Source organism: Hippopotamus amphibius, chromosome 2 (genome assembly GCF_030028045.1).
Source record: "Hippopotamus amphibius kiboko isolate mHipAmp2 chromosome 2, mHipAmp2.hap2, whole genome shotgun sequence".
NCBI classification, from domain to species: domain Eukaryota; kingdom Metazoa; phylum Chordata; class Mammalia; order Artiodactyla; family Hippopotamidae; genus Hippopotamus; species Hippopotamus amphibius.
Genome location: NC_080187.1, coordinates 114,069,366 through 114,213,544, shown reverse-complemented (window position 1 = coordinate 114,213,544; position 144,179 = coordinate 114,069,366). Strand labels below are relative to the sequence as shown.

The following is a 144,179-nucleotide window of genomic DNA, read 5'->3' as shown; positions in this document are numbered from 1 at the left end:
GCCATTCTCTATCTTTTGATTGGAGAATTTAATCCATTTACCTTTAATTACTGATAAGGAGGGACTTACTTCTGTAATTGTACTGTTTTCTATATGTGCTACAGCTTTGTATTCCTCATTTACTGCATTCCTGACTTCTTTTGTCTTTAGTTGATTTTTTTTGTAGTGAAATGTTTAAATTCCTTATCAATTTCCTTTTGTTTATAATCTAGGTATTTTCTTTGTGTTTGCCATGGGGATTACATTTAACATCATAAAGTTACAACATTTGAGGACTTCCTAGGTGGCACAGTGGTAAAGAATCCACCTGCCAATGCAGGGGACATGGGTTCGAGCCCTGCCCTGGGAAGATTCCACATGCCACGGAGCAACTAAGCTCGTGTGCCGCAGCTATTGAGCCTGTGCTCTAGAGCCCGTGAGCCACAACTACTGAGCCCATGTGCTGCAACTATTGAAGCCCACATGCCTGGGGCCCGTGCTCCACAACAAGAGAGGTCACTACAATGTGGAGCCTGTGCACCACAATGAAGAGTAGCCCCAGCTCGCAGCAACTAGAGAAAGCCTGTGTGCAGCAACAAAGACCCAACACAGCCAATAAATAAATAAAATAAATAAATTTATTAAAAAAAAGTTACAACATTTGAATTTGTAGCATCTCAACTTCAATAATGTACAAAAACTCTGCTCCTTTATAGCTCCAACCCCATCCCTTTTGGTTGTCGATATCACAGAATTACATCTTCATATATTGTGTACTCCCAAACAAATGATTCAGATGCATTAGTCTCCTGAATTATATAGAAAACAAGATACAGTAATAATAGCTATTATTAATAATTTTTTTCTTTAAATGTATTAATTTTTTTATTTTTTTTTACTGATGCAAAATATTTATTCCAAGTTAGTTATTTTATGCAGTAGTTTTCCCCCTCAACAGACTTGTGATAACATCTTTTAAATCTGTATGTATTAATTTTTTAATTTTTTTTTTAAGAAAACAGAAAACACAGTTATAAACCATTGTTAAAATACTGCCTTTTGGGACTTCCCTGGCAATCCAGTGGTTAAGACCCTGCGCTTCCACTGGGTTCAAACCCTGGTCAGAGAGCTAAGATCCTGCATGCTGTGTAGTGCAGCCAAGAAATTTTTTTAAAAAAAGAATGCTACTGGCTCTTACAATTGCCCATGTATTTACCTTTAAAGAGATCTCTATATGGCTTCCAATTATTGTCCAATGTCCTTATGTTTCACCTTACAGACTCCCTTGAGCATTTTTTTCAAGCAGGTCTAATGGTCACAGACTCACTCAGCTTTTGTTTATCTGGGAATATCTTGATTTATCCCTCACTTTTGAAAGACAGTTTTGCCTGAAATAGTATTCTGAATTGTCATTTTTTTTTTCTTTTAGCACTTTAAATACAGGCCCACTGTCTTCTGGACTCCAAAGTTTCTGATGAGAGACCTGCAGATAATCTTCTTGAGGGTCCCTAGTATTTGATGATTCACTTCTCTCTTGCTCCCCTCACGATTTGCTCTTTGTCTTTCAAATATTTGATTATAATGTGTCTCAATGTGGGTCTTTTTTATTTCATTGTGAGTCTCTTGGAGTTCATCGAACTTCTTGAATGCTTATATTCATGACTGTCATCAAATTTGGGAAGTTTTCAGCCATTATTTCTTCAAATATTCTCTCTGCCCCTTTTTCTCTCATCTTCTGGGACTCACATGATGCATATGTTGGTTTCTCACAGTTCTTTTAGGCTCTGTTTGCTTTTTAAAATATTTTTCCTTTTTGTTCCTCAGCCTCAATAATTACCATTGTCTTACATTCAAGTTCACTGATTCTGTCTACTGTTTACTCAAATCTGCCTTTGAGTCTGTCTTTCTAGTGAATTTTTCATCTCATTTATTTTACTTTTTAGTTCTAGATTTAGTTTTGGTCTCTTTTTAGGTTTCATTTCTCTGTATTTATGTTTCCATTTTGTTTACACATTATTTTCTTGACTTTCCCCATGTCTTTTAGTTTTTTGAACATCTTTAAGGCAGTTTTTAAAAAGTATTTCTCTAGTAAATCTGCTATCAGGTCATTTTCAGAGACAGCTTCTGTTATTGTATTTTTTCCTTCGAATGAGCCATACTTTCCTGTCTCTTTGAATGACTTTTGATTTTTTATTGAATACTGGATATTTGAATCTAATAAGGTGGTAACTCAGAATATCAGATTCTCTCCCTCTCCCATGGTTTGCTTTTTTATTATTGTTTATTTATTTATTTTATTGTTGTAGACTGTCTCTGTGGCAAGGATGAGCCTGAGGTGTAAACTTTAGTTCTTCTCAGGTCTTTTCCTTGCCTGCAACTTTTCCTGGGCATTGCCAGTTTTCCCCATATTTGAAGGTTTTTTTTTGAATGTCTTAATGTCTGACTCCTAAAAAGGGAAAAGTAGAAAAATGAAGAGGGGGAAAGAAAAGGTACTGGCTTTTTAAATCCCGTGGAAGTTACTTTACCTGGAGTGGGTGGGGTTTGCAACAGTGAGGGTAGGTACAACAAAAATGGCCACTGACTTCTTTGACTACACCTCTGTGATCAGAAGCAGCAATCAGAAATCAGAACACAGGTCTCTAATATTTGGAGCATAGTGTCCTTTTTTTCCCACCCTGGCTCCCATAAACTGTGTATAAGATGCTCCAGGAGATGTTCACAGTTGCCTGGCATGTGACAGTGGGGTGGGGGATGGGTAATTGCTACTATGCTAAGAGCTGAAATTGGCTAAAGTTAAGCACAATTTCCTATCCAAAACCTTCCCAGAATCCTTCATCAGCAGGACTTGATAAAATTTATTCCTGGGTCCACCTTCAGAATTCTCAGTTCGTACTTCTGAGGTGGGGCCTTACAATGTGCATTTCTTTTTAGCTTTTTGGTGATGCTTATGTTGCTGTGATTTGCCCAATCTTTGAGAATCACTGTTCCCTTTGGCAGTATCTGATCTGCAGTGAGACTCATTTAATGAGTTTGTAATTTGTTATATTTTTCAAGCCTGGAAATTCTACTTGATTCTTTGCCCTAGATTACAGTCTTACTTTTTTTTTTTTTTTTACTTTTTCATGTAAATTTAATTAATTTATTTAAAGTTTTTATTTTATATTGGAGTATAGCTGATTAAAATGTGATAGTTTCAGGTGCACAGCAAAGCGACTCAGCCATATATATACATGTATCCATTCTCCCCCAAACTCCCTTCCCATCCAGGCTGCCACATAACATTGAGCAGAGTTCCCTGTGTCATACAGTAGGTCCCTGTTGGTTATCCATTTTAAATATCACAGCGTATGCATGTCGATCCCAAATTCCCTAACTATCCCTTCCCCTCACCCCGGTAACCATAAATTTGTTTTCTAAGTCTATGAGTCTGTTTCTGTTTTATAAATAAGTTCATTTGTAGCATTTCTTTTTTAGAGTCTGCAAATAAGGGATATCATATGCTATATCTCTTTCTCTGTCTGACTTACTTTACTCAGTATGACAATCTCTGGGTGCATCCATGTTGCTGCAAATGGCATTATTTCATTCTTTTTAATGGCTGAGTAATATTCCATTGTGTATATATATATATATATATATATACACACACACACACACACAGAGAAAAACATGGTCCAAAAGGATACATGCACCCCAATGTTCACTGCAGCATTGTTTACAAGAGCCAAGACATGGAAGCAATCTAAACGTCCATAGACAGAGGAATGGATAAAGAAGATGTGGTACATATACATGATGGAATATTACAATCTTACATTTTAATTTTTGAGTAATATTAAGGATATTTACTTTGTATATATGTATAGTTATTTCATTATTTGTATCTCTGATTTTGTTTCAAAGGTCTTTTTCCTTGTTCGGGAGTTATTTGGATGTTGTCTTTTCATGTACCTGGCTATTTTTGTTTGAATACTGGAAATTGTTTTTGAAAAGTTGAGTAGGTAATTTGGATTTATAGTTGATTCTGGAAAGATAATTAGGCACTAGTAACCTCCAATCTCCTTAATCCATTAAGAGATTGAAATGATTAAAAGCTGGGTTTCAATCTGTATGTAAACCAGTTTGTTTTCCACTTACCCTAACCCACTGTGTGTAGCCATTCCATGGTTTACAGGGGCCTTCTCCTTTGTGAAGCTTTGAACATCAGTTTTTAAATCTTAGTTCCATTAATATATCAGTTCCTCAGCTTCTCTTCTCAGGTTTTCTGCTGCCATTTATAGAATTGGTAAGTTCTTTTGTTCTAGAGAAAAAAAAAACAGCAAATGTTAGGTCCTTGAATTATAGCTCTAAAACATTCTTCTGCTTTACAACAGATTTTAAAATATTGTGTATCGATTGTTTTTAGTCATTTTCAGTGTGTCTATTGTTTAAAATTACCTGCTCCTCCACCATTCTTGGAAGTTGAACTCATGGCTTCTGTGTTCACGTTTGAAAATGGTGCCTTTGGCTGAATAACTGCATTAAATTTTTCTTATAACCCAAGCCTTCAGTCTTTTCTTTATCTCATGGTCTGTGGTTTTGAATGGAGGCCTTGAAATTACTTTATAAACTCCCCCAGTTGAATTAAATGCATAGCAAGTGTTTAAAACCCCTAGCGTATCCCTTATTTTTTTCCTTAGAAAATTATAGTGCTTTATTAGAAAAAGTAATCTCCAGTTAAGGAGTACTACCAAAAATAAACAGATATAATTCAAATGATAAAAGGATCAATTCATTAGGAAGACATAATTCCAAATATAGCATATCCATTCTTTTGCCAAATTGTCTTCAGTGTCACCTTGGTCATATATTAAATTTCCATATGATTGTGATTATGTTCCTTGTCTTTTATTCTCTTATCTCACCCCATCTTTCTACATTATTGCCTACCGAAACTTATTAAAATTTAAATCATGCCCCTTCTACACTGAATTTTGCCTTGCTCTTCTTCAAAACTGTCTTGGCTATGTTTGGCTTCTTTATCTTTCATATGAAATTTAATATGTGCTTTGGAATTTCCATAAAATGTCATTATTTTTATTGAAATTGTATTGCATATATGGTTATATTTGGGAGTTGACATCTTTATGACATTTTCTTCCCATCCATTATCTAATTTTTATTCAGTACCTCTCACTAAAGTTTTATACATTTTTTCACAAGTTTTATTAAACTTATTCTGTCATGTATATAATTAATATATTGATAACGTGTTTGCCATTATAAATATTATCATTTAAAAAACCTATTTAGTTTAACTTTTTGCTGTATATAAGAATGCAATTAATTACTACTTGTATGCTTTCTTCGATTTTTAAAAAAATCTCCATGGTCTTTGGTGCTCTGAATCTTAATAAGATGTGTAACTTTTATCTCACATTTTTGATAATTTTTGTGCTCTTTCTCAAGGACTCGTGTATTTTCATATACTGTGAAAAATTCTCAGTCTTCACTTCTCACCTGGAGTTATGCTGCTTTTCCAGGCTCTTTACAGTTTTTCCCAGAGTCCTTCCTTTTCCATTGCCATCTATCCTTTATGCAGGGCCCAGAGTGAGGTTTTTAAAGTGCAATTCAAATCATTTCACACCCCTGCTTAAAAGCCCAGGAAGGATTTCCTTTGCATTTAAGATTCTTTAAAAATCCTAATAATGGCTGATAAGGCCCAGTCAATGTCTACAGCCTTATTCTTTGGCATCCTCCTTTGTTCTCTGTGCTTTAGTCACACTGACCTCCCTCCAGTTCCTTCAAGAACATGATGCTCCCATCAGGCCCTTCACATCTCTGGTCTCTGCTTGGACTACTGCTCCTGACCACTGTGCCGGTCTCACTTTTCCTTATTTTTTGTGCTGCAGCTTAGTTATGACTTTCTTAGAAGACTTTCTCCATGGCACCCACAGTTATAATTCACCCTGCTTGTTATAGTCTCACATGGCATGCTATGTTTTGCTTTTATAGAACCAATCATGTATTGTAATTATGTGTCTGTGATTATTTGTTTCTTTCTCCTTTACTACAAGCCTCATAAAGGCAAAACTAAGACTTTTGTGTGGAACTCCAGCACCTAGCTTAGTACCATACTAGGCATTCAAAAACTCTGCAAAAAATAAGGTATGCATTTAATATTTTAACTGAGCCTCAGATGGAAATAATTTGTCTGAAGTCACTCAGCAAGTGAGTGCTGGAGCCAGGGTTTATATTCTAGCTCTTACCACCACTTGCCAGTTGGCAGTCGGAAGGTTAGCATGGGGATAATGTGAACATATCTGTCACTTACCTTTAGGGCCAGTGTCTCATACTGGGAAGTGCTATGATCATACCTTGTGAATATTAAAGCACCACGGGGAAATGTTACAAAATAATACAACAGACCTAATGTTAGACCTGTATATCCATGAGACCCAAGAAAGGCATATTTGATCATCCTAACTTTATGTATAATTTGCAACTAACTGCAGTTCTTTAAATATCACTTAAAATTACACGACTGTGTATATTTGGCCTACATTTTTGTTTGGGTCCTAGATACCTGATAATGTACATTTTTAAGGGATTAAAAATAATTTTCTTGTGTTATACTCCATAGCATAGTTATAAATGTTCTTAGGAAAATATATAAATTTAAAACTTAAAAACAATCTTGGACAACAAAAATATTCGGTTTTAGTTGTTCCACTTATCAATTGAGTAGTTTTGGAAAATAGATAATTGTAACATTCTCTGAATAGCCTTGATGCAAACAGAAAGCCATTTTTGGTGAAAACCCTCTTTCATAATTGATGAACCAGAGAACCTTTCAAATTAGACAGAACTCAACACTTCTGGCAGAGTTATAACTTGGGTGCCTTTATTATCTCAGTCACTCCTGAGATGAAAAATATAGTGATACCCTCTCAGATAATTCATGTATTCAAATCTAAATCCAAGAATGACCCAATTAAGCATAGGCTTGTCAGGTTTTTCCAATATTAGATGTATCTCTGTCCAACCGTTGCTTTATATGTTGGTGATAGAGCCAGCTGCATTCCTATTTGCCCATTGGTGATGATGTCCCTTCTGTCTGCAGCTACATAGCCAAAGCCAGACATGATGATGTGAGCATAGAGTGTGCTATGTCAAGAAAAACTGGACACAGTTTTCTGGTGATGTACTCTTTGAAAATGTGTTATGGTAACAAATGAAGTAAACTTTGCCTCATCAGTCTAGGTATAGTAGATTTTGATTGGCAAGCCCACAAGAATTATGTTAACCTTGTTAGGAAAAGACTAAAAGTTTACTGCCTTCTGTGGATCAGAAAAAGACACTTCAGCTGGCATTGTGAGGTAAGAGTAATAAGAAACATTCAGTCTAATCCTGGGCAGAGTATTAATTAGATGGAGGTAAAGATATCAAGTAAATATATTGTCATAGAATTTCAATCTAAGCAATCTGAGAGTATATGGGGGGGTAGTAATATTGTGAATTCAGATTGGGGCTGGTTTGAGAGGAAAATCCTCTGAATCCTTCAGAGTACTGCAAATAGTCAAAATCACCTGTGATTATGATGCCATGAAAATAAGCAAAAACCAAAGAAAGCATTTTACTTTAGAACCCCACAGCTGAACTTTAAAAGGCTGCAGTACAAAAAGACACAGTACTAACACTGAGACCTGTGTGAAATTGGAGCCCAAGAGAGAGACATACATGGATTCACATTGCCTGGAAAGTTGTCATCCTTATAGGTGAATTAGAAAATATTCTCTCCTGAGAATTTCCAACCACTGGGACATGTCCCACCAAGGTCCTAGCAGGGTGAAGATGGGAAACTTCAGGTAACTTATGAGGATTTAATACAGAAACTTTTATAAGTGTGTTTTCTTATTTTTGGCTGCGTTGGGTCTTTTGCTTTTGTGCATGGGCTTCCTCTAGTTGCTGCCAGCAGGGGCTACTCTTGGTTGTGGTGCTCAGGCTTCTCATTGCAGTGGCTTCTCTTGTTGAGGGGCATGGGCTCTAGGCGCTCGGGCTTCAGTAGTTGCAGCACTCAGGCTCAGTAGTTGTGGCACATGGGCTTAGTTGCTCCTCGGCATGTGGGATCTTCCCGGATCAGGGATCAAACCCATGTCCTCTGCACTGACAGGCAGATTCTTAACCACTGTGCCACCAGGGAAGTCCCAATACAGGAACTTTTAAATGTGTGAGCAGGAGGTAGGGAAATCACAAACAAGAGGTAGTGATACACCCAAAACTCGTACCTGTGGAGCTATTGCTAACTCTGAGTCAAAAGTGAGGATGAGCACCGAGGGTTGCTGGAACATGGAAGGTGAAATTCATGTGCAGAAAGTTGCCTTGAGAGAAGCAGTGACGTCAGCTGAGAGACAGCACCACCAGTCAGCTAAACTCAAATGTAAATTACTAGGGCGTGTAAGTTGCTTGTTACTCTTGTTCACCAGGTCCAATCAAGATTTTGATATTATTGTGGACTGTTGTGATATTTCTGCAGAAAGTCAATGTCCCTGTGAACTATATGTGACAAAGAGCAGGAATGTTAACGTGGGCCCCCGGCAAGACAATGAATGTATACTTCTGTTTTCCCAAGAAAAAGCCAACTGCTCATGAGCCTTTTTGTTAATGAAAATGAAAAGGAATATGATCACCAGATCAATACCACATACTAAGTGTCAGAATTTGGTAGGTATCTTTTAGCAACGATTCAACACTCAGCATAGAAGTTATAAATTGAGGCTACCATACTTTGTTATAGCCGACTACTGTCATCCAATATGATGCTTCTGGTTTTGCAAGGGTCATAAATGGAAAAGGAATATGATGGAGACTACTACCACTGCATCTTTTATGACTCTTTTATGACTCTTATGTGTTAATCTCAATAAATCCTCCTGAAGTGCATTATTCTTTCTGAATTGTTATTTTGGCTAAAATGTCAGTTTCCAGGGTTTCTACTTGACTCTTTCTATTGAAATAACTCTTACTGAAGATCAGTGTGAGGATTTTGCAACATCTACTCCCACATCTATCCCAATTATAGACTGTGGAGTTGGGGCTCTACACAGATTGGGTTTATGGTGCTCTGAAGAGTCTCCATATTCCCCATCCCCACAGATACTCTGAATAATAGCTTCAACTACCTTTGGGAAATAGGAGAATACACACACACACACACACACACACACACACACACACACACGTGCTAGTATTACTGTGTTTTTCTTCAGATAGACTCAACAGTCCCTTCAATGATTGGTTTGTGTGTCTGTGAACTGACATGAATTCTATACACTAGAGGAGGAGCCAGTATTATGCAATTAAAGAAATGCTAGTGTTCTCTGCATTTACCTTGCCCCTCGGGACATCATGATAAAGTAGCCACTCTTATACAATGCAAAAATCAAGGTACTTGGTAACCACCCTTGCATTGCTGTGGATTATGTAATTATGTCCACCTTCCTGCTGATAATTAAGTACTGTCTCCCGTTCTCTGCCATTCTGGAATCTCTACATCCTCATTGGTATCGCCATGGTAGTATCTCCCACTGTCAGTTCTGGCCAGTAGCAAAGAGCCACCATCAAATTTCTTAAAATCTCCTTTACCAGGGTGTGCCTTAACTGCTTTAGGGGAAGGAGAGACATCTGTTTACTTAGGCTGACAGAATGCAGCAGAAGTGATGGTCAGTTCTGAATCCAGGTCTCAAGAAGCCCCATGTGATTCGTTCTAGCTCCTGGAACCTACCCAACTGCCAGGTGAACACTCAGGCTAGCCTCCTAGAGGATGAAAGACTAACTACCTGAAAGATGAGTGGATGAGTCATCACAGCTGAGACCATCCTAAACCAGCCAGCTTTTGGCCCACTGGATGGCGGATGCAGAAGCACCAGCAGCTTATCCAAAATTAGCTGGACCTGGCCTAGATCAACAGAGCCACACAGGAGCTAAATAAATGGTTGTTGCTTTGACCATCAAGTGTTTGTAGTACTTTATTACACAGCAGTAGGTAATTCATTTAAACAGTAGAAAGTCTTAGTAAATATATGCTACTGTGGGCCAGCAGCTATTGCCATTCTCCTTAACCTCAGTGAGTTCATGTTCCCATGGCAGGGATGGGTATTGCAGGGTTGTTCCTTCAAGAAACCCACCTCCTCATTGGATTAGGATTACATGGGCAAACTATCTTAGTCCAAGGAACATGTCAGTGATGTCCAAAACTTTACAAGCCTTGGTGCTTACAGAGTTTTAAGGGAAACCCTTTAAATAAAAGAACACAAAATAAGTACAAAATTACCTCTGCTTATGAATGTCTATAACAAGAAAATAAATCACAGTGAACTACATATGGAAGAAAGGTAAAAAAATACTACAGAAATATCACAAAGTACCTAAAATACCATGTTTATATTAATTGTCCAGTGTATTCTGTAATATATTTTTCTATACTTCAGTGGCCCCTTATTATTTGATTTGTTCTCATTTGAAAGTAAGTTTGCAGGGTTTTTTTCTCTAGAGAAAATAGGTTCTTTCTAATATCATGCTTGGCTGTCTTTATTATAGGTGGCATAGAAAATTTCATTGGCTTCACAAACCACTGGTGGTAAAGTTATGGAAAATTTTAGGATTGTTGTCAAATTTAAGAAAAGCCCTATCAAACTTTTTTCATTTATGAGCTACAGGATTTCAGCTAATTTCATATGTGGTCAATTTTCTGTTCTTTTATATGAAACCATTAGAATTCATTATGATAGCAAATATCAGATACCCTAAGATAGAGTCCATTATGTGGGGTTTATGAAATGTGTGACTTCATACACAGAGTCACTTTATCCTACAAACATAGGCATTCTGATTTTCAAAAAGTAAGTGTGTGTATGTGTGTGTGTGTGTTTATTGCATTAATAAGTACAGGCTTAAACTTCCAGTTTTGACTGGGGAGATATTCAAACCAAATATGCAGCTTACAGATTTACACATCTGATGACCCAATATTTGGGAGAATTTCCCACAGGTAAGCTTTTCACTCCTCAGATTTCAAACTCGTTTTCCTTCAGTACCAACATACTTTCTCAGTTCCTGGAACTATAAGGGCAGTCATGTCACAGTCTTATTGTAATACCAGGTGAGTCAGCAGGGTTCTTCAGCAGTGTTCAGAGAAAACGTTCCTACACAGGGACAACTGGCAATAACTTTTCTACTCACAAAGTGACTGGGAGGTACATAAATATACCCTACTAAAGCCAAACCAAAAGTATCTCCAATTTCACAGTCCCAGCCTATCTCCTGCCCTCTAGGCACAGACATAGTATACCCTGTTCCTCTCATACCCCAAATATTCCCACTTTCTGCTCATCCACACCCCCCTGCACTGCAGAGGGTTATAATTGGCTACCCCTACTCCCTCTGAGAACCTACATGCCTGGTCACTGCAGCTTGCTTGCTCCTGCCTGCACCCCCAGAGAGTTGCTTCCTGCTTGCTCAGAAACTGTGGTCAAGCTTAGTATAGGAAAATCAGCAAAAATGTCTGCTTTCCAATGGGCTGCAGCTACTTCTCCAATATGGTCTGAACCCCAACCTTGAGAACAGGTCCCTCTTCTAAATTTGCCCTTTCTTGAGCACTCTCTCTTAGCCCTGGTGTACTATATAAGCTTTATTACATCTTATCGTTATTCTTTTTTACTTTAAAGTTTGAATTTTAGAATAAATTTTGATTTACAGAAAAGTTGCAAGGATAGTACAGATAGTTCCTATATGCTCTACATCCAATTTCTGCAATTGTTTACATCTTACGTTACCAAGGTACACTTGTCATAATTAATGAACCAACAATGATATATTACTACTAATTAAACTCCATGCTTTATTAAAATTTCATTAGTTTTTCCCTACTGTTCATTTTCTGTTCCAGGATCTGATCCAGGATACCACATTAAATTTAGTCATATCTAAAATATGTCCATGTCTTAATTCCCAGAAACTGTCTATATGTTATGTTACATGGTAAAAAGAAGTTAAGGTTTCATATGGAATTGAGGTTGCTAATGAGCTGACTTTAAAACAAGGAGATTAGAGGAATGACATAAGCAAAGATTTACAGAAAAGAAGCTCCAGACCCTCATTCCCCCATGGCAACATTAAACAAATAACTAGAGACTAGCTAAAATAACTGGATAGGAGCTCTAGAAATCAGTCAGAGATGTACAGCAACCAAGTGAATGCCCAGTCAAGAAAGTCACATTCAAAACAGAGAAAATTTCATGGCGTGTTAACTCACCCTTGCCTCACCCTCCTCCTGGTGCTGTGCAGTATGGCTTGGGAGAAATGGCAGTCTCATCCCCAGTTCCCTTCCATGAACCAGAAAGAGCAGGGTGGACCAAATTTGCAACATTCTAACCTGTTCAGGGACTGCCTGATTGGTCTCCATTTCACCCAGGTTGGAGCTCCATGCCCAAATGTTGTACAACTCAGATCTCAGGCTAATAAAAGCTGTGGGAAGCAGCAGGCATGGTTCATTAAGTCTGCAGGAGGAGTGCAGATCTGCATATACCTGAGGCAAGAGATTACTGATTGAGAAATACAATAGAATATCTAAGGTCCTGAGAAGAAACAGGGGTGATACTCAGAGAAATTAAGTCTGTAAAAGCAGCTGTGTATATGGGGGACTTGGGGCAGGGGGGAAGTACACAGGCTCAGGAATGCTGCATGCCCAGAGGAATCCTGAAAAGATCTTAACTCTTCCCTGACTTTCCCTGAAGGTCTTTCCCTGTACAGTGACAACCTGTAAATACTGAGAGGTGGCTGTTTTTTCAAATGCCAGTTCTCACCAAAAGATAACAAGACATTCAAAGAAGCAGGAAAACATGGCTCATTCAAGAAAACAAAGTAAATATCCAGAAATTGCTCCTGAAAATCTTGAAAATAACTGTCTTAAATATTCTCAAAGAGCAAAATGGAGAACACGGATAAAGGACTAAAGGAAAGTGGGGGAACAGTATATTAACAAAATGAGAACATTGACAAAGAGATAGAAATTAGAAAGAAAATCAAATTCTGGTTCTAAAAATTCAATAGTTCAATTGAAAAACTCACTAAAGGAGTTCAAAAGCAGATGCCAACAGGCAGAAGAAAGAATCAGTGAACTGGAATACAGATCACTTGAAATTATTGAATCTGAGGAATAATAATAAAAAAAAAGAGGAACAGAGTGTAAGGTATGTATGGGATACTATCAAACAGACTAATATACACATTATGGGAATCTTAAAGGAGAAGGACAAGAAAACGGGTCAAAGAAATTATTTGAGAAAGCGCATGGATATAGAAATACAAGAGTCTCAACCAACTCCAAATAGGACAAAAAGAGACTCACAATGAGACACTTTATAATCAAACTGTCAAAAGACAAAGGCAACAAGAGAATCTTGAAAGCAGCAGGAGAAAAGTGACTCAGCACATACAAGGGATCTTCAGTAGAATATTAGCAGATTTCTTAGCAGAACTATTACACAGTCCATATAGTAGTGGGATTATATATTTAATAAAATGCTGAAAAATGCAGAAAGAAAAATTGTGAACCAAAAATTATATATCTGACAAAACTATCCTTCAGAAATGAGGGAGACATTAAGACATTCCAGATAAACAAAACCTGAGAGAATACATTACCACTAGACCTGCCCTATAAAAAATGCTAAAGTCATTCAAGATCAAATTAAAGGATCCTAGACAGTAACTGGAAGCCATATGAAAATATAAATTTCTCCCATAAAGGTAAATATATGGAAAATATAAAACTCATTATATTGTCATTTGAGCCTATTAACTCCACTTTTTATTCTACTGGATTTAAAGGAAAAAAGCATAAAATATGTTTATAAATACATGTTTAGTGGGTACATAATATATAAAGATACAACTTATAACATCAATAACATAAAGGGGGAGGGGCAGAGATGTAAAGGAGTAAAGTTTTTTTATGTGATCAAAATTGGGTTGGTATGAATTTTAAATAGATTGGTATAATTTTAGAATGTTAACCACAAGGATAATATCTATCAAATATACACAAAAGGGAATGAGAAGAGAATCAAAATGTGTTACTTGTAGTAATTTTTGTAAAATTAACTGAACACAAGGGAAGGCATTAGTGGAGGAAATGAGGGACAAAAAATCTATAAGACTTAAGGACAACAAATAAAACGGCAACAGTTAAGTCCTTTGCTAACACTAATTACTATAAATGTAAATGTATTAAACTCTCCAATCAAAAGACATAGATTGGCAGAGTGGATTTAAAAAAAACAAAACAGGATCTAACTGCATGCTTTCTGCAAGAGACTCACCTATCTAAAGACACAAATAGGTTAAAAAGATGGTCCATGCAAAAATCAAAAGAGAGCAGGCTCCAAACACACACAATGTGGTAGATTGTATCATTAAGAATATGTACTGTCCCTTTCTCTAGTGTTTCTGTCTAAGAGAGTATATAATACAACCCTGTTGAACTCAGATGTAGCCATATAACTTACTCTGGCCAATGAAATGTTAGTGAAAATGCCATGTATAACTTCTGAGAAGACACATTCCCCTCTGTTTCTGTCCCAGATGGGGTTGCTTCATCCATCTGGATCCAAGGTGAAGAGGGCAGGGAACCAATCTAAAACTAACCAATGGAGGATATGAAACATAAATGAGAAACAAACCTTTGTTGTTGGAAGTCACTGAATTATTTGTTACATCAGATAATCCAGCATATGCCACATACATAGAAAACACTACATTCCACACATGCACATGCTCACACACACACACACCTCCAAACCCCACCAATATAAACATACAATATTTTAATACTCAGGAAAAAATGTCTATCACACCCTGCTGGACTCAGAATATATACAACCACTCAGCCCCCAAAATATATGCACACACACAAAACTCGCAAAATATGCATCCTCAACTCCTTATAGTTACAAACACACACACCTAGAGCCTTCCATGACCCCAATACATGCAGACACACCAATCTCCATCCCAAATACATGTATATGACGTCCCAGCCTTCTCAAATACATGCATAAAACCTTCACAGGTTTTGAATTCACACATACCCTATCCCAGCAGAATTCAACATGTAGTTCACATAGCCTTACCCTCCTCAGATACACATGCACTCTCCCTACAGTCTAAACATTCACGTAAACCACCCAAATTCTAGCATGCAACATAACCCACGAGAACCTTCACATATATACACATACCCTCAACCCCACCACAAACACAGTAGATTTCAAGCTTCCTTAATGTATGCATAGCCCCTCACATCCCTTGATTTCACACATATCAACCTGAAGTGTGCACATAAACAGACACACTATCTTCGACACACAACTCCCACAACCTGAACATACACAACTTCCTCCCACCCTCAGGATGAAAATTAAAATGGATGGAACTGGAGGTTATCATACTAAGTAGAGTAAGTCAGACAGAGAAAGGCAAATATCATATAATATCACTTATATGTGGAATCTTTAAAAAACGATACAAATGCACTTCTTTACAAAACAGAAACACTCCCAGACTTAAAGAATACATTTATGGTTACCAGAGGGGAAGTGGTGGGGGGAGAGGGACAGATTGGGAGTTTGAGATTGACATGTATACACTGCTATATTTAAAATAAAATACCTGGACTTCCCTGGTGGTGCAGTGGTTAAGAATCTGCCTGCCAGTGCAGGGGACATGGGTTTGATCCCTGCTCTGGGAAGATCCCACATGCTGCAGAGCAATGAAGCCCATGTGCCACAACTACTGAGCCTGCACTCTAGAGCCCATGAACCACAACTATTGAGCCCATGTACCACAACTACTGAAGCCTGTGAGCCTAAAGCCCTTGTTCCTCAACAAGAGAAGCCACCAAAATGAGAAGCCTGCACATCACAACCAAGAGTATCCCCTGCTTGCTGCAAATAGAGAAAGCCTGTGCTCAGCAACAAAGACCCAATGCAGCCAATAAATAAATAAATTTATAAAAAAATAAAATAAAATACCTTTCCATGAATAAATAAATAATTCATAAGTATTTTTTTAAAAAAGGATTCAAACTGTATCGGTGCACTCTGGAATACTAGTGTCTGCAACCTAGATCCTGCCTTGACAAAGTACCTATCTTACCAGTTGCTGATGTGCTGTTGGAAGACAGCTTTGGCTGCTGGTCCCTTAGGATGTTGCTTTAGCTATACAGTGTCCTGCCAAATTCTCACCTCTCCCTGGATATGCTTCATATCCAGTGGCCAAAAGAAGCAGGGGACAGATCAGCCTGAAGACAGTTCTATCAAGAATTCTTTTTAGCCCCAGATCGGCCTTACAAGAAATGCTGAAAGGAATTCTTCAAAGTGAAATGAAAGGATGCTAGTGAGTCACATGAAAATATACAAAACACTGGTAAAGATAAATATATGATGAAATTCAGGCTATTCTAACACTATAATAAGGTAGTGTATTAATGACTTTTGTAAAAAGATTAGAGGACAAAGGAATTGAAAATATAACTACAATAATTTATTAGTGAACAAAAATATAAAAAGGTAAATTGTGACATTGAAAATATAAAAGAGGAAAGAGTAAAAGGGTAGAATTTTATATGTGATCAAACTTAAGCTTTTATCAGCTCAAAACAGACCATTTTTATCTATAAGATGTTTTATGAAAGCCTCATTGTAACCACAAAGCAAATACCTACAGTAGATACACAAAACACAAAGAGAATCACAGCATACACTATGGAAAATCATTTCACAAAGAAAGACAGCAAGAGAAGGAGAAAGGAACAAGGGAACTACAAAGCATCAAGAAAACATTAATAAGATGGGATAGCCATCAATAATTACTCTAAATTTAAATGGATTAAGTTATCCAATCAAAGACATAAGAATGGCTGAATAGATTAAAAAAAAAAAAGACCCAACTATATGCTGCTACAAGAATCACTTCAGCTTCAAGAATACATATAGAGATTGGTTCAAGACGGTGGAGTAGAAGGACATGCACTCACTCCCTCTTGCAAGAGCACCAGAATCACAACTAACTGCTGAACAATCATAGACAGGAAGACACTGGAACTCACCAAAAAAGATACCCCACATCCAAAGACAAGGAAAAGCTACAGTGAGACGGTAGGAAGAGTGCAACTGTGATACAATCAAATCCCATAACCATTGGGTGGGCAACTCACAAACTGGAGAACAATTATACCACAGAAGTCCACCCACTGGAGTGAGGGTTCTGAGCCCCACATCAGGCTTCTGAACCTGGGGGTCTGGCAATGGGAGGAAGAATCCCCAGAGAATCAGACTTTGAAGGCCAGTGGGATTTGATTGCAGGACTTCCACAGTAGTGGGGGAAACAGAGATTCCACTCTTGGAGGGCACACACAAAGTTGTATGCACACCAGGACCCAGAGGGAAGGAGCAGTGACCCCATAAGAGACTGAACCAGAATTACCTGCTAGCGTTGGAGGATCTCCTGCAGAGGCAGGGGGCAGATGTGGTTCATGGTGGGGACAAGGACACTGGCAGCAGAAGTTCTGGGGAGTACTCATTGGCATGAGCCCTCCCAGAGTCCACCATTAGCCCTGCCAAGGAGCCTGTAAGCTCCAGTGCTGGGCCACCTCAGGCCAAACAACCAACAGGGAGGGAACTCAGACCTACCCACAAGCAGAGAAGTGGATTAAAGTTTTACTGAGCTCTGCTCACCAGAGCAACACCCAGACTTACCCACCACCAGTCCCTCCCATGAGGAAGCATGCACAAGCCTCTTAGATAGCCTCATCCACCAGAGAGCAGACAGCAGAGTTTGAAGAACTCAGGATTATAGGAAGAAGAACTATAATCCTGCAGCCTGCAAAATGAAAACCACAGCCACAGAAAGATAGACAAAATGAAAAGGCAGAGGATTTTGTACCAGATGAAGGAACAAGATAAAACCCCAGAAAAACAACTAAATGAAGTGGAGATAGGCAACCTTCCAGAAAAATAATTCAGAATAATGATACTGAAGATGATCCAGGACCTTGGAAAAAGAATGGAGAAGATGTAAGAAATGGTTAACAAAGACCTAGAAAAATTAAGGAACAAACAAACGGAGATGAACAATACAATAACTGAAATAAAAAATATACTAGAAGGAATCAATAGCAGAATAACTGAGGCATAAGAATGGATAAGTATCCTGGAAGACAGAATGGTGGAATCACTGCTGTGGAACAGAATAAAGAAAAAAGAATGAAAAGACATGAAGACAGCCTAAGAGACCTCTGGGACAACATTAAATGCACCAACATTTGCATTATAGAGGTCCCAGAAGGAGAAGAGAGAGAAAGGACCCAAGAAAATATTTGAAGAGATTATAGTCAAAAACTTCCCTAACATGGGAAAGGAAATAGCCACCCAAGTCCAGGAAGTGCAGAGAGTCCCAGGCAGGACAAACCCAAGGATAAACACACCAAGACACATAGTAATCAAATTGACAAAAATTAAAGACAAAGAAAAATTATTAAAAGCAACAAGGGAAAAATGACAACATACAATGGAACTCCTGTAAGGATAGCAGCAGATTTCTCAACAGAAACTCTGCAAGCCAGAAGGGGGTGGCATGATATATTTAAAGAGATGAAAGGGAAGAACCTACAACCAAGAATACTCTATCCAGAAAGGAGCTCATTCAGATTTGACAGAAAAATCAAAAGCTTTACAAATGAGCAAAAGCTAAGAGAATTCAGCGCCACCAAACCAGCCCTACAACAGATGCTAAAGGAACTCCTCTAAATGGGAAACACAAGAGAAAAAAAGGACCTAAAATACCCAAAACAATTAAGAAAATGGTAATAGGAACAGACATATCAGTAATTACCTTGAATGTAAATGGGCTAAATGCTCTAACCAAAAGACACAGACTAGCTGAATGGATGCAAAAACAAGACCCATATATACGCTGTCTACAAGAGACCCACTTCAAACCTAGGGACACATACAGACTGAAAGTAAGGGAATGGAAAAAGACTCCATGCAAATGGAAATCAAAAGGAAGCTGGAGTAGCAATACTCATCTCAGATAAAATAGACTTTAAAATAAAGAATGTTGCAGGAGACAAGGAAGGACACTACATAATAATCAAGGGATCAATCCAAGAAAATATACCAATTATAAATATATATACATCCACTATAGGAGCACCTCAATACATAAGGCAAATGCTAACAACTATAAAAGAGGAAACTGACAGTAACACAACAATAGTGGGAGACTTTAATACCCCTCTTACACCAATGGAAAGATCATCCAGACAGAAAATTAATAAGGAAACACAAGCTTTTAATGACAGAATAGACCAGCTATTTTAATTGATATTTATAGGACATTCCATCCAAAAGCAGCAGATTACACTTTCTTCTCAAGTGCATATGGAACATTGTCCAGGATAGATCACATCTTGGGTCACAAATCAAGCCTCAGTAAATTTAAGAAAATTGAAATTGTATCAAGCATCATTTCTGACCACAATACTATGAGATTAGAAATAAATTACAGGAAAAAAAAACCCATAAAAAATGCAAACACATGGAGGCTAAACAATAAACTACTAAACACCCAAGAGATCACTGAAGAAATCAAAGAGGAAATAAAAAAATACCTAGAGACACACAACAAAAAAAAATATAATGATCCAAAACCTATGATATGCAGCAAAAGCATTTTTAGGAGGGAAGTTTATAGCAATAAAATCCTACCTCAAGGAACAAGAAAAATCACAAATAAACAATCTAACCTTACACCTAAAGAAACAAGAGAAATAAGAACAATCAAAACCCAAAGTTACTAGAAGCAAAGAAATGGTAAGGATCAGAGCAGAAATATATGAAATAGAAACAAAGAAAACAATAGCAAGGATCAATAAAACTAAAAGCTGGATCTTTAAGAAGATAAAGTTTATAAATCTTTAGCCAGACTTGTCAAGAAAAAGGAGAGGACTCAAATCAATAAAATTAGAAATGAATCAAGAGAAGTTATAATGGACACCACAGAAATAAAAAGCATCATAAGAGATTACTACCAGCAAATATATGCCAAAAAAATGAACAACCTGGAAGACATGGACAAATTCTTAGAAAAGTATAACCTTCTAAGACTAAATCAGGAAGAAATGGAAAATATGAACAGACCAATCACAAGTAATGAAATTGAAACTGTGATTAAAATTGTTCCAACAAAAGGTCCGGGACCAGATGGCTTCACAGGTGACTTCTATCAACATGTAGTGAAAAGCTAACACCTATCTTTCTCAAACTCTTCCAAAAAATTGCAGAAGAAGGAACACTCCCAAATTCATTCTATGAGGCCACCATCACCCTGATACCAAAACCAGACAAAGATATTACAAAAAAAGAAAATTACAGAGCAATATCACTGATGAATATACAAGCAAAAATCCTCAACAAAATACTAGCAAACAGAATCCAACAATACATTGAAAGGATCATACACTATGGTTAAGGGATTTATCACAGGGATGCAAGGATTTTTCATTATATGCAAATCAATCAATGTGATACAACATATTAACAAATTGAAGAATGAAAACCATATGATCATCTCAATAGATGCAGAAAAAGCTTTTGACAAAATTCAACACCCATTTATGATTAAAAACTCTCCAGAAAGTGAGCACAGAGGGAAACTACCTCAACATAATAAAGGCCATATATGAAACCTACAGAAAACATCATTTTCAATGGTGAAAAACAAAGCATTCCCTCTAAGATCAGAAACAAGACAAGGATGACCACTCTTGCCACTACTATTCAACTTAATTTTGGAAATCCTTGCTGCAGCAATCAGAGAAGAAAAAGAAATAAAAGGAATCCAAATTCGCAAAGAAGTAAAACTGTCACTGCTTGCAGATGACATGATACTATATATAGAAAATCCTAAAGATGTCACCAGAAAACTACTAGAGCTAATCAATGAATCTGGTAATGTTTCAGGATACAAAATTAACACAGAGGAATCTCTTGCATTCCCATACACTAACAATGAAAGATCAGAAAGCAAAAGTAAGGAAACAGTTCCATTCACCACTGCAACAAAAAGAATAAAATAACTGGGAATAAACCTACCTAAAGAAGTTTAAAATCTTTACTCAGAATACTATAAGACACTGATGAAAGAAATCAAAGATGACACAAACAGATGGATAGATGTACCATGTTCTTGGATTGGAAGAATAAATATTGCGAAAATGATGATAGTACCTGAAGCAATCTACAGATTCAGTGCAATCCCTATCAAATTACCAATGCAATTTTTCACAGAACTAGAACTAAAAATCCTAAAATTTTCATGGAGACACAAAAGACTCCAAATAGCCAAAGCAATCTTGAGGGAAAAAAAACAGCTGGAAGAATCAGACTCCCTGACTTCGGACTATACTACAAAGCTACAGTAATCAAGACAATATGGTACTGGTGCAAAAACAGAAATATAGATCAGTGGAAGAGGATAGAAAGCCCAGAGATAAACCCATGCACCTGTGGTCAACTAATCTATGACAAAGGAAGCAAGGATATACAACGGAGAGAAGACAGCCTCCTCAATAAATGGTGCTTGGAAAACTGGACAGCTACATGTAAAAGAATGAAATTAGAACACTCCCTAACACCATACATAAAAATAAACTCAAAATGGATTAAAGACCTAAATGTAAGGCCAGACAGTATAAGACTCTTAGAGGAAAACATAGGGAGAACACTCTTTGATAAAAATTACAGCAAGATCTTTTTTGACCCACCTCATAGAGTAATGGAAATAAAAACAAAAATAAACAAATGGGACCTAATGAAACTTAAAAGCTTTTGCACAGCAAAGGAAACTATAAGTAAGACGAAAAGACAACCCTCAGAATGGGAGAAAATATTTGCCAATGAATCAACACACAAAGGATTAATCTCCAAAAATATATAAACAGCGCATGCAGCTCAATATCAAAAAACAAACAACCCAATCCAAAAATGGGCAGAAGACCTAAATAGGCATTTCTCCAAAGAAGACACACAGATGGCCAAGAGGCACTTGAAAACTGCTCAACATCACCAATTATTAGAGAAATGCAAATCAAAACGATAGTGAGGTGTCACCTCACACCACTTAGAATGGGTATCATCATAAAATCTACACACAGTAAATGCTGGAGAGGGTGTGGAGAAAAGAGAACCCTCTTGCACTATTGGTGGGAACGTAAATTGACAGAGCTACTATGGAGAACAGTATGGAGGTTTCTTGAAAAACTAAAATTGGAATTACCAGCAATCCCACTACTGGGCATATACCCAGAGAAAACCATAATTCAAAAAGACACATGCACCCCAATGTTCATTGCAGCACTATTTACAATAGCCAGGTCCTGGAAACAACCTAAATGTCCATCAACAGACGAATGGATAAAGAAGATGTGTACATATATACAATGGAATATTACTCAGCCATAAAAAGGAAAGAAATTGTGTCATTCATAGACATGGATGGATCTAGAGTCTGTCATACAGAGTGAAGTAAGTCAGAAAGAGAAAACAAATATAGTATATTAACACATATATGTGGAATCTATAAAAATGGTACCGATCAACTGGTTTGCAAGGCAGAAATAGAAACACAGATGTAGAGAACAAACATATGGACACCAAGAGGGGAAAGTGGGGAGGTTGGGGTGGGGTGAATTGGGAGATTGGAACTGGTGTATATACATTAGTAATAAGAAAAATCAAATTGTACACTTTAAATATATGCAATTAAGTCAATTTTATCTCAATAAAATTATTAAAAAATAAAAAAATAAAAAATAAAACGCCCTTGTGATTGGTTAAAAAAAAAAGGGGGGGGATACATATATACTGAAATTGAAGTGATGGAAAAAGATACTCCCTGCAAATGGAAAGCAAAAGAAAGCAGGATAGCTATAATTGCATTAGACTAAATAGACTGTAACATGAAACAAAGTTTAAAAGCTATAACAAGAAACAACAAGGACTTACTATATAGCACAGGGAACTATATTCAATATCTCATAGTAATGTATAATGGAAAATAATTGAAAAAACTCATTATCTGAATTACTTTGCTGTACACCTGAAACACAATATTGTAAATCAACTATACTTCAATAAGAAAAAAAAAGCTGTAACAAGAGACAAAGAAGGTCATTGTATAAACATAGAGGCCAACTCATCAAGAGGGTATAACAATCACAAATATATATGCACCCAACATAAATATATACAGTAAATAATACAGATCAGAAGGGAGAAACAAACAATACAATAATAGTAGAGTATGTCAATACACCACTTTCAACAATGGATAGATCGTCCAGACAGAGTCAATAAAGAAATATTAGACTTGAACTATACTTTAGATGTGATAGACATATACAGAACATTCCATCCAACAGCGACAGAATATACTTGCTTCTCAAATAAAAATATCTCAACTTAACTTTACATCTCAAGGAATTACAAAAAGAACAAGCCAAGTCTAAAGTTAGCAAAAGGACGGAAATAACAAGGTTTAGAGCAGAAATAAATGACATATAGACCAGTAAAACAATAGGAAGCTCAATAAAACTAAGAAATGTTTTTTAAAAATAAAATTGACAAACCTTTAGCTAGACTAAGAAAAAAAAAGACACAAAGAGTTAGAAATGAAACAGGAGACATTATAACATATTATAATGCAGATAATAAAACAGAAAATCAGATAACACAGAAAATCAAAGGATCAAAAGAGATTACCATGGATAAATATATGCCAATGTTTTGTATATCCCAGAAGAAATAAATTCCTAGAAACATACAGCCAACTAAGATGAAGCCATTTTGAATGAATGATGAAGACATAGAAAATCTGAACAGACCAATAACAAGTAAGGAGACTAAATCAGTAATCCAAAACCTCCTCCAAAAGAAAAGCTCAGATTCCCCTGGTGAATTTTACCAATAATTTAAAGAATTAATGCCAGTACTTCTCAAACTCTTCCAAAAAATTTAAAGAGGAGGATACAACCCAAACTCATTTTACAAGCCCACCATTACCCTGATACCAAAACTAGTCATAGATACTACAAGAAAAGAAAATTACAGGCCAATTTCCCTGATGAATATAGATACAAAAATTCTCAAAATAAATTAGCAAATCAAATTCAGCAACACATTAAGAGGATCATACCATATGATCAAGTGTGATTTTTGCCTGGGATGCGAGGATGGTTCAACATATGCAAATCAGTTAATGTAATACGTCACCTTACTAGAATGAAAGATAAAGTCAGTGACTATATCAATAGATACAGACAAAACATTTGAGAAAATTTGACACCCTTTCATGATTAAAAAAATACTCTCTACAAATTGAGTATAGACATAATAAGGATCATATATGAAAAGCCCACATCATCCTCAGTGGTGAAAGTTTAAAATCTCTTCCTCTAATGGAAAGAAAGAAAATTGTTAAAATTTTTATACTACCCAAAGCCATTTATAGATTGTGTGTCAGCCCTCTCAAAATTCCAATGGTACTTTCCACATAATTAGAAAAAACAATTCTAAAATTTGTTTGGAACCACAAAAGGCCCTGAATAGCCAAAGCAACCCTGAGGAAGAAGAACAAAGTTGGAGGACTCACATGTTCCGATTTCAAACTTTATCACAAACCTATAGTAACCAAAACAGTATGATACTGGCATCAAAACAGATGCATATATCAATGGAACAAAATAGAACCCGGAAATAAACCCACCCTTATGTAGTCAATTAATTTATGACAAGGGATATAAGAACATACTATGTGGAAACAACAGTCTCTTCAATAAATGGTGTTGGATAGCACAAATAGCCTCATGCAAAAAAGTGAAACTGGACCTCTTTCTTACACCATAACATAAATTTAACTCAAAATGGATTAAAAACTTGAAGTAAGATCTGAAACCATAACAACTCCTAAGAAAAAAACATAGGTGGTAAGTAAGCTCCTTGACATTGGTCTTGGTGATGATTTTTTTGATTTGACACCAAAAGCAGAGGCAACAAAAACAAAAATAAATAAATGGGACTGCATCAAACTAAAAAGCTTCTGCACAGCCAAATAAACAATCAACAAAATGAAAGGGCAGCTTATACAATGGGAGAAAATATTTGCAAACCATCTTTCCAATAAGGAGTTAATATCCAAAATATATAAGGGACTCCTACAACTATGCATAGCAAAAAAGAAATAATCTGATTTAAAAATGTACAGAGACCCAAATAGACAGTTTTCCAAAGAAGACATATAAATGGCCAACAGATACATGAAAAGGTGCTCAACATCACTAATTAGTAGGGAAATACAAAAAAAAAAAAACCCACAAGATATCACCTCATATCTATTAGAATGGCTAATATGAAGTGTTGGCAAGAATGTGGAGAAAAAGGAACCTTCATGGGAATGTAAACTGGTAAAACAACTATGGAAAACAGTATGGAGTTTCCTCAAAAAATTTAAATACAGAACTATCATATGATCCAGCAATACCACTTCTGGGTATTTTTCTGAAGAAAACAAAAACATTAATTCAAAAAGACATATGCACCCTGTGTTCATTGCTGCATTATTTACAATAGCCAAGGTATGGAAACAACCAAAATGTCCATCAATGGATGAATAGATAAAGAAGATGTGGTATATATACACAGTGGAATATTCCTCAACCATAAAAAGAATGAAATCTTGTCATTTGTGACAACATAGATGGACCTAGAGGGTATTATGTTAAGTGAAATAAGTCAGACAGAGGAAGACATACTGTAATGATTACACTCATATGTGGAATCTATAAAATAAAACAAATGAACAAACATAAAACAGAAACAGAGTTATAGATACAGAGAACAAACAGGTGGTTTGTCCCCCAGAGGGGGACGTGGCAGGGGGTGGGGGATGAGTGAAATAGCTGAGGGAGATTAAGAGATTCAAACTTTCAGTTATGAAATAAATGTCATGATGATGAAATATACAGCATGGGGAATATAGTTAGTATGCTGTAATATCTTTGGTGACAGATGATAGCTAGATTTATTATGGTAATCATTCTGTAATATATAGAAATATTGACTCACTGTTTTGTGCACCTGGAACTAACATAGTGTTGTAAGTCAATTATACTTCAATTTAAATTTTTTAATTAAAAAATAAGAAGTAACAAGTGTTAGTGAGGATGTGGAGAAAAAGGAACCCTTGTGCACTGTTGGTGGGAATGTAAATTGGTATAACCACTATAGAAAACAATCTGGAGGTTCCTCAAAAAATTAAAACTAGAACTACCATATGATTCAACAATCCTACTTCAGGGTATTTATCTAAAGAAAATGAAATCACTATCTCAAAGAGATATCTGCACACCCATGTTCATTGCAGCATTATTCATAATTGCCAGGACATGGAAACAAGTGTCCATCAACGGATGGGTAAAGAAAATGTGGTATGTATATACAATGAAATATTATTCAGCCATAAAAAGAAGGAAATCCTGCCCTTTGAGACAACTGGATGGACCTTGAAGGCATTATGCTAAGTGAAATAAGCCAGGGAGAGAAAGACAAATACTATATAATGTTGCTTATATATGGGATCTAAAAACAAGACAAAACAACACAAAAAACAATAACAAAAAACTGAGCTCATAAATACAGAGAACAGGTTGGTGGTTGGCAAAGGCAGGGGGTTCGGGGGGGGTGAAATTGGTGAAGGGGGTCAGAAGGTACAAACTTCCAGTTATTAAATAAATAAATCATGGAGATGTAATGTACAGCATGGTGACATAGTTAATAATACTGTTTTGCATATTTGAAAGTTGATAAGAGAGTAGATCTTAAAAGTCCTCATCACAAGAAAAAAATATTGTAACTATGTATGGACATGGATATTAACCAGACTTGTGGTTATTTCACAATATATACAAATATAGAATCATTATGTTGTACATCTAAAACTAATATAATGTTATATGTCAATTATACCTCAATCTAAAAAAGAAAATTAGTAAAATTCTCCTATTAGGAAAAAAATGTGCTACTTAGGAACATTCCACATTGTTCAGGTTTTCTGCTCCTGACTAAAGAGGTCTGGAAGAATTATATATGTGTTTACTCATAATGAGGTTAAAAGGAATAAAATAATCAAGGCGTAGGTGAAAACCATAGGTAAAACTGAAAGAGGGGGACATTAAACCTATGATCTGCAAATTCCAGAATTTTGAGGCCAGGAATAAATGTGGCTCAAGTCATGTTGGGGAGAGTCACAAAGTCCCAAGTCTCTAAGACATGTTTGGAGACCAGAATTTCTAATGGGTCATTCTTCATAAGAGTTCATATTGATTCACAGAACCATGGATTCATCTGATTCATAGAACCATTAATCCACACTGATTGATAGAACCATAATTTATACTGTCATCTCTAACTGTAATCCAGCACCACAGAGTACATGAGGGCCTTCTTCCTTTATTTGTAGTTTCTTTCTCCAACAGAGAGAATGTGGGTCTCACTATCTATAATGTACTCACTCCTTACTCAACCCTAGAATACGCATAGAAAAGTGGGGGGTACCACCCCCAATCCTTTTTGATTTTAATTATTCTTGAACACATAAAAATTAACATATTTCTAAATGTAAGAACAATGAAATGTTATACTCAAAGAAGTATTCCTGTTCCTTTTCCTATTCCTGTTCCTCTGTTCTCATTTCCCCATTCTTTCTCCTTGCCCCTTCCTATCTCTGTCATCTCATTAGTTATTAGTTTATATTTTCTGTGGTTTTTTTTTTGGCACACATGTATATTTTCCTGTTTCCTGTCCTTTCTTTAATGAAAAGTAGATACTTCATGAGGAAGTTCTGATCTTTAAGTCTAACTTAACACCTAGACAAATGACAAAATCTCAGTTATTTAGCAACTTCAAGTGGATATATAAAGAAATGAAGAAAAGCTTCAAAAACTAAAGTGAACTATTGAATCTACTTTCTCTTTTTCTTTGTCCATAAACATTGTGGTCTTGATTATGAGCACCTAAAGCCACTTACCGTTCAACTGAAGTATAAACACAAAATGGCAGCAGTCAGTCATCCTGATGCCATTCTGGTCTATTGAAATATTCATTTCTATTTCTAAACTAAGAATATATGCAAGCTTAAAAACTTCTTCTGGTCAATAAATATAATGGTTTGAGCTAAAGTGGATCTCTGATGCCATTCAGCTCCAAGATTCTGTGAGTCTCTGTTCCTGTGGTGCCATGGTTCTAATATTCCAAACCACAGGCGAATCATTTTACTGAGCCATTTACAGGCAGTTCCACTCTCCTGTCCTGAACCTTCTCTGCCAGCGACTGAACATGGGAGGAATGAGCTACACAATGAAGAAGAGCACCATAAAAGCAGGAGATCCTGTATACCTGCGGAAGGCTCTTGTGTAAAACCTTGGAGAGGAGAAGAGGACCAGGCTCCACATTCAAAAACTCCAGAAGGGTTTAAACATCTGGTTCAGGGAGATTGATAAAGAGAAAGCAGCCTTGAGGAACTTTTTGGTAAAGCTTCAGAAGACAACTGGCTATTTTCCTCAAATGTCCTTCTGGTGACCAACACCATCGTAGGTGAGGAGTTCCTGGAAAAGTTTCAATACAAAACACATCTGTGTTTCCTTCTTTATCTCTATATGATCCAAGAAAGCATTATTACAAAAATCACTGGGACAAGTCAAAAAAGAAAAAATACTGTACAATTGAAGATAAAAATGAAATGTCGAGAAGATAATCAACAGATATCTCCTACAAAAGAGAGACTAAGGCGTAGTTTTTTCTGGATGATTCCATATCTTTACACCTTGAAATGGTAATATGCAGTGCATACATTATTTCCATTCGAATTTTCCTTGAGACCAGAATAAAGCTTACCCATTTGTAGAGATCTTTCTGATATCTGATATTGATGATGTGTATATATATATATATATATATATATATATATATATATATATATATATAAATCCTGTTTTTTTCTCATTGATGTCATTTTCAGTTAATTTTTCTATAGTTTTAATAACATGAATAAAAGTTGAGGCAAAAGTTAGTTTGAAAATAATGTTATAGTAGGAAAAACTTAGAATCTTGATTTTATAAGGGAACTTAATTCAGATCTAGGTTTTACCATGTATTACCTGTGTGATCCTGGATTTAGAAACTCTTTTCTCTGAATCAAGATAGAGATAAAAACACCTATATCAAAAGATTACTTTAAGGATCAAATAAAACAATATATGTACAGGGCATATTGCAGGCACCCCCAAATGGTAATAGCTAGTATTGTAATCAATTTTGTTTTAATTATTATTTTTATTACTATGTAATGGAGCTCAGATTCTGTTTCTAGCTCTTCTACTAATGTTCTAGGTCTCTAGGCAAGTCTGTTTCCATTCCTAGGCCTTGATTTTTGCAAGGCTATAATGTGAGAACTGGACTAGATCATCTCTAAGGCCCCTTACAGCTTTAAATTCTTTGAAACTAAAACTCCATAATTCTACTTTGAAATGTGCTTGCAAGGACAGAGAAAGGATCCCGGAATCAGAATACATATCAAGGTGACTTTATGGGTTGGCTATATATTCCTATGTGGCCATGACTAACCTACAAATCTCATGTTTAAAGACACATGCTATTTTAAATATGATATATTCTTAGCAGCCTCTCATGATATATTTGCTGGGTGACTGCAGAGCAAATGCAACTCACTGTTTTTTTGTTTTGTTTTGTTTTGTTTTGTTTTGTTTTACAACTCACTTCTTGAAAGCCCTTGGGATTAAGTTGTGTGTCTTTATTACTTGTTTAGGCTCTACAGTCAAACAGACATGGATTCTGCCAGATATTTCTGTTTAATACTAGGCAAGGTAGCTAACATTTGTATACCTTCATGTATATGTTAAGTTGCTCAGATTTTTAAATTATACAATGGAAATAATAGTACTTAACTCAGAAGACTGTTGTGATGTCTTCCAGTGATATCACATGTAAATCTGTTAGCACAATATCTAATACACTGTAGGCATTCATTACATGCAATTGCTGTGGTTACTATTACTGGGAATAGGCAACAGGTGGAGCTTCTGGGCTAAGAAATGACTGTTTGGAGTATCTCAACACTCGTAGGATGAGTCATTACTCTTGGTTCCCAGGTGTGATGATCTGCTTAGCTAGATTTCAACCACCTGCAGTAGAAATGTATATTTGTGTATTCAAGAAAGCTGATAGAGAGATAGAGACAGGTAGAGATAGAGGTCAACTCAGAGATTTAGAGGATGATGAAAGACATGACCACAGGATAGCAGTAGCACACAATGAGCTTTATTTGGGCAGTGCTTGATGGGTTGCATGAGAAGGGAAAGTTCCTCACAGCAGGAGGCCTGCTGGAGGCAGTGGCATGGGACCACCACCCAGGAGAGAAACAGGGCCAATGAACTCCTGGGGGAGAGGGGAATTGGAGAGGGGCTTATGTGTCTAGGTGATGTTGCTCAGCAGCAAGATGAGGAGTGTATTGGTTTGCTTGGGCTACCGTGACAACATTCCACAGGCTGGGTGGCTAAACAACAGACATTCATTCTCTCAGTTTTGGAGGCTTGAAGTGTGAGATCCAGGTGTGTCAGCAGGCTGGTTTCTCCTCAGGCCTCTCTGGCTTGCAGGTGGACATCTCTGTGTGTCTTCACATGGGCTTCCCTCTGTGCATGTCTGTGTCCTTATTTCCTCTTCTTGTAAAGACAACAGTCAGATTGGATTAGGACCCACACATATGGACCTCCTTTTAACTTAATCGCCTCTTAAAAGGCCCTATCTCCAAACACAGTCACATTCTGAGATGCTGAGGGTTAGGACTTCAACACAGAAATCTGAGGGGTCAGGACTCAGCTCATAACAGGGAGTTTCTGGATCAGAGAGCTCTGAAGAGCAGCAGCAGCTTGGCGTCTTTTACAGTCCCAAGACTTATCTTATCTATGGCTAGCACATGTTGGGTGTATTTTCACGGGTTTTATGAAGAAGGCAGACTGTAAGTAGCTAAGAATGGGCTTATTTGGACTATATTTAAAGCCATTGGGGGAATTCCCTTGCGGTCCAGTGGTTAGGACTTGGCGCTTTCACTGCTGAGGGCCTGGGTTAGATCCCTGGTTAGTAAACTAGCATCCTGCAAGACATGCGGCGTGGCCAAAAACAAAAAGAAAAAACAAAAACAAAAAACAAATTAAGCAATTCAATTTGTAAAACTTTGAGTTTGATACCATCACTCTTTGAGCTAGAGGTCTCAGCCTGCTGTTAAGAAGTAAACAGCATAGGGATCAATATACAGGGACATCTTTGGCTCACTTATACAATATCCCCTGGCTTCACGCTGTTTTATAATCTAAATTGTATGTTCCTCTGTAATGCCTGAGTTTGGAGATAGTGATAAATCATTCTAAATGCCCCAAATCCTACAAAGGTATAAAGCCCATTTCAAAGCCCATTTGCTGCCACTTGGCCTACTTAGTGGGGGGGCAATCAGGAGAATAGATCAGAAAAGAAGATTTTGACTTGTTCAGTCAATTTAGTTAATAGAGTGCCATGATTCCTTTGATACATGTCCCTGGCTACCTTTATTTTATTTTTTCTTAATGTTTTATTTCCCAATTGCTCTTTTTTTATGTGAGTTTATCTTTTTTATTTTTAAATTTTTATTTATTTACTTTTGGCTGTGTTGGATCTTCATTGCTGTGCACGTGCTTTCTCTAGTTGTAGTGAGCGGGGGATACTCTTCATTGTGGTGCATGGGCTTCTCAGTGTGGTGGCTTCTCTTGTTGCTGAGCATGGGCTTTAGGCACACAAGCTTTAATAGCTGTGGCGTGTGGGCTCAGTAGTTGTGGCTCACAGGCTCTAGAGCACAGGCTCAGTAGTTGTGGTGCACCAGCTTAGTTGCTCCATGGCATGTGGGGTCTTCCCGGACCAGGTATCTAACCCATGTTCCCTGCACTGGCCAGCGGATTCTTTACCACTGCACCACCAGGGAAGTCCCCCTGACTATCTTTAAAACTTGGTGAGTGTTATTGACTCACATGCAGCAAGATATGTGAACAAGTGCACCCCTCCCCCCCCACTTTAACAGCTAATAAGTAACCTAGGCAGTTAATCTAACACCATGGTCCCTAAAGTACTGAGATTCAGCCAAGAGTTCTAGTCCCCAAGGCTGTTTGTTTCATTTCTGTGGATAATTCCTTGGGCATGGCTATCTGTGTTTCTTTGTGAAGCGTCCCACATATATGCTGTTCTATTTCCAAGAGTTAGTGACCCTCGAGTGATTAGTGCCAGGGGGACTATTAGGAGAGCTCATTTGTGTCATTGGAGAGCTGTGGCTAGTGTGGTTTGTGAAAACAAGGACTTGGGTTGTCCTGCTGCTGAGTAAAAATCTATTGGAATTTTGAGCCAAATCCAAGTGCAGGGAAAACTGCATTGTTGGGTTGGAGGATGCTTGTGATAGGGGAGGCCATTTGATGCTCTTTGAGGTCCTCCAGTCTCCCTCTGCTGCCTATATGCTCTGTGTTTGTAGGAAAGGTACATTTGTGTGGCGTAGTGAAATTCCAAGTGGTGTAAATAGGAGCACATAATGTTATAGTCAACAGGCTTGGATGGTCTCCACCTTGCATTCAGCACCTGGGTCAACTAATGAATTATATGCTCAGCCCACCATTGTCCACACATTTGTATGGCAAGCCTCATGTAAATATGTTGGATGTTGATGCTGTTGTTGGGTGTCAATGGTGGAGGGAAGAGACTCATCTTGATGAGTGAGGTTTATAGGAGAGTTTGGCCATTAAGCTGTGTACTAAAATCAAGTTGTAGGAATCTAGCCCAGCATGCAGTTACATCTGCATAGATATGTATTGCTGTGGCTAAGGCTATATGCAGGTTTGGTTTAGTGGGCAATTGTATATTTCTTCTCATTCAGATTGGTAAGCATTAGTGACTGAGTTTCCTGCTGACTGTCAATAGTATCAGTGTGCGCCCATGGATGTGGGATGGGTTTCACAGATACTCTCAGCAGTTTGATAAAAAGTTAACTTAGACATGCACCAAATTAGTTCCTGAACCATGGGGCACTCCCAGGTGGGATCCTCCCAGGTGGGCCAAATTATTTCTAAAACAGACATCAATTGTATTATACATTTGTCCCGTTTCTATCCCTATTTACTACAAGGTTGCTGTGTTTCACTGTGGGATCCTCTGCTCCATGATATGCAAACTTTTCTAGGGCATTAAACCAGCTTTCAAAGCCTTAGGGGTGGCCCCTTGGCAGGTGGTGTTGTGACTACAGCAATAAATTTCCTCCCAGGTTAGTTTTGCTACTTGTCTTTTCATTATTGTTTCTATATTCTGTAAGGTGGGATTTGTAGTTTTTTTTTTTTTAAATTTACATATAATTGACAATAATATTGTATTCATTTCTGATGTACAACATAATGATTTGATATATGTATATATTACAAAATGATAGTCACAATAAATTTACTTAACATCAAACAACAGTTTTTTGTTCCTTGTGATAAGAAATTTTAAGATTTACTGTCTTTGCAACTTTCAAATATACAAGAGACTATTGTAATCTAACTCATCATGCTGTAAATTACATTCCAAGGACTTTATTTATAACTTTCCAGTTTGTACTTTTCGACCACATTCACCCAGGTTCCCTACTCCCACCCCCACGCCCCACCTCAGGCAACCGCCAATCTGTTTTCTGTTATCTATGAGTTCTGGGGGGTTTTTGGTTTTTGTTTTTGTTTTAGATTCCACATGTAATTGAGATTATATAGTATTTATCTTTCTCTGACTTATTTCACTTAGCATAATGCTCTCGAGGTCCAATCACATTGTTGCAAATAGCAGAATTTCCTTCCTTTTTTATGACTGAATAATATTCCATTATAGATATATATACATATATATTTATATTACATTTCATATATATGTGTGTGTATATATATATATCACATTTTATGATATATATATTATATATATATATATCACATTTTCTTTATCCAGTCATCCTTGAATAGACACTAAGGTTGTTTCCACATCCTGGCTATTGTGAATAATGCTGCAGTGAACATGGGGGTGGAGCTATCTCGTTTGAGATAGTGATTTCATTAGTGATTTCATTTCCTTCAGATAAATACCCTGAAGTGTGTGATTGCTGGATCATATGGCAGTTCTATTTTTAACTTTTTGAGGAACCTCCATACTTTTTTCCCACAGTGGCTGTACCAATTTACATTCCCATTAACAGTGCACAAGTTTTCCTTTTCCTCCACATCCTCACCAACATTTGTTATTTCTTGTCTTTTTGATAATAGACATGCTAACAGGTGTGATGTGCTATCTCTTTGTGTTTTTTTTTTCTCAAAACTTTATTGGAGTATAATTGCTTTACAATGTTGTGCAGTTTCTGCTGTACAACAAAAGTGAATCAGCTGTATTTATTCATATATCCCCATATCCTCTCCCTCTTGAGCCTCCCTCCCCTCTCTATCCCACCCCTCTAGGTCATCACAAGGGTCGAGTTGATCTCCCTATGTTATGCAGCAACTTCCCACTATCTATCTGTTTTACATTTGGTAGTGTATATATGTCAATGCTACTCTCTCACTTCATGCCAGCTTCCTCCCTGTATCCTCAAGACCATTCTCTATGTCTGTGTCTTTATTTCTGTCCTGCCACTAGTTTCGTCAGTACTGTTTTTTGTTTTTGTTTTTTGGTGTTTTTTAGATTCCATATGTATGCACGAGCATACAGTATTTGCTTTTCTCTTTCTGGCTTACTTCACTCTGTATGACAGACTCTTGGTCCGTCCACCTTACTACAAACAACTCAATTTCATTCCCTTTTATGGCTGAGTAATATTCCACCGTATATATGTTATCTGTTTTATGCTATCTATTTTATTTATGCTATCTATTTTACATTTGGTAGTGTATATATGTCAAAGCTATTCTCTCACCTCATCCCAGCTTCCCCTCCCCCACCTCCATGTCCTCAAGTCCATTCTCTACATCTGCATCATCTTTATTCTTGCCCTGCCATTGGGTTCATCAATACCATTTTCTTAGATTCCATATATATGTGTTAGCATACAGTATTTGTTTTTCTCTTTCTGGCTTACTTCATTCTGTATGACAGACTCCAGGTCCATCTACCTCACTACAAATAACTCAATTTCATTCCTTTTTATGGCTGAGTAATATTCCATTTATATATGTGCCCCGTCTTCTTTATCCTTTCATCTGTGATGAACATTTAGGTTGCTTCCATGTCCTGGCTATTGCAAATAGAGCTACAATGAACATTGTAGTACATGTATCTTTTTGAATTATGGTTTCTCAGGGTATATGCCCAGTAGTGGGATTGCTAGCTCATATGGTAGTTCTATTTTTAGTTTTTTAAGGAACCTACAAACTGTTCTCCATAGTGGCTGTATCAATTTACATTCCCACCAACAGTGCAAGAGGATTCCCTTTTCTCCACATGCACTCCAGCATTTATTGTTTCTAGGTTTTTTGATGATGGCTGTTCTGACTGGTATCAGGTGATACCTCATTGTGGCTTTGATTTGCATTTCTCTAATGATTAGTTATGTTGAGCATCTTTTCATGTGTTTGTTAGGTATTGGTATGTCTTCTTTGGAGAAATGTATTTTTAGGTCTTCCGCCCATTTTTGGATTGGGTTATTTGCTCCTTTGATATTGAGCTGCATGAGGTGCTTATATATTTTGGAGATTAATCCTTTGTCAGTTGCTTCGCTGGCAAATATTTTCTCCCATTCTGAGGGTTGTTTTTGTCTTGTTTGTGGTTTCTTTTGCTGTGCAAAAGCTTTTAAGGTTCATTAGGTCCCATTTGTTTATTTTTGTTTTTATTTCCATGATTCTAGGAGGTGGGACAAAAGGATCTTGCTTTGATTTATGTCATAGAGTGTTCTGCCTATGTTTTCCTCTAAGAGTTTTATATTGTCTGGCCTTACATTTAGATCTTTAATCCATTTGGAGTTTATTTTTGTGTATGGTGTTAGGAAGTGTTCTAATTTCATTCTCTTACATGTAGCTGCCCAATTTTCCCAGCACCATTTAATGAAGAGCCTGTCTTTTCTCCATTGTATATTCTTGCCTCATTTGTCAAAGATAAGGTGACCATATGTGTGTTGGTTTATCTCTAGGCTCTCTATCCTGCTCCATTGATCTACATTTCTGTTTTTGTGCCAGTATAACATACTGTCTTGATCACTGTAGACTTGTAGTATAGTCTGAAGTTAGGGAGCCTGATTCCTCCAGCTCCATTTTTCCTTCTCAAGATTGCTTTGCCTATTTGGGGTCTGTTGTGTTTCCATACAAATCATAAAATTTCTTGTTCTGGTTCTGTGAAAAATGCCATTAGTAATTCGATAGGGATTGCATTGAATCTGTAGATTGCTTTGGGTAGTATAGTCATTTTCACAATGTTGATTCTTCCAGTCCAAGAACATGGTATATCTCTCCATCTGTTTGTATCGTCTTTGATTTCTTTCATCAATGTTTTACGGTTTTCTGCAAACAGGTCTTTTGCCTCCTTTGGTAGGTTTATTCCTAGCTATTTTATTCTTTTTGTTACAATGGTAAATGGGAGTGTTCCTTAATTTCTCTTTCTGATTTTTCTTTGTTAGTGTATAGGAATGCAAGAGATTTCTGTGCATTAACTTGGTATCCTGGTACTAAATTCATTGATTAGCTCTAGTTTTCTGGTGGCATCTTTAAATTTTACTTCTTCTTTTCCAGTTTGGATTCCTTTTATTTCTTTTTCTTCTCTGATTGCTGTGGCTAAAACTTCCAAAACTATGTTGAATAACGGTGGTAAGAGCGGGCAGCCTTGTCTCGTTCCTGTTCTTAGAGGGAATGCTTTCAGTTTTTCACCATCGAGAATGATGTTGGCTGTTGGTTTGTCATATATGGCTTTTATTATGATGAGGTAGTTTCCTTCTATATCCACTTTCTGGAGAGTTTTTATCATAAATGGGTGTTGAATTTTGTCAAAAGCTTTTTCTGCATCTATTGAGATGATCATATGGTTTTTATCCTTCAATTTGTTAATATGTTGTATCACATTGGTTGAGTTGCATATATTGAAGAATCCTTGCATTCCTGGATAAATCCCACTTGATTATGGTGTATAATCTTTTTTGTTGTTGCTGTTCATTTCACTGTGGCTGCCTTTTTAAAAAAATTTTTTAAAGAACTTTTATTGAGATATAATTGACATGCAATAAACTGCACATATTTAAAGTGTACAATTTGATATTTTTTCTTATTAGTAATGTATATATGGCAATCCCAATCTCCCAATTCATCCCACCCAAACCCCCACCCTTAATTTCCCCCCTTAGTGTCCGTATGTTTGTTCTCTATATCTGTGTCTCTATTTCTGCCTTGCAAACCGGTTGATCTGTACTACCACCTCCACAAGAGGCCTTCTTCTGCCTCTGGGTTGTACTCTGGACTTGCTGTGGGCCCTGTGGCATCCACTTAGGTTCTGATCTGGCCTAATTCCTGTGTGTGCTTGACCCCAAAGTCCACAGCTGCCAGAGCTAGACATTTCCATTTCTGGGAACACTCATCATCTACTGAGAGATTCCACAGACACAGGGTCTACCTTGCTGATCACAGGGATTTAATCTGCAGCTTGTACAGCTGATGGAAAGATTTTTGATCCTCTTCCTTAGTCTCTCTGTCCATGGCATTTAGCTTTGGTTTTATCACCCCCTCTGCGTGTGGTCCACCCACAGGAGTCTGGTTCTGAGGCTGCCTTGGAGCTCTTGGGTCTGCCTCAGTGAGGACAGGGTGCATAGGTAGTATGACTGCTTGGATCGTGGGAACCCTGGCAGCACCAAATGCACAGGGAAGCCGGTGGCCATGGGAATAAGAACTATGGCCCTAGTGAGGGCCTTTTCTGGTGCCTGGCTTAAGGCGCATGAGGGCCAGCCCTCAGGGGGCTTTTTGTAGTACTCTGTGACTGGCGCACGACAGCCAGCCCTGGAGATGGCTTCCTTTATTGTTGGTCTGCAGGTGCTGGCATGTGGGGAGAGAGAGGGTACAATAGTGACTCCTCCCCCTGCATGTGAATCAGCAGTAGGACCCTGCTTGGATTGCAGGAGCACAGGCAGCAGCACCAAATGCACAGGGAAGCCAGCAGCCATGGGTGTAAGAGATATGGTCCTAGTGATGCCCAGCCCTGGCCAGTCTTCTTTTGGCACTCGGCAGCAGGCATGATAGGGCCAGTCCTTGAGGCTTTTTCTATTAGTTGTCAACCAGTGCATGACAGCCAGCCCTAGGGAGGTCTTCCTTTATCGTTTGTCACAGGTGCCAAGAGAGAGGCTACAGTAGTGTCTCCTCCCCCTGCATGTGACTCAGCAGTATTGCCCTGCTTCCATGGCAGCCCAGTCTTTCCTGGTAAACATTCCCTGCTGAGGATTTCTTCCCTCCTGGCCCCTTAGTCCGTCTCCCTGCAGCCAACAGCAGTTCTCATCCTTGGCCTGTTCTTCAGTCCCCATGCTCCAGCTCCCAGCCCACTTGTACATCTGTGAACACCTGTCTCAATGTGGGGCATGCAGGGCCACTGTATGGACCTTCTGCATATTTCTCACTCCGTCCTGTCTGCTACAGATTGGCCACTTTGCCCTCTTCTGACAGCCCCAAATGCCTCCCTTCTGTTCCAATTGAATTCCCCATCAGAGAGAGGATTTTCCCATCAGATTGGGGTTTCCATGAATTCAGGTATCTCTCTTTTGCTTCAGCTCCCCCATCCCGGGGTGCAGGTCCCATTCCTTTTCCTCTCCTCCTCTTTCTCCCTTCTTTTTTTTTTGTGCTACCCAGTTACACATGGATCTTTATAGTCCTTTCCAGTGTCCAAGGTCACCTGTTAGTGTTCAGCCAGTTTTCTGTGAGAATCGTGCATCTATAGATGTATTTCTGATGCATCCATGGAGAGAGATGAAATCCACATCCTTCTTCTCCACCACCATCTTAACTCTTCTCTTTGTGGTTTTTATTTGCATTTTCCTGATGATTAATGATGTTGGGCACTTTTTCATGTATCTGTTGGCCAGTTGTATGTGTTCTTTGGAAAACTGTCTATTCAGGTCCTCTGCCCATTTTTTTAAATTGGATTTTTTTGTTTTGTTCTTGTTTCATATTATTTCATAGTGTTATATGAGTTCTTTATATATTTTGAATATTAATCCCTTTGTAGATATGATTTGCAAATATTTTCTTCCATTCTTTAGGTTGCCTTTTCATTTTGTTGTTGGTTTCCTTTGCTGTGCAGAAGGGTCTTAGTTTGATGTAGTCCCATTTGTTTATTTTTATTTTTAGTTCCATTCAGATCCACAAAAAATGCTGACCTATATGAAGGAAGTTACCTCCCACCTATGCTTTTTTCTAGGATTTTTATGGTTTCAGGTCTGATATTCAAGTCTTTAATTCATTTTGAGTTATTTTTTGTGTCTGGCATAAGATAGTGTGGTCCAGTTTCATCCTTTTGCCTGTGGTTGTCCAGTTTTCCCAACACCATTTACTGCAGAGACTATACTTTCCCCACTGTATATTCTTGGCTCATCTCTCATAAGTTAACTGATCATATACATGTGGGTTTATTTCTAGGCTCTCTATTCTGTTCTATTGGTGCATGCATCTATCTTTTTTTTTTTTTTTTTTGCAAATATCACACTGTCTTGATTACCATAGCTTTGTAATTTAGTTTGAAATCAGAAAGTGTGATGTCTCTACCTCTGTTATTTCTTCTCAGGATTGCTTTGGATAGTCAGTCTTTTTGATTTCATACAAATTTTAGCATTGTTAGTTCTATTTCTGTGAAAAAAAGACCATTGGATTTTGATTGGGTTGCATTGAGTCTATAGATTTCTTTGGGTAGTATGGACATTTTAACAATATTAATTCTTACAATCCATGAGTATATATGCTCCCATTTATTTGTGTCTTCTTCAGTTTCTTTCATCAGTTTCTTATAGTTTTCCATGTACAGATCTCTTATCTCCTTGAATATATTTATTCCTAAGTATTTTATTCTTTTTGATGAAATTATAAATGGGATTGTTTTCTTAATTTCTCTTTCTGATAGCTAATTATTAGTGTATGGAAATGCAACTGATTTTTGTATGTTGATTTTGTATCCTGCAACTTTATTGAATTTGTTCATTCTAACAGTGTTTTGGTGGGGTCTTTAGGTTTTCTAAACATAATGTCATGTCATCTGCAAATAGAAACAGTTTTACTTCTTGTCTGACTGGAAGCCTTTATGTAGGTTTTTTAAATAAGCTCCCAGAACAATAACATTGGGTGGCAATCACCCTCAAATGTTTCCCAAGTCCTTATTAATGATGGTTTTGATCAGTCTAGAAAATTTTGTAATAGCTGTAAGCAGGTAGTTGGATAGAAATATGTTGGGTGGAGAAACTCCCGTGCAGAGAGCAGTTAGATTTCTCCATCAATATGATCAAATAGTTTTCCATAAGAATTTTCTGCTATAATGCCCAAGAGTTATGATTATTCACTGTGGTAAGCCAGTGTTGCAATTATTGTAGAGCCCATCCCTACTGAGTGTTATATAAAATTTGCAGTTGGTATGTGAGGAGGTTACGTTAGGGAGAATCCTCAAGCCAGCTCCTAATCGCTTAGGCATGCCTTAGCTCAGGTAACATTATGTTGTACACATTGCCTTCCTTGAATATAGTGATTAGTATCCAGGCAAGAGGTCTGTGGTAATGTGCCCATGGTCACTTGGTTAGTGCAATTTCTTTCCAGCTCAACAAGTGAGGCTCACACTGGGAAGGAAGAGAGAGCATTGTAAAGAATAGGAAGAGAGGCCAGCAATTGTTCGGGTGTACATTGTTGGCAGGGTTTATATTTATCATCATCATCTCAGGGATTAGCAGGAGGTACACTTTTATCTCCACAATCCCATAAGGTTTGTTAGTATAGTCTCTGAATTACAGAGCTTTTCATTTGATTGTACCAGTCATGAGCATCCTTGTTTGTAATTTGAGTGCGTGCTATATCTTGTCATTCCTTAGATGAGACTTGATAGGTAATGGCCATTGCTCTATTTTTCAATGGCGCTAGTTAATAATAATGGGTTTCAGACTCCCTCTTGCAAGAGCACCGGAATTACAGCTAAATGCTGAACAATCATTGACAGAAAGACACTGGAACTCACCAAAAAAGACACCCCACATCCAGAGACAAAGGAGAAGCCACAATGAGATGGTAGGAGGGGTGCAATCATGTTAAAATCAAATCCCATAAATGCTGGGTGGGTGACTCACAAGCTGGAGAACAGTTATACTGCAGAAGTCCACCCACTAAAGTGAGGGTTCTGAACCTCACGTCGTGCTTCCCAACCTGGGAGTCCAGCACCAGGAGGAGGAATCCCCAGAGAATCAGACTTTGAAAGCCAGCAGGATTTGACTGTAGGACCCCCACAGGACTGGGGGAAACAGAGACTCCACTCTTGGAAGGCACACAAAAAAGTGTACTCACCAGGACCCAGGGGGAAGGAGCAGTGACCCCACAGGAGACTGAACCAGACCTAGGTGCTGGTGTTGGAGGGTGGCCTGCAGAGGTGGGGGGTAGCTGTGGCTCACCGAGGAGACAGGGGCACTGGCAGCAAGGGTTCTGGGAAGTGTTCATTGGTGTGAACCCTCCCAGAGTCCACCATTAGCCGCACCGAAGGGCCTGTAAGCTCCAGTGCTAAGTAGCCTCAGGCCAAACAACCAACAAGGTGTGAACACAGCCCCACCCATAAGCAGACAAGCAGATTCAAGTTTTACTGAGCTCTGCCCACCAAATCAGATTAAAGTCTTACTGAGCTCTGCCCACCGAGCCCTACCCACCATCAGTCCCTCTCATCAGGAAGCATGCATGAGCCTCCTAGATAGCTTCCTCCACAAGAGGGCAGACAGCAATATCAAGCAGTATCAGCAGTATTTCGTCTTGTGGAACTGAAAACCACAGCCACAGAAGAAAGAGAAAATGAAAAAGCAGAGGACTTTGTACCAGATGAAGGGACAGGATAAAACCCCAGAAAAACAACTAAATGAAGAGGAGATAGGCACCCTTCCAGAATAAGAATTCAGAATAATGATGGTGAAGGTGATCCAGGACTTTGAAAAAAGACTGGATGCAAAGATCGAAAAGTTTACCAAAGACCTAGAAGAATTCAAGAGCAAACAAACAGAGATATGTAACATAAGAACGGAAATGAAAAATACACTAGAAGGAACCAATAGCAATGCTGAAAATCACTGATGTGAAAAAGAATAAGGAAAAAAGAATGAAAAGAACTGAAGACAGCCTAAGATACCTCTGGGACAATGTTAAATGCACCAACATTCGCATTATAGGGGTCCCCAAAGGAGAAGAGAGAGAGAAAGGACCTGAGGAAATACTGGAAGAGATTATAGTTGAAAACTTCCCTACCATGGGAAAGGAAATAGCCACCCAAGTCCAGGAAGTGCAGAGAGTCCCAGGCAGCCTAAACCCAAGAAGAAACACTCCAAGACATATAGTAGTCAAACTGACAAAAATTAAAGACAGAGAAAAGTTATTAAAAGCAACAAGGGAAAAACAACAAATAACATACAAGGGAACTCCCATAAGGGTAACAGCTGATTTCTCAGCAGAAACTCTGCAAGCCAGAAGGGAGTGGCACGATATATTTAAAGTGATGATAGGGAAGAACCTATAACCAAGAATACTCTACCCAGCAAGGATCTCATTCAGATTCAGTGGAGAAATCAAAAGCTTTACAGACAAGCAACAGCTAAGAGAATTCAGCACCACCAAACCAGCCCTACAACAAATGCTAAAGGAACTTCTCTAAGCGGGAAACATAAGACAAGAGAAGGACCTACAAAAACAACAACAAAACAATTAAGAAAATGGTAATAGGAAAATACATATCAATAACTACCTTGAATGTAAATGGACTAAATGCGCCAACCAAAAGACACAGACTGGCTGAATGGATACAAAAACAAGACCCATATATATGCTGTCTCCAAGAGACCCACTTCAGACCTAGGGACACATACAGACTGAAAGTGAGGGGATGGAAAAAGATATTCCATGCAAATGGAAACAAAAGAAAGCTGGAGTAGCAATAGTCATATCAGATAAAATAGACTTTAAAATAAAAAATGTTACAAGAGGCAAGAAAGGACATTACATAAAGATCAAGGGATCCATCCAAGAAGAGGAGATAACAATTTAAATATATATGCACCCAATATAGGAGCACCTCCATACATAAGGCAAATGCTAACAACTATGAAAGAGGAAATGCAAGGCAGAAACAGAGACACAGATGTAGAGAACAAACACATGGACACCAAGTGGGGAAAGAGGGGAGGGTTGGGGGGGGGAATGAATTGGGAGATTGGGATACCAAATTGTACACTCTAAATATATGCTGTTTACTGTCTGTTAACTGTATCTCAATAAAAGTTCTTAAAAATTAATAATGGGTTTCATCTGATTTGAAGTTAAAGTTGGCCTATAGGGCTTAGTGGCACCTATAATTCACAAGTGGTATCACACAGAGTCTAGCTTACCTAGAGAAGTATTGCCAGCAGTAGTAGAGACAGGAGGAGGAGTGCCAGCCTCAGTGCTGACTGACCAACCCAAAGAGCCAATGGCATAGTTCCCCTAGTCTAGCCCATGTTGTGTGTCTTTCTGTAATGTGCATGCCAAGGACATGGAGTGGGTTTGGGCAGGAACTTCTCAGGTAAGGAAGGGACACAGCACTAGAGTAGGGATTAAAGTCAGAGGTCGTCTGCAGCCAGCTAGCTATAGGATAGTGACGGTCCCCTGAGTATTGCCCAAATGCTAGTATCCAGTCTGAGGATGATGAGTTCCATCTCCTGGGTGTCAGGATCAGGTCCATGTTGGTTCCACAAAGTATGTAGGCAGCCTATCCAAGTGGTGTGGGTGGTTTGCTTGGCTTTCACTGATGATAAGCAAATGCAGGCTGAGGATGGCCCCAGAGCCAGTGGTCCACCTCAGTCCCTTATCAAGATCAAGGGGGTAGTGGTCAGGCGCTGTATTTTCTATGAGGGAGAAGGAAACAGTAAAGGTACTGAGTGGGATGTTTCTTTGCAGTGGGCAGAAATGTTAGAGCTACCATATCCATGAAAAATGGTCATTGTGTTGTGTCTGGTATGGATGTATATACACCAGCAGAGGTTGCAGTGTGTCTGTTGGTGGCTCCCTCAGTTGTTGTGAATTTAAATATGGTATAGTTATGTCATAGCTTCCATGAATTTAATGTAATCAGAGAGTGTGGATTTAATGTAATGTAATGAGGACGATGGGTAGCTTTTTTGACCACCTGGGGGACAACTGTTCTCTCAATAGCCCTTGTTTTAAAAGCCCATTATGTATGTATGTGATACCTACCACTGTTATTTTGTAATGTCATTTCATAATGCTCATTATTGCATTTGCTTTGTGGTGAAGTGGGAGCCTTGATCTGACTTTTTAGCTTGTGGCACTCCTGAAGGTTGTAAAAGCTGCTTTGTTCACACCTCCATGACATTAACAGAGGTTGATGCCTTGCATGGGTAAGGCAACAGAAGGCCTGTGTAGGTAACTACCATTGTTAAGGCAAATTAAATGGCCCCTGATGCTGCTGAGAGAGGCACAATGAAATTGATTTGCAGGTTCTGGTGTGGCCCTTCTCTGCAAACTTTTCCTCTGACGTGATAGGCCCAGGATTTAGATTACTGGAATATGGTACAACATCCAATTTTTTTTTTTATAAATGCCTCTCTTTTGAGTCAGCTTTTCTGTTAATAATCCATTTTTCTCACTCCATGATGCCCAAATGCCCTGATCTCTCATGTCCCCACTGGTAGAAGGGACAACATTCCGGAACTCTCCCTTCTGTTTTGGTGAATTGGTTAGTTTGTGAGGTTTGCTGTTGTATTGTGCCTCTTTCATGTCTTGTTTGGTATGAGCCAAGGTACGGGGCACCCAGCTGGGTAGAATGGGAACCAGTGCAGCTATTTCCCCCTCATATCTCTTTACCCCAAATGTCTTGGCCTTGTATTTTCCAGCCCTGATTTTTCCAAAGTCCCAATCAAGTACTTAGCCCATTAGCCACCAACCAGAAATATATCTGTGAAAATACAAACCTTAGGAAAATGTTTGTCAAGGGAATACTCCATTGCTAGGAGTATTGCATATATGGAAATTGGAGTATTTGAATAGGGGAAATAGGCTGGAGCTGTCCATTGTCTGGCTCCCTTAAATCCCCTGTTCACTCCACTGGTAAAGAAAGACCATTGGTTTTCTTGTTTTGAGAGTGCTGACCATCTTCCCTCTAGCTCTCCTTGGGTAGAGTGGAGGCATTTCTGCAATTTTGGCAAGTTAAACTGAGTGGCAGAATATATGGCTGTTTCCTCGTGGATTATGACACTACAGTAGGTCTGAGTTTAGCCAAATACCCTAGATACCATTTCCATTTTAACAAGGAGGCTTCTGATAAAGATCCACTTCTACAGGGAGCTTTTTCCACTACACAGGTCATAACAGAAGTCTTGGTTCATAGGGCAATTTGCTTTGCCCCAGTAAGCACTTCAGCTTTGATCATTGAAAAGTGAAAAACTTACAGTCAGGGGACAGTAAATACTGGAGGAAATAATGCATTGGTGCCAGAATGAACATTCCTATCAAATGTTGGTTGGATCCCTTTACCAGTGTGAGAAATTAAAGTGCTAGGAGCTTATTTCTTACTGGATTGGGGATAGTTTATTCTTCTGAATTGTAACCAAATATTTTAACAGACTGGGAGTGGCCTTGTACCTTAGGGGGATAATGGTCCATCCCCTCTCAGTGAGTTGTTCAGTCATGGCTGTACTGGCCTATGAGACATAGCCTTGGTCAGGTCCAGTGAGGAGGATGCCATCCATAAACTGCCAAAGCTGAGTTTCTGTTGGAAGTATGGGGCAGGCATCCAAGCCCTGGCTGCAAACCCCTTGTATAATTACAGGGCTACTTAAGAACTTGACCGGTAATCAGGTAAAGGTATATTCTTGACCCTCAAAGGTGAAGGTGAATTGTGGTTGACTCTCCTGCAAAATTTTTACTGATAGACTGTTCCCCAAGTCTATAACTCCAAACAATTTACCCATATTGTTATGAATGTCATCAAGGCCAGGATGGTAGAGGTAGTCTAATAAAGAGAATAGCCTTGTTTAACTTTCTATAACCTATACTTCACCTCCAGTCATCAGTACTGGCTTTAAGCACAGGCCATACAAGCCGTAATTGAAAAATGAGATGGTAAGAATCAATATCCCTTCGTACCTAGGTCAGCTCTGATAGGCCCTAGTCCTTCAGTTCCTTACCTTAGCTAGCTAGTACTGTGGCATATTTACCACCTATACTGGTAGGGAAGATTAATTTTTCCCACTGAATGATACCAACCAATAGCATAAAAGCCTTAGGCTTGTTTCCTGAGGTTACCTGCTGCTGAGGAGGTGTATGCTAATAATGGGAAAATGGAGAGTCTCAGAGGAAACAACAAGAACAGAAATATCTTTTTAGCAAAACTGAGCCAATTTTAATAAAGTTGGTAATTAACCATTATCATTCCCCCTCCCAAGGCTGTCACCTCCTCAAGGTGTCCCTTTAGGCAAGAGTGCCTCCTGGGATTAGGGAGATTTGGACATCTCTGTCCAACAGAGCCATAAGCATTGTTCATTTTTGAGCCCAAACCATGGTTAATGTAAAAAGGTGTTTGTTTGGCAGAGGGGCCTGCTTCCATGATGGTGGGATCCCTATGTGGGGTAGGTCCCTGCCATTGGTAGAGATTAGGGACAGGCACAGAAGGTTGGAATGACCCCAAAGGTGATGCCTGTCATGGACTGTAACCTAAACTTAGTATTGTACCTGCTTACTGATTTTCTAGAGATCATCTGAACTGACAACCCTGTCCCTTAAGTTCCAACACAACATTTCTTGTCATCTTGTGGTTCACATTTAGGTATGGTTGTAGGTGGCTTGTTTGGCCTGGAAGCAGGGCAGCTTCACGGTTCGTGCAATTTTGATTTAGGCCAGGCAGGATATTGTAGAATTAACAGGCACTTGACTCTGAGTTTGCCTTTCAAAAGTTTCTATTAAGTCCAGGACTGGTATGGCCTCTTGAATTGTTTCAGCATTTACTGCCATGTCAGCAAAGAGTATAAAGAGGACTTTTATTTGTGAGGGGGCCACTTAAGAAACAACTGGATGGACTCAGGACTCAATTCAGCCTCTTTGACTTGCCAAATCAACATGATACACCATCATCTGTTGCCTGACAGACCCACTCCAATGTCTCCAACTGGCAGAGAAGATCTTTGACCTCAGCTAACATCTTCCACTGATGATCTGCCAGGCTGTTTTGAGCCCTAATGTAGGGCCTGGTATATCTCTCCATCTGTTGGTGGCATCATTGATTTCTTTCATCAGTGTCTTATAGTTTTCTGAGTACAGGTCCTTTATCTCCTTAGGTAGGTTTATTCCAAGGTATTTTACTCTCTTTGTTGCAATGGTGAATGGAATTGTTTCCTTAATTTCTCTTTCTGATCTTTCATTGTTAGTGTATAGAAATGCAAGAGATTTCTGTGTGTAAATTTTGTATCCTGCAACATTACCAAATTCATTGATTAGCTCAATTAGTTTTCTGGTGGCATCTCTAGGATTTTCTATGTATAGTATCATGTCATCTGCAAACAGTGAGTTTTGCTTTATCTTTTCCAATTTGGATTCCTTTTCTTTCTTTTTCTTCTCTGATTGCTGTGGCTAGGACTTCCAAAACTATGTTGAATAATAGTGGTGAAAGTGGACATCCTTGTCTTGTCCCTGATCTTAGAGGAAATGCTATCAGTTTTTCACCATTGAGAATGATGTTTGCTGTGGGTTTGTCGTACATGGCCTTTATTGTGTTCAGGTAAGTTCTCTCTATTCCCACTTTCTGGAGAGTATTTTTTTTATTGTAAATCAGTGTTGAATTTTATCAAAAGCTTCTTCTGGACCTATTGAGATGATCCTATGGTTTTTATTCTTCAATTTGTTAATATGGTGTACCACATTGATCGATTTGCATATATTGAAGAATCCTTGCATCCCTGGGATAAATCCTACCTGATCATGGTGTTTGATCCTTTTAATGTGTTGTTGGATTCTGTTTGCTAGTATTTTATTGAGAATTTTTGCATCTATATTCATCAGTGATATTGATCTATAATTTTCTTTTTTTGTAATGTCTTTGTCTGGTTTTGGTATAGTTTGGGAGTGTTCTTTCCTCTGCAAATTTTTGGAAGAGTTTGAGAATGATGGGTGTTAGCTCTTCTCTGAAAGTGTGATAGAATGCACCTGTGAATCCATCTGGTCCTGGACTTTTTTTGTTGGAAGATTTTTAATCATGGTTTCAATTTCATTACATGTGATTGGTCTGTTTATATTTTCTATTTCTTCCTGCTTCAGTCTTGGAAGGTTATGCCTTTCTAAGAATGTGTGAATTTCTTCCAGGTTGTCCATTTTATTGGCATATAGTTGCTTGTCGTAGTCTCTTACGATGCTTTTTATTTCTGTGGTGTTCATTGTTACTTCTTCTGTTTCATTTCTGATTTTATTGATTTGAGTCCTCTCCCTCTTTTTCTTCATAAGTCTGGCTAAAGGTTTATCAATTTTATCTTCTCAAAGAACCAGCTTTTAGTTTTATTGATCTTTGCTTTTGTTTTCTTTGTTTCTATTTCATTTCTTTCTGCTCTGATTTTTATTATTTCTTTCCTTCTATTAACTTTGGTTTTTTTGTTGTTGTTCTTTTCTCTAGTTCCTTTAGCTGTAAGGTTAGGTTGTTTATTTGGGATTTTTCTTGTTTCTTGAGGTAGGATTGTATTGCTATACACTTCCCTCTTAGAACTGCTTTTGCTGCATCCCATAGGTTTTGGGTCATTGTGTTTTCATTGTTATTTGCCTGTAGGTATTTTTTGATGGCCTTTTTGATTTCTTCAGTGATCTCTTAATTATTTAGTATTATATTGTTTAGCCTCTGTGTGTTTGTGTTTTTTCACAGTTTTTTTTTTTCTGTAATTGGTTTCTAATCTCATAGTGTTGTGGTTGGAAAAGATGTTTGATACAATTTAAATTTTCTTAAATTTACTGAGGCTTGATTTGTGACCCAAGATGTGATCTATCCTGGAGAATGTTCCATGTGCACTTGAGAAGAAAATGTAATCTGCTGTTTTGGGGTAGAATGTCCTATAAATATCAATTAAATCTATTTGATTTATTGTGCCATTTAAAGCTCATTTTTCCATATTAACTTTCTGTCTGGATGATCAGTCCATTGGTGTGAGTGAGGTGTTAAAATCCCCCACGATTATTGTGTTGCTATTGATTTCCCATTTTATAGCAGTTAGCATTTGTTTTATGTATTCAGGTGCTCCTATGTTGAGTGCATATATATTTATAATTGTTATATCTTCTTCTTGGATTGAGCCCTTGATCATTATGTAGTGTCCTTCCTCGCCTCTTGTAACATTCTTTATTTTAAAGTCTATTTGATCTGATATGAATATTGCTACTCCAGCTTTGTTTTGATTTCCATTTGCATGGAATATCTTTTTCCACCTCCTCACTTTCAGTCTGTATGTGTCCTTAGGTCTGAAGTTGGTCTCTAGTAGACAGCATATATATGGGTCATTTTAAATCCATTTAGCCAGTCTGTGTCTTTTGGTTGGATCATTTAATCCATTCACATTTAAGGTAATTATTGATATGTATATTCCTATTACCATTTTCTTAATTGTTTGGGGTTTGTTCTAGTAGGTACTTTTCTTTTCTTGTGTTTTCTGCTTAGAGAATTTCCTTTAGCATTTGTTGTAGAGCTGGTTTGGTGGTGCTGAATTCTCTTAGCTTTTGCTTCTCTGTAAAGCTTTTGATTTCTCCATCGAATCTGAATGAGATCCTTGCTTGGTGGAGTATTCTTGGTTGTAGGTTTTTCTCTTTCATCACTTTAAATATATCCTGCCACTCCTTTCTGGCCTGCAGAGTTGCTGCTGAAAAATCAGCTGATAAGCTTATGAGGATTCCCTTATATGTTATTTGTTGCTTTTCCCTTGCTGCTTTTAATATTTTTTCTTTGTGTTTAATTTTTGTTAGTTTGATTAATATGTGTCTCAGTGTGTTTCTCCTTGGGTTTATCCTGTATGGGACTCTCTGAACATCCTGGACTTGAATGACTATTTCTTTTCCCATGTTAGGGAAGTTTCTGACTATCACCTCTTCAAATACTTTCTCAGACTCTTTCTCTTTCTCTTCTTCTTCTGGGTACCCTATAATTTGAATGTTCATGTGTTTAATATTATCCCAGAGGTCTCTTAGACTGTCCTCAATTCTTTTCATTTTTTTCTCTTTACTCTGCTCTGCAGCAGTTATTTCCACCATTGTGTCTTCCAGCTCACTTATCTATTCTTCTGCCTCAGTTATTCTACTATTGATTCCCTCTAGAGTACTTTTAATTTCAGTTATTGTATTGTTCATCACTGTTTGTTCTTTGGTTCTTCTAGGTCCTTGTTAAACATTTCTTGTATTTTCTCCATTCTATTTCTGAGGTTTTGGATCATTTTTACTATTATCACTCTGAGTTCTTTTTCAGGTACACTGCTATTTCCTCTTCATTTTTTTGGTCTTGTGGGTTTTTACCTTGCTCTTTCACCTGCTGTATATCTCTCGGTCTTCTCATTTTGTTTAACTTCCTGTGGGAGCTCCGTGCCACAGGCTGTAGTGTCATAGTCCCTGTTACTTCTGGTGTCTGCCTCCAGTGGGTGGGATTGGTCCAATGGTGTTTGTAGACTTCCTGGTGGGGGGACTGGTGCTTGTGTTCTGGTGGGTGGAGCTGGATCTTATTCCACTAATGGGCAGGGCCACGTCTGGTGGTATGCTTTGGGGTGTCTGTGAATTTAGTATGACTTTAAGCAGCTTATCTGCTAATGGGTGGGATTGTGTTTCTGTCTTGCTAGTTCTTTGGCATGAGGCATCCAGCACTGGAGCTTGCTGGCTTTTGGGTAGAGGCCAGGTCTTAGTGTTGAGATGGAGACCTCTGGGAGATCGCTTGCTGATCAATATTCCATGGGGTCAGGAGTTATCTGGTGGTCCAACATCCTGGACTTGTCTCTCCCATCTTGTAGGCTCAGGCCTGACCCCTGGCCAGAGCACCAAGATCCCACAAGCCACAGGGAATAGACGAAAAGGAGGGGAAAAAAAGAAGGAAAACAAACAAAAGCCCAAGACAAATTGGTAAAAACAAAACAAAACAGATAAAAACACACAAAGAAGCTCACACACACAATCACAAAAAGAAAAGAGAAAAAAGATAGAAAAAAAAGAGAGCAACCAAACCAATAAACAAACCCCAAAATGAAAACAAATACTACCAACTAATCTAACAAAAACAAAAAACTAAAAACAAATTAAATGCAGAAAGCAAACGAAAAAAAGGCAGAGAAAGCATGAAACAAACAAAAAAAAATGATAAAAAATGTAAAAACAAAGAAGAAAAAAGGAAAAACTACAAAACAACAAAGAAGTAAAGTTAAAATAGAAAAATATTAAATACAGCTAAAAATAAAAACAAAGCAAAGAAGCAAAAAAGCAAAAACAAGGAAAAAACACAATATAATGGAAACGTACATTAAAGGGTCTTCCCTGCGTGGTGCAGTGGTTAAGTATCCACCTGCCAATGCAGGGGACACAGGTTCGATCCCTGGGCTGGGAAGATCCCACATGCCAGGGAGCAACTAAGCTCGTGCACCACAACTACTGAGCCTGTGCTGTAGAGCCCGTGAGCCACAACTACTGAGCCCATGTGCCACAACTACTGAAGCCCATGAACCTAGAGCCTGTGCTCCGCAGCAAGAGAAGCCGTCGCAATGAGAAGCCCATGCACCACAATGAAGAGTAGCCCTTGCTCATCACAACTAGAGAAAGCCCGTGCACAGCAACGAACTCAACACAGCCAATAAATAAATAAATAAATGAACAAATAAATAAATTTATTAAAAAATGCAGTATAAACAGGAAAAATTTTAAATATTTAAAAAATGAAAGCATAGAAGAGAAAAAGTAAATAAAAAATAAAAATTCCAAGAATAATAAAAAAATAGAACAAAACAGAATATATATATATATATATATTAGTAATAATTCTTTCCTGTGGCCTCAGCTGTCAGTGTCCTTGCCCCCACAGTGAGTCACAGCCAGTCCCTGCCTACCAAGAAAGTCCTCCAATACTTCTAGGTCAGTCTCTGGACCTGCTGTGGGCACTGTGGGGCCAGCTCAGACTCTGATCTGACCTTACTACTACAAGTACTTTCCTCCAAAGTCCACAGTTGCCTGCAAAGTCCACAGCCTCGATTGTGAGAATGCTCACCGTGTATTCAGGTATTTGACAGATGCAGTGTTTACCAAGCCAATTGCAGGGATTTCATCCACTGCTCCTGCAGCTGCGCAGAGATTTCTCTTTCTCTTCTTTGTTCACACTGCCCCCTGGAGCTCAGCTTTCGTTTTGGCCCTGTCTCTGTGTGTAGGCCACCCTCTGCGTCTGCTCCCCACCCAGACAAGAGGGGGTGAAAGCAGCGGCTGATTAGTGCTCACTTGCTTGCTCGGGCCGGGAAGACGGAGGGATATGGCAGTCACAACTGGGATGAGCTGGGAGTGCCTACAGAGGCAGACGATGGCATGAAGATGCAACAGCCTGAGGCATGCCATGCATTCTCCCAGGGAAGTTAGTCTGAAGTCAGGCAGCCTGATTCCTCCAGCTCTGTTTTTCTTTCTCAAGATTGCTTTGGCTATTCAGGGTCTGTTGCATTTCCATACAAATCGTAGGATTTCTTGTTCTGGTTCTGCAAAAAATGGCATTGGTAATTGGATAGGGATTGCATTGAATCTGTAAATTTTCACAATGTTTATTTTGCCAGTCCAAGAACATGGTATGTCCCTCCATCTGTTTGTATCGTCTTTGATTTCTTTCATCAGTGTCATAGTTTTCTGCATATAGCTCTTTTGCCTCCTTAGGCAGGTTTATTCCTAGGTATTTTATTCTTTTTGTTGCAGTGGTGAATGGGAGTGTTTCCTTAATTTCTCTTTCTGATTTTTCTTTGTTAGTGTATAGGAATGCAAGAGATTTCTGTGTATTAATTTTGTATCCTGCTACTTTACTAAATTCATGGATTAGTGCTAGCAGTTTTCTGGTAGAGTCTTTCGGGTTTTCTATGTATAATATCATGTCATCTGCAAAGAGTGACAATTTTACTTCTTCTTTTCCCATTTAGATTCCTTTCATTGCTTTTTCTTCTCTGGTTGCTGTGGCTAAAACTTCCAAAAATTATGTTGAATAATAGTGGTAAGAGTGGGCACCCTTGTCTTGTTTCTGTTCTTAGGGGGAATGCTTTCAGTTTTTCACCATTTAGAATGATATTGGCTGTTGATTTGTCATATATGACCTTTATTATGTTGAGGTAATTTCCTTCTATGTCCACTTTCTGGAGAGTTTTTATGATAAATGGATGTTGAAATTTGTCAAAAGTTTTTTCTGCATGTATTCAGATATCATATGGTTTTATCCTTCAGTTTTTTAATATGATGTATCACATTGATTAACTTGCATATATTGTAGAATCCTTGCATTACAGGGGTAAACCCCACTTGATCATGGTGTATGGTCTTTTTAATCTGCTGTTGGATTTTGTTAGCTAGTATTTTATTGAGGATTTTTGCATCTATATTCATCAGTGATATTGGCCTGTAATTTTATTTTTTTGTGACATCTTTGTTTGGTTTTGGTATCACGGTGATGGTGGCCTCGTAGAATGAATTTGGGTGTGTTCCTCCTTCTGCAATATTTTGGAAGAGTTTGAGAAGTGTGGGTATTATTCTTTTTTTTCCCCTTTTGCCCTACCCATCCGTGTTGCTGGAAATGGCATTATTTCATTCTTTTTCTATGGCTGAGTGATATTCCATTGTATATGTACATACCACATCTTTATCCATTCACCCATCAATGGGCCTTTAGGTTGCTCCCATGTTGCAGCTATTGTAAATAGCACTGCTGTGAATGTTGAGGTGCGTGCTTTTTAAAAATTTTTAATTTTTTACTTTTTTTAAGCTCTTTATTGGAATATAATTGCTTTACACTATTGTGCCAGTTTTTGCTGTACACCAAAGTGAATCAGCTGTATTTATACATATATCCCCATATCCCATCCCTCCCTTGACTCCATCCCACCCTCCCTATACCAGCCCTCTAAGTCATCACCCATCATCGAGTTGATCTCCCTGTGTTACATGCATCTTTTTAAATTAGAGTTTTCTCTGGATATTTGCCCAAGAATGGGATTGCCAGATCATATGGTAATTCTATTTTTACTATTTTAGGGAACCTCCATACTGTTTTACAGTGGCTGCACCAATTTACATTCCCACCAACAGTATAGGAGGATTCCCTTTTCTCCACAACCTTTCCAGCATTTATTATTTGTAGAGTTTTTTTGTTTGTTTGTTTTGTTTTTTATAAATTTATTTTATTTATTGGCTGCATTGTGTCTTCATTGCTGCACATGGGCTTTCTCTAGTTGCTGAGAGCGGGGGCTACTCTTCATTGTGGTGCGCGGGCTTCTCATTGCGGTGGCCTCTTGTTGCAGAGCACAGGCTCTAGGTGCGTGGGCTTCAGTAGTTGCGGCACATGGGCTCAATAGTTGTGGTTCATGGGCTCTAGAGCGCAGGCTCAATAGTTGCGGCGCGTGGGCTTAGTTGCTCTGCGGCATGTGGTATCTTCCTGGGGCAGGGATGGAACCCATGTCCCCTGCATTGGCAGGAGGAGTCTTACCCACTGCGCCACCGAGGAAGTCCCGATTTGTAGAGGTTTTAATGATGGCCATTATGACTGGTGTGAGGTGATTCCTCATTGTAGTTTTGATTTGCATTTCTCTAATAATAAATAATGTTGAGGATCTTTTCTTGTGCCGACTGGCCATCTGTATGTCTTCACTGGAGAAATGTCTATTTAGATCTTCTGTCCAGTTTTTAATTGGGTTGTTTGTTTTTTTTGTTAATGAGTAGTATGAGCTGTTTGTGTATTTTGGAAATTAAGCCCTTGTCAGTCTCATCATTTGCAAATATTTTCTCCTAGTCCATAGGTTGTCTTTCTGTTTTGTTTATGGTTTCCTTTGCTATGCAAAAACTTTTTTTTAATTTATTATTTATTTGGGGGTACACCAAGTTCAATCATCTGTTTTTATACACATATCCCCGTATTCCCTCCCTTCCTTGACTCCCCCCCCTCGAGTCCCCACCACCCTCCCTGCCCCAGTCCTCTAAGGCATATTCCATCCTCGAGTTGGACTCCCTTTGTTATACAACAACTTCCCACTGACTATTTTACAGTTGGTAGTATATATATGTCTGTGCTACTCTCTCGCTTCGTCTCAGCTTCCCCTTCACCCCCCCGCCCCCCCCATACCTCGAGTTCTCCAGTCCATTCTCTGTATCTGCATACTTATTCTTGTCACTGAGTTCATCAGTACCATTTTTAGATTCCGTATACGTGAGTTAGCATACAATATTTGTCTTTCTCTTTCTGACTTACTTCACTATGTATGACAGATTGTAGTTCTATCCACCTCATTACATATAGCTCCATCTCATCCCTTTTTATAGCTGAGTAATATTCCATTGTATATATATGCTACATCTTCTGTATCCATTCATTTGTTGATGGGCATTTAGGTTGCTTCCATGTCCTGGCTATTGTAAATAGTGCTGCAATAAACATTATGGTACATGTTTCTTTTGGGATTATGGTTTTCTTTGGATATATGCCCAGGAGTGGGATTTCTGGATCATATGGTAGTTCTAGTTGTAGTTTTTTAAGGAACCTCCAAATTGTTTTCCATAGTGGCTGTACCAACTTACATTCCCACCAACAGTGCAGGAGACTTCCCTTTTCTCCACACCCTCTCCAACATTTGTGGTTTCCAGACTTTGTGATGATGGCCATTCTGATTGGTGTGAGGTGATACCTCATTGTGGCTTTCACTTGCATTTCTCTGATGATGAGTGATGTTGAGCATCTTTTCATGTGTTTGTTGGCCATATGTATGTCTTCTTTGGAGAAATGTCTATTTAGGTCTTCTGCCCATTTGTGGATTGGGTTATTTGCTTTTTTGGTATTAAGCTGCATGAGCTGCTTGTATATTTTGGAGGTTAATCCTTTGTCCGTTGTTTCATAGGCAATTATTTTTTTCCCATTCTGAGGGTTGCCTTTTAGTCTTGTTTATGGTTTCTTTTGCTGTGCAAAAGCTTTTAAGTTTCATGAGGTCCCATTTGTTTATTCTTGATTTGATTTCCATGATTCTAGGAGGTGGGTCAAAAAGGATCTTGCTTTGATGGATGTCATAGAGTGTTCTGCCTATGTTTTCCTCTAGGAGTTTGATAGTGTCTGGCCTTCCATGTAGGTCTTTAATCCATTTGGAGTTTATTTTTGTGTATGGTGTTAGGAAGTGTTCTAATTTCATTCTTTTACATATTGCTGTCCAATTTTCCCAGCACCACTTATTGAAGAGGCTGTCTTTTTTCCATTGTATATTCATGCCTCCTTTGTCAAAGATAAGGTGCCCACATGTGTTTGGGCTCACTTCTGAGTACTCTATTCTATTCCATTGATCTTCTTTTCTATTTTTATGCCAGTACCATACTCTTACTATTGTTTTAATTTGCAATTTCCTAATGACATATAATGATGAGCATTTTTTAAGCTATTTTTTGGAGCATAATTGCTTTGCACTGTTGTGCCAGTTTCTGCTGTACAACAAAATGAATCAGCTGTATTTACACATATATCCCCATATCCCCTCCCTCCGTCAACTCCTTCGCACCTTCCCTATCCCACCCCTCTAAGTCATTATCAATCATCGAGTTGATCTCCCTGTGTTATGCAGCAGCTTCCCACTTCACGTCCCACCCCATGTCTTCAAGTCCATTCTCTACGTCTGCATCTTTATTCTTGCCCTGTCACTGGGTTCATCAGTACCATTTTTTTAGATTCCATATATATAAGTTAGCATATGGTATTTGTTTTTCTCTTTCTCGCTTACTTCACTCTGTATGACAGACTCTAGGTCCATCCACCTCACTGCAAATAACTCAGTTTCATTCCTTTTTATGGCTAAGTAATATTCCATTGTATATATGTGCCACATCTTCTTTATCCATTCCTCTGCTGATGGGCATTTAGGTTGCTTCCACATCCTGGCTATTGTAAATAGTGCTGCAGTGAACATTGTGGTACATGTATCTTTTTGAATTATGGTTTTCTCAGGGTATATGCCCAGTAGTGGGATTGTTGGGTCATACGGTAGTTCTATTTTTCGTTTTTTAAGGAACCTCCAAACTGTTTTCCACAGTGGCTGTACCAACTTACATTCCCACCAACAGTGCAGGAGACTTCCCTTTTCTCCACACCCTCTCCAACATTTGTTGTTTCTAGATTTTTTGATGATGGCCATTCTGACCGGTGTGAGGTGATACCTCATTGTGGCTTTGATTTGCATTTCTCTAATGATTAGTGATGTTGAGCATCTTTTCATGTGTTTGTTGGCCATCTGTATGTCTTCTTTGGAGAAATGTCTATTTAGGTAGTCTGCCCATTTGTGGATTGGGTAATTTGCTTTTTTGGTATTAAGCTGTGAGCTGTGTGTATATTTTAGAGATTAATCCTTTGTCTGTTGCTTCGTTGGCAAGTATTTTCTCCCATTCTGAGGGTTGCCTTTTAGTCTTGTTTATGGTTTCTTTCACTGTGCAAAAGCTTTTAATGGGCACCTTATCTTTGACAAAGGAGGCAAGAATATACAATGGAAAAAAGATAGCCTCTTCAATAAGTGCTGCTGGGAAAGTTGGACAGCAACATGTAAAACAATGAAATTAGAACACTTCTTAACACCATACACAAAAATAAACTCAAAATGGATTATAGACCTAAATGTAAGGCCAGACACTATAAAACTCCTAGAGGAAAACATAGGCAGAACACTCTATGACATACATCAAAGCAAGATCCTTTTCACCCACCTCCTAGAATTATGGAAATCAAATCAAGAATAAACAAATGGGACCTAATGAACCTTAAAAGCTTTTGCACAATGAAAGAAACCAGATATACTTTAGAATCTCTCAGTTGACATCCACAAAATAACATGCTGGCATTTTAATAGGGATTGCATTGAAACTATAGATCAAGTTACGAAGAACCAACATCTTGACAAAATTGAGTTTTTCCCATCAATGAACATGAAATATCTCTACACTTTAGTTCTTTTTTATTTGTTTCATCAGAGTTTTGTAGTTTTCCTCATATAGATCTTGTATGTATTTTGTTAGATTTACACCTAAGGATTTAAATTTTTTGAGTGTTAGTGTAAATGGTAATATCTTTTTAATTTAAAATTCTACTTGTTTATTGCTGGGATAAGGAAAGTGTTAACCCTTTGTACATTAACCTCATATCTTGCAAACTTGCTGTAATACCTTAGTTCCAGAAATTTTTTTGTTAATTCTTTTGAATTTTCTATATAGACAATCATGTCATCTATGAACAAAGATGGTTTTATTTCTTCTTTTCCATTCTGTATAACTTTTACTTCCCTTTTTTGGTGTTATTGAATTATCTAGATCTTCTGGTATGATGTTGAAAAGGAGCGGTGAGAGAGGCCATCTGCCCTGTTGCTGCTTTTAGTGGAAAAGCTTAGTTTCTCATCCTTAAGTATAAGGTTTAGCTGTCGATGTTGTGTAGATGTTCTTTATCAAGTTGAGAGTGTTCCCCTCTATTCCTAGTTTGCCAGAAGTTTTGATCAGAATGAGTATTGGATTTTGTCAAATACTTTTTCTGTATCTATTGATTACGATTATGTGATTTTTCTACTTTAGCCTGTTGATGTGATAGATTACATTAATGGATTTCCAAATGGTAAACCAACTTTGCATACCTGGGATAAAGTTCACATGGTCATGGTGTATAATTATTTTTACACACTTTTGGTTTTGATTTGCTAATATTTTGTTGAGGATTTTTGCGTTTGTGCTCATGAGAGATATTAGTCTGTAGTTTTCTTTTAAAGACCATCTGGTTTTGGTTTTAGGGTAGTACTGGCCTCATATAATGAGTTAGGAGGTTTCCCCTCTGCACGTATCTTCTGGAAGAGATTGTATAGAATTGGCATAATTTCTTCCTTAAATGTTTGAATTCACCAGTGATACTATCTGGACGTGCTGCTTTCTGTTTTGAAATGTTATTAATTATTGATTCAATTTCTTTAATAGATACAGGCCTATTCAGAGTCTTTTTCTGTTTGTGTGAGTTTTGGCAGATGTGTCTTTCAAGGAATTACTCCATTTAATCTAGGTTATCAAATTTGTGGACATAGGGTTGTTCATAGTATTCCTTGACTCTACTTCTAATATCCATGGGATCTGTAGTAATGTCCCTCTTTTATTTTGGGTCTTACTAATTTGTGTTTTCTATCTTTTGTTCTTAGTTAGACTGGCTAGAGGCTTATCAACTCCATTGATCTTTTCAAAGAACTAGTTTTTTTTTTTTTTAATTGAAGCATAATTGACCTACAACACTATATTAGTTCCAGGTGCACAACATAGTGATTTGATATCTTTGTACATTAGAAAATGTTTACTATGATATGTCTAGTTATGATATATCACCATACAAAGATATTACAATATTACTGGTTATATTCCTCATGCTGTACATTTCATCCTCATGACTCATTTATATTGTAACTGGAAGTTTATACCTCTTGATCTCCTTTACCTATTTCACTCAAACTACCACTCCCTACCTTATTTCTTCTCACTATTTCTTCTTTGTATCTGAGTCTGTTTCTATTTTGTCCATTTTTTCATTTGCTTTGCTTTTTAGATTCTACATATAAGTTAAAATCTTACATCATTTTTCTTTCTCTGCCTGACTTATTTCATTTAGCATAATAACCTCTAGGTCAATCCATGTTGTCACATCAAAATCTCAAAAGATTTCATTCTTTTTTATGGCTAAGTAATATTCCACTGTGTATACTATACCACATCTTTATCCATTTATCTATCAGCAGACACTTAGGTTGTTTCCATATCTTACCTCTTGTAAGTAATGCTGCAGTAAACACAAGGATGCATATATCTTTTCTAATTAGTGTTTTTGTTTTTAGAAAAATACCCAAAGTGGAATTGCTGGATCATATGGTAGTTCTATTTTTAATTTTTTGAGGAAACTCCGCATTGTTTTCCAGTTTGTACCATCAAACAGTGCACAAGGGTTCCCTTTTCTCCACATCCTTACCAACATTTGTTATTTCTTGTCTTTTTGTAATAGCCATTCTGACAGGTGTGAGGTGATATCTCATTGTGGTTTTGATTTACATTTCCCTGATATTTAGTCTTTTCATGTATCTATTGGCTGTGTGTATGTCTTTGGGAAAATGTCCATTCAGATCCTCTGCCAATTTTTCAATTGGATTGTTAGTTTTTTTTGGTGTTGGGTTATATGAGTTCTTTGTATATACTAGATATTAACCCCTTATTGGATATTATTTGCAAATACCTTCTCCTATTCAGCATGCTGTTTTTTCATTTTGTTAAAAGTTTCCTTTGCTATACAAAAGCTTTTTGGTTTGATGTAGTCCTGTGTGTTTATTTTTACCTTTGTTTTCCTTGCCTGAAGACACACATCCAAAAAAATATTGCTAAGACCAAAGAGTGTACTGACTACGTTTTTCTAGAAGTTTTATGTTTTCAGATCTTACATTTAATCCATTTTGAGTTTTTTTTATGGTGTGAGAAAGTAGTCCAGTTTGATTCTTTTGCATGGAACTCTCTAGTTTATCCAACACAAATTATTGGAAACACTATCTTTTCCCCACTGTATGTTCTTGCCTACTTTGTCATAGAGTAACTGCTCATAAAAGTGTGCATTTAGTTCTGGGATCTCTATTCTGTTCTAATGATTTATGTGTCTGTTTTGTGCCAGTACCATACTGTTTCGATGACTGTAGCTTTGTAATAGTATAGTTTGAGATCAGGGAGCATGATACCTCCAGCTGTTTGTTCTTCTTTATCAAGATTGTTTTGACTATTCTGTGTCTTCTGTGTTTTTTATTTTAGAACTATCTATTGCAGTTCTGTGAAAAATGTCTTTGGTATTTTGAAAGAGATTGCACTGAATCTGCAGATTGCCTTGGGTAGTATGGTCATTTTTAACAACATTAATTCTTCCAGTTCATGAACACAGTGTATCTTTCCACACAAAAGAGCTGAATAGCCAAAACAATCCTGATAAAGAAGAGCAAAGTTGGAGGTATCATGGTCCCTGATTTCAAACTATACTAAAAAGCTACCATCATCAAAACAGTATAGTAAAGGATGATCTTTTCAATAAATTGTTCCAGGTCAATTGAATATCCATATGAAAAAATAATGTGACTTGACACTTACCTCATACCATACATAAAAATTAATTCCATATGAATTGCATACCTAAATGTGAAGAAAAAACAATTAGCCTTCTAGAAGAAACATGAGAACCATTTCATGACCCATGCAAAAAAAGATGGAAAAAGCATGTGTTGGCATGAATGTGGAGCAACAGCAAATCTCATACATTCTTGATGTTAGCATAAACTGGTCCAACCACTTTGTTTCGAATACTGTTTGGCAGAGTCTACTAAAGCCAAACACATGCATATCCTATGACCCAGCAATTCTACTCCTACATATATATCTGTCAGAAATGTGTAGATATACTCACCAAAAAACACATGCTAGAATATTCATAGTGCTAATCATAATAGTCCCAAGCTGGAAACTAAATACCTGTTAAAAGTGGTGTGGTGGAGCATGGAGGACTGGAGAGAAAAGATGGCGGTGAAGTAGAGAGACGTGGAGTGCATCCCTCTCCACAGATGCATTGGGAATGCACAGAAGGACGCAGTAATAACCACAGAGAACCAGCTGAACACCAGCAGACGGCCTCAGACACCAGAAAGGACTGAGGGGAGCCCGACACAGCCGGTAGGGAGGCATCTACGAAGGCTCAAAGAGGGTGAAGCGGCAGAGCTGTGGCAGATGGGAGGGAGTGAGAAACATACGGAGGGTCCGCAGCGCAGCTCAGCGTTCCCGGACCGAGACATCGATCCGCGGCTGAACGGAGGGTCCAGGAGCGGGAGTGTGGGAACCAGAGAGCTGGTTCAGGGTGAGAAACATTGTTGCCGGTAGGGTGACGGACCGAGAGGACAGGAGGGAGGAGGTCCGCGGAGAGGAGTGCCCGTCCCAGAGAGCTGCCCGGCCATGATGGCGGCTGGAGGCTGCAGGCTCACAGGCGGGGGGGAGGAGCCGCACGCATAGCCTCTCTCTCTCTTTCAGTGCCTCTGCAACAGGCAGTGGAGAGACGCTCTGTGGGCCAACTAAGGCGCTCAGGGATAACAAGCACCCTTAGGCACTCGGGTGGGGCTAGATTAAAACCCCTTGCAACGCCAGCAGCAGGGAGGCTGCCGAGAGAAAAAAACAACAACAACAACAACAGCAACAACAACAAAAAACCCCGAGAGAGGCCCAACTCTAAGACTTTCTGTTTATGCCTGAGCCACTAGTGTCCCTCTGCAACAGGCACCTCCAAGCCTGACTGAAACAACAGTGCGCCACTGCTCACTCACTCCCAGGAGAAGGAGCCACTATTGTACCCTCTCCCTCCCCACACACTGACGCTTACAGACAAACAATAAAGGAACCTCTGCTGGTCACAGAATAATGCAAAAAAGTGGTGTGGCTAAATAAGATGAGACACAATAAAATACTGTGCAACAATGAGAATCAATTACCTATAACTATATGTAGTATGGATGAATCTGCCAAATACAATATAAAGGAAAATAAAACTATAGTTGACCCATGAACAACATGGGGGTTAACCCATGTATAACTTATAGGTGACCCTCTATATCCATGGTTCCTCTGCATCTGCAGATTCAACCAACCATGGACTGTGTAGTACTATACTATTTACTATTGGAAAATATCTGCATATAAGTTAACCCATAGTTCAAATCAGTGTTGTTCAAGGGTCAACTGTATAATACACCATATAACATACTATATGATTTCATGCATGCAAAGTACAAAAAAAAAAAAAAAAAAGCAACACTAATCTATGTTCTCAGATGTCAGGATAGTGATTACCCTGAAAGGTTCAAGACTATAATGAAGCTGAGAGGGCTTTGGGGGTCCCGGCATTGTTCTCTTTCTTGATTGGAATCCTGATTTCATGAGTATGACCAGATCTTGGTATTTCTTTAGGTTTTATGCATGCAATATTGCACTTTTCTGTATGTACACTAGTTGTCAATAGAAAGTTAAAAAAAATGTTTTCACAGCATGGATGTGTCATAATTTATTCAAACATTTGTGTATTTATTGGTCATTCAATTTGTTTCAGCTTTTTTCATCTATAAATAATGTTAAATAAACATCTCCATATGTTTTATACATGTTGGTCTCCTTTTAAAAAATAAATCCTTCATATATTCAGTGGTTGAAGTCTCCACATTAATATATATTGTGATATTTCTTTCAAAAAAAGCTGTAAAAACTCAGATTTTCATTTTCACTAGCAATGTTTATATTTTTCCTCTTATATTCTTATTAGAATTTTTTTGTGTCTTTTTTTCAGTTTGTATATTGAGTTCTTATCTTCACTTACAATTGATTGTCATTTTGCTTTCCTATATGTTGCAAATACTTTTCCTAATATAGCTACTCTACATTGAATTTGTTTATAGTTAGACTTCTGATAAAATTTATGGTGATTTAAAATATGTCCACAAATACTCCAATACCATTCCCTTGAAGAGATGGAGTTTAATTCCTCTATCCTTCAGCATGGACTGGACTTTAATGACTTCCTTTTAATGAATAGAATGTGGCAAAGTGACAGTGTATGACTTCTGATACTAGGTTATGAAAGGCATTGCACCCTTCTCTTCCTCTCTTTAATCCTTCACACTGGAGGAAGTCAGCTATCATGTGGTAAGGAAACTCAAGCAGCCCTGTGAAGAGGTCCATGTGGTAAGGAGCTGAGGCCCCCAGCCAACAAGCTTGTGTGTCAACTTTCATGGAAGTGGATTTTCTGACCCCAGTCAAGCCATGTGACTATAGTCCCGGCCAATGGCTTGACCTCAAGGCCACCCAGCTAAGACACTCCCAAAACCTGGCCTTCAGAAGATATGTGAGATAAATACTTGCCTACTTAAACTTTTGAATGTTGTGGTAAATATTTTTATAACAGGTAAGTAATACACATTTTAAAAATTTTCATTGTTAAACACAATATGTGCAAAGAGGTAAACAAAACATAGATGTACAACTTAACAAATTATTATAAAGCAAGCATTGATGTAATTACTACCCAGTTTAAGAAATAAAAAGTTACAGATCCCCGAAAAGCACATGAATGTTCTTTCATGATTAAAACCCTCTTGTTCCAGTTTATGTGCAATCACAATCTTGATCTTCATGATGATCATCTCTCTGCTTAGCTTTATGATTTTGTCTGCTATGTTTACATCTCTAAACAATACATTTTAGTTTTGCTTATTTCTGAGCTGCATATAAATGGAATCTATGCCCTAACACCATACACAAAAATAAACTCAAAATGGATTAAAGACCTAAATGTAAGACCTAAATGTAAGAGTTTATAAAAACTCTTAGAGGAAAACATAGGAAGAACACTCAGCAAGATCTTTCCACCTCCTAGAGTAATGGAAATAAAAATAAAAATAAACAAGTGGGACCTAATGAAACTTAAAAGCTTTTACACAGCAAAGGAAACTACAAACAAGATGAAAAGACAATCCTCAGAATGGGAGAAAATATTTGCAAACAAATCAACAGGCAAAGGATTAATCTCCAAAATACATAAACAGTTCATTCAGCTCAATATCAAACAAACAAACAACCCAACCAAAAGATGGGCTAAAGACCTAAATAGGCATTTCTCCAAAGAAGACATACAGGTAGCCAAGAGGCACATGAAAAGCAGCTCAACATCACTAATTATTAGAGAAATGCAAATCAAACTACAGTGAGGTATCACCTGACACCAGTTAGAATGGGCATCATCAGAAAATCTACAAACCATAAATGCTGGAGAGCATGTGGAGAAAAGGGAACCCTCTTGCACTGTTGGTGGAAATGTAAATTGATACAGCCACTATGGAGAACAGTATGGAGGTTCCTTAAAAAACTAAAAATGGAATTACCATATGACCCAACAATCCCATTACTGGCATTAAATCCCAGAGAAAACCATAATTCAAAAAGATACATGCACTAAATGTTCATTGCAGCACTATTTACAATAGCCAGGTCATGGAAGCAACCTAAATGTCCATCAACAGATGAATGGATAAAGAAAATGTGGTACATATATATAATGGAATATTACTCAGCCATAAAAATGAATGAAATTGGGACATTTGTAGCGACATGGATGGACATAGAGACTGTCATACAGACTGAAGTAAGTCAGAAAGAGAAAAACAAATATATATTAACGCATATATGCAGAATCTAGAAAAATGGTACAGATCAACTGGTTTGCAAGGCAGAAATAGAGACACAGATGTAGAGAGCCAACATATGGACAGCAAGGGGGGAAAGCAGGGGGGTGGGTTGGGGCAGGATGAATTGGGGGATTGGGATTGCCATATATACATTACTAATAAGAAAAAAATATCAAATTGTACACTTTAAATATATGCAGCTTATTGTATGTCAACTATATCTCAATAAATACAATTTTATAAATAAATACTCTATGTCAACTATATCTCAGAAAATGGAATCTCTGGAATCATAGATTTACTTTTTTATGTCTTGCTTCTTCTATTCAACCTTTTGTAACATTCATCAGTGTTGTTACACGTAACTGTAGTTTATTTGCATTGCTGTAGAACATTTCTGCTGTATGACTCTACTGCAGTATATTTATCCATTCTACTACTATGAATACTTGGGGTATTTTCTAATTTGGGACTACTCTGCTTTCTTTCATGACCAATCTTGTTCATATTGTCATGGTTCTCACGTGCAAGAGCTTCTCAAAGTTATATATTCCTGGGAGTAATGATATGGATATCACCACTTTACCATTTAATAACAACTTGTTTTCCAAAGGGATGGATTAATATGCACTGCCTCCAATGCTGAATGAGTTCTTGTTGTGACATATCCTCAACAACACTCATAACTCTAAAGGTTTTGAATGTTTGCCACTCTGAGGGGATAGAGTGGTATCTCCCCATGGTTTAATATGGACTTCCTTGAATAATAATGATTTTAAGTAAATTTTCATATCATTTTGGCTATTTTTATTTCTTCTATTATGAAGTACCACCTATTTTCTATTCGTTGCCTGCCTTCTTATTGAATCAGAGATTTAAAATTGTATGTTTAAATTTAGAATATATATATGTATATACATTTTAATCTTTTGTTGTTTATATCCTTAGAAAATATTTTCTGACACTCCTTACTTTATCTTTTCAATTTTTAAAGTGTTTTAATGTACAGAACTTTTATATTTTAATGTAGTTAAATTATAAATCTGTTCTTTATGGGTAGTTATTTTATTACTGATTTAAGCAATCATACCACAAAGTGAAAAAAATAAAATAAAATTATATTACTCTATATGTTCCCTCTTCTAAATGTTTTATAGTTTACTTCACACATGTCATGGAATTAATTCTTGCCTATGGTTTGAGGAAGGAATACAGTTTTTCTTCTATAAGGATACCTGATTATCCTTGCACTATTTATTTAAAAAGTTGTCCTTTCCTTGAAATTTTTTAATCTAGTTAAAGGTTTGTAAATTTTCTCTTTAAAAATCACCTCTTAGTTTTATTAATTTTTTGTATTATTTTCTTGCTCTCTATTTCATTTATCTTTGCTCCAACCTCTGTTATTTCCTTCCTTCTGCTAACTTTGGGCTGGTTTGTTCTTTTTCCAGGTCCTTGAGGTGTAAAGTTGGGTTGTTTGAGCTATTTCTTTTTTCTTAATGTAAGTGTAAACCATAACCTCATAAATCTCACTCTTAGAACTACTTGTGCTGTATCCCACAAGTTTTGGTATGCTGTTTCCATTCTCATTTGTTTCAAGATATATTTTCATGCTCCTTTTGACTTTGTCTTTGATCCACTGGTTGTTCATTATTATGTTTTTTCATTTCCACATATTTGTGATTTTCTAGTTTTCCTTCTGTTATTGATTTCTAGTTTCATACCACTGTGGCTAGAAAAGATAATTGGTTTGATTTCAGTCTTCTTGAATTTGCCAAGATTTGATTTGTGACTTAACATATGATATATCCTGGAGAATATTCCATGGGCATTTGGGAGAAAGCATATCCTGCTGCTATTGGATGGAATGCTCTGTATATGTCTGTTCCTTCCACTTAGTCTAAAGTATAGGTCAAGTCCAATCTTTCTTTATTGATTCTCTGCCTGGATCATGAATTCTTCGTAGAAAGTAGGGTACTGAATTCCCCTAATATTATTATATTATTGTCTATTTCTCACTTCACATCTGTTAGGATTTACTTAATTCATTTGGGTGCTCCAGTACTGGGTGCATACATTTACAATTGTTATATTTTCTTGATGAACTGATGCCTTCATTATTATATAATGTCCTTCTTTGTCTCTTGTTACAGCTTTTGAGTGAAAGAGTATTTTGTCTGACATAAGTATAGCTACTGTTGCTTTTTTTTAATTTCTATTGACCTGAAATACTTTTTTCCTTTCCTCACTTGAAATCTATATATCCTTAAAGCTGAAGTGAGTCTCTGGCAGTAGCATAGAGTTGGGTCTTCTTTTTACATCCACTTGGACACTCTATGCCTTTGATTGGATAATTTAATCCATTTACATTTAGAGTAATTGTTGGTAGCTAAGGACTTACTAATGCCATGTTATTAACTTTCTCTGGCTGATTTGTAGTTCCCTTGTTCTTTTCTTCTTCTCTTGCTGTCTTCTTTTGTGAACTGATGATTTTCCATAGCATATGATTTTTGTTCCAAATTTATTTATTTACTTACTTATTTATTTATTTATTTATATATATATTATTTTTGGCTGCACTGGGTCTTAGTTGCAGCATGCAGGATCTTTGTTGTGGTGTGCAGGATCTTCTGTTGCAGTGTGTGGGCTCTTGGCTGTGGTGCATGGGCTTCTCTCTAGTTGTGGCATGCAGGTTTTCTCTCTTGTTGAGGAGCATGGGCTCAGTAGTTGTGGTGCACAGGCTTAGTTGTCCCATGGCATGTGGGATCTTAGTTCCCTGACCAGGGATGGAACCCGCGTCCCCTGCATTGGAAGGCAGATTCTTAACCCCTGGACAACCAGGGAAGTCCTGCATAAGCTTTGATTTTCTTCTCTTTAGCTTATGTATATCTCTGCAGGTATTTGCTTTGTGGTTATCATGAAGGCCTACATAAAACATCTTATAGATGTAACAATATACTTTCAGCTGGTAACAACTTAAGTTCAAGCACATAGAAAAACTCTACCTTTTATTTCCCCTCTTTTGTTTTTGATGTCACAATTTACCCATTTTTATATTGTGTATTCATTAACAAATTGTTGTAGTTATAGTTATTTTTATTTATTTAAAAAAAATATTTATTTATTTGGCTGCACCAGGTCTCAGTTGCATCATGTGGGATCTTTTTTTTAGTTGCAATATGCGGGATATTTGTTGCAATGTGCAGGATCTTTAGTTACGGCATGTGAACTCTTAGTTGCGGCATGCATGCAGCATCTAGTTCCCCGACCAGGGATCGCACCCGGGCCCTCTGCACTGGGAGCATGGAGTCTTACCCACTGCACCACCAGGGAAGTCCCTCTAGTTACTTTTAATATTCTTATCCTTTAACCATTATACTAGATTTAAGTGGTTGTTAACACATTACCATAATACAGTATTAGAGTATTCTGTATTTGACTATACTCTTATTTTTACCAGCGTGTTCATATATTCATATGTTTTCTTATTATTCACTAACATCCTTTCATTTCAGCTTGAAGAACTCCTTTCAGTATTTCTTGTAAGGCAGGTCTAGTGGTGATGAACTCACTTAGCTCTTGTTTGGGAACATCTTTATCCTTCATATCTGAAGGATAATTTTGCTGTATAAAGTAGTGTTGATTGGTAGGTTTTTTTCTTTCAATGCTTTGAATATACTGTCCTACTCTTTACTGGCCTGTAGGTTTCTGAAAAATCTGCTAGTAGCTTTATAGGAGTTCCTTTGTAGGTGATACACTTCTTTTCTCTTTCTTCTGTTAAAATTCTCTTTGTCTTTGATTTTTGACAGTTTTATTATAATGTGTTTGGAGACCTTTTTGAGTTGAATTTGTTTGGGGACCTATGATATTCATGGACTTGAATGGCCAAATCTCTTCCCAAGATTTGGGAAGTTCTCAGCCATTATATTTTTAAATAAGCATTCTGACCCTTTCTCCTTCTCTTCTCCTTCTGGGATTCCAGTAATGCTCAGATGCTTCTCCTGATGGTATCCTATAATTCATGTGTGCTTTCTTCACTCTTTTTTATCTTTTACTTTTACTTGTTCTCCTCTGATTGAATAATTTCAAAGATCCTGTCTTCTCCTTCACAAATCAGATTCTTTCTTCTGCTTGATCTATTTTGTTGTCAGTGTTCTCAATTTCATGTTTCATTTCATTTATTGTATTCTTTAGCCCCAGAATTTTAAAAAAAATTGATTTCTAGCTCCTTGTTAAACTTCTCGTTTTGTTCATGTTGTTTTCTTGATTTCACTGAATTGTCTTTCTGTGTTTTCTTGTAGCTCATAGAGCTTCCTGAAAACAGCTATTTAAAATTATTTATAAGGTAAGTTACAGATCTCCACATTTTTAGAGTCAGTCACTGGAAGATTATTTTGATCCTTTGTTGATATCATGTTTCTTTGATTTTTCATGTTCCTTGAAGTCTTGTATTACTGTCTTCACATTTAAAGTAGCAGCCATGCCTCCAGTCTTTATTGTTTGACTTTGGAAGATAAATAACTTCCATCAGCCCTGCTAGTGTACTGAGGTTTTCTCAGACCTTCTAGGATATAGCTGCTCTGCACTTCTTGCTCCCTCATTGTGGCAGAATTCTCAACTTGGGTGACTTCCTTTGATCCTGCAACACACCAGGCTGGGTGTTGATGGCTTCTCTTTTGTTTCCCAAAAGCAGTGCTAAAGCTCTAATTTGTGATCTCTCCCTTGCCCACAGATTTGGGCTGGCTTTCTGCACATGCTTACCAGCTGCCTGTCAAAGTTTGCTTGTTGCCATTGGAAGCTCACACAGGGAGCAAGCCACAGGGTATGGGTGAGATGCATGGTGTGCTGGGGATACTTGTGGGCCAGTCTGGGGGATCCATGGGCAAGGCATTCTCAGTGGCTCAGGGCAGGTTTCTTGCTGGAGTTCACAATGCAGTTAATAGGATCTACATCCCTTTAATGCCCACTGAAAGTCCAGTTTTCCTCTACTAGCCCCCAAGTTATGTAGCTCACTATTCAGTACCCTGAATGGGGCCAGAGAGAAATGGACCTCTTTAGCAGCATCCTGCATAGCTGGAGAAGCCAGGTGCTCACTCATATGCTCCCACTTTCCCCACAGAAGAAATCATGGGCTGAGAAAATCTGTCTTGAAACTGAGCTGTGCTGTCTTGGGAGAAGGTTTATGTGAGTAAAATCAATTGGTTCCTCTTACTCTCTCCGATGCACCCAGTCTCAGATTTCTCTTGCTCCAATGGTGTGCTACAACTTCTCCATTGGACTCCTGGACCTCTGTAAGGTCATTAGGGTTCTCCAAGGCCTTCTGTATTATGGCCAAGATGGAGCTGGAGCCAGTTTATGGGCCACTGCAAGATCCATAGGTGGTTCTGAGTTCTGTACTCCTGTTACCTGAGACCACAGTGAGCAAGACTCCTCTCAGGTCCTTTGCATATGGTGCTGGATCCCACAGCAACAACAAGGGTACTTTTGTCCATGAATGGATGTCAAGTTTTTGTTGTGGGAGGGGGTATGTGTAAGAGATATCTTATTCAGCCATTGTGCTGACATCACTCCGGTCTTAGCTCTTTGTATTGGCATATAAATTTTAGAATCAGATTGTCAAGTTCCAGAGAAAAAGTATGTTGAGATTTTGTTGGGATTACATTAAATATAGTTATTTATCTTCACCATTGAGCCTTTCGATCAAAAACAAAACAAATTCTGTATTTACTTAGGTCTTCTTTAATAGATCTAAGTAAAGATTTATAATTTTACCTGAAAAGATTGTACACACTTTGGTACACTTATTTCCAGGTACTTTTAACTTTGTTATTCCATTATAATTAATATCTATTTTATTTTATAAATTGCTGGTATGTAGAAACACAGACTTTATCTTTTCATTTTTTTATCCAGCAAAGTTGCTAAAATATCTTATCAATGTTAGTAGTTTATTGTAAGCTCATTTTGAATTTAGTACATACATTGTCATCTTATTTCCAAAAAGGATATACTGTTCTCTCATTTGTCCAATCACTATGCATTTAGTTTTATTTACCTTATTGCTCAGGCTCAGTTTTCCAATAAAAATGTTAAACAACAGAAGTAATAGTGGATTGTTTTGTTCCTGGTTGCAAAGGGGAAGATTTCAATGTTGCATCAGTAAGGATGCTTTGTGGTAGCTTTTTTTATAGGAACATTTATAAAATTAACAGTTACCTTTTATTTCTTGTTTGCTAAGACTTTCTATCAACATAAATGGATATGAATTCTAGTAAGTCATTTTTCTGGATCTTTTGAGGTCATATGATTTTTATCCTTTTATCCATTAAAGTGGTGACTTACATTGATAGATTTTCTAATCTTATACCAACCTTATATTCTTAGGATAAATTTGTCTTGACTATGATATATTGTCTATTTTTAAACTATATTATTGGACTTTCACAATAATTTTGCACCGGTGTCATGAAAACCACTGATAAACCTAAACTAAAATGGGAACGAGAAAGACATACCAACATCATCATCACTGGGCACATAGATTTGGGCAAGTCTACTGCTACTGGCCATCTGATCTACAAATGTGGGATTGACAAAAGAACTATCAGAAAATTTGAGAAGGAGGCTGCTGAGATAGAGAAGTGCTCCTTCACGTATTCCTGGGACTTGGATAAACTGAAAGCTGAATGTGAGCATGGTGTTACTATTGATATTTCCCTGTGGAAATTTGAGACCAGCAAGTGTTATGTGACCACCACTGACGTCCCAGGACACAGAGACTTTATGAAAAGCATGATTACAGGCACATCTCAGGCTGAGTGTGCTGTCCTGATAGTTGCTGCTGGTGATGGTGAAGTTGAAGCAAGTATCTCCAAGAATGGGCAGACCCATGAGCATGCACTTCTGGCTTCCACACTGAGTGAGAAACAATTAATTGCTGGTGTTAACAAAATGGGCTTCCACTGAGCCACCCTACAACCAGAAGAGATATGAGGAAATCATTAAAGATGTCAGCACCTACATAAAGAAAACTGGCTACAATCCTGATACAGCAGCATTTGTCCTAATTTCTGGTTGGAATGGTGACAGGATGCTGGAGACAAATGCTAACATGCCTTAGTTCAAAGGATAGACACTCACATGTAAAGATGGCAATACCAGTGGAACCACACTGCTTAAAGCTCTGGATTGCACTGTCACCAACTCGTCCAACAGACAAGCCCTTGCTTCTGCCCCTCCAGGATGTCTACAAAATTGGTGGTATTGATACCGTTCCTGCAGGCTGAGTGGAGACTGGTGTTCTCAAATCTGGCAACGGTGGTCACCTTTGCTCCAATCAAAATAACAACTAAAGTCAAGTCTGTTGAAATGCACCATGAAGATTTGAGTGAAGCTCTTCCCGGGGACAGTGTGGATTTCAATGCCAAGGAGATGTCTGTTAAAGATGTTCATCATGGTGGTGCGGCTGATGACACCAAAAATGACCCGCCAATGAAGGCAGCTCAGGTGATTATCCTAAACCATCCAGGTCAAATCAGTGCTGGATATGCATCTGTGCTGGCTTGCCACGCAGCTCACGTTGCTTGCAGGTTTGCCAAGCTGAAGGAGAAGATAGATCATTGATCTGGAGAAAAGCTGGAAGATAGCCCCAAATTCTTGAAATGTGGTGACGCTGTCATTGTTGATATGGTTCCTGGCAAGCCCATGTGTGTTGAGAGCTTCTCTGACTATTCCCCGCCCCAGGCTGTTTTGTTGTTTGTAACATGAGACAGACGATTGCTGTGTGTGTCATCAAAGAAGCGGACAAGAAGGCAGCTGGAGCTGGCAAGGTCACCAGTTGTGCCCAGAAAGGTCAGAAGGCTAAATGAATATTACCCTCAATACTGCTACTTCAGTCTTAATCAGAGGTGAAAGAATGGTCCCAGAACTGTTTGTCTCAATTGGCCATTTAAGTTTAATAGTAAAAGACTGGTTAATGATAACAATGCATTGTAAAGCCTTCAGAAGGAAAACAGAATGTTTTGTGGACCATTTGTTTTCAACCCATAAGGTTCCCTCATGCCACCATGTATTTGATCCCCTCTCCTTGCCCTCAGACTCAAGAAACCACTGATTTCGTTTCTGTTCCTATAGTTTTGTGTTTTCAATAATGTCCTATACGTGGGATCATAGATATGTAGCCTTTGTGACTGGCTTCTTTCACTTAGCATAATACTTTTAAGATTCATTCATGCTTGCGTGTATCAGAATTTTGTTCCTTTTTATTGTTCAGTAGTAGTCCACTGTGTAGATGAACCACAATTTGTTTATCCACTCCCCAGTTGATACACATTTGGGTTGTTCCTAGTCTCTATTATCAGTAAAGTTTCTATAAACATCCTTGCTCAAGCCTTTGGGTGGATATGGTGGTCACCCTGCAAAGGTATATTTGCCAAGTTTGCTTTGGATGTTGAGACTGATAATGCCACCCATACACCAAGGAAAGACTGAGTACATTATGAGGTTTCCTGGGGAGAGCAGGATAGCTACGAAGCCATTCTAAAAATGGCTTGAAAGACGAAGGAAAGGAGCCAAGCTTGGAGTTTTTATGGTGGTTGTTGGGTGGGGCAAGGGTGAGAGTTCCAAGCATGGGCAGGGGCTTTTGTGGTTTAAGCCTCCCATAATCAAGGGAGGGAGCACCTGAGCTGAGGTCTTGTCTTCTTGCTCAGATGTGGACAGAGGGGAGGAAAGAGGTGTTAGGCTTAAAAGCTATCAAACATCAGAAGAACAACAACAAAAAGTTAGACTCCGACAGTGCATGTATAACTTCATAAGAAACTAGCAAACTCTTTTCCAAAGTGGATGTACCATTTTGCATCCACACCAGCAGTGTATGAGAGTTCCTGTTGTTCTACGTCCTTGTCAACGTTTGTCATTTTGGGGATTTTTTTTTCCTTTAAAATTTTTACCTATATTAGTAGTTGTGGTTTTAATTTTCATTTGCCCAGTGACTAGTGATCCTGAGCATTTTTCATGTGCTTATTTGCCATCTATATATCTTCTCTGCTAATTTTTGTGGAAACTCTCAACTCTGTTCAATTCTGTTTTTAATGAATATAGGACTATTCAAGTTCCCTGTTCCTTTTGGTGGGTAATCCTTTCCTAAGAATTTATCCATGTCATCCAAACTAAAAATTTACTAGCATATAATTATTCATATTTTCTGTTTTTCCTATTATTATAGTATCTTTAATGATGTCCCTTACTTTCCGAAAATTGGCTTTTTGTGATTTTTTAAAAAATGTTCATTAATCTTGCTAGGGAGTTGTCAATTTGTTAGTCTTGTCAAAGAACAAAATTTTAACCTTTGTTGTTCATTTTATTATGTACTTTTTCTATTTTATGAACTTATTGTTTTTATGATTTCATTTCCTGTTCTTTTATTATTTATTTTCCTTTTCTTTCTTTTTAACAGTTTTAGATGGATGGAAGCTCATTAATTTTCAGCCTTTTTTTCCCTAAGAATATAGACACATAAGACTATAAAATTTACATAATACTAGTTTAGCTGCATTCTGCAGATTTTGATAATACTTTTTCATCATTTAGTTCAAAAATTATCAAATTTCTCTTTCAGTGTATTCTTAGACATGGTTATTTTGTTGTATGCTTCTTAATTTCAAAACATATGGGAACTTCTGATTATATTTTTGTCATTTACTTCTAAAATAATTTTATTATGGCCAGAGAACATAATTCATGTAATATTAGTTCCTTGACATTTATTGAGAGTTTATTTCCAAGTATATATTTTCTTTTTCTTTCTTTTCTTTTTTCCTTTCTTTCTTTTTTTCCTGTGTACTTGCAAAGAAAATATATTCTGTAGCTGTAGAAGTGATGTCCATGTTGGGATGGAAACTCTGTGTACCTTCTTAGATTCTCTATAACTCCTGCTTCTTTCTCTCTTGGTCAACGACGTACCTGAGATTAATTTCCCCTCTAGTACTTGGATGAAATACAATATCTTGTCATTTTACAAAAAGTAGATGACAGCCACCTTTCAACTTAAGCTATTCTCTGAAAACCAGAGAACCTTATCTTCTGCAGCCACAGGGCAGGTTGCTGAAAATCGGGCTCAGGATCTGATTATAAAAGTGGCAGAGCTGCAAAAGAGACTAAATGTACAGTCTCAGCAGGTCTCATATAAAAATTAGGCCCAGACATGGAAAGAATAAGACTCAAAGATTTGGAGTTGGGATATTTGAGTGAACAATCTGAGAATCTTGAACCCACCCCCAAATTTCCCTGAACTCTTCCTGATGGCAGAAACAGCCCCTTCCACATTATCAGGGATGATCAGCCTTACCTGAGGTGGATGCCTTGCAAGATGATGTTGGTTCTTCTCAGGGCCTACTCCTCATTACTTCTAGGGTTATATCAAGAGCCAGGTACCAGCAAAGCCCAGACTGAGAAATACAAACCCTGCCTCAGAAAAAAAAAAATGCCTTCATAGCAAAATAATTATAGGACCTGCCTAATAATAGGACCTGGGAGCATGCGTAAAAGTAGATCTTGGTGTAGGACAACAGAAGGCAGAATTTAAGACTGGAGACGACACTGACATAGGGCACTCATCTTTGAGGATTCTTACTGGGGTAAAAACACCTGAAGCCATCCTGGCAAGCTAAGGACCAGCAGGCTTGGAGTGGCAATTAAGGTGGTTTGACCTGCAGGATCTGAAGTGGTGGTTGATACATCACAATTCCCTAAATGGAGAGCCAACTAGGGCGCTAGTATACTTACATAAACAGAGAAAAGTGAGAATGTGTGAACTGTCTTCCACCTCAATGGAAAATTAAGGCCCCACACCCAGTTTCCAGACCTAAATGTACAGATCCAGAGCACCTGATTGAAGAGGTCAGTTCCACTTGAGTAAAGTGCCTGTAACTCCGTCACAAATATATGCAGTGAATATCCCCACAATCCTTTCTCACAGGAACAACCTGTGACCATATGCCAGAGTAACCATGCCCCAAGCAAGGTCTAGGGCATGTCAGGATGTTTCCCCTCAGGTGAAGGACACGCTCCTGCACCTCAAATATCTGAACAGTAAAACAAAAACAACAGAAGGCACCTGGTAGGCCTCTTGGGCATTTGAATTTGGAGGAAACAAGTACCAAATTTTGAAATACTTCTCTGATTCAGTTATTGAATAACCCCAAAGGCTGCCAAATTTTTAGGGGCCTAAAGCAAGAGATGGCTGTACAATCAGATCCACAACCAGATCCTCGTTGTGGCACAAGTTTCCCTCTTTCTTGGTCATATAACCCAGCAGGTCAGATGATGCTAGAGATATCTAATGGGAAGGAATCTAGAAAGTTCCAATAGGGGAAAGTTTCAGTAGGGAGCCACAAAAAAGACCATTATAATTTGGGAGTAAATCTACACCCTCCACAGAAGAAAACCAGTCTTCATTTACAGAACATCTCTTGTGCCCTGGTAGCAACAAACCACCCCGTCACATGACACAAAGTGACAGTTGATACGAGTTATACCTCATGAGCTGGATGTGATCTATTCCAATGAATCATAAGATTTGGTGTGCACCGCAGTGATCTATTGTGCAAAAGTAGTGGCCCATTTGGAGCTGAGCTTGGACAGGACCACACGGCCCAAGTAAATTACCCAGACTCCCACATCACCTGCCTCTGCTGCACTGCTGCCTCTCCCTCGACCAGCACCAGGCCTCATGGCCCTACAACTAGCCAGCACATGAGGAAAGGACTCAGGTGCAGATCCTAACTAGGTCGCCTCATTATGTGGGCTTTTGCTGAAAATGGTTGCCCGCTGCACTGCTGCCTCATCTCAGCACCACTTGGGGATATCCCTGAAAGACATATAAAAGGAGGTCCTTCACATGGGCCAAAATCAGAGTGGCTCAGTCATTCATTCATATGGAAAGAAAAGTGGTTGGAGGTACAGATATATGCTTTTGGCAGTGGCTAATGGCTTCGGCTTCTCAAGGGCTTGGAAGGATCAAAACTGAAGGTCTGAGGAAGAGGTATGTAAGTGGGTGAACAGCACGCAGATCTATTTTACCTAAAAGATCAACAGAGACCATTGCATTTCAGAGAAAGCTCTCAGTAGTCAGGAGGATGGGATGGTGGTCCTCTGGCTGCTAGGCAGACTCTTCTTACCAACCCAGTCCTTGAGCAAAGGGACCATGGACAGTGTAAAGGGTCACAGCTCAGCATGGACCCAACAACGTCTTCCTCTGTCAACACTGACATAGTTGCTGACTGATGCTGAGCTCTTGACTTGGCACCATTAATCACAGGGCAGTGTTTTGGCCTCATGAACCCTGCCCATACTTCTGCCAGCATCACCCCCCAAACCTGCAGAATGCCTTATCCAGGTATCTTGCACAGTACTGCCTCAGAACAAAAGGACCCATTTTACATCAGAGGTGTGACAATGAGCCCATGACTATGGAATGCATTGACTTTGTCACTTGTCCATCATCAAGTAACTGGCCTGATACAATGGTGGGATGGCCTTACTGAAGGCTCAGCTAAGGTGCTGGCTGGGGGAGACAGCACTTAGTGATGTCTGGACACAATCTTCCAATGCAGGATGTGGTATGTACTCTGAACCAATGACCAATGATCGACAGTGTGACTATAGCTAGAATACACGAGTCTGAGAACCAACAGGTATAGCGGTGGGCCCTTTTATTATTACACCCAGCAGCCCACTTGTTTATTTTTTGTTTCCCATTCATGCCACCTTAGGCTCTCAGTGTTGTAGGCCCTAGTTCCTCTGGAGGTAGGAGTGGAGACAGTTCTTTCAGGAGTCACTGAAATTGTTCCTCTTCAGTGGAAGTTGTGATTACCACCTGAGTACTTTCTGTTCTTTTTCCATGGCCCAACAGGCAAAGAAAGGAATGACTATCATGATTAGGGTTATAACTGACAAACATCAGGGACTAGATTGCTGGTGTGTAATGTGAGTAGGGTGGCGTGTGTCTGGAACTGAGGTAAGTAGCTGGGCTATCTTTCTTATACCCAGAAATGACTTTCAATGAGCACGGGAAACAACCACAACCAACACCTTGGGGATGAAGGGCTGGGGCACCACACCAAGCAAACAACCCAGACTGTCCAAAGCACTCATTTGGGTGGAGGAAATCCAGCAGAGGGGACTCTACCTTGTTTCACTAACACTCTTGTCATAGGCTTCCGGATCAGAAATGGTCACCAGCTTGGGGTCTCTAATCCGACTTGTAGCGTAAGGATGTCTCCATTCTCAATAGAGGGGGCCTGGGGGACAGCAGGCCTCATTACAGTAGGAGGGTTGTATATAATAGGAGGACGTGAGTGGTACAAAGCGTGGACTGAGTTGGGACACAAACTTGTACACTTTCTCAAATTCCCTCAGCCATTCTCCTCTCTCCCTTGGTTGGCACCTCACCTGCACCAGGCTACTCCCACTTCTGGAGTTGGTTGAGGCACACTGCAGGGCAGATACGGTCTTCCCTCAGCCATCGAAGTGTTGGATGCTGCAAACTGGAAGTGCACAGGAGTCAGTCCCACAATGAGCTAGGACCTCAAAGAAGGACCCTCTCAGAATAAAGGCGTTTAGTATCTAAACCTACCCCTACTCCGGCCAATTGCAGGGAGTAACAGATAGGCAACCTTGGTGTTGACCAGAGCAGGAAACTGGGTGGGGGCAGAGTGGGGAGCTGAAAAACTGTGACCATGAACATGCACTGGATGGATGTGCACTACTGGAATGGCCAAAGACCTTCAGACTGTGAACAGGGTTGACACAGCCTCCGTCATTAGGGTCCTGTATCCCCATATGCCTGCAAACACTTGGCATCATGCATCTTCCTCTCCCCCGCCCCCATCCCCTGCCGCCAACCTTTTCTAACCAGCCTAATAAAGTGATGGGTCATTATTGTTTTATTTGCTTGTGATTATTAATGATTTTGAACATTTTATCTCATACTTCAGGATCTGGTTTGGTTTGTTCTGTAAATCACATTTCTTGGCAGTTGCTGTCAACATGGATGTATCTCTTTATTCTTTAGAAAAGCTTTGTTTTTTCTCCATAAAGTTTGTTAAAAATTACTCTGGGATATTATAGTTTCTGCTGTTATTGTGAATGGAATACTGTTCCTATCATATTTTCTAATTGTTAGTACACTGATTTTAAGAGGTAGATAACCTCTTCACCAGTCATGCAGAACTGTGCTTACTAATTCTACTGATTTTCTTAGTTTTCTAAAGGAGGTTGTACTGTTTAGAAATTATGGTAGATAAACCTCTTATCCTTTTAGAACTCAGTTTTGTTTTCTAAAAGTATTATATTCATTAGCACTTTCAGGGCGATACTTAATTATGCTGGTGATATCACCCTTACCGTGCTCCTAACACCAGCGAAAGTGTTCCCCATGATCATTATGCATGTTTGCTGTAATTTTTTTAGATTCCTTTATTGAGTTCAGAAAACTATCTTCTATCTCTATTTTATTGAGATTTTTATAATTTCTACTTAATTCGTCAATTATTTTAAATCGTGTGTGTGCACACACGTGTGTGTGTGTGTGTGTGTGTATTCAAAGGGACTCGATTAAAAAGGAATTATTGAATTATGGTTAGCAATTAGTATTTTGCAAATTGTTAAGACTTGACTTGTGGCCAAATACTAGGGAACTTTTTTTCCAATTAATACAGACTATCTTGGGCTACACCAGGAGTGCATGGAAGATCTCACAGAGATGTGCCTGCTTCTGAAGGACTCAAGGAGGACCACTTAGGTCCTCACGCTCCTCCAGTGGCACAGTGCCCCCTGCATGCTGGAGAACAAGCCTTCAGGGCTTGGATCTAGAGGCTTGAAAGCATGGCGTACTTTCTAAGGGCCTCTTCCTGCAGCCATGGCACCACACCTCAGCAGGTCATGTTTTCCTAATGACAGCCCATCTGCCAGACTCAGGACTCACCCTCAGCAAGATTCACAAAATCCCCCAGAGCTTCCTGTGTTCCCATAAAGACTCCCTTACCAAGACTCTCCACACACCCAAAACAAGGATCCCTAGAGTTGCACATGTTCTCGGGTAGGGCTGCCATCCCCAGACATGACACCCCTCTAATGTTGCAGCTGAGGACAGAGTGCCTGGACCTGATTAGTTGCCTTCCCCTAAGAAATGACCAGAACTGCTTTCCTAGCCATTGTGTCTCCAAGCTTCTCAGGTGGACCCATACACTCAACATTCCCTTGTCTGGTCCCCAATCTCTTGCCGACACCCCAACTCCTTCCCCTGTGTCTTCAGCAAACCTCCCTATATCTCAATTTACCTGAATTTTCCCTTCACCTTCTGAACAGCTATATCCTTTCTTGCTGTGTCGTGTGTGTGTGTGTGCATTTATTTCAGCTAATTTCTCATCTCCTTCCCCTTTCCCCACTGCTTTGGAACAGTAAGCAAAACTATGATAGAACTAAAAGAGAGACACACACCCCTAAGAGTTCTGACTTGATGCCAGTTTCCAGAGCTAACAAAGACCTTGAGTTTTCAAATGTATCACAGTCATGCAAGGTTAATACATTACGGGTAAAAGGCATATGGGAATCCTCTGTACTGTCTTTGCAACTTTTCTGTAAATCTAAAATTACTCCAAGGACTTCCTAGGTGGCGCAGTGGTTAAGAATCTGCCTGCCAATGTAGGGGACACAGGTTTGATCCCTGCTCCAGGAAGATGCTGAGGAGCAACTAAGCCCATGCACCACAACTATTGAGCCCACATGCCCCAACTACTGAAGCCCAAGAGCCTAGAGCCTGTGCTCTACAACAAAAGAAGCCACCACAATGAGAAAGCCCATGCACCACAATGAAGAGCAGCCCCGACTCGCCGCAACTAGAGAAAGCCCGTGTGCAGCAATGAAGACCCAATGCAGCCAATAAATAAGGAAATAAATTTATAAAATAAAATAACTCCAAAATAAACCTCACCTCAGACTAAAAAAAAAAAAGGAAAGAAAGAAAGAAAAAAAGCCTTAGATTTTCTCCTTTGGGGGAAATTACTGCATCTGGAGTTGGCTACGTAGGATATAGATACTGTTAGGCCAAAAAACTGTTGTTAAAAGGCAAATACAGGAAATAGCATATATTGGGTATTGGGCAGCCACAGTATTAGAATGTAATAAAGAGGTTTTTAATCCTTATTTCCTATTTTTGAGGAATTTTTCATTGTGTGAGTCTTGGTTGGCAGTAACTACTATTAGAGCTGAAGGGGCAGACTCTCCCATCCTGGACTTGATGATGTGGGCATGTGACCCAGGTCAGCAAATCACACACACACACACACACACACACACACACACACACACACACACACACACACCCTGCCCCGCTACAGTGTCAAAGAATCACACTTCCTCAGGGGCAGCTGGGAAGTTTCCAGCTGGTGGCAGTGATGCCTGTTCAGTGACAGCGATGGGAGGACAGTGGCAGCAACACGGTGGAGCCAGAGGGGAAATGGTGCTGCGAGCGGCAGAGCCAGGGACGGCCTAGGCCAGGCCTCGCTGAAGCAGGCCCTGGTGGCTGCCTGCTGCCCGGCTTCCCTTGGTGTCAAGTCTGTTTCTCAAGCCTGCACACTGACCCAGTGCTCTACTCTATTTCTTTCCAATAAATTCCATTTTTGGTGTTAGTGAGCCAGCTTGCTGTTCCTGCTACCTGCAATTAAGAACTCTAAAGATACATGCACTAAACTAGCCAGGGCTTCCTTGTGGACCAAATCCAGGGGCGCCACTTTCACAAAACACAAAGCGGCATCCCTGCAGCTATGCAACGTGGCGCCACACCACTCACGTGTATGACAGTGAGAACCGTTCACTAGTGTGTGTCTAGGGCACAACAGGGATGAGGAAGATAAAAAAGGTTTCCTTAGTTACATATTAGGACAACAAAAAACAATTATGTTACAATCCCAGTACTTTAAACCTGGGCTTTCTAGCACCCAAAGTCTTGCACTCACCCCTCGTGGCTACATGATATCTGAATAACCTCCGGGCAGCTTGCTTGATAGCTGGAAAATGGAATAACAATGGGTTAACTACTCTTCTGTTATATTTCATGCTCTTTGTCTGAAAAATAGAGACAATAATACCCATTTCGTTGCCTTCTTGCCAGGATTTAAAAATAAAGTCACATCACACAGTGTGTGGCCCATAGTATTTGAGGATTACTACTTCCTTTCCCAATGTTCATGCATTAATTACTTTAGGCTTTGTATGCAGACAAGCTCCTCATCAGATGTCCTGATCATCTTCAGTTGATGCAGTCATCTCAGCCACACTGCACTTTGAAGTAATATGATCTTAGAATACTCGTTCCGATGTTTCTGGCTTCCACGCCTACAATGCTCATACTGTTGCTTTCCACATGAGTAGATCCACTGCGAAGGGAAGGGACATGCTGTGTGTTAACTTGAGAAAAGGACAAATGTTTAAGTGTCAAAGCTTTTACAGGAAGATGGAGTGTAACCTCGTACCTTTTCCACCCAGTCCACCCCATCCGTGTTTACTCTGGGCTCTGACTTGAGGACTTACGTTCATTTGTATGAATTAGCAAAAATCACCACGTACTTGAGCATGGTCAGTTCTAGGTCCTCCTGATAGTAGCTGCCTGAATCACAATGATTCCAGCTACTCTAGAAACTTCTCCTGATACAGGAGTGGAAGGCACCTCATCCAATCTGGGCAAGTCAGAGTCATTTCTCCAGAATTTGGAAGTACTATCATTTCCTAACCAGTCTCAGTGAAGGAGACGTAAATGCAGGAGCCAATGGGGCCCTCATTTTTCCACAAACATACAATGCTGTTCTATTGCACAAGAGAAAAATGAAGCAAGTGTATAGAGAACTGAATCAAACCAACAAACAAAAAAACTAGAGAAGGAACTTCCTGAGTTCCCTACAGAAGCCCAGTTTTTGTCTATAGGTTGCTTCTGAAATATTTCTGCTTTGGCTTTCATGAAATATCTTTCAACGGAAATTCTATGCTGATTTACTGAGTGTCTTTAAGCAGCAACTGAAGTTCTATTCAATTTAGAATTTAACATCAAGACTGGAATACGACAGTTTCCAGACTATGTCAGAAAACTGCAGCATTGGTTGGTCTATGTGGGGCTGAGCAAGAAGCAGGGTGACAGGTGCTCCCTGAGATGGTACGGCAGCCAGAAGTCTCTGTGGTTTGTTAGCACAGAAGGTTGAACTAGCACCTGTCTTCTTTCTTTTTCTCTTTAGAGACTTCGTCTTAGTCTTTCTCCCCCCTCAACTGATTTTTACTAAATTTGCAGAACTGTGTAACTATCACCAAAACCCAGTTTAAGAATATTTCCATCAGCCCAAAAAGATCTGTCATAGTCATTTGCAATAATGGCTCCCAACCCCGGGCAGCCAGTAACTTACCTTCTGTTCCCACAGATTTTCTGGATGTACCACATTAATGGAATCATTCAATACGTGATCTCATACATTTGACTTCTTTCACTGGCACCATGCTTTTGCAGTTCACCCATGTCAAGTGTGTGTCAATGCACCGTTCCTCTTTATGGCTGAATAACATTCCCCTGTGGGTTTATCCATTCACCTGCTGATGGACATTTGCACTGTCTGCACTTTCGGGGTATTCTGAACAGAGCTGCTAAGAACAGTCAAGTCTTTGTAGCCACATGCAGACATATGTTTTATTTCTCCCAGGGGTACGCTGCTAGGTTGTTGTTAAATTTATGTTTAACACACCCGTTTTCTTTGGAGAATCAGAATACATGTTCACAGATGATAACACTTTAGGAAACCGAAAAGCTCCTAAAAAGTACTCATTATCTCCTACAGCATTCAATAAGGTGCTGGAAAAGAGAGAGGAAATGCAGTCCATGGCTGCCTGTCTTGCAGGGAACAGCAAGAAGCAAGACTACTGGGTCTATGATTGCCAAATGAAACTCCCAAAGAGAAATTACCACTCATCCAATCAACTAAGGATTTCTCGAGGACTCTGTGATGAATCAGGAAAGAGTGTAATTCAAGACTGTAATCCATTCTAGGGTTCTGATTAAAGCACATTTCTCAGAAGATGCTTCTAAGTGTGCTACTCACATCGAGAACAGTCATTTCAGTGAATGGATGAGTTTACCATCCTATAGTGCAGGTAGTGCAGTTTACAAATACCTGTAAAAAAGAAGTTTCTAACTCTGCTACATGCTCACCATGAGTATAATTTCAGTGAATGAAAGTTTTGCTTTGCGTAATGCATGTAGTGCAGTGTTTAAAAACACATGTAAACATATGCTAACTCATATATATGGAATCTAAAAAAATGGTACTGATGAACCCAGTGACAGGGCAAGAATGAAGATGCAGATGTGAAGAAAGGACTTGAGGACATGGGGTGGAGGGTGAAGGGGAAGCTGGGACGAAGTGATAGAGTAGCATTGACATATATACACTACCAAATGTAAAACAGATAGCGGGCTGCTGCATAACATAGGGAGAGAAACTTGATGATGGGTGATAACCCAGAGGGCCGGGGTGGGGAGGGTAGGAGGGAGTCGCAGAAGGGAGGGGATATGGGGATAACATGTATAAGTACAGCTGCTTCACTCTGGTGTACCTCAAAGGGTGGCACAGCAGTGTAAAGCAATTATATTCCAATAAAGACCTTTAAAAAAAAAAACATGTAAGAAAGAAGTTTCTAGAAGTGCTCCTTCCTTGTTAAGTTGACAAGTGTTACTTCAGTGAAAAGATATTCTAACCATTCAGTAATGATGTAAGAATTTTTTAAAGACATGTATAAAAAAGGAAAGAAAAAAAAATCACATCTTGGAGGCCAACATCAGCACACAAACCCCTGAAGGGTGAGCTGGCCAGGGCCCTGGCAACCTCTTCAATGGCCTCTTTCCAGCGGCAACAAGTGTCTGCACGGATGTCTCCCTTAGAAGAGGAAAGGTTTTCCTGCCACTGGAGGGAGAAAATCATTACTGAGGAGTCATGAGTGCTTGTGGGGAGTGTAGCCACCGGCCTGAGGGCTTTGCTTCACAAAGGCTGGCCTGTGGCCAAACGCAGAAACAGCCCAGCAAGGCCACCTATCCCGAGTGCAGGGGAGAGTAAGTAGCAACATATCAGGGTGCTAAGTAGGAAAAATACAGCACTTCACGGCCTGCAGTGTGGAGGTGGAGCATTAGGGCTCGCAAACTCAGAAACTAGGTAGGTTTGTTATAGAAATCTTTAACTTTAAAAATATTTAGTTTGGGGCATTGTATTTTTTCATTTAACACTGTGAGATGTTTGTTACGGGAAGCTGAATTTACCCCATACCTCGTGACAAGTAACTGACAGCTGTGAGGTCAGTGGTCTCACCATAACCCAGGGGGAGTATAACATCTGTCAGCCCTGTCCTTACTTTGTAGGACTTACTCTGACAAGAAGGAACATAAGTCATTCCAAAATTCTAATTTTAAACCACAACACAAAAGCGCATTCTTTCTGACTTTTACAATCTTGCCCCCACTGACTCCCCCTGGGTATGGTAAATGGCTCTGGGATTGTGCGGGTTACGGAGGGGAGGTAAGAGCCGGGCTGCAGGGCTGCATCAAAGCCCACCCTGGGCTCCACTATGCATCCCTGTGGGTCTTTGGGCAAAACAGCTACATCTCTGAGCCTCTGTTTCATCTGGGAAATGTGGGTGACGCTAACTGCAGGCGGTGGTTTTGTACATTAAAGGAGATAATGTAGATGATGCACAGCGTAGCTTCTTTCTATAAAACAGTGGATGAATATCAGCAATGACTTGCCTCAGGTCCCCAGATAGTGAGGGGCAGGCTGGGCTAAGACGCCAAGTCCCATTCACATCCTTTCCAATGGCATCCTCCTGCTGGGAGGCCAGGAGAGGCCATCATACAGGTAACATTTTAAAAATCAGAAGCAATTACCTGGCCCATCTGTGCGACCCACCAAGCAAATGATAGCAGCTCTTGAGGACAGGACATTTATTTTCCTTTTTCCACACGTAGACTCGCAAGGAGAGGTCGAAGGAAGAGGTGACGACTCGACTCTGGTCCTTGAAATGAAAAACCAAGTGAGGCAGGGACGTGGGCTCCAAAGCATGGAGCTGAGAGGCAGGCAGGCGGGCAGGGCACCACACTCACCACCCACGTGGACGTGATAGGCCTCTGGTGGTCCTGAAAGGCTGCCAGCTGCAGGCTGTGTATGGTGAAGAGAACCAGCTCCGATCTGGACACGAGCAGGATCACCTGAAAGCCATGGCCCTTCATGAGGTGAGGAGGCATCATGGTGTCTGGCAGCAGGAAACTTGCGATCTGTTGTACTTTTTGAAATAAAAACACACAGACTGTCATTTCTTAGGAGCAGCTGGGGTCTGGAATAGACACGCCTCACATAAGATGATGTGGCATAATGAAAACAACAACAACTTTGTGGTCCCACCTGCATTCAGTCCGGACCCACGCATTTACTCCCCTATGCCTCCCGGTCATTGCCTCCCGGTCATCGCCTCCCGGTCATCGGCTCTAAACTGCTGATTTTGATGCTGATTACAGCCTCACAGGGGCTGTAAAGGTTCAAGGCCATATGCATGTGAAAGTGACAGTATCTGGCACACAGCGCTATCCAGGGATGAGGCTTCCACCCTGTGTTCTACCCTTCCTCATCTAAAACACGTTGATGTAAGAAACGGCCACATGAGAACTGTGACATTTATGACAAAACTACTGTTGAAGATACTGTCTTTTATACTGTATAGCATTCCCTGTTAAAAAAAAATTGATCATTTCCTCATGGAGTTTAGCAGCAGGAAAATAAAATTACCTCTTCTGAAGAATTCATGCATTTTCTCATATCAGACAAGGGATTACAGTACCCATCCCATTTCCCTTTTTTCCTCGGCTGCTGGGAAGCTCAGTGTAAAATTTATGGTCAAATGATGACACAAAAACAAATGAATAGAATACAAAAGAAAAAAATGATAAGGACCATAGGAAAGGCCTATCAGGGTGATTTGGGGTTTGGGAAACAGAGGTGGTAGGAAAGGAGAGGGATGTGGGTCTTACTTTCCTACTAGACTAGGAGCTCCTTAGGGAAGAGAGAGTTGTGGCTTTTATTCATCTCTGTATGCACTCAGTGCTGAGAACTGTGACTCTGACATAAAATTGTGAAAGAAGAGATAGGGATGAATGGAAGCAGAGAAGGGAGGAGAGTGGACAGTAGCTAACGTCTGAATCCCAGGGCCATGCAGAGGACCCAACACACAGCAAGTACTCAACCACTCCACCAGTACACAAAATCACAAGAAAACATCTGTGGGGTCACTATGATTCACTGAGAAGAAAGAAAGTACCCCAAAGGAAACATGAGGAACCTGTGCTTGAAGCACTATAAGGCAGTGGTGGTGACCATCCTGATATGGGCATCCTCACCCAGAACATCTGCTCTATCCCTGGACTTCTTGGCCCCCAGCTCATAGGTGGTAACAGCCAACTGCACACCGTTGTCACTTATGTATATCACCATTAGCCTGGCTGCCTCTGCGTGTCAGACAGGTGGGAAGAGTGGCGGAGACGGGAGGCTTGTCTTCTGACGGGCAGAGCAAGGAGTGAGTGTGGAGCACCTGGCAAAATAGCACCGCAAGTCTCCTCATTGCCAGTGAGGGAGGGCACTTCTTCAACCCAGGAGCACTCTGAAAGCCCCTTCCACAGACCCACACCCACAGTGACCTTACTGGGTCTTACAGGATGGCCCATGTGGACCCTCCTTTCCTGACCACAATGACCAAGAGGGAGCAAGGTCAACCCCAGCTCACATCTGGCCCCGCTGGAAACATCTTGGCACACCAGTCCCAGTGAGGTCAGTGTAATGGGTGAATCAAATAAATGGATTTTCTGTTTTTGAGCAGCTGCATTTCACCATCTTGCTTCTGTTTCCCATGTCTTCCTCTGTCTTCCTTTCCTATCTCCTTGCAGTCTGGCTCCAAACACCCCTTCTCGGCCCCCAGAACTGCTCTGTTGCTGCCCGTTGATCCAGTGGCCTCTCTCCTCTGGCTGCCCCCTGACCACTGGCCTCCCCTGGCTACCAGGTCCCAGCACTGCCCATCCTGTCCAGCTCTGCCACTGCTTCTCTTTCTCTATCCTTCCTTGTCTCAAGACCCTCTCCAGCTGCCCACTTTTTACTCTGGTCTAATTTTCAGCCTGGCACCCAGGCTGAGCATCTCTGAGTCCAAGAATCTCTCGCAGAGGAAGCCACTCTCCCAGGCCAGCTGTGTGCGGGCCTGCAGGTGATGGACACTATCCCCACGCTGTCAGCACCTCCTCTGTGCCTGACCTGGAAACTCTCTTCCTCACTCCTGTGGAAGCCTGTTCTCAGGCCACCAAATACCTCATGATCATTTCCACCAGGAGGGCCCTAAGGCCCCAAACCTCTTCAGAATTAAACTCTGCCGTCTCCAGCTGGGCAGCTGACCCCTTCCAACCTGTGGGCAACATGGGAGCCTAGAAAGAGTAGAGGCTCCTGGGAGAGGCCAGCACAGCCATCAACCCAGCTGGTGGCCCTGAGAAGGGGTTCACTGCTGTGAACAGCCACGGATGACTCATCGTCATCATCCTCACGGCTATGGGACTTGGTCCTACGTGAGAAGCTGCCCCTAGATGCACCCCACAAGCCTAGGGCACAGGACCCGTCACCCTGTATACATAGAGCCAGGCCCCTCCCTCAGGCAAGGGACACAGCCCACCACTGACCTTCGGGCCCAGGTCTGAGTTCTGGGTTGATGCAAACACCCACTGCCGGTCAGGAGAGCAGAGGAGACTGGTGGGGTTGTTGGGAAACACGTTCACTCTGGAGAGTGGCTGCAGCTGCGGCACCATCAGCGTGTAGAGCGCCCCTTCGGCACAGGCGGCCTGCAAGCAAGAGAACAAAAATGGAATCAAGAACCAAAAAGAATCGAAGAGAAGGTGTCCAAGAAGAGAAGCGAAGATCTAATAAGCACATAAGTGAGTTTCGTACAAAGGAAAAGTTAAATAATTAACAGACATTTAAAATTCATGTGCAATGAAACTTTTTTGGAAATAAAAGAAATCCTGGGAAAGTTGAGTTGGGATGGTCATCACAGACATGTCACAATACAACTACTACGCTTTAAATATTTCAAAAAAGTCTTTTAGGCCTTTGATTTAAAAAGTCCAGTGTCTAACAAAAGAAATAAGGATGGCTGTAGACTTTTCAACAGAAATATACACTGTGGAATGATATTTCCACAAAATTCAAGGAAAGCATGAGCCAGGGATTTAGTGCCCAGCCAGGCCATCCTTCAAGCATCAAGGCTACAGAACAGCAGCGTTAAACATGCAAGAACTGCATTCCTGAGCACTTCCTCGGGAACTGACTAGGGGATGGGCTTCATCAAACCACAAGATACAAGGAAAAGGTCACCAAAGAACTGCTGTGGTTATGAAATATATTAAACTGTAGATCAAAGAGCTATTAAATAAAAAAGTGGACACAAGGGAAGAACAGTGTATAAATACTGTATGGTCTCAAAAAAGTTGGAAATAATACATCTTAAAAAATGAGAAGAAAGATCAAAATAGAATAATTCAACTACCGTAGGAGTAAAGGAGTGTCATCGAAAGTTAACAAATATAATAGGAGACAGGCCATACCAAGGAAAAAGGAGAGAGACAATGTTAAGATAAAGAAAACCACTACAACAAAAATACAAACCCGCCTATATGACAAAAGATATCACCCCCTAACCCAACACACAGATTAAACAGGAAGAAAACAGATGTGGAGAAAGGAGCCTGGTAATGAACCACATCACAGAGCAAACGTGAGATAAAACGCAAGGCGATATCGTGCAGTGTAAATGGCTTAATTCACTTATTCAAATAAAATGATTTTCAGATTGATGAACAAAAGAAAACACAACTATCTATATTTTCTTTTTTTGTGACATCTTTGTCTGGTTTTGGTATCAGAATGATGGTGGCCTCACAGAATGAGTTTGGGAGTGTTTCTCCTTCTGCTATATTTTGGAAGAGTTTGAGAAGAATACCTGTTAGCTTTTCTCTAAATGTTTGATAGAATTCGCCTGTGAAGCCATCTGGCCCTGGGCTTTTGTTTGTTGGAAGATTTTTAATCACAGTTTCAATTTCAGTGCTTGTGATTGGTCTGCTCATATTTTCTATTTCTTCCTGGTTCAGTCTTGGAAGATTGTACTTTTCTAAGAATTTATCCATTTCTACCAGGTTGTCCAATTTATTGGCGTATAGTTGCTTGTAGTAGTCTCTCATGATCTTCTGTATTTCTGTGGTGTCGGTTGTTACTTCTCCTTTTTCATTTCTAATTCTATTGTTTTGTGTCTTCTCTCTTTTTTTCCTGATGAGTCTGGCTAATGGTTTATCAATTTTGTTAATCTTCTCAAAGAACCAGCTTTTAGTTTTATTGATCTTTGCTATTGTTTCCTTCATTTCTTTTTCATTTATTTCTGATCTAATCTTTATGATTTGTTTCCTTCTGCTCACTTTGGGGGTTTTTTGTTCTTCTCTCTCTAATTGTTTTAGGTGTAAGGTTAGGTTGCTAATTCGATATTTTTCTTGTTTCTTGAGGTAGGATTGTATTGCTATAAACTTCCCTCTTAGAACTGCTTTTGCTGCATCCCATAGGTTTTGGGTCGTTGTGTTTTCATTGTTATTGTTTTCTAGGTATTTTTTTATTTCTTCTTTGATTTTGCACAGCAAAAGAAACCATAAACAAGACAAGAATACAACCCTCAGAATGGGAGAAAATATTCATCAATGAAACAACTGACAAAGGATTAATCTCCAAAATATACAAGCAGCTCATGCAGCTCAATATTGAAAAAACAACCCAATCAAAAAATGGGCGGGAAACCTAAATAGACATTTCTCCAAAGAAGACATGCAGATGGCCAAGAGGCATGTGAAAAGATGCTCAACATCACTTCTCATCAGAGAAATGCAAGTCAAAGCCACAATGAGGTATCACCACACATCAGTCAGAATGGCCATCATCAAGAAATCTAGAAACAATAAATGCTGGAGAGGGTGTGGAGAAAAGAGAACCCTCCTGCACTGTTAGTGGGAATGTAAACTGGTACAGCCACTATGGAAAACAGTTTGGAGGGTCCTTAAAAAGCTAAAAATAGAACTACCAAATGACCCAACAATCCCACTACTGGGCATATACCCTGAGAAAACCATAATTCAAAAAGATACATGTACCATAATGTTCATTGCAGCACTGTTTACAATAGCCAGGACATGGAAGCAACCTAAATGCCCATCAACAGATGAATGGATAAAGAAGATGTGGCACATATATACAATGGACTATTACTCAGCCATAAAAAGGAATGAAACTGAGTTATTTGTAGTGAGGTGGCTGGACCTAGAGCCTGTCACACAGAGTGTGTAAGCCGAAAGAGAAAAAGAAATACTGTATGCTAACTCATATATATGGAATCTAAAAAAAATGGTACTGATGAACCCAATGGCAGGGCAAGAATAAAGATGCAGATGTAGAGAATGGACTTGAGGACATGGCGGGGAGGGGAAGCTGGGACGAGGTGAGAGAATAGCAATGACATATATACACTACCAAATGTAAAATAGGTAGCTAGTGGGAAGCTGCTGCCTAACACAGGGAGATCAACTTGATGCTTGGTGATGACCTAGAGGGGTGGGATGAGGAGGGTGGGAGGGAGACTCAAAAGGGAGGGGATATGGCGACATATGTATAAATACAGCTGACTCACTTTGTTGTACAGCAGAAACTGGCACAACAGTGTAAACCAATAATACTCTAATAAAAAAAAATGACTATATTTGGACCTTTGCACCCAATAATGGAGAACACACTGCCCTTGCAAGCACACACGGACATTTACAAAAACTGAATATAGAGTCACAAAGAAAACTTAATAAATTATGTATGGCAATGTAATACAAACAATATTCTCTAATCACAGTGATATAAAACTAGAAATCAATAGCAATATTAAATAAAACAGACAAGGCACTAGCTAATATAATCAGAAAAAAAAATGGGAGAAAGGTCTTATATACAAGAAGAAATGACAAGAGGGAAACAAATGTTCAAATAGAGGAAATTTAAAGAAAAAAAACCTTAAGAGAATATCCTAGACAATTGTGTGCATAAAAAATTGAAAACTTGGATATATTGGGCAGTTCCCTAGAAAAATACAATATATCAAAATTGATCCCAGCAGAGACAGAAAGGCTTGAGCAGACCAATTTCCATAGATGAGAGAGAGAAAACTACCGGACAAAAAAGTATCCAGCACCAGATGATGTCAAAGATTAATTCTACCAAACTGAAAAGTATGTAATTTCAATGTAACTTAAATTGTTCCAAAGCATTAAAAAAGAAGAAAAATGTTCAGATTTCTTTCATGAAGAAAGCAGAGCCTTTATATGTAACCCTGATAAAGGAAAGTCCCCAAAGAAGAACTACAGAACAATCTCACATACACAGATCCAAAATCCTAATAAAATATCAGCATTTAAAAGAAATGCATGGATGACATATTTTAAAAATCCAATATTTCACCATAACAATAGAACTAAGGAGAAAATCCTATATCTCCATGCTGAAAAAGCCTTTCACAAAATTCAACATTCAATCCTGATTTTAAAAAACTAATATTAAGGGACTTCTCTGGTGGCGCAGTGGTTAAGAATCCACCTACCAATGCAGGGGACACAGGTTCGAGCCCTGGTCCGGGAAGATCTCACATGCCACGGAGCAACTAAGCCCATGCGCCACAACTACTAAGCCTGCACTCTAGATCCCACTAGCCACACCTACTGAGCCCTCATGCCTAGAGCCGGTGCTCCACAACAAGAGAAGCCACCACAATGAGAAGCCTGTGCACCACAACAAAGAACAGCCCCCACTCACCACAACTAGAGAAAGCCCACATGCAGCAACAAAGACCCAATGCAGTCAGTAAATAAACAGAGAAAATTTCTTTAAAAAATTTTCAAAAAACAAAATAATTAGTTTGGTGCATTGTATTCTTTCATTGTAAGATGTCTGTCACAGGAGGTTGAATTTACTGCATACCTCGTGAGAAGTAACTGACAGCTGTGAGGTCGGCGGTCTCACCATAACCCAGGAGGAATATAAAATCTGTCAGCCCTGTCCTTACTTTGTAGGACTTACTCTGACAAGAAAAAACATGTCATTCCAAAATTCTAATTTTAAACCACAGCATAAAATCACACTCTTTCCGACTTTACAGTCTTGTCCCCCTGACTCCCACTGCCGCCTGGGTTTGGTAAATGGACCTTGTACACAAATAGAATTTAACTTGAAATGAGCCACTGACCTACATGTAGAACAACTTCCAAATAACCCTTGGGACAGAGAAAAAGTCACACAAAGCCGAGTCAAGGTGGCAGGGTGCTGGCTTCTCATTTGGGGGCCCATTCAGGTTGTTGGCAGTTCAGGACATTGTGGCTGCAGAACTGAGGTTTCCCCGCCCGCTGGCTGTTGGCAGAGATTATTCTCATTCCCAGGCCCACTAACAGCCTGGCAGCTAGCACGTAAGGCCCCTGTGCCCTCGCTTCTCTGACTTCCCCTTCTGTGACCAGCCAGAGAAAACTGTCTGCTTTTAAAGTGCTCATGGAATGCGTGTGGGTCCACCCAGATCATCTCTCTTTAGCCAGGTAACAGAAATTTCTCCTCTGCTCATAGCTTTGGCCATTTCTGTTTGAAATTCCACACATTTTTGCTTGATATATATTTTAGGCTATATTTTGGAGGTGCATTAAAAATTAGCCTTGCCAGGGACTTCCCTGGCAGTCCAGTGGTTAGGACTCTGAGCTTCCACTGCAGGGAGCGCAGGTTCAATCCCTGGTCAGGGAACTAAGATCCCACGTGCTGCATGGCGTGGCCAAAATAAATAAATAAATAAAACCACCACCAACAAAAACATACACACACACAAAAACAAAACACAACAACAACAAAACACAAAACACAAAAAACAAAACCAAAACCAAAACCAAAATAAACAAAAAAACCTACAAAGCAAAAATTAGCCTTGCTGTATCTTCCTGGGAGGTTGATCTAATTATTATTCTGAAATGACTGCTAAGATATAGTAAAGACTTTTATCATCGCGTCTTCTCATCTAACATTACTAGCTGTGTTAGCTAGCTTCTGATTAGCATCTCCAACGCCCATCATTTTCCCATTCTTTTAATTCCAAACATCCTTAAGTGTTCTCTTTTAGATGAGTCTTGCATTAGTTTCCTAGGAGTGCAGTAACAAAACAAGGTGACTTATAAAAACAAAAATTTATTCTCTCACAGCTCTGGAGGCTATAGGTCTGAAATCAAGGTGCCAGCAGGGCTATGCTTCCTCTGAAGGCTCTAGGGCTTTCCTTGGCTTATAACAGCACATCCCAATGTCTGTAGCGTCTGCACATGGCTTCTGTGTGTGTGTGTGTGTGTGTGTGTGTGTGTGTGTGTGTGTGTCCTCTCCTCTTCTTATAAAGATACCACTTGTTAGATTAAGGGCCCAAACTAAATCTAGGATGATTTCATCTTGAGATCCTTAAATATATGGCAAATGCACCATTTCCAAGGAAGGACAAAGAAGGTCACATTTTGAGGCCCTGGGCAGACCTGAATTTTGGGGGAATACTCTTTTCCGTACCCTGTTGGTACATGTGTAGTCAGCAGTCTCCAAAATTTGAGCCAAATTTTGGTTAGGGGTTGATCCTGCCCCATCCTCCGACAGGGCAACCTCAAGAAAATCAGTGCTTCTGGTATAAAATCTGCCAACCTCGGCCATGCACAACACACAATCAAAGTGAAAGTTATAGTTATATCTGGGCTCTTGTGGTGACAGAGGTGATCACAGGTCCAGAACCCATGACTCTTTGTTGTCAGGTAGGTATTGTGCCTCAGGAGGTGGAGGTAGCATCCTGCAGGCTCTGCAAAGCCACTAAAGCCTCCTTGCTAAGACAGAAATGACACCTTCAGGGTGAAGGCAGGCCTGGTCATCTGGTGCAGGAGGAAGCAGCTTCCCATTGTCCTCAGACCCTTGCCACAGGCAATGACACTAGAGTAGGCCACCCTTTGAGTAGATAAGAAAAGGAATTCTCACACTGTATAGATAGCACTGCCACCACCCCATGCCATGTGGTCCACCAGAGCAGTGCTGCTGCCTGTACCTTAACCAGGTATCCCTGATAGAGGAAGGACCCAACAGTCCACACAAATGGTTAACCTCCAGGCAGTCAGCTTAGCCCTCAATGCCCAGCCAACAATCAGCCCTGAACATGCATGTTTACACTCTCAGGCCATGTGGTGTGGCCATGTGGCCAGTGAATGCAGAAACTAAATTCTTATCCAAGGTTTCCCCCTTTGGGATGAAGACCTCAGGACCTCCTGCCCCCCAGACATCCCAAATATTAATGACGGTCACACATGTCTCCACATATACCAGGCACCTCTATCCGCTTTGCAGACCCAGACATTACCTACAGTGACCAAGACTCTCATTTCACACAATACTGAGCTCCTGAGCAAGTCACCCCAAAGAACTTCCCTTCATCTGCCAATTTAACGCAGGCTAATTGGTATGTTTAATCTTCTTGGACAATTTAAGGAGCTTAGACCGTTCAATTCTTCATAAACTGCTCCTAACCTAAATGCTAAAGTCACACATTTTACTTCTATATATAGTTAAAAGTCCATAAGGGATTGTTGTTGCTGTTTTATACAGTTGATACTCATTTAGATTTCCTCATATTTCCCACAGTTTTTGCTCATAAATCTTTCCTGCTTCTCTGAAATTTCATCTGTGGTCACTTTCCCTTTGATTGAAGCAGTTTCATTAGTATTACACTGAAGGTAGTTTTATTTCCTCTTGCTGCTACTAAATAGATTTTTCTTAGTCTTCAATGATCTCAGTTTACTCTGATGGGTCTCTATGCAGATTTATTTTTATTTACCCTGCTTGGGGTTTGCGGGGACTTCCTGATTCCATGGATTAACGTCCTTAGTCTAGTTTGGAAACATATGTACCATCATCTCTTCAAATGTTTCTCATGCCTCCCTGCCTCACCTACTCTTAGGACATCAAAGAAACGAATAGTAGAATTTTTCATGGATCCTTTATGGCCTCACCACTCAAAGTGTGTTCTGTGACCTGATAGCATCAATATTCTCAAGAAGCTTCTAAAAAACTCAAAAATCTCAGGCATCCCCAGGGACCCACCGAATCAGAATCTTCATTTAAACAAGACCCCCCACTGATTCACGTCCCATTCAAGTCTGAGAAACAGTGGTCTCCATCTCTCAGCCTCTCTTCTACATTTACCACTCTTGGTATCCCCATTCCATTCCAGAAAATTACTTTGATAGTCCAGTTCACTATTCTTTTATATTCTTAACTTCTTAATTGATATATATAATACACATGGAAACTTGCACAAAACATAAACGTAAAAAAGCTCAGTAACTTATTACAAAATAAATGTTCATGTTGCTACCAAAGTAAAGAAGTAGAACACTGCCAGTGGCCCACAAGCTCCCCTCACCCTCCCCAGACTTTTGTGTGATTCAACTGCCCTGCTATTAAATTCATCCACTGAGTCCTAACCTTTGTTATTCAGTTCTGCTACGCTAGAATTTCCTTCTACTTGGTTCTTTTCCAAATCTACAACATCATTTTTCATGGCTTTAAGTTCTCTGTTGAAATTTCTCTCCCTGAGCAGAGCAACTATATGCTTGCTAGTGTTTAGAGCTACTAACTGCAATATCTGAAGCCCCTGGGGCTCTACTGACATTGTCTGCTGCTTATCCTGCAGGTCCTAGTTCACATTATCTCCTTTTTTTTTTTTAATTTCTATTGGAGTATAGTTGATTTACAATGTTGTGTTAGTTTCAGGTGTAGAGCAAAGTGATTCAGTTATACATATACATATATTCATTCTTTTTTAGATTCTTTCTCATATATGTTATTACAGAATATTGGGTAGAGTTCCCTGTGCTATACAGTAGGTCCTTGTTGGTTATCTATCATATATATAGCAGTTGCATGTGTTCATCCCAAGCTCCTGAGTTATCCCTCCCCACCATTTTCCCCCTTTGGTAACCATAAGTTTGTTTTTGATATCTATTAAGCCTGCTTCTGTTTTGTAACTAAGTTCACTTGTATCTTTTTTTTTTTTAATTAGATTCCACATATGAGTGACATCATATGGTATATGTCCTTCTCTGTCTGACTCATTTCATTTAGTATGATAATCTCTAGGTCTATTCATGTTGCCGCAAATGGCATTATTTCATTCTTTTTTATGGCTGAGTAATATTTCCTTGTATACATGTACCACATCTTCTTTATCCACTCCTCTGTCAATGGACATTTAGGCTGCTTCCATATCTTGGCTATTGTAAATAGTGCTGCAATGAACATAGGGGTGTGTGCATCCTCTTGGATTATGGTTTTCTCCAAATATATGCCCAGGAGTGGGATTGCTGAGTCATATGGTAGCTCTATTTTAAGTTTTTTAAGGAAGCTCCATTCTGTTTTCCATAGTGGTTGTACCAATTTACATTACCACCAACAGTAGGAGAGTTCTCTTCTCCACAGCCACTACAGCATTTAACTGTTTGTAGACTTTTTGATGATGGCCATTCTGACCAGCATGAAGTGATATCTCATTGATGTTTTAGCATCATGATTTGCATTTCTCCGATAACTAGTGATGCTGAGCATCTTTTCATGTGGTTTTTGGCCATCTGTATGCCTTCTTTGGAGAATTGTCTATTTAGATCTTCTGCCCATATTTTGATTGGGTTGTTTGTGTTTTTTTTGACATAGAATTCCATAAGCCGTTTGTATATTTTGGAGATTAATCCCTTGTCAGTTGCATCACTTGCAAAAATTTCCTCCCATTCTGTGGGTTGTCTTTTCGTTTTATTATAAACAAAAGTTTAATAGGTCCCACATGTTTATTTTGTTTTTATTTCCATTACTCTAGCAGATGGATCCTGCGATTTATGTCACAGAGTGTTCTTCCTATATTTTTCTCTATGAGTTTTATAGTGCCTGGCCTTACATTTAAGTCTTTGATCCATTTTGAGTTTATTTTTGTGTATGGTGTTAGAGAATGTTCTAATTTCATTCTTTTACATGTAGCTGTCCAGTTTTCCCAGCACCACTTATCAAAGAGACTGTCTTTTCTCCATTGTATATTCTTGTCTCCCTTGTCATAGATTAATTGACCACAGGTGCATGGGTTTATTTCTGGGCTTTCTATCCACTTCCATTGATATGTATTTCTGTTTTTGTGCCAGTACCATACTGTTTTGATGACGGTAGCTTTATAGCATAGTCTGAAGTCAGGGTGTCTGATTCCTTCAGCTCTGTTTTTCTTTCTCAAGATTGCTTTGGCTATTCGGGATCTTTTGTGTTTCCATATAAATTTTAAAACTTTTGCTCTAGTTCTGTGAAAAATGCCATCGGTAGTTTGATAGGGATTGCACTGAATCTGCAGATTGCCTTGGGTAGTTCACATTATCTCATCTCACATGCCTACTCAGCTCTGAGTGCTGAACACTGTATTTGAACAGAGAGGCCTTGGGAGGTGTTAACCTTCTCCAGAAAGGATTTTCACTCACTCCTACCTGGTAACTGGGCAGCTGCAGCCAGTGCAGGGACCGTTTACTTTCAGACCACCCTCACCCTTAGGTTGCAACTTGATAACCTGCCCAAAGTAAGAGACTTCACAGGGCCCCAAACCTTGGTGGCCCTGAACTCCAACTTTTCTCTACTTGGCTATTAAAGCTCTGCTCATCCCCTTAGCCTTGAAGTAAACATCTCCAGAACAAAGGCAGCCCCAGTGTTAAGCTCAACACTTTGATTTCTGCCACCTTCTGAATCTTGGCTTAGAAACCATTTGTTCTTTTTAACTCTCTGACCTGATATATATTCTAATTTTTCTAATTGTCCTTTACCAACAAGTAAGTGTGAATCATGTGCTCTACCATTCCCAGGAGAGAATCATAGTGGCTTCCTCTTCATCTGTACAATATATTCTCAAATTGCTGTGGAGATGTTAATTACACTTATTCCAAAGTCTTCTTTAAACAACTATAGAGTTGTTTATATGAAATCTGTTTCATCAGTTCTTACTTTTCTTGTTTACAAGCTTAGTTCATTTACAGAGTTAGTTCTGTTTACATATGAAACTTTTCCTGGATGTCTGTTCATCTTGATATTTGGGATGCCAGCTTGCCCACACTTTCAAAGACCTCCTTCCCTCCAGGAGGAGGATACTGACCCCAGATGGAGGCCACTTCCTCCATCTGACAGCTTATACCCACTTTCACTGTTTCTCTGTGGTCAAATGCTCCCTCCCAATGCCTAAGAATCACCTCTAAACCAAATGTCCTGACAACAGGAGGCCTTCATCATCTCAGGCAAATGCTTGCATTCTGTCAAACATGCCTCAATTTTCCTTTGAGTTGGGCCCTCACAGAGACTTGAAAAGGGGGAAAGAAGGGTGAGAATGCAGTAGGGAGAAGGAACTGCAAGGGGAAGAATGACTATGAGCAGGACCAGGAAACAGGAAAGCAGGAGCCCGTGGATAAAAAATCACAGCCAGCCCACAGGGCAAGGTGCCACCCGGCACAGTGGTCTGGTGCCAGGTCCACAGATCCTGGGAAACAGCAGAGACTCCTGGGAGCCGGGTCACTCACCAGCAGGAGGGGGCCCTCTGGAATGTCACAGGCCTCCAATGAAGACGAGTACGTAGGCAGGGAGAAAGAGGCTTGCTCACACCCTTCCTCTGCTTTCCATACTTTGATCAGTCCCCACTTGTCCACGGTGACAACCAGTTGCAGCTGAGGGTAGGTCACCAAATTCAGCAGAGCCACAGGATGCAGAGGGCTCGACCAGATCTCCGTGCCCTGGACAACAGCAAGATTAACGTAACAACTCATATAGACCCCATTCATTTCCTAAACATGTATTATTTTCATTCATTCAACCAACACCCAGCTCACACTGGGGAAGTGTAGGTGGAAAGGGTGTGATCCCCATCCTCAAAGGATGCACAGCATGGTGGGGAACACAACACAGAAGAAATGTTCCACCACAGAGGAGACAGGTGCATCCGGGAGGAAAGCAGTTGCTGAGCATGGGTGTGGACACTGCCTGGGATTGTGCCATTGCAGGGGGACTGACGGTGGGGTCTTTTGTGAGCATGGGCACAGCATGTCTGAAGCATTCCTGGTGGTTACCTACAGCTCAACTGAAGAAGGCTGCACAGGGAGGCAGGACCCAATACTACCCACCCTGCCTGGGACCTGGGCTGTACTCAGAACCAGGGCTGTGCAGGGCCGCATACAGAGAACTTCCACTTGGAGCATCTCACTTGGTCCCCAAGGAGCCCAGGTTTACAGATAAGCACATTCGGGCCTGTGGATGTAAACAGCTTCTGTTGCATATCTGCAGCTGCCTGCTCAGAACACACCCTTCCCAGCAGTGCGCCCAGCAGTGCCACCACGGGCCAGGCCTGGCCAAGGTCCATGCCCTGTCACGGCCATTAGCACAGAGGAAAACAACTGGTCCAAGATGGGCTGATTCCCAGATACACAGTCTCTCTCAGGATTCTGATAGTTAGAACAACGAGGTAGATTAGGAAGAAAAAAAAAGATGGCGGTGAAGTAGAGGGTGTGGAATGCATCCCTCTCCACAGATGCATTGGGAATGCACCAAAAGACGCAATAATTCCCATAGAGAACCAACTGAACACCAGCACACGACCTTGGACACCAGAAAGGATTGTAAGGATCCCAACATAACCGGTAGGGAGGCATCTACGATGGCTCAAAGAGGGTGAAGCGGCAGAGCTGTGGCAGACGGGAGGGAGTGAGAAACACATGGAGGGTCCACACCGCAGCTCAGCGTTCCTGGACTGAGACGTTGATTCACAGCTGAACAGAGGGTCCAGGAGTGGGAATGTGGGAACTGGAGAGCTGATTCAGAGTGAGAAAAATTGTTACCAGTAAGGTGACGGACTGAGAGGACAGGAAGGAAGAGGCCCACAGCGAGGAGTGCTTGCCCCTGAGAGCTGCCCGGCCACGATGGCTGCTGGATGCTGCAGGCTCATGGGCGGAGGGGAGGAGCCGCGGGCATAGCCTCTCTTTCTCTTTCGGCACCTGCAGCAGGCAGTGGAGGGACCCCCTGTGGGCCACCTAAGGCGCTCAGGGATAACAAGCACGCTCAGGCACTCGGGCGGGGCTAGATTAAAACCCCTTGGAGCACTGGCAGCAGGGAGGCTGCCGAGAAACAAACAAACAAAAAAACCCTGAGAAAGGCCCAACTCTGAGACTTTCTGTTTACACCTGAGCCACCGGCGTCCGTCTGCAACAGGCACTTCCAAGCCCAACTGAAACAACAGTGCGCCACTGCTCACTCACTCCCAGGGGAAGGAGCCACTACTGTACCCTCTCCCTCCCCACACACCAATACTTACAGACGAACAATAAAGGAACCTCTGCTGGTCACAGAATAATACAAAAAACCCAAGGCGAGTAGGAGGACACTTACAGCTGAGACTCTAAAGAAACAGAAATATTAGTATCAATTCTACTGAACTGGTCCATTCTGGGATGAGTTCTGGATTTTTTTTTTCTTTTTCTCTCCCTTTTTTATTTTTCCATTAATAATTACAATCTTAGTCCTAAGGGATCTACAAGTTTTACAACATATTTTCTTAATTCTATTTTTTATTCTATTTTTATATTTTTTGCCTTTTTATATACTTCTATTTCTAGCTAAGTTTTTGGTAGTACGGACAACATATCTCTCATAGCTTCCTTTCATCCTATCTTTTATACATTTCTATTCCTTTCTTTTTATTTGCATATTTCCAGCCACACTACGCTCTTCTGTTCCCCTGTCTTCCATCCATTTTTAGTTTATTTTATCTTAACATACTTATAAGCAACACTATCAATCTGCTCAGACTCCTTGCTCTATTTTCCAGATGACACACCGCCTTGGTATTTAATGTTAGGTTTTTGTCTTTATCTTAGCTCTTAGTACAATTGTCTAATTTCATTCTAAGAATCTCCATCCTGACTGGTGGTACTCTAGCTCTTTTTTATATTTGATCCTAGCCTACAAAATCTCCCTGGATTAGCGTTTGTATGTGTAAGGTGTTATTTGTTTGTTTGTTTTTGCTTTTGTTTCTGTTTTGTTCTGTTTTGGTTTTGAATTTCCGTGGGGTTTCTCTTTGAATATCTGGTAGCGTACTGGGATTCTTCTGTCAGGTCTTTCCAGAGACTTCTGTCCTAATGGATTCAGTAATTATGTGTCTTATACATGTATGTGTTTCCTAGACTTAGTAATTGTTTAATCCAACACTCGGACATTAGTTTGGGGCATGAACAGTCTTCTATAAACCCCTCTATTGCCGGGACAAGCAACCCTAAAAGTTTGGACTACCATGAGGAAACAAAGAAACACCATGCAGACAAAGGAGCAGGAAAAAAACCCCACAAGACCAAATAAATGAAGAGGAAATACGAAAAATGCCTGAAAAAGAATTCAGAGTAATGATAGTAAAAAGATACAAAATCTCGATAACAAAATAGAGAAAGTACAAGAAACAGTTCATAAGAACTCAGAAAAACAAAGAGCAATGGATAACAAAATAACTGAAATTAAAAACACTCTAGATGGTATAACCAGCAGAATGACTGAGGCTGAAGAACGAACAAGTGAGTTGGAAGATAGAATGGGGGAAATAAACGCCACAGAGCAGGAAAACGAAAAAAGAATAAAAAGAATAGAAGACAGTCTCAGAGACCTCAGTGATAACATTAAGTGCACCAACATTCGAATTATAGGCATCCCAGAAGAAGAAGAACAAAAGAAAAGGTCTGAGAAAATATTTGAAGCGGTTATACTGGAAAACTTCCCCAACATGGGAAAGGAATTAATTAACAAAGTTCAAGAAGCACGGAGAGTCCCATACAGAATAAACCCAAGCAGAAATACACCAAGGCACATATTAATCAAGCTAACAACAATTAAACACAAAGAAAAACTATTAAAAGCAGCAAGAGAAAAGCAACAAATAACATATAAAGGAAAATCCATAAGGATAACAGCTGACCTCTCTATAGAAACTCTGCAGGCCAGAAGGGAATGGCAGGATATACTGAAAGTCCTGAAAGAGAGAAACCTACAGCCAAGAAGACTCTACCCAGCAAGAATCTCATTCAGATTTGAGGGAGAAATCAAAAGCTTTCCAGACAACCAAAAGTTAAGAGAATTCAGCACCACCAAACCAGCCTTACAACAAGTGCTAAAGGAACTTCTCTAAGTAGGAAACACAAGAAAAGGAAAACACCTACAAATACAAACCCAAAACAATTAAGAAAATGGTAATTGGAACACACATGTCAATAATCACCTTAAATGTAAATGGATTAAATACTCCAACCAAAAGACACAGGCTGGCTGAATGGATACAAAAACAAGACCCTTCTATATGCTGCCTACAAAAAACCCACTTCAGACCAAGCGATACATATAGACTGAAAGGAAAGGGATGGAAAAAGATATTCCATGCAAATGGAAGTCAAAAGAAAGCTGGAATAGCAATACTCATATCAGACAAATTAGACTTTAAAGCAAAGACTATTAAAAGAGACAAGGAAGGACACTACATAATGATCAAGGGATCCATCCAAGAAGAACATATCACAATGGTAAATATCTATGCACCCAACATAGGAGCACCTCAATACATAAGGCAAATGCTTACAGCCATAAAAGGGGACATCGACAGTAAGACAATAATAGTGGGAGACTTGAACACCCCACTTACATCAATGGACACATCATCCAAACAGAAAATAAATAAAGACACACAAGCTTTAAATGACACATTAGACCATCTCGACTTAATGGATATTTATAGGACATTCCATCCAAAAACGACAGACTACACTTTCTTCTCAAGTGCACATGGAACATTTTCCAGGATAGATCACATCTTGGGTCACAAATCAAACCTCAGCAAATTCAAGAAAATTGAAATCATATCAAGCATCTTCTCAGCCCACAATGCCATGAGACTAGATATCAATTACAGGAAAAAAACTGCAAAAAAGACAAACACATGGAGGCTAAACAACTCACTCTTAAACAACCAAGAAATCACTAAAGAAATCAAAGAGGAAATCAAAAAATATCTAGAAACAAACGACAATGAAAACACAACAACCCAAAACCTATGGGATGCAGCAAAAGCAGTTCTAAGAGGGAAGTTTATAGCAATACAATCCTACCTCAAGAAAGAAGAAAATTATCGAATAAACAACCTAAACTTACACCTAAAACAACTAGAGAAAGAAGAACAAAGAAACCCCAAAGTGAGCAGAAGGAAAGAAATCATAAAGATCAGAGAAGAAATAAATGAAAAAGAAAGGAAGGAAGCAATAGCAAAATTAATAAAACTAAAAGCTGGCTCTTTGAGAAGATTAACAAAATTGATAAACCATTAGCCAGACTCATCAAGAAAAAAAGGGAGAAGATGCAAATCAACAGAATTAGAAATGAAAAAGGAGCAGTAACAATAGACACCACAGAAATACAAAAGATCATGAGAGACTACTACAAGCAACTATATGCCAATAAATTGGATAACCTAGAAGAAATGGATGAATTCTTAGAAAAATACAATCTTCCAAGACTGAACCAGGAAGAAACAGAAACTATGAACAGACCGATCACAAGTACAGAAATTGAGGCAGGGATTAAAAATCTCCCAACAAACAAAAGCCCTGAGCCAGATGGATTCACGGGCGAATTCTATCAAACATTTATAGAAGAGCTAACACCTATCCTTCTCAAACTCTTCCAAAATATTGCAGAAGGAGGAACACTCCCAAACTCATTCTACGAGGCCACCATCACCCTGATACCAAAACCAGGCAAAGATGTCACAAAAAAAGAACATTACAGACCAATATCACTGATGAATATAGAAGACGAAATCCTCAACAAAATACTAGCTAATAGAATCCAACAGCACATTAAAAAAATCATAAACCATGATCAAGTGGGGTTTATCCCTGGGATGCAAGGATTCTTCAATATACGCAAATCAATCAACATGATACATCATATCAACAAAATGAAGGATAAAAACCATATGATCATCTCAATAGATGCAGAAAAAGCTTTTGACAAAATTCAACATCCATATATGATAAAAGCTCTCCAGAAAATGGGCATAGAAGGAAATTACCTCAACATAATAAAAGCCATATATGAGAAATCAAAAGCCAACATCATTCTAAATGGGGAAAAACTGAAAGAATTCCCTCTAAGAACAGGAACAAGACAAGAGTGTCCACTCTCACCATTATTATTCAACATAGTTTTGGAGGTTTAAGCCACAGCAATCAGAGAAGAAAAAGAAATAAAAGGAATCCAAATTGGAAAAGAAGAAGTAAAATTGTCACTCTTTGCAGGTGACATGATATTATACATAGAAAACCCTAAAGACTCTACCAGAAAACTGCTAGCACTAATTGATGAGTTTAGTAAAGTAGCAGGATACAAAATTAATGCACAGAAATCTCTTGCATTCCTATACACTAAAAATGGAAGAGCAGAAAGAGAAATTAAGGAAACTCTCCCATTCACCATTGCAACAAAAAGAATCAAATACCTAGGAATAAACCTGCCTAAGGAGGCAAAAGATCTGTATGCAGAAAACTTTAAGACACTGATGAAAGAAATCAAAGATGACACAAACAGATGGAGGGACATACCATGTTTCTGGATTGGAAGAATCCACATAGTGAAAATGACTGTACTACCCAAAGCAATTTACAGATTCAATGCATCAAATTACCAACGGCATTTTTCACAGAACTAGAGCAAGAAATCTTACGATTTGTATGGAAATGCAAAAGACCCCGAATAGCCAAAGCAATCTTGAGAAGGAAAAATGGAGTTGGTGGAATCAGGCTTCCTGACTTCAAACTATACTACAAGGCCATAGTGATCAAGACAGTATGGTACTGGCACAAAAATAGAAAGGAAGATCAATGGAATAGAATAGAGAACTCAGAGGTAAGCCCAAACACATATGGGCACCTTATCTTTGACAAAGGAGGCACGAATATACAATGGAAAAAAGACAGCCTCTTCAATAAGTGGTGCTGGGAAAATTGGACAGCTACATGTAAAAGAATGAAATTAGAACACTTCCTAACACCATACACAAAAATAAACTCCAAATGGATTAAAGACCTACATGGAAGGCCAGACACTATCAAACTCCTAGGGGAAAACATAGGCAGAACACTCTATGACATCCATCAAAGCAAGATCCTTTGTGACCCACCTCCTAGAATCATGGAAATAAAATCAAGAATAAACAAATGGGACCTCATGAAACTCAAAAGCTTTTGCACAGTGAAAGAAACCATAAACAAGACTAGAAGACAACCCTCAGAATGGGAAAAAATAGTTGCCTACGAAACAATGGACAAAGGGTTAACCTCCAAAATACACAAGCAGCTCATGCAGCTTCATACCAAAAAAGCAAATAACCCAATCCACAAATGGGCGGAAGACCTAAATAGACATTTCTCCAAAGAAGACATACAGATGGCCAACAAACACATGAAAAGATGCTCAGCATCACCAATCATCAGAGAAATGCGAGTCAAAGCCACAATGAGATATCACCTCACACCAATCAGAATGGCCATCATCACAAAATCTGGAAACCACAAATGTTGAAGAGGGTGTGGAGAAAAGAGAACTCTCCTGCACTGTTGGTGGGAATGTAAGTTGGTACAGCCACTATGGAAAACAGTTTGGAGGTTCCTTAAAAAACTAAAAATAGAACTACCATATGATCCAGTAATCCCACTACTGGGCATATACCCAAAGAAAACCATAATCCCAAAAGAAACATGTACCATAATGTTTATTGCAGCACTATTTACAATAGCCAGGACTTGGAAGCAACCTGAATGCCCATCAACAAATGAATGGATACAGAAGATGTGGCATATATATACAATGGAATATTACTCAGCTATAAAAAGGAATGAGATGGAGCTATATGTAATGAGGTGGATAGACCTAGAGTCTGTCATACAGAGTGAAGTAAGTCAGAAAGAGAAACAGAAATATTGTATGCTAACTCATATATACGGAATCTAAAAATGGTACTGATGAACTCAGTGACAAGACAAGAACAAGGACGCTGATACAGAGAATGGACTGGAGAACTCGAGGTTTGGTGGGGGCGGGGGGTGAAGGGGAAGCTGAGACAAAGTGAGAGAGTAGCATAGACATATATATACTACCAACTGTAAAATAGATAGCCAGTGGGAAGTTGTTGTATAACAAAGGGAGTTCAACTCGAAGATGGATGATGCCTTAGAGGACTGCGACGCGGAGGGTGGTGGGGAGTCAAGGGAGGGAGGGAATATGGGAATATGTGTACAAATACAAATGATTGTACTTAGTGTACCTGAAAAAAAAAAAAAAAAAAAGAACAACGAGGTAAAGAGTCCTATGTCAGCAGGCCCACGGCACATTAGGACAGGGCATCAGAGAACCAATCCTCTAATTGCTGTTTCAGAGTTTTCCTTCCAGAACTGCCACATGGGGTTTCTTTCCAATTTGGAGTTATTATGGTCCTTTTTCAATCAGGTATTATGATGTTAGCATCTTTTTTGCCAATCATGATATCCCAGTATTCTTGCATTCTTTTCTTTCTTCCCCCTCACATCAACAAATCAACAGTTGATTTCCGTTGCTTAAACAGCTAACAAGACCATCACTAGTAGGACCTTGGCACTAGTGACTGGCTCATGTCAAGTAGGTCTCAGAGAACACACATTATTCACCAGGGGCTAGTAGTATGGAAGTGGGCAAAGAAGCAGTGAAACTCCCTTTCCCATTTCAGAATGGAAAGCAGCAACCAGGCAGACAGAACGCAGAAACAGGCTGCATAGTGCATGACTCCAACCAAATGACTGAGCTTTTTAAAAATAAAATAAAATAAACAAAATAAAATAAGACTGGAGATGTGCTCACAAAGGGGACTGAGGCTGGGGAGGCAGGCAGGACAGGTGCAGAGGGGTCTAGCCCTAACAGTCCCACACTGTTACCAATGAGCCACACTAGAGTTCAACATACCACGGCCTATAGCTAAACCCAGCCCACTGCCCAGTTTTGTATTTCAGTTAAAAAACAAAAACAAAAACAAAGAATATTTCATGACACATGAAAATAACATGAAACTCACATTTGAGTGTCCATAACTACAGTTTTATTGGAACACAGTCACTCCCTTTTGTTGACCTGCAGTCTACGGCTGCTTCTGCATTAAAGCCACAGAGTTAAGTAGTTGCAACAGGACCACGTGGTCTGCAAAGCCTAAAATATTTGCTCTCTGGCCCCTGACAGAAAAGGTCTGCTGATCCCTGCACCAAAGCTCTTTCTGTTCAAGTCAAGACCTTTTTGTTTTGGCAACTATGAAACTTCCCAGCCTTCAGGGCTTCTTGCTGCACAAGAGCCCCTCATCTAAGCCTGTGTGGTCTCACATCCACAGTCTGAGGCGGGTCCCTTTCAGGGCAAAACAACTGCAATGAAACAGAAACCACCTGCACCCATCGGTCACCAGAGACCTTCACTCGAAATTATGATATCAAACATCACGCTGTATGAGGAAAATAAAGCACGTGGAAGAGGAAAAAACCATGATAAACAACTAAAAAACTGACCATGGAGAAAAGATATATGATAAAAATAACTATCCTTTAAACAAACAAAAAACAGAATAATCAGAGAATATGAAAGAGTCCCTGGCAATTAAAAATGTTTTTGTAAAGCAGACAGGCAATACATACTTTCTCAAGTATACAGACTAAGAAAAAGAATCTATTAATCAAATATAAAAATTGATAAAACCAGAAATGATTTAAAAAGTTGTCACCTCTGGAAAAATAACCTTAGAAAAGTAGGAGGAAGGGCGATTTTTTTTAATTCTCACAAAATATCTTTTAGTCCCATTTTTCCTTGTATATAAAAGCCTTAATAGTGTTTCACTTTTATGATTCAAAAAGAAAACAAATTATAACTATCCAAAATTCATTCCAAAATTGCTCTACCCCTTTTGCCTCCTCACTGCCCCCCTCCTGGTGCCCCCAACCTCCCTCCCTTTCCGAGTCCCTGTTCCAGTTCCTAGAGTCCCTCAGGCAACCTGGTCTGTCATCCTGCATCTGTCTGGAATCTTGGGCTAGAGCCCAACTAGGGCTTTTGGACTCACTCCTGCACTGGTGGCCAAGCACCCCCATCACTAAACATAGCTCCCACAATTCTCTCTGGTGGATTATTCCATGAAGTCTGGGCAGAGCAGCAACCCCCAAGGCTGGCACAGGGATTCGAGAATGCAGCTTCTGCATAGGCCGAGAAGCAGGCCCGCAGATCACGGTCAGCGTGTCTGACCAGGGTGCCCTGTTCACAGGGATGATCTCGGGGAAGTTAGGTGAGGCCTCCTGGTGCCTTGCTCGGGGCTTCCCCTTCTACTCTCTATACACTAAATTCATGTGAAAGGAACGTGTCACTTCCAGCAAACCCAAATAACAGCACAAATAAGCACACACCTCAGCAAGAGGCCACCTATTTAAAAAAGGAAGGCCCTGGAGGAGCTTTTCCTTGTCTAGGGTGTTTGAAAATATGAAGTTATCTACAGTTTTCTAGGAAAAGATCCATTATAGGAGGCTGGGTTCTGTCTACGTGTGGCCCCAGGCAGAACCCCTGGATATGTAGGGGACCATGTGGTTCAACTCCGAGATGCCTTTCCTCTCTCAGTCTGTCTAAATGTATATAAAATTAGGATGATAATAATATATACTGTGAATAATAATGGCTACTGTGAGAATCAAATGAGAAAACAGAGAGGAAAGGTTTTTAACTATAAGTGTCAACCAAGTCTGAAACACTAATCGAGGTTCTAACACTTAGTTTGCAAGTGGGGTGAGTAAAAGCTGCATTATCTGGGCAGAACCACTGAGGGGCCAGCATTGACTCCAAGATGGACATCACAGAACGGGGCGTGGCAGCTGCCATCCCCGGCGTAAACAGCCTCCATCAGGCACTGCACAAATACTCATCTCCCTGCGTCAGGAGAGCAGGAAGTCAAGGGCATTTGCGATCATTCAGACTCAAGTTCAAAGTGTGACCTGGCCCGGCAACTGAGCCTCCCACAGCTCAGATTTCTCATCTGTACAATGGGGCTCCCACTTCTCACCTCACAAGTTGGCTGTGATGGTTAAAGAGAATAAAGGCAAAGAGCCTCACTAAGACTGAGGACACAGCAGCATCTGGTCAGTCCTCATCCTGATCCCCTCCCGGGCAGCTTACCTCATGCAGATCCCAGGCACGCACGGTGCCAGCCGAGGACACAGTGCACACCACGGACTTCTCCCGCCCATCAAACCGGTACTCGTTGGTTGAGATGTAGGCCAGCTCATCTATTTCTCCTGAAAGAGAACAGAGACTTGCCTTGAGCACACACGGATGCCTGGGAGTGAACATGTAACCTGGTGAAAGGTAGGCAGGACAATCATGCCTTTCTCTCTCTCAGGAGTACAACAGGCTCTGATTCTGGGGACAGCAGTGGACAGAAAGAGCTGAGGCTTCAGACTTCCAATCTGGGTATCATGCCCAAGACTGCCTACCGCCCACCAGCCACGTTACTGTGAACAACCTCCTTGTCTCTTAGTTTCTGTTTCTTTCTACTCTGAAATTGATGTAATGATCTCTGTGAGGATCAAGTGACAGAACACAGGTATAGAACACGGCAGGGTATGTCCTCATTAAGTGGCATTTTCCAACTAATTCGCTGAAAAACCAAATCCCTGGAGACTTGACCAGGGAAAGAGTGGGAATGAACAGTTACCACCTTCCCCACCCCGTACCTTTGTGCCCGGCAATGGCTTTGCAGACAAAGTCCTTCTCTGGCCGCCCAGACTCCATTCGGAACTCCAGCTCAGATCAGCAGAGATAGTACTGGTTCCATGTCTGTGTGCCCAGGGTCATCTGGGAGGCTCTACATGAGGACCAGCATCTCAGACACAGCTGCCTAAAACACAGACCCACAGTCCCAGACAGAACAGGAGTCATCAGAAGGTGTTTTGGCATCAATACGCCTAGCTTTGATTCCCAGCTTCACCATCTATTAGCTTGGACAACTCACTTTGCCTATGAAGGCCTCAATTTCCTCCACCGTTAAATGGGGATAATGATATGACCCTGAGTGAGTGCTCACCACGTGTCAGGCATAGGTGCTTTTTGTGTATCCAGTCAATCTATATAACAACCCCATGAAGTAGGTCCTGATCTCCATTTTAGACATGAGAGAGAGATTAAACAGCTAACCCAGGGTCATGCAGCCTTGGTCATGCAACTGGAATTCAAGAGTGCATTTTTTGAAACTTAATTTATTTTTTATTTATTGGCCACATCTTTGTTGCTGCATGCAGCCTTTCTGTAGTTGTGGAGAGCGGGGGCTACTCTTCATTGTGGTGTGTGGGCTTCTCATTGCAGTGGCTTCTCTTGTTGAGAAGCACAGGCTGTAGGCGTGGGGACTTCAGTAGTTGTGGCTCATGGGCTCAGTAGTTGTGGCTCATGGGCTCAGTAGTTGTGGCTCATGGGCTCTAGAGCGCAGGCTCAGTAGTTGTGGCTCATGGGCTTAGTTGCCCCACAGCATGTGGGATCTTCCCAGACCAGGGCTCAAATTCGTGTCCCCTGCATTGGCAGGCAGATTCTTAACCACTACACCACCACAGAAGCCCCAAGAGTGCATTTTTTTGAAGCCTCCAACTACTGTTGGATTGTCTATTTCTCCCTTCAATTCTGTCAGCCCTTCATGTATTTTGTTGCTTTGTTATTAGGTGCATATATGTTGATAAGTTTTAGATCTTCTTGATGGATTGATCTGCTTACTATTATGAAATATCCTTCTTTGTCTCTAGGAACACTTTTTGTCTTAAAGTCTATTTTGTCTGATATTAGCAGTCATTCCAGCTCTCTCTAGGTTACTGTTTGCATGGTATGTTTCCATTCTATTATTTTCAACCTGTGTCTCTGAATCTAAAGTGTGTCTATTGTAGAGGGCATATAGTTGGATATTTTTAATCCCTTCTGCCAATCTCTGCTTTTTCACTGTAGTGTTTAATCCATATATATTGAATATAACTACTGATGAGATAGGATTTACATGTCATTTTGCTTATTTCTATGCATTTTTCTATTTCTCTATTACTGCCCTCTTTTGTTTTAAATATTTTCTTGTGTTCTATTCCCTTGTCATTTCTTCAACTGTATTTTTTTTTTTTTTTAGTTCTTAGTGGTTGCCTTGGGGATAACCCAATAAAACCTTAATTTACGACAATCTAGTTTTAATATCAACTTAATTTCAACAGTATTAAAAAACTTAGCTCCTGTATAGCTCCATTTTGTGCCCCTCTCATTCATGCTGTTATTGTCATACAAATTACATCTTTATACATTATGTACCCAACAGAGATTCACAATTATTGTTTTATGCAGTTGTCCTTTAAATCACATAGGAGAAAAGAAGTTAAAAACAAAAACTTCATTTATGTTGCCTTTTATATACACCCATATAGCTACTTTTGCTATTTCTTCATGTGGATTCAAGTTCCTGTCTAATGTTCTTTCATATCCATCTGAAAGACTCCCTTTAGTATTTTTTGTAGGGCAAGTCTACCAGCAACAAATTCTTAGAGCTTTTCATTAATCTGGGAATGTCTTAATTTTCTCCTTCATTTTGCTAGATAAAGAATTCTTAATGACAATCTTTTTCTTTCAACACTTTGAATACATCAGGCTACTATTTTCTGGGCTCCATGGATTTTTTACGAGAAATCAACTGTTAGTCTCATTGGGGTTGTCCTGGACATGATGAGTTGCTTCTATCTTGATGCTTTCAAGATTCCTGTCTTTGGCTTTCAAGGTTGATTATAACATGTCTCAACATGGAACTCTTTTGACTTTATCCTATTTGCATTCCACTGAGCTTCTGGGTGTGTAAATTAACATCTTTTATCAAATTTGGGAAGTTTTCAGCCATTACTTCTTTAAATTGTTTCTTCTTTCTTTCTCCTCTCATCTGGAACTCCCTATTTATTATGTATTGTTGACATGCTTCATGGTGTCCCACAGGTCTCTTAAGACACTATTCATTTTTCTTCATCTTCACATGCGTTGCATTGCCTCAGACTGGATAATCTCAATTGACCTATATTCCAGTTTACTGATTCTTTCTTCTGGCTGCTCAAAATGAATTTTTAATTTGACATTGTACTTTTTTACTCCATAATTTCTTTTTCTTTCTTTTTTTTTTTTTTTAAGAACTTTAGGTTGCTTCCACGACCTGGCTATTGTAAATAGTGCTGCAATGAACATTTAGTGCATGTATCTTTTTGAATCATGGATTTCTCTGGGTATATGCCCAGTAGTGGGATTGCTGGGTCATATGGTAGTTTCATTGTTAGTTTTTTAAGAATCCTCCATACTGTTCTCCATAGTGGCTGTATCAATCTACATTCCCACCAACAGTGCAAGAGGGTTCCCCTTTCTCCACATGCTCTCCAGCATTTACTGTGTATAGATTTTCTGATGATGCCCATTCTCACCAGTGTCAGGAGATACCTCACTGTAGTTTTGATTTGCATTTCTCTAATAATTAGTGATGTTGAGAAGATTTTCATGTGCCTCTTGGCCACCTGTATGTCTTCTTTGGAGAAATGCCTATTTGGGTCTTCTGCCCAGTTTTTGATTGGGTTGTTTGTTTGGTTTTTTTTTTTTTTTTTTTTTTTTTTTGATATTGAACTGCATAAACTGTTTATATATTTTGGAGATTAATCCTTTGTCTGTTGATTCGTTTGCAAATACCTTCTCCCATTCTGAGGGTTGTCTTTTCGTCTTGCTTATAGTTTCCCTTGCTGTGCAAAAGCTTTTAAATTTCATTAGGCCCCACTTATTTATTTTTGTTTTTGTTTCCATTACTCTAGGAGGTGGATCAAAAAAGATCTTGCTGTGATTTAAGTCAAAGAGTGTTCTTCCTATGTTTTCTTCTAAGAGTTTTATAGTGTCTGGCCCTACATTTAGGTCTTGAATCCATTTTGAGTTTATTTTTGTGTATGGTGTTAGGAAGTGTTCTGATTTCATTCTTTTACATGTACCTGTCCAGTGTTCCCAGCACCACTTATTGCAGAGGCTGTCTTTTCTCCATTGTATATCCTTGCCTCCTTTGTCATAGATTAGTTGACCATAGTTTATCTCTGGGCTTTCTATCCTGTTCCATTAATCTATATTTCTGTTTTTGTGCCAGTACCATATTGTCTTGATTACTGTAGCTTTGTAGGCATAATTTCTATATAGTTATTTTTTATAATTTCTCTTTGTTAACATTCTCTATTAAATGAGACACTGTCCTCAAACTTCCTTTTAGTTCTTTTCAAACAGTTTCTTCTAGTTCTTTGGACATACTAAAACAGTTGATTTAAAGTCTTTGTCTAGTAGGTCCAATGCCTGGGCTTCCTTGGGGACAGTATCTATTGTTTGCTTTGTTTTTTGCATATTAGCCACACAATTTTTTTGCATGACTTGTAACTTTTGTTGAAAACTGAACTTTTTAAATAACATAATGTAGAACTCTGGAAATCTGATCCCCCCCCCCAGGTTTGTTATTATTGCTGTTTATTATTGCTTGTTTAGTGAAGTAACTCTGAAAAGTTTCTGAAGTAACTCTGAAAGTCTGTATTCTTTGTTATGTATGGCCACTTATGTCTCTGCTCAGTTAAATTAATGCTCACTAATGAGAGGACAGAGATTTCCTAAATGTCTGGAACCACTAAGTTTCCAAGTCATTGCCAAAGGCTCTATGTGCAGGTTGGGGCCATGTGTTCAACACTCAGCCAGGCAGTTGACTTCTCTGCCTTAGTCTTCACTTCCTGCTTGCACAGAAAACCTCAAGGTCAGCCAGAGGTAAAAGTTTAGAGCCCTCTTAGATCTTTCCTGAGTTAGCACACAGCCCTGCACAAGCACTTGTACTTCTAGATTGCTAGGAATGTGCTGGAGCTTTCCAAAACCCCTAAGGACATCACATTCCCAGCTTTTCCTTTTAAACTCTTTGGTTAGCCTATTGTTTCCTTAATTGCCACTCATCAAGTCTGACAGATTAAAGACTAATTAAAAGTTAATCAATTGTCTTTAATTGTTTTGACAGATGCCCCAAGGTAAAGGATTTCCATATTGGGTGAACTCCAAGTAACGTAAAATAAAGACAGCTTGCACGTGAGCTCTTCCAGGAAACATGAGACAGCTCAAATAATGACAATTCTTTGGGACTAAGGCTTTGAAGAATCTCTAATCCCATTCTTACCCCTCTGGTGACTGTGGCTCCTGGTTTTATTGTGATCATGAGCTGCTGATATTCAAGCTGGAAGTGTGTTATGGGACCAGGGCAAGTGAACACTTGTTGTTCTTACTGAGATTAAGGGCAAGTGAACACTTGTTGTTCTTACTGAGATTAAGTCATTTTTTTTTCTTGAATAAACACTTCCCAGACTACTGTAAGTCTCTGGTTAATTTCCAGAGTTCTATAAAAGTTGATTTTGACAATTTATGCCAGTTTTCTCATTACTTTTATGGAGAATATAATTTTCAGAGGTCATTAATCCACCATTTTCCAAGAGTCTGCATCCTTAACTTATATGTATCGATAACTACTCTCGATTCTGCAATAGCAACTTGCTTTCAAGGTTGTTGAAGGTAAGACATTAGCTCATCCGCACTGTGCAGAACACTGAATCTCTACCTAGTCTGTGGACCCCAAAGTGAGTGAGACATAGCCCTTGCCATATGAGTACTCTCAGCTGGTGGTTAGGAGGATAAGTAAAACTAAAATTCTGGGGAGAAATGCTGAGTTTCAGGAGGGGCAGCCTGCGGTGCCATGGGAGTAAAGCATTAGGAGAGTGAACATCTGGGAGAGGGCTAGGGAGGCTCCATGGACAAAGGCTTTCAGCATTTCCAGTTACCATCAGAGGACTCCAGTCTAGCACTTGGAGCTCACAGAGGAGAAAAATGAAGCCAAGTGGGAAATAAGTGGCTCATAGCCCATGATCCCAATAAGTACAACACAAAGAGTTTCTCTCCATTCACAGCCTGTACACTCACTGAGCACCTATGTGTCAGGCTCTGTACTAGGCACTAGTGACCTTCTAACACACTGTGAAGGATCCAGTGCTTATGTGGGACACAGGTTTTCTTGTACTCAACAGAAACTCTCCTCCTTCCACCAGAAGCAGCATATCACAGCCTGTGGGCAGAATGGGCATCCAGATTACTGTGTTTGGCCTGCACAGGACTGCCCTATAGGAACTAGCTGCCAAAACTTAAAAATCAACAGATTTCACATACAAATCAGGTAAAAGAAGAAGATCTAGCTATAATGAAATCAAATTCCCACTTGGCAAAATTTGTCTGGGGCCACACAGAATTGTACCCTTCAGACAAGAATGAGCTTTCAGGAAATTCCCGGGTGGTCCAGTGGTTAGGACTCCATGCTTTCAATGCCGAGGGCCTGGGTTCGATCGCTGGTTAGGGAACTAGGATTCCGCAAGCTGCGTGGCACAGCCAAAAAAAAAAAAAAAGAGCTTTCAGCTCCACCACAGCCTTCACCATACCTTTTATCTCCTGGACTGAGAGGCTGAGTATCAGTTGCCTCACATCATCATTCTTATGTTGTTGATTTTCTTTTAGTTGAAATAAACAGAAAGGGAAATTTCTTGTACCCATATCTCAACCAAAGCAGTGTGAAAATAAAAGCTAGACCAAGAAGATAACGTGGTTTAAGAAAAAGGGGAGATAGCACCTTTCTCTGTGGAAGTGAAGTCTATTTCTACACATTCAAGGCCATTATACATCAAACCATAAGTAGAAACCATGACCAATATTCAAAAGAAATAAAACCAAATGATCTGACCAAAAAAAAGGGCAGACTGTCAACAAGGTTGAAGTGTGCATGCAAGTTAAGTATGTGATAAGCCTCTGAAATACAACGATGTACCAAGTGAAAAAACACCATGGCACTAAAACCTTTCAGATAGCAATTAACAGCAAAACAATCTATCGTACACAACAGAAATTATGTACCTTAAACAAAAGCAAATATTTGCAATTTTACTTTTAACCAAAAATCTATCGCTTAGTGTGTTGAAGAAATTGCAGAATTTAAAACATCAAGAAGTAACTTGTAGTATTTTAAACTAGAATTATAGAGTACATATTAAAAACATATGACTGGTTATCCATGTTCATTTACTGTGCCCATAAGAGTTTCTATGGGCCTGGAGAGCTTTTCAGCCTGGTACTGTTGACAGACACAGCATCAGAAATGACATGTGGGACTTTCTAGGTGGCACAGTGGTTAAGAATCCGCCTGCCAATGCAGGGGACAGGGGTTTGATCCCTGCTCCAGGAAGATCCCACGTGCCACGGAGCATCTAAGCCCATGCGCCACACCTATTGAACCTGCACTCTAGAGTCCGTGAGCCACAACTATTGAGCCCGTGTGCCACAACTATTGAAGCCCACACGCCTAGAGCCCGTGCTCCGCAACAAGAGAAGCCACCGCAATGAGGAGCCCACACACCACAATGAAGAGTAGCCCCTGCTCGCCACAACTAGAGAAAGCCCGTGTGCAGCAATGAAGACCCAATGAAGCCAATAAATAAATAAATAAATAAATTCGTTAAAAAAAAAATGACACATGTATGTGACACTGCTCCTGGAATGCTGCTGTCGCAGCTCCAGAAACATAAACCCAGTGTTTCTTATATGAACATAGGTCAAGGATACCATCCCAAGGAAATGACATTATGCTAAAAAAGAGTTTAGCACCAAAAACTATAAAACAGTAATGAACCAAAAACCTGTTCATAACTTGGTTTGCAGACAGCTGAACAAGCTGCCTGAGGAACCTGAAGGTACATACAACATGGTAGCATATGACATACGTGTGGGGTTAGCTGATAAGTTCCTAAAGAGATTTTTTGAACTGCTGAAAGAAATACACTTACTTGTGTTATCCAAAGGGAAATTCCTGCCCCAGTTTATTAGTAAAGATGAGAACAAAGACTAGGGTTTAGGGTTGACATCTTACCCATTTCAACTGTGAGCACTGCCCTGTAAGCGCTTCCACAAATCGTTACACCAATCTATGAGTCAACGAATTTAGTTCTAGTAACACAGCATCTTCGAGAGTCACATTTGGCAAGACATTCTCTTGTCCACTTATCCACAGAGAAATCAATTTCCAGAACTGAATGTTCTATGTAGAGTACATTCCCCAAACTGTAGAGATAAAGACTGAAATCTAATAAAAGTTCTCTTACTGGGCTTCCTTGGTAGCACAGTGGTTAAGAATCTGTCTGCCAATACAGGGAACATGGGTTCGAGCCCTGGTCTGGGAAGATCCCATATGCCGCAGAGCAACTAAGCCTGTGTGCCACAACTACTGAGCCTGTACTCTAGAGCCTGCAAGTCACAACTAATGAGCCCATGTGCCACAACTACTGAAGCCCGGGCGCCTAGAGCCCATGCTCCACAACAAGAGAAGCCACCGCAATGAGAAGCCACCACAATAAGAAGCCTGCGCACCACAACAAAGAGTAGCCCTCGCTCTCCACAACTACACAAAGCCCATGCACAGCAACGAAGACGCAACGCAGCCAATAAATGAAAATAAATAAATTTATTAAAAAAAACTTCTCTTCAAAATTTACTAGAGATTAACATCATTTTTCTAATTAACATTATTAGGAATAAAACATGAATAAAAAGCAACAAACAGAACAAGTGCTGTATGATACTGAAAACTAAATATGGCAAGATTGGCATTCCACGATTCTCAAATGTATCAATGCCCAGTTATTCTAAAAATAAAAACCATCAAGCAAAGAGTCCCTCCATGTTTGCAGGAACCTTTACATGAACGTGCTTGTTCATATCGGGAATGTTTTCCATCAAGAATGACTAAAACCAATTATAGCTCCTAGATGATTGTCAAGGCTATATAGTCTGTCCTATATTCAGCAAGAGGCAGAAGTTCTGACACTTATATCTTGGAACAAAAGAAAGGATGTCAGGTTCCAAAGGAAGAATGAACAGAAAAGAAAAATGTAATAATTTAATGATTAAATTTTTTTCTTTTTTTTGAATTTTATTTTTTAAGCTCTAATATCAAACATGCTTATATAACTATGTTGCTACATCAAAGCTGAAATCAAAGTGGTTTATTTGTCTACTGATTTCTCTATCAGCCAGCTACATTCAATATGCTGTACATCTCTGCCCCTGAGTTTGGTACCCGCAACTTATGTCAACCTCCACTTGATTAATAAAATCTCTTATATTTCAATATACTATTAAAAAAAAAGCCTTACATCCCCCAACTAGGGAGGAGTTTCCTGATGGTAGGCACTGTGGATTGTCCCTTCTTGTCTACCTAACAGAAACGCAGTGGCCTTTCTCACCTTCTGAGATGGCCCACAGTCTACAGAGTGTGTTTCCCTTTAAATAAACTTCTTACCTAAAAAAAAAAGAAACCAAAAAAACCGAAACAGAAATGCAGTGAGTGCTGAGAAGTGCACCCCTCTCTCCTTTGAAAGATACTCTCCTGAGCAGGCTTGGCTCTTCTTCACTCACCTCCACAGTTCCTTGGTCCTTGACGCCTCATTCCAGACCTAGAACAAGAGAAGAAGAGAAGAGAGTATCTGGTCAGTCAACATGCAATTAGTGCCTAGCCTGCCAGGCCCTGTAGAGGAGACAGAGAGCTAAATGAGACCCAGTGCTTGCACTCAAGAACTCTCCCCCCGGGGAATTAGAGACATATTCAGACAGTCAAACAAAACACACCAAATAACGAACGAGAAAGGAGAGAATGACCAACTCAACTGGGGCCAAGGGATTCAGAAGTAATTACTGGTCAACTCCTGAAGGATGAGTAGTTATCCTCTAAGAAAATGGCTGAAGCACTTCAGGGAGAGAAAAATCCACCCAGGCAAAGATTCAGAAGTGAGAAAAAGATGATGAGTAAGTTGCCTTACTCAGAACATAGAGAAAGGAGCTAGAGACAGGCTCAGACCAACTCTCAGAAGTCGTAAAGGCAAAAACAGTGAGAAGTCACCAGAGAACTGTGAATGAAAGAGTAGCAAGTGAAACTGTTTTAGGAAGATCACTGGCTTCTATGAGAAGGGCGGGCTTGGGGACTTCCCTGGAGGTCCAGTGGTTAACACTCCGAGCTTCCACTGCAGGGAAGTGGAATAAAAAAAAAAAAAAGGAGAAGTTAAAAAAAAAAAAAGGAGAGAAAGAGAGAGACAGATAGGAAGGACTGGAAATGAGGGCAGAGCAGCAGGGCCCATAAGAAGGCTGCTGCAATGCACTGGCTAAAGGGATGTCCCAGAGATGCCAAGGTGGCGGAATGGAACTGCCAGCTGGGGGGGCACACAGGCCCTAGTCCCACAAACGGCTCTCTGCAGAAGTATCTGGAAGAGGCTCAGGCGGCCCTGGGAAGGGATCAGAGTGTCATGCTTCCCCCTCCCTCAGGCCCACACCTGCCTCCTGGAAGTTCTCGGCCTCTCCAGCTCGGCCACCCTGGATTCTGGAGCCTACACAGCTTCAGTGGAAACCACTCTGGAGCCTTCTGTGGCCCAGACCTACTGAGGGTCCCATCCAGGTATGTGGCTTTCCAGGCCCAGGCAGAAATAACCACCACCCTGTCTGCACTCAGGCTCCTACTTCCACAGCTCTCACTCACCCAAGATCAAAGTTTCTCAGTCCTTAGGAAATCTTTTTGGCTAGTAGCATTGTAAAGTTGATATTTTGCAATAATCAAACCAGGTAAGAAGACTTATGCCTTCATTTTTTCTATAGTTCCCAGTTCCAAACCCAACTGAGATCTTCTTACCTCCCTAACATAAAATTATAACATGTAATATAACATGCAAGATAGGTGCTACCCACCATGAAGAATCCCTCTGTTAGATCCTGATCTTCATGACACTGTGAGGCAGGGTTTATTGACCTCATTTTACCTCACAGGGAAACCAGAACTTGGAGAAGTTGCTGTTATCAAAGGGTAAAAGGCACCTCCCTTTCAAAATCTGCTGGACCACCCCCCAGGTGACCTCAACCAGTGCACTCACTGCATGATACTCACTTTCCTTACTGGTAAAAATGGGGATAACAACCCAGTATTTTACTTGATACATTTAAATTATAATTACGCAATTCAGATAAGGGCTTATTATTTTCGTAGAATGATATAATAGTTATTTTAAAAGTACAGAAATTCATTTACTCAACAAATATTTACTTAGAGTACACTAAATATCAAGCCATACACTGAGTGTATACACACAGTGATGCAAGACACAAATTCCCCACTCTCAGGAATGAGTCTTGGGGGGAGGGAGGAGCAGACATTTAACAAATACACTATGTGATCATTTAGCTACAGTTGTGCTGAGAGCACAGATGAGCAGGAGCTCAGAACACCCTGTAACATGCGCAGAAGCGCAAATCAGACTAAAGCACTAAGCAGGCACTCAGGGAGCACAGCCAGCACAGCAGTTCCACTGGCTGGGAAGGGACAGCCCTGAGCCCGCAGGAGGAGGTGCCACTCACAGGGAGAGCAGGGCTTTCCAGGCAGAACGGAAATCCCAGAATATTCCACAAGAGGTGGGATCCCTAGGCCAATCTCAGGGGTGAATCCTGTCCACAGGTGCCCAGTGCAAGCCAACCGCGCGGGAGCTCTGGACACACGGACAGATGGAGGGACGGATTGGCAAGAGGCTTTCAGGGCGACCCCTTCAAAGGCCGCCGAGGTCATCACCCCGGGGGCCACGAGCGTCCTCTGCGGATCGCGGATTCAGGGCCGTCAGATTTGGTAAACTGAGACCCAGGCGGACGGGCCGACCGTGGACACGCCAGTTACCGTGAGTCCAGCCCTGCCTCCCGCCTGGGACAGGACGCGCTACCTTGTCCACCTGGGCGGCGCAGAGCAGGTCTCGGGCCTCCAAGAAGAAGACATGCAGCAGCTCCCGCAAACACAGCTGCGGCTTCATGGCGCCCGCCGCCCAGGCGCCTCCACTCCTTCTCCGTGCTTCCGCCCCCGCGAGCCGCGCCCCGCCCCGCCCCGCCCCGCCCCGCCGGCCGAGCCCCGCCCCGCTCGCTTAATCCTCGCCTTGTTTCCATGCTTCCGTTGCAAACCCCAGTTCTACTAATCCGCTCACCGAACCCGCTTCTGCTCGGCTTTAGACTGGCTTCTGACCTTACCCTTAGCCCTCGCTCTTGTCCTGACCCTCGCCCACCCCCTTACACTGACATTCACCCTCTTTCTGACGCTCACGCTGTACCTTGTGGTGCCCCTGAACCCTTGAGCCCTTGCCCTGGTGTTGGCCCTTATCTTCCTCAGCCCGGCCCTAATCATCACCCTTGACTTCATTAGCATCTGACATCATTACCATACCCCTGTTCATACCCTCACCTGACCCTGACACACCCTCACACCCTCACCCTGAACTTCGCCCTGGCCCTGACCCTCAGCCTCCCTCTTACCCTGGCCCAAGCCCTGACCCTAACCTGCTGCCTCCCTCATCGTGGCCCCTGCCCTGGCTCTCACCCTAGTCTTAGCCCTGACCCTCGACCTCACTCTGGTCTTGGTCATGGCCCTGGGCAAGATCAGATCATAGTGTAGGGGTGAGGGTCATGATCAAATTCAGTGTCAGAACAGGTAGGGTCACAGTCAGGACGAGGGTAAGATCAAGGACAGGGTGATGAAGATAAGAAATCAGAGCGAAGGTGCCTGAGTGTCCAAATCAAGGTAAGATTCTGTGTCAGGTGAAGGGTCAAAATAAAAAGAATGGTCAGGGTCATGGTGTCAGAATCAGGTTCAAGGACGAGATCAATGTGAAGGAAATTTTAGATCCAGTTCAAGATCAGTGTAGAAGTCAAGGTCAGGATCAGGTTGAGGCTCCATTAGAGAGGATCGGGTGAATGTCAGGGTGAAAATAAGATTGAAAGTTGGATTCAGGTTGACAGTGAATGTCCAGTTCTGTGTGGGATTCAGGGTCAAGGTGAGGGTGAGGTTTATGTTCAGGATTAGAGTCAGTGTCAGGTTCAGGGGCAAGATCAATGCGAGGATAATGTCAGGGTCAGGGTGAGCATAATGTTCATTGTGAAGGTCAAGGTCAATTAAAAGTCAAGGCGGTATTCCTTTTCCATTGCTGCTGGAAGGAATTAAGTCCTCTTCCTCCAACTCTCCCTCCTTCCCGCCCCCATAACATTGGCCCAATCTGCCTAATCCAGGATACTCTTTCCATCTCAAAGTCTGTACCCTTTAGTCACATATGTAAAGTCCCTTTTGTGTGTAAGGCAACCTATTCATAGGTTAGGACATAGGCATCTTCGGGGGAACATTATTCTGCTTACCACAGAGGGTTGGAGTTTGGTTTATAGTTAAAATCAGGTTCAAGGTTAAGTTTCAATGTGAGGATGGGTCAAGATGAAGGTGACGATCAGGCTGAGGATGAGTCACCATAATAATGGTCAATGTCAGTGTGAAGTTCAATTTCAGGGTCAGGGTCTAGGTAAGGTTCAAGGTCATGATGGGATTAGGGTGTCAATGGTGACAGCCAAGTGTGAGTCCAGGTTCTGTGTCACCCCAGGTCAGGGTGAAATCAGGTCTAGGTCAAGACCCTGTCAGAATCAGGGTCATAGCCTGGCTTGGGGCGCAAGCTAATTTCTTTCAGCTTGAACATACAGTGTATTTCACCATCAAGGCCCAAGTTCAAGGGCAGGGTCGGTTAGCCAGTATGATGGTCCTTGTCTAGGGGTAGAGTGAAGTTGAGGGTCAGAATCAGATTGAAGGTGGTGAGTGTCTCATTGTCAAAGATAAGTCAAGATCAGGGTGGGCGGGAGGGACATGTTAATGGTCAGCATCAGGATCAGGGTCATAATGAGCATCAAAGTAAGATGAATGTCAATTAGAGGGTCAGGCTCAAGGTGAAGATGAGAGCCAAGTTCATGGATAAGGTTAAGTCCAAGGTCAAATGGGGTCAGAGTTTGGGTGAGGGTCAGAGTCAATACTAAGATCAAAGCCAGGCATGGGTGATGAAGGGGCTGGCAAAGAATTGAGTGAGGGTGAGAGTTGAGCGTATATGTCAGGGTCAGGGTGATAGGGTCAAGTTAAGTGTAAGGCTCAAGGTCAAGGTGAGGGTCAATGTCAGGGTGGAGTAAGCTTTAGAGTCTTTGTGAGTGTAACTGGCTGAGGGTCAGTGGTCAGGGTTTGGGTGCAGATTCACATTCATATGGAGGTGAGAGATATCAGAAACTGAGCTAGACTCTAGCTTAGAGTCTACATATGTGACTGGACAAACAGGCAGAGGCCAGATCCTTAAAACATCTTTAAAAATGTATGAGACACTCAGACTTTTCCCTGAAAGCAACAACTGGAGTTTACTGTGCTTTGGCCTCTAAGAGCTTGGAGGGCAGTGACTATGTTAGCCACCTCTGTGACCTCAGTGCTTACAGAAATTTATCCACATGAGCACAAAATGACTATTTTAAGAATAAAAGATTGCTAAGTTTCTCTGATTTGTCTGTTTTTATCTATCCGTGAACCAATACCACATTGCCTTATTTATTATAGCCCTATGCTAAATCTTGGTATCTGATAGGGTAAGTCCTATCATCATTTTTCACCTTTTCTTCTGCTTCTGCCTCCTCTTTACTCTTTCATTTCCACACATATTTTAGAATTGGCTTACCAAATTATTTAATAAGAAAAACAAGAGTCAGTTCAGATTGTATTGGGATTTACTGAATTAACAGATGAGTTCCAGGAATGTCTGTCTTATTTGCCCATATCTCTGAGTAAAGAGGAGGCCCATGTGGTCCTGCCTCACCCTTACCCTGAGGGCGATGTTGGTAAACCAGCTTAAGATGTGGAGGGTCACTTACTGGGTCCCCAACTTGAGCCATTCCTGGGCCCTGAATTCTGCCACCTCACCTCCAAAAGGGAGCTCTGTCACATGAAGCACCTAGCAAGCCCCCAAGACTAAAGTAGCCATGAATAGGGCCACTTCCCCAGTGGCCACAGAGAAGCAAGGACCAGGAGATGATGCTACCTCAGCCACTTCCCTCAATTAGAACGGAAGGGCATACATCACATAGAACTACTCAAGGTTTTTATAATAAATCTCAAAAGTGAACTAGTGTTTAATGTCTTTGAGAACAAAATCAAACCAAACTTTCCTTTCCACTTGGGTCTCCAACATGAGGACATCTTACACTCAGTGCTCCCCCAGATGGCTCCACCAGGACCATCCCTGACCAGGAAGGCAGCAACTAGAGAACTGGCACCATGGTGGGCATGACAGCGGAACTCACTGCCTCCTTCTGATCGACCTGTTAGCAGCACACAGATGGGAGGTTGATAGCACAGGCCGAGGGTCCCCTCTGCTGGGGCTGGATGGCCTGGCTGGGAGCAGGACCACGGTGGTCGAATGAGGCTGGAGCAGAGGAACAAGAGGCCTGGGTTATCCTGGGGAGGGAAACGGGGGACACACAGGTGGGGCCTGGCCCAGGGTCTCAGCCTTCCGGGATGAAGGGCCGAATCAGCTCCGGGTTCAACAGCGACTCCTCGAGAGGCCGGTCCACGTGGAAGTCATGGACGTGGGGGGGCCCTGGGTGGGCCTTGGGGGCAGGTCCCCCTGGGCGCTGAGGAATCGGCAGCTCCGAGGGGTGAGCAGGCAGGGGAGCTGTGAAGAAGTACTGGTGCAGGAGGGCCTGAGAGTAGCAAGCAAAGGACAGCAAAAGGAAACCGATCACCCCCCGTCCCAGCTTCAGCCACTTCCCTCCGAGGGCAGATGTGAACGTTGCCCTGAAGAGGCTTTCTCCTCCATCTGCTTATTGTTCAGCTGACCAACACCTTTGAGTGCTCACTGTCTGAGCACTGCTCCAGAGACAGGAGATGCAGAGGTAAACAGAACAAAGAGCTCTGCCTTCGAGTTCTCCACATAGTCAGGGGTGGGGGTAATAACAAGATAAAAGAAGTAAGACAAACTGAGCATCAGATGATTAGTGCTGTGGGGAAGAGAAAGGAAGAGGGGGATGAGGAACACAGGAGAGGCTGCAGGCCTGAAGAATGGTGAGGGGAGGCCCCTGGCAGGTGGCGTTCAAGCAGAGACCTGAAAGGTGAATGGGTGAGGCCCACAGACAGAAGTGCACAGACCCCCGGACACAGAGGAGCCCTGGGGCCCAAGGGAAGTGAGCAAGGGGAACGGGAGCTGGCAGGGTCAGAGGGGGCGACCCCAAGTGTGTGATGCCTGTGGGCCACTAGGACCTGGGCTTCTCTAAGAGGGAGCCACAGAAGGGCCCTGCAGGGGAGGATGTGACAGCCTATCTGGACAAGGTCCCTCTCTCTGCCAGGTGGAGGAGAGACTGAATGGGCAGGAGAAGCAGAATTCTGGGAGGTAATGGGGGCGGAGGGGGGGAGTTAAAGGGGTTTAGACTGGGGGCAGCAGCAGGGGGCTGAGAGGTGGTCAGTTGGCTTCAGTTCACTCTGAAGGGAACTCACCGGGGGGGTGTGTAAACACACACTGCTAGTGCTGAGGGCGGGGAAGGGAGGCTGCCATGAGCCCAGACGGACAGGTGCACCCGACAGAGGCCCCGACACCATCAGCCCGTGGTCCTCCCCTCCTCCCCTGCCTTCCAGCCATAACCCACCCCTCCTGGGGCCTCCTCTCCGGGCCTCTGCTCATCCTTTCTCTTAGGAAAACAGCTCCCCGTGCTTAAGCCTGCCCTCCTCCAGGATGCCTTGCAGGACCCCAAAGTCAGTCCCAACATCCCTCTCTCCTAAGCTCCCAGAGACTGGCTGCCCGGCCTCACCACAGGGTGGAGACCCCACAGGCCCGGCAGTGTCTGTGCACTCTGGATCAGGGCCCAGGACGATGTCTGGCACATACCAGATGCTAGTAAATTCTTGCTGAAGGAATGAAGGGATGAGGAAGTGAGTCACCAATCATTTGGAGATGCACTCTTCTGTGAGGGGTGCATGCCCTTCTAATGGGCCACCCCCAGCCACCTGCAGTCCCTCTAGGGTCTGCACAGGAGAGGCACAGCTGCTCCACACCTTCCTACCCCTGGCTCCGGGGGTTCTGAGGACCTCAACCTGCTGAGTCACGTGGGCAGGAACGAGGAGGATCAGGGCACTGCGTGTCACCCTACCTGAGAGGCTGCGATGCGCTGGCGTGGAGGGTAGAGGAGGAACCGCCCCAGCAGGTCCAAGGCCTGGGGAGAGGCGTCAGGCAGCACCTGCTCCAGGGGCACGGGTGCCTGCTCCTTGAAGGAGATCTTGTTGTAGTCAGGCAGCTCCGCGACCTCCTGGAGGGGAAGGGGCCCATCAGGGCCGGCACCCGCCCCACCAGCTCCCCCAGGCGACAGCTCTTGCTCGCTGTCACCACCTGCTTCTGCTCGCTTACCGTTCCCCCATGCATGGGACCCTGCTCGCACCGCGACACCCACGACATCATGTGCTCACTCGTCCTCCCTCCACCTCTCTAGAGCCTGCTCCATGCCCAGCTCGGTAAGGACTGCATGTGTGCCGGGGACGGGTGGGAAGGAATAGGGGTTGGGCGCTGGCCCTCCCACCTCTAGCAGGGCAGGGATGGAGGAGACCCCACGCTGGGTCGGGAGTGAGGTCGGAGAGGTCAAGGAGGCATAGGACCATGAAAGAGAAGGTGCAGGGCACGGGAGTCACTAGCTGTGGGGGAATAGAAGACACCCGCCCCCACCCCTTCCCACGTAGGCCCCTGCAAACCGGCCAGACTTGAGGACTAGGGGTGCCCAAGATTCGAAGCACACAGCAAAGCTGTTCGATGTCATTCTCCCCTGGGAAAAGGGGGGACCCGTTCAACAGCTCCCCCAGGATACAGCCCACGGCCCTGCAGATACAGAACCCAAATAACTCAGAGATCTCACACATGGACACAGATCTCCCCACACCATCACCCACACCTCACACTGCGGTCAAGACACCACAGAGTAGCCTACAGGATTCAGCTAAGGATACAGATCCCCAGTCAAAGACTTGAAGCCTAGAACACAGAGCATATCACCCTCTCTAAACAGCTCTCAGGCCTCAACTCTGGAATGTCAGCCCCTCAACAGTTCTGAGACTTCACAGAGCCTCACGTTCTGGCACACACAGGCACCCCGTCCCATTCTGGGACAGACTCCAAAACAGCCCCCAAATCTTGAACTCTTAGGCGTATACACACCATTCTACCCCAAATAAAGGTTCAGGGCCTTCACATCCAGGGACCCAGGGCTCTGGACAGCTCAGGGACGTTGCATCCTGGGACAGCGCCCCCTGCGCACCAGCTTAGGCACCCCATGCCTCGGACTACCTCTCTGAACTCAGCCCAGAAGCTTCCTACTGGGACAAGCACTCTGATTCCACTTGACCCCTCCCTGCTCAAAACTGTCATGGGGAGGAACACTGACCCTCAACTCCTCAAAGATACTCTAACCAGGGGAGACACCCCCCAAGGCAATCTAGAGCTCACAGCAGGAAAACACCCCCAAAGGGCTTAGAGACCTCAATGCCCAGGAGAAAAAGGTGATTCAACGACCCACATTCCCCCTTGCCCGGCCCACAGGAGTCTCACCACAGGTCGACACCCTGATCATACTGCCGGGCACCATACAGGAGCTCAGGGGCTCGGTACCACCTGTGAGAGTAGGGCAGGTGGTCACAGCCAGGTCACCGCTCTGTCAGGAAGCTGCCCCGGAAGGTCACCCTGACCCCCATACCAGCCCCAGGAGCACTGTCTGGACAGAAGGTCCAGAAGCATCTCTTCCCCAGCAAGAGGGTTGGGGCATGCCCACTGCCAGGTCCTGCCTGGGAACTGGTCCTCCCTACCTGGTGGCCACCTGGTGTGTGTAGAGACGGCTGCCATCTGGGGAAAAGACCCGGGCCAGGCCAAAGTCCGCTATCTTGAGCTGGCCCGAGGCACTGATAAGCAGGTTGGCCGGTTTCAGGTCCTGAGGGCACCAAAAGAGGCATCTGCGGGGTCCTCCAGAGCCCCCACAGGACCTCGGGACAGGAGGGCTTGGCAGGCTGGGCACCTGGGTCAGCCCAAGGCCCGACCTCCTTCAGGGCCACAACCCTGGCCACTTACCCCCAGGCCCAGCCCCCTCTGTCCCCTCTCTAACCATGCCCTTCATCAAGGGCTGGCCCACCCCCAGCCCAGCCACGCCCCAGGCCCCACGCTAGCCCACGCAGGAACTGACCCGATGCACAATGTTGTTGGCGTGGCAGAAGGCGACGCCCTTGAGCAGCATTTGCAGGTAGCTCTTGACCTGTGCCTGGGCCAGGGGCCTCTGGGCATGGCGCACCACCTCAGCCAGATCCGACAGCATGAACTCGAAGGCCAGCACGAAGCCCGCACCGTGTGGGAACACAGCCTTTAGCTGCACAACCTGTGAGCAAGGCATCCCGTCAGCCTCCAGACTCACATGTCTCAGACTCTCCCTGCGACCCTCAGCTGTCGCGCCAACAGAGGACCAAGCAGGCAGAGAAGGTGGCATGAGATCTGAGCTCAGAATCAGGCAATTGGGTGCTCTCTTGCTCCCCTCTCCCAAGAGAAGGCAAGTCCCTACTCTAATGCCCCAACAAACACTCAGGTGAAAGAAGGTCTAACAAAGAAAGGCCACTCAGGGCAGTGTCTGGTCCCCCACCCAGCCCACAAACTGGCAAATCACCTGGAAACACACACCTCCCAACACTGGGACAGCAGGAGACATGTCACGTATACTTCCTGAGGGCCCACAAAGTCACAAGGGCAGGCTGCACAGCAGTGAGCAGGAGCAAGGGCAGATGGGTCCGGAAGGACTTTAAAGAGCTCAGGGGGACAAATGACTGACTAACAAATGAACGAACAAACCTATAGGGTATTTTGATGAAGATTATGATGAAGACAGAAGAGAACAGATGGGGTAGGGCTGGTTATGCAGGGGCCTGGGAAGGAGCTCTGGGCAGGGAGACAGCAAACACAGGCCCGGAGGCAAGAACAGGAAGGAGGCTGCTCTGTTCTGTACTCCTGGAGCCTAGACAGTGCTTGTCATGGGAGAGACACTTAAGAACTTGTGCTGGGACTTCCCTGGTGGTGCGGTGTGTGCTCCATAACAAGAGAAGCCACCGCACTGAGAAGTCCATGCACCACAACGAAGAGTAGCCCCTGCTCGCCACAACTGGAGAAAGCCCATGTGCAACAACGAAGACCCAACGCAGCCAAGAATAAATAAATAAATAAATATGAGGCTGAGTCAACAATTATCCGTACTCCGGTTATATTAAAACTTCTGTAAATTCTACAGCCAGAGTGCGGATAAATGTTGACTCATCTGCTAAATAAATAAATAAAATGAAAGAAAGAAAAAAGAAGTTGTGCTGAATGAGTGAAAAAAGAGGCTGGAGTGGTAGGAGCAGATGGTGACAGTTCTTTTAGAGTGAAGAGAAGCCACTGGAGCTTTTCAAGCTGGGGAGTGGATGATTTCATCTACATTTTTTGACTGTGGACTTGGGGGCAGTAGGGGGGCGGGGCGGGGGGCAAGAGGGAGAGACTGCTGTAGTCGTTCTGATGGGAGGTAAGGATGGCCTGGGCCAGGGTGATACCGGAGTATTTTAAAGATAGACCCTTCAGGCCTGCTGATGTGAAGGACACAGGACCGCGCATCACCAACTTCCCATGGCCATCCATGTGTCCCACACACAAGCCGTCAGCAAGCCCTTTGACCTTCCTCAACAAACGAGAACGGCCATATTGCCGCTTTTCTGACTTTGAGGGTAGTAGACAATCATTTTACAGACTGGAACAAACATACATTCAGATAATACACAAAATGATAAAAAAAAAACTGCAAAAAAAAAATTCTATCACCTACAGTCAACCTTAGGAGTCTATTCCACCAGACTTTACAAGAGACGTGGCTCACACAGACACGTATTCATATATAAATGTATGTGTGTAAATATATAGATACAAACAAAACATATACACAAAATGTTTTCATACAAAACCAGGATGACACACACAGTTTTATGACATGCTTTTGTCACCCAATATATCATGGCCATCTCCAGAGAATAAGAAACAAGTCAGAGTACCATCCACCCTTGGTTGCGTGGACCTACCCTTGTCACTCCCCAGGAAATGAAGCACGTCCTCTACTCAGGACATAGAGAGAGAATACCACAGAGAATGAACCTGGGTGTGTGAGGTGTCTCTCCTCGTGTGCCCTCAACAGCCCCTCCCAGGCCTGTCACAGCACAAACCACGCCAGGTGGGCCCTGTAGCCTTCGTCCACCTCCCCTATCACACTTCAGTTCTCAACAACAGGGTAGGGGCTGGTTTCTGTGGTGCCAGTGTCCAGCAGAGGGTGGAGCCTATGGGAGGCCCGGAGATTAAACTGTCCTGATTCCTCAATCAGACCTGGGCCAAAGCCTGCACAGACGAGCTCAGCTCCCTGAGCTGGTGGCTGAGCCTCCTCCCCTGGGCTGAGAGAGGGCGAGCCTGAAACCTGCCTTGTGGAGTAGAGGACAAAACTCAGAAGGATAGTGTACATAAAGCAGCTAACCCAGCCTGCAGAACATAACAGGAGCTCAACAGGTGGCAATTATCATTGTCACTAAATGTTTTGAGAAAAAAGGGATAAGTTAGTGAATGAATGAACGAGTACACGAAGAAATCAGTGGGTGAACAAGAGAGAGAATGAGTGAGGAATGAAGTAACTGGGTGAATGAGGGTGAACAAGCGGACGCGAAAGCAAGCGAGTAAGGGGTGAGGAAGCAAATGAGTGAACAGGACACCAGCCCCACTCACATACTGACTGTCCTCGATCTCCTGCAAGGCCTTGATCTCCCGCAGGGCCTGGTTGGGGATGCCATCCTCCAGCCGCCGCAGGGCCACCTTCTTGAGGGCAACGATCTCTCCAGTCTGTTTGGGACAGGACACAGACACTACCGCCTCATCCCCGGCTGGGAAAGGGAGTGCGACGCCAAGGCCTGAGGCCCTCGTGGGGGTGGAACGCGCCCCTCACCCCGTACTGGAGGGAAATCAGGGCCAGCAGGCGCAGCGCTGAGAGAACAGCTCAGAGACACCCACGCCACGCTCCTAGGGGGCCCTGGCCGGAAGACAGCACCGCTGGTAGCCTGCCGCAACCTGGACGCCCTCCATTCAAGGGGACAAAAGAGGCGGGCCCCCGCTACGAAGAGCTGCGGGAGGACAGCGGCAATGGCCCAAGCGTGGGTCAGGAAACGGGTAGGAGTCAATGGAACCGAAGGCGCAAGGGCTGAGTGCTCACCTCCACGTGCTTGGCCTTGAAGACGATGCCGTGCGCGCCCTCCCCTATGCGGCCCAGGATGCAGTACTGCTCCATAGCCCTCTGCCCGGCACCTGCACCCTCCGCACTCACAGGCCGTTCGCGATCACGGCCTCTCCCCGGCACCCTTAACCTCGTGTATCAGCCCGCCCCCGCCTCCCGTGCCCAAACGCGGCTGCCTAGCAACGGCGCGGGAACAAGCGCCTAGGCCCTCGCCATCACGCCTCCCTGCGCTTCTTCGGCGGAAATCACCGTGCGCAGACCGCGTGACGAGTGACGCCAGGGTACGCAGAGGGGCGGGGCCATGCAGCCCGGCGGCAAGGCGGAGCAGCCATAGGAAGGGATTACGTAGGCGGGAGGGTGGAGCCGGTCTCCGGGATGGAGGCGGGGCGCGGGCCGCGGGGCGGGGCCGCACGGCCGGGGGCGGGGCCTCACAGCCGGGGGCGGGACCGCGGCGGCGCCGAGGGCCTGGCCGAAAGGTGACGGGGCGGGGTCGGCTCCTACCTGGGCTGTCCAGGGTACCGCCGCCCCCATACCTAGAGGTGCCAGCTTCCACCTATGGTGCCATTTTCCACCTATGAGCCCCCAAACCAATGATGACTGAAGCGAGACTGATTCGGGTCTGCGTTGTGGAGGGAGCGTCAATTGGCTACGTGTAGAGACAACGTTCAAAAAGTGCAGACTCTGACTCAGAAAGTCCATGTCTAAGAGCTTTTCATGAGGAAACCTGTGGAGGAATTTGCAGCTTGGGTAATTTTTAAGAAGTTCATGCCATCAAAGGATGTTGACAAAAAGCACAAGTAGCTTTTTTTTTCCCTTAATTTTGTTTTTATTATAGCATGTTTGCTTAATTTACAGCAAGCAGAAAATAAGCTGGGTCTTGTTTTGATCCAAACATCGATGTTTTAAAGGTTGTACACAATATTTGTTAAAAAGAACATATAAAAATACCTTTTTAGAAGCTTCTATGAGAAAGAAAATACAAAGTTTAAACCCACAACTTTCCTCTTTGCTAGAACTGCAAACTACTGCTACAGTTTTAAATAGACTTTTTGTTGTTTAAACTATACATCCAGGAAAATCTAAAAAAAATTAAAGAAACGTGCATATAAATGATTGCATAGCAGAACATGAACATTAACTGCAAACAGTAAAGAAATGAAAGTTAGAAATACTGTCAAATATACAAAGGTTCTAGAATCAATCCTTTAAACACATTCCAGAAACAGTATTTGAAAACCACCTTTTGTTCTTTACAAGCAAGGCCTAGATTACTAAAACCAAAATTGAAAAAAATAATCCTCTAAAAGGAATCATTTCCCCACAACATTTCTTACTTTTATGCCTGTAAGCAAGCAATCTAAAATTTTTAAAGATTCTAGCTTTTATTCTGAAATGAGATTGGACACGTCTAGTCACTTTTTACTGCCCCCAAATGATCTCACAGAGAGATGTTAGAAATTATGAAGAGTTAGGGTATTATTTTCTTATTTTTGTCAGGTACTACATTGATAATCAAAAACTTAAAAGAGATATAACTTTCTTAAAATTAATTTTTTCCAAAGTTACTTTAAATCTCATGGCACCACAGAATCACTTACAATGGGAGTGTTGTCGTGCTTGCTTCGGCAGCACATATACAATGGGAGTGTTGTCTTTTAACTTGCCTCACGTTAAATTAGCTGAGGTGTGAAGAACAAGCATCCTTCATAAAGAGATGGGCAAATTTTGATCCAAATGCACACACCAAGTGCTTTAAGCATCAAAATTCAGTCCTTTTACACTATGTGCACACGCAAACAAAACCTACTTTGTAACACTTTACTTGCTTTTAACAGCAGTTAAGAAAACTAAGCAATATTATGGTCAATGATGCTCCTTAAAGTTTAGAGTAACTACATAAGAGCATTCTTTCCCCTTAAAATTATTTCTGCCAACATCAACCTGTCCAAATTTTAAAGTGAGTTTTTTTCGACGTTTGTATTGTTCCAGATCTTCATAGAAACCAGAAAAGTGAAGGCTCCGTGTTTCAATCAAAAACTCAACTCCCTGAAAATGCTACTTAACCCAGCTGATGTCATTTCCCAAGACAGTGGGGTTAACAAAAGAACTGCTCCACACTGCACCAGAAGTTATCATCATGGGCCTAGACATCCAGACAAGACAAAAAGGTCCACCCTGAACCTAAGTGTGTCTGGTTGGTCAGTGTTGTACTGTGGCTACAACTTCACTTTTGTATCATTCTATCTTATTAGCAAGCTACATTTCTAGGTTAACAGTTCTACCAAATATGGATATGAAAGTTTTTTAATAAGACAATGTTGCAAATTATGGTCAACCAACATCTTTTCACCAATACTTCAAGCATAAAAAATGAGAATCTTTACAAAAATATACAGAGACACCACAAATTGGTAGCTGCTCATAGCATTAAACAAACCAGACTCTTAAGCGTGGCTTCTCAACAGCATATCATTTTAATAACCATTGCCTGGTACAGGGAAAACTGACCAGTGTTTTTTTAAGCATCACTGCAACATTGTATTCCTGATAATTTAAGTAAACCAAACTATGAGTAAATGAATGATACATGCCTAAAAATATCATGGTTTATACTATCAGTGGCCACTGGACTTAGGACTAGTCCAAGACCTTGATCTAGATTTTGACCTAGACCTAGACTGTGATCTTGACTGAGATTTGGATCTAGGTGGTCCTTTTTTCCTTGATTCCTTTTCATATCTTGAGCCAGACTTATAATGTGTTTTGGAATCTGTTTTAGAGGTGCCTCTAGTTTTGGTGTGAGATGCAGACCTAGAACGTGATTTAGCCTTCATTTCTTTCTTGGGCTGGGACTTGGACCGTGATCTTGAATTGGATTTAGATCTTGAAAAAGATCGATTTCGGTGTTTGAATCTATCATTGTTGGAATGGCTTCTGCTACGCCGTGGTCTTCCAGTCGGTCTACTGTTTCTAGGACTATAAGATCTTCTATAGTTGTAATCAAAGGACCGACTTCTTGATCTCCTTCTTTTGTAACTTCGGCTTCTAGAACGTCTATATCTGTCATAATCATCATAGCGTGAAGAACTATACACATTCCTCCCTTCCTTGGCTTTCATCTGATTTGGAGTCTTTTGATCTCCCTGTGCAAACTGTATTTCAATTTGGCGTTCACAAATCCATTTTCTGTCCAAATTATGTAAAGCATCTTCGGCATCACGAACATCCTCAAATTGAACATATGCAAATCCTCTTGGACGGCGAGTGTAGAAATCAAGTGGAACATACACATCAACTATAGGACCATAACGACCGAATTAGCGTCGTAAATCTTCAGACCTGGTGTCGTCGGCCACGTTCCTTACGAAGAGTGATGTGTTGGGGGGGCGCAGGTACCGGGACATGGCTGTGGCGTGAGTCTCAACAGGAGCACTAATGGGCTCAGCAAACCGTCCGCAGCTCCGCCGCCGGATCCTCCACAAGTAGCTTTTTAAACTTCTGAAAAGGTGTTCAATCTCATACACAATGAGATAAATGTAAAATAATCTACCATTTTCCACCTATCAGATGGCTAAGGATCTCAGATCTGTCTATTGGCCATGCTGTGGACAAACAGGAGATTTCATATATTGCGGATGGGAGTGTAATTTGGCAATGCTGATCAAATTACGACTGCATATCCCCTGTGACCCAGCTAGGTCACTTCTAGAACGTCCCCCAACAGATATGTTGTACACATGTGCAATGAATGTGCAAAGTTACTCATTGAAGCATACTTTGAATAGCAAAAGATTAGAAACACCATAGATGTCTATCAATAGGAGACTGTCTAAATTGTGATACACCCACCAAATGGAAAATTACGCTCGCTACCTTAAAAGTGAACAAGGATGCTTTTTTATGTATAGTAATAGGAATATTTCTAAGATATATTGTTAAGTTAAAAAGGCAAGATGAAGAACAGAGCCTATGGAGTGCCACTAGCTGTATGAAAAGAATGTAAATAATGCTTGTTCGTGCATTACAAGATGTCTGGAAAATACTCAAGATTTTATGAGTGTGTAAAGGGACTGGAAGGGTTGCAGACAAGGTAGGAGACAGACATTTCACTGGTCCTCTTTGTATTCTTTGAGATGTGAACTGTATAATTTATTAATTCTTTAAAAAAGTAAGTATTTTCTGGCTCAGAAATTCTACTCTGTTTTAACAATTTCAGAATAAGGCCTTGATGTCCATCCAAAGATGTTCACCCTATTTGATGATGGCAGAGGCCAGAAAATAACCCAAATATCCCGTGGAAGAGTGGCTGAATAAGTTATGAGAGTTCCTTAGAATGGAATGCTTTACAGCTATTATAAATGGTGAAGGTAGATACAGTAGTGGAACTAGAAAGGATGACCTTCAAAAATTAGTACTGGGTCATCTGAAAAGTCATATGAGGAAGAAATGTCTATTGACCCAAATCTCAAATCATACACAAAAATTGATTCCAGATGGACCACATACCTAAATTTAAAAGGTAAACAATGACGCTCTTAGAAGAAAGCATATCTTAATGACTTTGGGTTAGGTAAGGATTTTCTAAATGAGGTTACAGAAAATACTAAAAGGGAAATAAAAATGAGAAGTTGATAAGGTGCCCACATGCCGCAACTGAGGAGTATGCCTGCTGCAACTAAGACCCAGTGCAACCAAATAAATAAATAAATAAAATTTTGTTTTAAAAAATGAGAAGTTGGACTTTGTCATTAGTTAGAACATCTCTTCATCAGAAGAAATCATTTAGAGAGTGAAAAGCAAAGCCACAAAAAAGAGACAGTATCATAACACATGTATGTGACAAAACACTCATATCCAGGACCTATAAAGAACTCTTACAAAATCATAAAGAACTTTCAGAAACTTTCAGAAAAATGGGCGAAAGCTTGGATAGACACTTCACAAAAGAAGATATCCAAATGGCCCGTAAAGATTTTTAAAGGTCTGTACTAATTCCACTAGTCATCAAGAAATTTCAAATCAAAATCATAATACAATATTACTATAATCACCAGAATCATTCCACTCCTAGGAATGTGTGTGTGTGTGTGTGTGTGTGTGTGTATTCACCAGAAACACACAACAATGTTCATAGCAGCATTCTTTTTAATAGTCCTAACTTGGAAACAACCCCAAAGTCTATAGTAGAATAAATAAATAAATTGTGGGATTTTTTTTTTTTACCCAATGCAGTGCTACACAGTAATGAGAATAAACAAAGCATCACTATTGGCAAAAACATGGATGAATCTCAAACGCAATGTTCAGCAAAGAAACTAGACACAAAATAATGTAAAATGGTGCAGCTGCTGTGGAAAACACTATGGCAGTTCCTCCCAAATTAAAAATAGAATTACCATGTGATCCAGCAATTCCACTTCTGGGTATATATCAGGAGAATTAACACCAGGATCTTGAAGAGATATTTGCACACCCATATTCATAGTAGCAGCATTCACAGTAGGCAGGAGGAGGGAGCAATGCAAGTGTCCACAGACAGATAAATGGATAAACAAAATGCAGTATATACATGCAATGGAATTCTATTCATCCTTAAAAAGGAAAAAAAATTCTAACACATTCTACAATGTGAATGAACCTTGAGGACATTATGCTAAGTGAAATAAGCCAGTCACAAAAAGAAGAATACTGCATGATTCTACTTTTGTGAAGTGTGTAGAGAAGTCAAATTCATATCAACAGAAATTAGACTGATGGTTGCTGGGGACAGGGGCAGGGATGAGGAAATAGTGTGTTGTTTAATGAGTATAGAGTTTCAGTTTTGCAAGCTGAAAAGTTCTGGATATTGGTTGCACAATACTGTAAATATTCTTAACACTATTGAAGTGTGTGCTTAGAAATGGCTCAGATGGTAATTTTATACACGTTCTTTTCCACAATAAACCTTTTTTAAATTAAAAAATTAAAAATAAGCAATCTGAAGGGCTGGTAGGACAATAACAGTAGATCTAACATTTAGGAGAGGAGGATGAGTGCAGGGCTGAAAAATAATATTTGAATAAATAATGACTGAAAGCTTCACAAATTTGGGGAAAGGCATATCTTACAGATTCAAGAAGCTGAGTAAATTCCAAACAGAATAAGCCCCCAAATAACATAATGCCCAGGAATAGCAAATTAAATTACTGAAAACTAAAGGGAAAAAACAAACAAACAAAAAACTTCCTGAAAGCATCCACAGAGAGATGACACATTGCCTCCTGGGGTAGAATATCTCTCTGTTATTTCTCATTAGGAGTCACTGAGGCCAGAAGGAAATAGCACAACATTTTTTAAGTGCTAAGAGAAAGGAACTGTGAACAGAATTCTGTATCCAGTGAGAATATCCTTCAGGAATGAAAGTGAAATGAAGACATTCTCAACTGAAGGAAAACTGAGTGAATTTCTTGCCAGCAGACTTAATTTGAAAATTGCTAAAGAAAGTTCTTGAGACAGAAGGGGAATGATAACAGAGGGAAACATGGAATGTCGGGAGTGAAAAAGAGGAATAGAAAGGGTTAATATTTGGTGAGGATATTAGATTATTCTCCACTGTGGTTTTAAAAATTTTTTGATATTTAAAAACAAAAAATTACAGCATTGTTTGAAGTAGTTCTCAGTGTATTCAAATAATATTTAAAACATAATATTTAAAACAGAAAGCAGGAAACACTAAAAAAAAAAAAAAAAAAGGTAAGGTGCACATGAGCCAACCAAAAGAGCTTCCAATGGCCAAAGCTGAAGCAATTTGACCAAGAAAATAAGTAATGTATTATTGGGTTATAACTCAAAGTAGAAAATAAATATCAATGAATCCATATTAAGAAATAAATGATGAAAGAAAGAAAGAGAAAGAGAAAGAGAAGGGGAGGGAGGAAGGAAGGATAATAGAAAGTATCCTGTACAGAAGGATTCCAAATAACTTATGTAGGTACTCTGCTCTCAGGAGTTTCAGCATAAGTCCCCACTTTTTAACCATCGGCTGTACATCAAAGAGGACAATCGTCAGCTGTCAAAGAGGACAATATAGAAAAGGAATAAAAAGACTATACAGTGAAGAAATCTGACAGGATTCCACCTCAGCCAGGAGACCAAGGTCAACAACTCTAGTGATAAGTCGTGTTGATCCTATGTACCGTTGATATGTAAAGAGAATGGCACTTGACCTCCGTAGTCTTCCTCCCCAAATCCCATAACCTCCATCTAATCATGAGGAAACATCAGGCAAATCCCATATCGGAGACATTCTACAAAATAGGTGACCAACACTCCTCAAAACGTCAAGATCATCAAATACAAGGAAAGTCTGAGAAATGGTCAGCCAAGAGGACCCTGAGGAGACTAAATGTAACTTGGTATCTTAGATGGAATACTAGAAACAGAAAACACACTTCAGGTAAAAACTAAGGAAATTTGAATAAAGTGTGGACTTTAGTCAATAATAATGTATCATACTTCACTGGTGGTGCAGCGGTTAAGAATCTGCCTGCCAATGAAGGGGACATGGGTTTGATCCCTGGTCCGGGAAGATCCCACACGCCTCGGAGCAACTAAGCCCATGTGCCACAACTACTGAGCCCAAGTGATGCAACTACTGATGCCCGCATGCCTTGAGCCCGTGCTCCACAAGAGAAGCCACCGCAATGAGAAGCCCGCGCACCACAACTAAGAGTAGCTCCCACTCACCACAACTAAAGAAAGCAACAAAGCCCGTGTGCAGCAACAAAGACCCAATGCAGCCAAAAATATTAAAAAATAATAATGTATCAATATTTGTTTATTAAATGTCATAAATATGCCATACTAATGCAAAATGTTAATAGAAGAAATTAGGTGTGAGGTATATGCAAGCTGTATTATCTTTGCAATTTTTCTGTAAATCTAGAACTATTCTAAAATTTAAAAATTTCCTCTAAAAACATATCATTAAAACAGTAATCACAGAAAGCTGGAGTGGTTATATTAACATGATACAAAATAAAATAGACTTCAGAACAAAGAAAATTACCAGTGTCAGAGAGAGATGATAATGAGGATAGGGTCAATTCACTAAGAAAATGTAACCCAAAGTGTGTATGCTTCAAACAACAGAACTGATAGGACTGAAAAGAGAAGCAGACGCATCTTCAATTATAGGCAGGGATTTTGACACTTATCTCACAGCTGCTGATAGAACCACCAGACAAAATCAGCAAGGGTATAGAAGAACGACACTATCCACAAAATATCTACAGTATTTTGTGTAAATGTCGACAAACCGAATGTAAGATTTTATGGGAGGACTTCCCTGGTGGCGCAGTTATTAAGAATCTGCCTGCCAATACAGGGAACATAGGTTTGAGCCCTGGTTTGGGAAGATTCCACATGGCGCAGAGCAACTGAGCCCATGCGCCACAACTACTGAGCCTGCATCCCACAACTACAAAAGCCCGCGTGCCTTGAGCCCATGCTCCTCAACAGGAGAAGTCACTGCAATAGGAAGCCTGTGCACCACAACAAGAGTAGCCCTTGCTCCCAGCAACTAGAGAAAGCCCGCACGCAGCGATGAAGACCCAACCCAGCCAAAAATAAAATAAATAAATTAAAAACAAATTTTATGGGAAGGCAAAGAAACTAGAATAGCTATCTTTAAAAGTTTTGAAAATGAAGAATGAAGTTGGAAGAATCACTCTACCCAATTTTAAGGTGTTGTACATATCTACAGTAATCAAATGTGATACTGGCAAACAAGTAGACCCATAAATGACTGGAATAGAATAGAGTCCAAGAATAGACCAACACAACTATGGTCAAACATTTTTGTTTTAAATTGAGATATAATTCACATACCATAAAATTTCCCCTTTTAGAGTGTACCATTAAGTAGTTTTTGGTATAGTCACAAGATTTTTAATATGTTCACAAGACTGCAACCATCACCAGTATCTAAATCAGAATCTTGTCATAACCCTCCATAAGACCCCATACCCGTTAGCAGTCACTCCCTGTTCCCCTCTCACCCCAGCCCCTGACACCCAATAATATACTTTCTATCACTATGAATTTGCCTAGTCTGGACATTTCATATAAATGAAATCATACATATGCGACATTTTGCGTCTGGCTTCTTTCACTTAGCATAATGTTTTCAAGGTACATACATGTTGTGGCATGCATCAGTACTTCATTCCATGTTATGGAATAGTATTCCGTCCTACGGATATACCTCATTTTGTTTATCCATTCATCAGGTGATAGACATTTGTTTCCATGTTTTGACCCTGACGAATGCTGCTATGAACACTCATGTACAAGCTTTTGTGTGAAGCTATGTTTTCAATTCTTTGGGTGTATGTGTAGGAGTAGAATTGCTGGATCATCAAAACATTGCTATGTTCAACTTTTTGAGGAGTTTCCACATTGTTGTGCAAAGCAGCTGCAACAGTTTACATTCCCCCCAGAAATATATGATTCCAATTTCTCCACATCCTTGCCAACATGTCTTATTGACCATCTTTTTTATTTCAGCGATCCTAGTGGTATCTCACTCTGGTTTTTATTTGTATTTTCCTAATAATTGATGATGTTGAGCATTTTTTTCACGTGCTTGTTGGCCATTTGTATGTTTTCTTTGGAGAAATTTGTGTTTTGGAGAAATTTGTGTTCAGGATACTTGTGTTTGTGTTGTAGACTTGTAAGAGTTCTTTATGTATTCTGAATGCTAGACTCTAATCAAATATATGATTTGCAAATGTTTTCTTCCACTCAGGGGTTTTTTTGTTTCGTTTTGTTTTCACTTTCTTGATAGGGTCCTTTGAAGCACAATTTTTTTTTCAAATTAAGTCCAATTTATCTATTTTTTCTTTGGTTGCTTGTGCTTTAGGTATCATATCTAAGGAATCATTGACTAATCCAAAATCACAAAGATTTGTGCTTATATTTTCTTCTAAGAGTTTCATAGGTTTAGCTCTTACACTTTGGTCTCTCATCCATCTTTTGTAGATAGTGTGAGGTAGAGGTCCAGCTTCATCATTTTGCATGTGAGGATATATAGTTGTCCCAGAAGTATTTGTGAGAAGACTATTCATTTCTTTTTGCCTTGTTTTAGAACCCTTGTAAAAAATCAGCTGACTATCATGAATGGATTTATTTCTGGATTCTCAATTCTATTCCATTGATTTATATGTTTATCCTTATGCCAGTATCAACTAGTCTTGATTACTGTGGCTTTGTAGTAAGTTTTGAGGTTGGGAAATATGAATCCTTTAACTTTATTCCTATTTTTCAGATTGTTTTGGCTATTCTGGGTCCCTTACATTTCCATATGAATTTTAGGATCCACTTGCTAATTTGTGGGGAAATAAAAGTCAATTTTGTAGGGATTGTAGTGAATCTGTACGTAATTTGGGGACTATTGTCATCATAAGACTATTGTCTTCTAATTCATGAAAACAGGATATCTTTCTATTTGTTTAGATCTTTTAAAATTTCTTTTTTTCTTTTTCTTTTGTTTAGTGGTTTTCAGTACATAAGTCTTGTGCTACTTTTGTTAAATTTATTCCCAAGAAGTTTATTCAACTTATGCTATTATAAATAGAATTTTCT

The 144,179-nt window shown here is 40.6% G+C and overlaps 2 protein-coding genes and 2 pseudogenes across 6 annotated transcripts; 1 reads left to right on the top strand and 3 right to left on the bottom strand.

Moving 5' to 3' along the window:
• Positions 1-71,121: 71,121 nt before the first annotated feature.
• LOC130845757 (F-box/WD repeat-containing protein 12-like) lies at positions 71,122-123,265 on the bottom strand. Its single transcript, XM_057723429.1, is given in 12 exon segments — positions 71,122-76,365; positions 79,354-83,339; positions 86,873-87,000; positions 87,089-87,267; positions 88,376-88,485; positions 88,487-88,566; positions 89,693-89,851; positions 100,718-100,927; positions 111,438-111,556; positions 111,995-112,158; positions 120,813-120,850; positions 123,146-123,265. Coding segments are annotated over 11 exon segments (1,383 nt in total). The 5' UTR covers positions 123,233-123,265; the 3' UTR covers positions 71,122-76,365; positions 79,354-83,230.
• LOC130844419 (elongation factor 1-alpha 1-like) lies at positions 72,370-73,772 on the top strand (annotated as a pseudogene).
• Positions 123,266-125,977: 2,712 nt separating the features above from the next.
• CDK20 (cyclin dependent kinase 20) lies at positions 125,978-133,811 on the bottom strand. 5 transcript variants are annotated; one of them, XM_057723424.1, is made up of 8 exons: positions 133,536-133,811; positions 133,055-133,168; positions 130,464-130,652; positions 130,093-130,214; positions 129,839-129,901; positions 128,989-129,112; positions 128,397-128,552; positions 125,978-126,711 (listed from the first exon to the last, which is right to left on the bottom strand). In XM_057723424.1, the coding sequence occupies exons 1-8, from the start codon at positions 133,608-133,610 to the stop codon at positions 126,334-126,336; spliced, it is 1,221 nt and encodes a 406-aa protein (XP_057579407.1). In that variant the 5' UTR covers positions 133,611-133,811; the 3' UTR covers positions 125,978-126,333. The 5 variants fall into 5 exon arrangements, with proteins under 5 accessions (XP_057579407.1, XP_057579409.1, XP_057579410.1 ...); XM_057723427.1 differs by having other exon boundaries at positions 126,417-126,679; XM_057723425.1 differs by having other exon boundaries at positions 126,622-126,956.
• A 2,288-nt stretch (positions 133,812-136,099) lies between these two features.
• On the bottom strand, positions 136,100-137,027 carry LOC130846011 (serine/arginine-rich splicing factor 10-like; annotated as a pseudogene).
• Between the last annotated feature and the right edge of the window lie 7,152 nt (positions 137,028-144,179).

Bases quoted from the DNA above. Each gene is read 5' to 3' on its own strand.
- CDK20 (XM_057723424.1), bottom strand. From the start codon at position 133,610: ATGGAGCAGTACTGCATCCTGGGCCGCATAGGGGAGGGCGCGCACGGC. The intron at 130,653-133,054 runs GTGAGTGGGGCT...CCTTGCTCACAG, and splicing joins AGATCGAGGACAGTCAGTAT to GTTGTGCAGCTAAAGGCTGT. The intron at 129,902-130,092 runs GTAGGGAGGACC...CTACTCTCACAG, and splicing joins ACACACCAGGTGGCCACCAG to GTGGTACCGAGCCCCTGAGC.